The 144179-nt window shown below is 42.2% G+C and overlaps 2 protein-coding genes across 2 annotated transcripts; one reads left to right on the top strand and one right to left on the bottom strand.

The window, feature by feature from the left end:
• Positions 1-14258: 14258 nt before the first annotated feature.
• On the bottom strand, positions 14259-92681 carry FBXO15 (F-box protein 15). Its single transcript, XM_075272166.1, has 12 exons — positions 92640-92681; positions 89129-89282; positions 56836-56940; positions 53571-53675; positions 49582-49824; positions 47592-47798; positions 46677-46806; positions 43801-43883; positions 41634-41779; positions 21220-21344; positions 18821-19090; positions 14259-14558 (listed from the first exon to the last, which is right to left on the bottom strand). The coding sequence occupies exons 2-12, from the start codon at positions 89254-89256 to the stop codon at positions 14541-14543; spliced, it is 1560 nt and encodes a 519-aa protein (XP_075128267.1). The 5' UTR covers positions 89257-89282; positions 92640-92681; the 3' UTR covers positions 14259-14540.
• Positions 92682-93406: 725 nt separating this feature from the next.
• Positions 93407-113257, top strand: TIMM21 (translocase of inner mitochondrial membrane 21). The gene is made up of 6 exons (XM_075272167.1): positions 93407-93747; positions 99065-99127; positions 99210-99307; positions 100793-100866; positions 112536-112641; positions 112731-113257. The coding sequence occupies exons 1-6, from the start codon at positions 93480-93482 to the stop codon at positions 112824-112826; spliced, it is 705 nt and encodes a 234-aa protein (XP_075128268.1). The 5' UTR covers positions 93407-93479; the 3' UTR covers positions 112827-113257.
• Positions 113258-144179: the final 30922 nt, after the last annotated feature.

Consider the following 144179-nt stretch of genomic DNA (forward strand, 5'->3'; position numbering starts at 1 on the left):
ATGCACAGACTATTATCAGGCCTTGATTAGTCAGCTGACCTCCCTGGTGTGAATCCTTACCAAACACCCTTTAGATGCCTGGCTGGGACATACCTGTCTTCCCAGACCACACCCTTCACTCTCTCACAGTTGTTTATGACAATAAAAACTTTGTTTCCATTGCAATAAGAAGTGAGAGCTGTGGCTTTACTACAAACCTGTAACTGGATGAAAATCCTGCCATGTTGCACCATGCCTATAGAGGAGAGTGCGGTACCTCAGTCTTTTGCAAATGTCATATGGTACCGATCTCAAAAAGATAAAAAGTTAGTTGCTCCTTAAGAGGACGTTCACACTTGCGTTCACAAGTGGACGTTACTCATGTTAGGGGGCATTCACACTTGCCTTCATGTCCGAACGGTGTCATTGTGCCGGGTTTCTGTCCTCAGCCCCAGCAAAACTGGACAGGTGATGGCTTCCCGGTGGTCAGCTTTAAAACCCATTCATTTGAAAGGGTTTTTAAAGGTAACCACCAGTGTCCAGATACAGCCTCTTTGCGGGGAAAACTGTTTTTTTTTTTTTTTTTTTTGGCCGGACACAAAGTCCTGTATGTCCAGCTTGATATAAAATTCATTATTTGGGATATTACACAATTGTTCCTCTCTCTCAACTTACATATTATACCATTATTTTCACCTTCCTCAGCCTGAAAATTATAACAACACCCCTTCCCTTTCAGTCAGTATATTATATCTACCCCCTCACACAGTTATTTTTTTTCTTTTTTTAAAAAAACCCCCCACCAATTCTCAATCTTGCAGCTGTTGAAGTGCCTCATTTCTGGCCTGTTCCTCCTATAACCACCACCAGCCTCATAGGCTGCAGGGCAGATCAATGCTGTATTGGGCTGGTTGAATGGTAAGAATATTTCACTTCCTACTATACATGATGCAGACTGTGGCCTTGATATTCATCATGGTGGGATGTCTAGAATCTTTTATAAGAAGATGAGCGAGCAATTTGAGTGGCAATAATCCTCTGGTAGCCTCAGGCCCCAGGCAGACATTCTATAATCTGCCATTGTGTGACAATGTTCTTTGACATGTCAAACTAAAGATGTCTGATGCCATACATGGAACTAAATATCCCCACAACTAAGATTCTACATAAAACTCGACGATTCTGAACACAATTATACATTTCTGTTTGTTGTCAAAAAATATAATGATTTCGCATGGAATTCCCATTGAGGCAAACCTTGTACCTGAAAATTCTAAAATGTTTACATTGGAGAGTCAAGTATTGGGCAGGGCAGACCATTCCGCAGAGAAAATGTCGGTAATATTCCTCAAATTAGCACATTCAAATAGCCAAAATAAATGTATTTTTCACATTGAAGGGCAGATACTACGACCTAAAGATCCATGGTCATATTTTTCTCTGATTGCTTCAAAGACAGGTCTGCTGTGGAAAAAAAAAGATCTATTTGTTCAGTATTTCTTTCTCCAGAGCTGCAATGGTGCTTTATCATGACTTGACTGGGATAGCATGTCAAGGTGAAGCAAATGGCTAGAGTTCTAAAATCTAATTTATTTAAGCTTTGTAATCTCTAAGGATAGCAAAGGTTGTAAATCAACAGAAAAGGCAGGAGAAAGGAAAAAACATCTTCCTTGAATTTATTTTGAAAATGGTTAACAAGGATCAAGCTGCATGTTACTTCCAAAAATTCTCCAAATAAGAATGTTATTGGAATATATGTATTCGTGTTGCTGTCTTCTTACTTTTGGCTTCATCATAAGAGAACCATGTATGTGCCTTTACTTATCTGGTACTGTTATTTTGATATGTCTGTGTGTGTGTGTGTATATATATATATATATATATATATATATATATATATATATATATATATATATATACTATACATAGGTGTATATGGAATGAAAAGGCTTAACCCAGCCATTTTAGTGGCTCTTTTCAATGTCTCTGTTCTATTATTTCTTATTACGTTAGCTATTCAAATGAATGTCCATCCATGTATACTATACATGTACGGAACTCTCTTTTTGGAAGTTTTCTGTCTTGGTAATGGGAGATAGTCACATGCAGGCCATTTGAGACTTATACAATAGACAGAAACTGTCTTGTTGAATCAACCCTTTTAAGACAACTTTTAACAGTGAGCGATCCGGTCGACGGCGCATGGGCTGCATGCGGTGGGCCAGACAAGTGTCGTTGGCGGGCCGCATCTGGCCCGCAGGCCTTAGTTTGAGGACCCCTGACCTATACTGTGAAATCACTATCACTAATCACTATAAGCATTATCCCTGTATGTAAAGGAGACAAAAGTAATTGTAGTTTTCAGGTTCTGAACTTGCTGCTAAAGGGGGTCCGCATTTTTAGAAGCTGCTGCAACAGCTGATGTGTGGGGTCCAGGTGTTGGACCCCAACAGATTACATACTGATAACCCATCCTGTGAATAGGTTATCAATATGAAAACTCAATTTTGGTGTGGAAGACCCTGTTAAGGGTAAAGTCTAGGTATGTTCAATAAATTGTGAATGGCAAAGGCCTCCATGCTACATCACCATTGTACTTGCCTCTTATGTTCTATGTACATCAACTCCTAGAATTTGTTTTCTTGAACTATATTTTGTACTGACCACTCATATCCACTTTTTACCACTCATATCCACTTTTTTAAATAACCAGCTGGTTTCCATTATTTATAGATCACCGTCACATTTGCGACCTAAGAGTAACAATACAGGAGTAACCATAATACACTGCTATGCTCTCAAGTAACAGGAGGACTACAAAATTATGAAGCGATAAGAATATATTGGGCAAATTTACTAACCCATCTACGACAGTTTACTAGTGTAGAAGGTTGTAAATGTGGCACATCTTTGGCCCATTCTTACACCATAGATGCACTACATTGTTTCTTCTGTGATCCACTCATCACAGAAAAATTGTGGGGGAACAGGGTCATGTACTTACACCAGAAAGTTGATTGGTGCAGATTTCCATTCTGGCACATAGTAGTGCATCTCAGGCCAAAGCCTCTTCATTCAGGCATTAGACAGAGACTTTATTAAGACTGACATACAGAATGTCAGTCTTAATAAATTCCCCCTATTGTGTAAACCAAAGCTAAAGTTAGATTAATACATGCAAAACAGCTCCGTCCACAGGTGCCACCTATAAATGATGTGTAAATGATGTCTAACCTTTTCACAAAGGAAGATTATATTTTCTGTAAAAGGATAAGAATGGCATAAAATAAGTAATATTCATCTCATCACTCACCTGATGCTCCCGTTCTGTTGCTTCTAGGTCTTCCACTAATCTTTACTTTCATCTATCTGATGGCACACCTGTGACAACCCTGATCTTTTCCTTAGGCCACTGAAGCCACAAATTGGCCTCAGCGGTTATGTGCATCAATAACTTCTAACGGTACAAACCCCAGGGTGCCTGGGACACTGGAGCACTGGGGAAAGATCAGTATGTTTTTTTTCTATTCATTATTTTTCACCTTTCACCAGCCACCAGGGAAAAAAAATTCCTAAACAACCCCTTTCAGTATTATACAGTCCAATACAGTAGTACTGGAGTGTACAATGGCTGGTCTGAAGACCCAGATCCATCAAGTCCAACCTGTGCTGCTCCAGAAGAAGACAGAAACCCCATGAGGCTGATGTCAATTGCCAACTCTAAATCCAGCAGTCAGTATAAAACCCTGGATTAATTAGTCTTGACCAAAAATCTAAATTCTGTAACCTGTAATATTTTTCCTCTCAAGAAAGGTATCTAGGACAATTTTGAATGTGCACAATATCTGTTAGGATGGGCCGGGGCCTCCTCTGTGTTGTGTGGAGGCTCCCAGCCCTCTCCATTTCCAGTGCCAGAATGGCACAGCTGGTCCCGGCGTGGGTTAGACCGGAGGCCCCTGCTTCAGTTGCGGAGGTTCCAGTTTTTGCCCCAGCCCCGGGAACAGCACTTCTGGGGTCAGAGGCTATTTAGGAATCATTCTGGCTCTTGTTCACCACTGGTTATTCGTTTCACTGTGGCATCAGCTCCCCTAGCGACGTGTTCCCTGCCTGTCTCCTGTTACCTGGATTCTCTGCATGTGTATGACCCAGCTTGCTTTTCAGACCTCTCCTCCGTGATCCTGATGTGGCATCTTCCTGACCTCCTGTGTAAGACCTTTTGGCTTTCTCCTGACCTCCCTTTTCTGGATCCTGATTTGGCTACTCTGCAAACCTCCTGTGCATGACCAGGCTCTCCTGACTACGCTTCTGCCTCTATGTTCTGCTACCACGTGACCTCCAGTTAAAAACTCCGCTTGTTTGACCACGTTTTGGTTTCCTCTGGAATCTGCTTGACTACCCTTGATTGCCTTCCTGTACGCTTGCTTCTCCAAGCCAACCTGCTGTCCTGTACTTCATCCACTGAGGTTAGTGTCTAGGTTTTTTCTGGGTCCATCTACTAGGGGTTCACTGCGTGTGCATCGCTCTCTGGTCAGTTGCGGATCTTGGCCCCGGACTTTTGCCAAGTCCAACTCCACCATCAGGAGCTCTGGCGAAGAACTCCAGGACCTGGTTCCGCTCCAGTTAGAAGAGCGTAGCACACTCAGGACTGTTTTTGCCTCAGTGCTTGGGGATTCTAGTTGTCCAGGGCTTACAGACTTTATTGTTGCATCAGATTCCTAATAATATCCTGTGTCAGTGAGTTCCATAGCCTGACTGCTCTAACAGTAAAGAACCTCCATCTATGATGCTGGTGAACTGCTCTTTTTTCTAAGCATAGGTCCTTTTATATCTTTCTCAATACAAACTAATAATATTCCTTGAAAGCTTACAGAATTTAAGAACTTCTTATTCTAACTAAAGTCCATAAATCGTTTGTGGTGTCTTTAAAAAGGAAGAGCCCTGGCTCTTAATATGTGGCTTTAACATTCATTTTATTTTAAATCAATAGCTGTAAAACCTATTTCCAGCTTAGCTGCTTTAAACCTTTTACTTCCCTATAAGCTTTTTAATGCCGGTCATAATTAATATGCCTACCCTATTAATAGTATTACAGCAACTTCTGGTAACGCAGTGGAAGATTCACAAGTCAAAACTTTCGACTTGATGTTTATAACACAAATTGCATTAATAAGATTAATAACAAAAAGTAACTGCTAACCCTTATTGATACACATCAGATATATGGAGAAATTATATGGAGACAAATGTAAGTAATCTGAGGTTATGTCGAGGAGCACGTCATATAATTAGTCAGAGCCCCCAGGACTGAGGTTTCATTTCAGCTATATGCAATTTCATTGCAAAGCACACCGCTTTTCTGAGTCACCTTTCATGCCTCGACTACTAATAAAATCCTGATATTCTTTCTTAATGTATGTATATTTCCCTGCACTGCAGTGGATTTGCAATGTGCTTGTATCACAGGGTAATATACACAGATTGACCATAATATTAAAGTCACTGATAGATGAAGTGAATGACTTTGATCATCATCTCACAATGGCACCTGTCCAGGGGTGGAAAATACTGGGCAGCAAGTCAACAGTACATTTTTGAACTAGATGTCTTGGAAGCTAAATGACTCTGACAAGGGCAAATTGTGATGGGTAGACAACCGGGTCAGAGCATCCCCAAAATGGCAGGTCTTGTGGGATGAAGTGGGTAGTGTAGTGTTGTAGTGAGGATGCAGGTCTTCTGGAATAAGTCCACCATGTGATAATTACTGTTAAAGATCAGAATACTTTATTCCATGCTTCCATCATGGCTCCCTATCTCTAGCCACTCCCCCTCCTAAGCTCAGCTCCTCCTCCATTACTATCTCACTGTTGCTAGGCAGACAAAACTAAATAAGTAAGCAGAACAGAACATATTTATAACAACATCACAGGTAGAATCTACCAAAAGTGGTCTAAGGGAGGACAGCTATCAAATTAGTGTTTGGATAATGGGCACCTAAGGCTGAATGATGTACATGGGGAATGAGAGCTAGCTCATCATGGCCGATCCTACATGGGTACAAAAGGTAGGACTAGTTATGCTATAAAGGTTACCGATCACACAGTACACCACAGTGAGCTGCATTACAGTGGGATGTGTTGGAAAAGGAAAATTTAATCCAGGAAGACTAAGACCCCCACCTTGCTGAACTTAACGGGAACCTGTCAAGGCTCGTTCACATCTGCGCCCCGGGTCTCCGTTACGTAGGTTTCCAATTCCTGGCCGAAACTGGGCAGGAGATGGAAATCTGCATTCATTTTTCAAACCCATTCATTTGAGGTGTCTGGCCATGAGCGCCGGTGAGCATTTTGTGCTCTCTTTGCGGCAAAACTTTTTTATTTAACCGGATCCAAAGTCAGACATGCAGGACTTTGTGTCTGGTTACAAAAAAAAAACAAAAAACGGTTTAGCTGCTGAGAGCACAAAACGCTCACCGGCGCTCACGGCCAGACATGGTCTGACAAGTTTCTGTCTGCAGAAGACGGAAACCTGGAAACAGAAATCAGACGCTGGTGTGAACCCAGCGTCACATGGAAGATGCATTTGCAAACAGCATGTGATGGAGCATAAAAAGCTGAGGCAGATTATTATGTAATGTGTGAAAATTTTCTCATTTAACTTTTCGTGTATACTTTTGCTCTTTGTAGAAGAAACAGCCATCCTGTAAGGGGAAGACGGTCCTACGCTGTCATTGACAGCTCTTCATGTAGATAGCTGCAAGTGTAGGAAGAGCAATGAGGAATATATCTCTCAGAAAATTAGTCTGTGTCGGTGAACATAAAGAAGAAGACATGTTTCACAGTACAGAAATGGTAAATCACATGTTTAGGAGGAACACGCAGCACCCTCACTCAATACTTGTGGTTCACTGCTTTCAAAAATGCCTTTATTCTCTCAAGTATGACAACACTGCAGCTACTGACGGAGCTGTCAAGACCTGTAGTGTTGCTATGCCAGTTACCATCCACATTCTTATTGTTAGTACTTCACAAGTGTTTCCTCCTCCCATTACATTTGCCTGTCCCCTGCCCTGTTTTCTTCCAATCATGTTTTTACCACACACTGTTTAATTCAATTTTAATGATTGGCAACAATTCTAACACTGTGTGTAGGTCATTTTTTTGTTGTTTTTTTTACAAGTATTTCAGAAAAATGAGCTTTAAATAATAGTTTTAATAATATTGGAGTAGGTTTGAGTTTGTAGATGAACACAACAAAAACAAAAATTGCAGGGTAAGGAAAGGGCTCGGAGACATCGCAGATAGTTATGTCAGGTGTCCTTCTCTGAAGCCTCAACAGTCATGTGAGGTGGAGACTTCCACCGGAAGAAAACACTAGAGTTGAAGGACCAGACCATGCTGGGACACACTGGAACACTAGGGACAGGTGATTTTTTTTTCTCACCTAATTTCTTGCCTAACCAGCCTAAATTTTTTTTTTATCCTGTACAACCCCTTTAACAAGCCAATCTCTGCATTTTTTTTATTATACTAGCTGCTCCTGGTTTTGCAGTTCAGAGTATTTTACCTTACATTAAATATACTTACATTGAAATTGCAATGCCAAGAAGAAAAACGCTTGAAGTTATGGAAATCACAGGATTGATAGACATGTGTTCCAATCTTGGTGTTGCAATTTCAATGAGTGCCTGTATCTATGTATGCATATATGTATATATATTTATATACACATGTACATACACACACTATATGTTTTTTTGTTATGTTTTTCACCACCATTGTTATTATGAGTACAGTCTACACTACAGAAACCAACCCAGATAACGGGACATGTAACATAAAAACAAATCAGTCACGCCTGTCACTCTAACACAGTAATTCTAGCTGTCTCCCAGACAGGAAGGGATATTCAATCATATTCGGAGTCTGGAAAAACAAATTGGAAGTTAGATCACTGACCCATAAAGCAAGTATGATTATTTTCATCATTCAGATCCATAGGATGTAAGGTCCTCCTGGCAAAAATGTACAAAGCGTTCCTTTTCAGCAATTTTCAAGTGATATTTGGTAGAAAACTTGCCAAGAAGCCATTAGAGTTTATAGTTTTTTTGCCATTGTAGATTTCTATTACACTAAATCAAATATTTTTTCTAAATCAATCAATACTATAAATTCAATATATACGGATCTTACAAAAAACCTGCTAAGAGTGAACATCCTCATGATGCACACAGTGGAATAGTGTTCATAAGTTTTGACAGAAGGCTCAATCTACCTTAAAATCAGTTTTGTTACCTTTTATGGGAAGCTTTTCTTTTCACTAAAAATCCCATTTTGAATAACATGTTAAAACCTAGCTAAAGAGCTGAGTAACTTGGTAAAGACTTTCCTTTACTTCTTTAGTACTAATTTTGAGCAATACACATGATACTAAGCAAATACACAGGGTGAGCTAACACAATAAGACTAAATTTAGTGCTAGGGAAAAGCCCCTGAATAAGGAGTGCAGATGTAGAAACCGCTACCAGGCCCTGGATTTTGTGGGGACCCAATGGCTTTTAACTACATAAAGACACCAGCATTATAAAGAGCACATGACTAGTAGGGGTCCTGTTTACATCGGGGTACACAGGGATAACTAATGTGTTTCACAGTATATAAGTATTTTTATACATGCTTTAGGAAAAGGGGGTTGATTTGAATTTTACATTTTTTAATATTTTTTTTACTTAAAAAAAAAAAAAAAATTCAGCATTTATTAGAACCCTAAGGGTCTTAGAACCTGGGGGGGTTTGATCACTTGTGCAATGCATTATAATGCTAATTCATTGCAATGCATTAAAAATTACCGGCACTTCTATTGTGGTTTGCAGAGAGACTAGTTCGGTGGATCTTGGGAAGGGGATACACTACATCATATTTGTCAAAGTGTCTGATGCTACGTGATAAAACTGGCGTATTTTTAGACTGTCTAGTCTAACTTTGCACCTCCTATTTGAAGGCTTAAAAGGTCTTGGGGCATTTATGGCCCACAAAGTCGTAATTTAGACCACATCCTTGCCCTGATGTGCGCAAGAAAGGGCATGTCCTTAGTTGGAACAGTGTCTAAAGCACTTTGTAAATATGGCACACTACATGTTAGATAAATTTTTGGTGAAAATTAAGCCAGAATTTCGGCGTATTTATCTTCATAAATCTCCCTCACAGGGGCAGATTTATTAAGACTGGCGTATCGTACACTAGGCTTAATAAAAAGCCAGACTGGAGCATGAACAGACAGACTATATGTCAAACTGCTCAGCTCCTTCTGCTCCAATACCCTGTAGATTGCATTTTCACAGTGACAGGTTCACTTTAAATTTCCAAAATTAGGCAGCTTTTGAGTACATTAACTACCCATCCACACATGGCTGAAAGACTGTGACTATTATGTCAGATTTGGGTGCTGAAAAAGGCAAAGTGGATGAGAAAAGTAAGGAAAATAGGTGCATATAAACTCACATATGTGTGGATTTTAAATCTTATCAGAAACCCAGCCATTATTTCCTTACTGTAAACGGGTTATCTTCTCTTGCAGGAACAGTACATGCACAAGAAGATAATTCGACCACTATTATGAAGCCATGACTGACATTCTAACAAGTGCCAGAACACAGAATTTTCCTGTATTTATGGTCACATCCATTTGTAACCTATCAAGACAAGACTGTCCGCTAGAAGATTGTTAAAAAAAATCATTGAACCTGCAAAATGTTAAATCATTTATATTTGTAAAAATGTTTAACCTACAAATGTAAATATGATCACTCAGTAATAAATGAAAGTGGACGGTAAAAACCGATCAACAGTAAAAAGGAGACAATCATAGAACAAAAAAAATTGAGATTTGTAAATATATGACTAACCAAGAGGCAGAGGTCCCCCCCCCCCCTTTGTATATTTGGAACACCAACCATGGTCATCACTCAAGCAAATAGACTGTAACTAGAGATGAGCGAACAGTGTTCTATCGAACACATGTTCGATCGGATATCAGGGTGTTCGCCATGTTCGAATCGAATCGAACACCACGTGGTAAAGTGCGCCAAAATTCGATTCCCCTCCCACCTTCCCTGGCGCCTTTTTTGCACCAATAACAGCGCAGGGGAGGTGGGACAGGAACTACGACACTGGGGGCATTGAAAAAAATTGGAAAAAGTCATTGGCTGCCGAAATCAGGTGACCTCCATTTTAGACGAATAGTGGATTTCAAATCCGGGTCATATGAGAATGTGAACTTTGTGACTATGAGACAGGGATAGCTGTACAGGCAGGGATAGCTAGGGATAACCTTTATTTAGGGGGGAATGTTATTAAAAATAACTTTTTGGGGCTCTATCGGGTGTGTAATTGTGATTTTTGTGAGATAAACTTTTTCCCATAGGGATGCATTGGCCAGCGCTGATTGGCCGAATTCCGTACTCTGGCCAATCAGTGCTGGCCAATGCATTCTATTAGCTTGATGAAGCAGAGTGTGCACAAGGGTTCAAGCGCACCCTCGGCTCTGATGTAGCAGAGCCGAGGCTGCACAAGGGTTCAAGCGCACCCTCGGCTCTGATGTAGGAGAGCCGAGGGTGCACTTGAACCCTTGTGCACCCTCAGCTCTGCTACATCAGAGCCGAGGGTGCGCTTGAACCCTTGTGCACACTCTGCTTCATCAAGCTAATAGAATGCATTGGCCAGCGCTGATTGGCCAATGTATTCTATTAGCCTGATGAAGTAGAGCTGAATGTGTGTGCTAAGCACACACATTCAGCTCTACTTCATCGGGCTAATAGAATGCATTGGCCAGCGCTGATTGGCCAGAGTACGGAACTCGACCAATCAGCGCTGGCTCTGCTGGAGGAGGCGGAGTCTAAGATCGCTCCACACCAGTCTCCATTCAGGTCCGACCTTAGACTCCGCCTCCTCCGGCAGAGCCAGCGCTGATTGGCCGAAGGCTGGCCAATGCATTCCTATGCGAATGCAGAGACTTAGCAGTGCTGAGTCAGTTTTGCTCAACTACACATCTGATGCACACTCGGCACTGCTACATCAGATGTAGCAATCTGATGTAGCAGAGCCGAGGGTGCACTAGAACCCCTGTGCAAACTCAGTTCACGCTAATAGAATGCATTGGCCAGCGCTGATTGGCCAATGCATTCTATTAGCCCGATGAAGTAGAGCTGAATGTGTGTGCTAAGCACACACATTCAGCACTGCTTCATCACGCCAATACAATGCATTAGCCAGTGCTGATTGGCCAGAGTACGGAATTCGGCCAATCAGCGCTGGCTCTGCTGGAGGAGGCGGAGTCTAAGGTCGGACCTGAATGGAGACTGGTGTGGAGCGATCTTAGACTCCGCCTCCTCCAGCAGAGCCAGCGCTGATTGGTCGAGTTCCGTACTCTGGCCAATCAGCGCTGGCCAATGCATTCTATTAGCCCGATGAAGTAGAGCTGAATGTGTGTGCTTAGCACACACATTCAGCTCTACTTCATCAGGCTAATAGAATACATTGGCCAATCAGCGCTGGCCAATGCATTCTATTAGCTTGATGAAGCAGAGTGTGCACAAGGGTTCAAGCGCACCCTCGGCTCTGATGTAGCAGAGCCGAGGCTGCACAAGGGTTCAAGTGCACCCTCGGCTCTCCTACATCAGAGCCGAGGGTGCGCTTGAACCCTTGTGCAGCCTCGGCTCTGCTACATCAGAGCCGAGGGTGCGCTTGAACCCTTGTGCACACTCTGCTTCATCAAGCTAATAGAATGCATTGGCCAGCACTGATTGGCCAGAGTACGGAATTCGGCCAATCAGCGCTGGCCAATGCATTCTATTAGCCCGATGAAGTAGAGCTGAATGTGTGTGCTTAGCACACACATTCAGCTCTACTTCATCAGGCTAATAGAATACATTGGCCAATCAGCGCTGGCCAATGCATTCTATTAGCTTGATGAAGCAGAGTGTGCACAAGGGTTCAAGCGCACCCTCGGCTCTGATGTAGCAGAGCCGAGGCTGCACAAGGGTTCAAGTGCACCCTCGGCTCTCCTACATCAGAGCTAAGCACACACATTCAGCACTGCTTCATCACGCCAATACAATGCATTAGCCAGTGCTGATTGGCCAGAGTACGGAATTCGGCCAATCAGCGCTGGCTCTGCTGGAGGAGGCGGAGTCTAAGATCGCTCCACACCAGTCTCCATTCAGGTCCGACCTTAGACTCCGCCTCCTCCAGCAGAGCCAGCGCTGATTGGTCGAGTTCCGTACTCTGGCCAATCAGCACTGGCTAATGCATTGTATTGGCTTGATGAAGCAGTGCTGAATGTGTGTGCTTAGCACACACATTCAGCTCTACTTCATCGGGCTAATAGAATGCATTGGCCAATCAGCGCTGGCCAATGCATTCTATTAGCGTGAACTGAGTTTGCACAGGGGTTCTAGTGCACCCTCGGCTCTGCTACATCAGATTGCTACATCTGATGTAGCAGTGCCGAGTGTGCATCAGATGTGTAGTTGAGCAAAACTGACTCAGCACTGCTAAGTCTGCATTCGCATAGGAATGCATTGGCCAGCCTTCGGCCAATCAGCGCTGGCTCTGCCGGAGGAGGCGGAGTCTAAGGTCGGACCTGAATGGAGACTGGTGTGGAGCTATCTTAGACTCCGCCTCCTCCAGCAGAGCCAGCGCTGATTGGTCGAGTTCCGTACTCTGGCCAATCAGCACTGGCCAATGCATTTCTATGGGGAAAAGTTAGCTTGCGAAAATCGCAAACTGACAGGGATTTCCATGAAATAAAGTGACTTTTATGCCCCCAGACATGCTTCCCCTGCTGTCCCAGTGTCATTCCAGGGTGTTGGTATCATTTCCTGGGGTGTCATAGTGGACTTGGTGACCCTCCAGACACGAATTTGGGTTTCCCCCTTAACGAGTTTATGTTCCCCATAGACTATAATGGGGTTCGAAACCCATTCGAACACTCGAACAGTGAGCGGCTGTTCGAATCGAATTTCGAACCTCGAACATTTTAGTGTTCGCTCATCTCTAACTGTAACTAAATTTAGTTTACTCATAACTGGAACAAAAGGATTGTCTTCCTGAAGGATGAAGAGGAACAGAAAAGTTTGCATTTACAAGATCTAAAATGGGTTTAACTTTTTTGGCTGAATCTTTATAGGCCTTTTCGAGTAGGATAAACATTGGAAAGGTTCTGTCATGTATATGATAGGAAAGATCATTTTTGTCAGAAGTGCTTGGTAATGATTTGAACCTGGATTTAAGTATGATGTGAGGTCTAATGAAACTTTCTCAGCAAGTCAGGTATTAAGCAGCAGGTCTGTGCAGATAGATAAGCTAAAATTTGGGACAGGTTTGATGCCAAAATACGTACTAAAATTTTAACAAGGTGTCAAGTCCTAACTCCGGGGATTTTACAATAGTACGTTATAATCTCTGTCAGTCTTTAGAAGAAGATAAAACACAGGATTATTTTAAGACAGTTTTCTTGTTGCAATAGACAAAGCAGGACTTGAGATATAGAGATTTCTTTGCTGCTATTAATTTTTATACGTTTCTTCACTGTTTTTAGGTGTATATCTCACTCTAGTTTAGTGTAGCTATATGCAGAGGACAGTTCTCTTGACTCACCCCTGATAGCATACAGTATTTCCATAAGTATATATTAGAACCTATCCTGTCAATAACTAGAACTCACTTTGATGAGTGATGCGGAGACAAGAAGCAAAATAATGAAACTTAGGCATTAGAAGAAGCATTCTTCAGGATTAAAGACACTTGAGCCACTTACTGATGTTATTTCCTCCAAGCATTATAGACATTTTTCATCAGAGATAGCTCTTATAGCATTCCTGGGATTTGTAGATTTAGGTGGTCAGCATGATAATACTTGTGGGTTCATTGGCCTTCCACAGGCAGTCTAGTAATAGACACAATTTATTGATCACATGCTTCTAACGTTATACTCTCAGACCCTGTATAATTGTAAAAAGTAGCTGTCATGGGGTTTTCTTGTGTAGGTAAAACCGATATATCATCAAATAATGTGATAACTTCAAATTTACATTATGTGAAATATTAGTGCAGTAATTAAAGAACCTAGGACTGCCTGAGTGGATAAGACATGGATGTGCTTTATGCAAAAAAAAACATGTACTGTGGGTCAGAAATCACAGGTAAAGAACTAAACTATTATATTAGTAATTATTTTCTTATTTTAATCCCTGAACAGCAAAGTAACATTATAAAGAACACATATATAATCAAGGCTTAAAGCAAAAAAGGGCAGAAAAACAAAAAACATTGAAATAAATTACGGTAAATAAAAAGTAACAATGTTCAGACTGCCCATCATATATTACAATAACTAGGAGACTGAATAATAATTTAACAGTTCCAAAACCATAAACCATATCTACAACTACAGCTGAAAGGTAGCTCTGAGATATAAGCAGTTCACTTTAGACGGATTGCAGCAGACTCAGCAGAAGTAAGTGCTCGTCTTCGTCTTCATCTTCAAGAGGAATTGAAACAAACTCTCTAATCGACAGGAGAATCCTAAAACATAGAAAAGACATTAAGAAACAGAAGCACAAAGAATATTAAGTTTTATAGTGCTTTAGGACAAATCTTTGTAGATACTCAGCAATACCGACTTCTGGTTAGTAAAAATCGGAGCATTTCAGCTTCGCTGCCAGGAACACTCTGTATGGGAAGGAGTTTGCATAAAGCAGTTCTGGACAGGTCAAATTTAGCAGGAATTATAAATGAAGAATTGTGGCAAACTCATCAGATTCAGGACTATTGGAAACAATGGCTCGGTACATACAGTACAAAACTGTGTTGCAAGCAGCTTAGTACTTTATAATAAGATTCCCATCTAATTGTCTCTTGCTTTTGTATTTTGGATCATTGCCTTGCTGCATATAGCCTTAAAGGGGAATTTAATCTAGTCAACCTTCCCTTCTGACAAGTTAGATACATGTGATAATAACACACTGCTGAAGCCTCATTGCAGAATGATAGAGCTAAATGGACCTTTGCTTTTGATAGGCGCATACTTTAAAACGCCTGATAGAGCATTTGCCACCAGAGCTCCACATAGCGTCTGACAGCAAAAAAAAAAAAAAAAAAAAAAAAAAAAAGTGCTATGGGAAAAACCACAGCAGCAACGCATTGTTTCCTCTGTGGACTTTCTGCTTTATTTATATCTATAGGGAAACGACTGGTGTTTCCGCAGGTATAATTGACATGCTGCAATTTCCAAAACCACAGCGTTTTTTAAATTGCAGCATATCCGCAGCGTATATTTTCCCGCACTATGGGCAACACTACACTGTGGGAAAACCATGGCCTTAAGAAGTAAGGTATAGGGCATGTAAAAATCCTACAGACTCCTAACCCCAACACAAAACATCTATAATCATGGGGAAAGTCAGAAAGTCCTCATGCACAATTTCAGCATGGTCAACCAGTCTCACTAAAATATGTGAGTGTGTCCTCTAAATTAGATCAAGTCAGTTACAAAACTTTCAATATTTATGATGTCTTTGGGATCCACAAAGTGGATAACAATTCATTGTTATTTTATTTTCAGCTTTCACCAAATTCGCAAACGAAAACCATATTCGATCAGTATGACTACCTAAAGAGGACCTTTCACCTCCTGGGGCACACGCGGTGTAATACACCACTAGAAAGCCGACAGTGTGCTAAATTCAGCGCACTATCGGCATTGCCGTTCTGTGCCCCCGGTGAAGAGCTAGCGGTGCCAGTACCGTAGCTCTTCACTGTCAGAAGGGCGTTTCTGACAGTCAATCAGGAACACCCTTCCTCACAGCAGCATCTAATGCGATGTACTATGAGAGGGGGCGTTGCTTACCGCCCAGTGTGAGGAACGCACCCAAGTACTCGTATATGGACGAGTACTATCAGGAGGGGAGGGAGGCGTTCCTCCCCGCTCACACAGTACAGCGCAATAGGCGCTACTGTGAGGAAGGGTGTTTCTGACTGACTGTCAGAAACGCCCTTCTGACAGTGAAGAGCTACGGTACTGGCACCGATAGCTCTTCACTGGGGAACAGAACGGGAAAGCCGACAGTGCGCTGAATTGAGCACACCGTCGGTTTTCTAGCGGTATATAAAACCGCATCTGCCCCAAGAGGTGATAGGTCCTCTTTAAATGCCTAAAGAGCAAGCAAACAAAAAAATATCTCTGGAAATACTATACTATGGCATACCTACATTATATATATATATATATATATATATATATATATATATATATATATATATATATATATATATATATATATATATAGTAGGTATCATTCGGTTTACAAAATAAAAACCCCACTAAAACAGAAATCTGTTAATTTGGCTGGCATTAATCTCATGTGTATAAGCAGCTTTAGAATGTTGTATAGCTTTCTAATAACAGAAGACTCTGAACAGATCACCTCCACAGTCCATCACTAGTCTGAGCAGGGAGGTGACAGGTATGGCTGAGACCAGTAATAGGCTGCAGTGGGCGATCCGATGCCTAACATTCTATTCCCCCACCCCCCGCCACACACACATACACAGGTTTTAGTCAGTCTCTACTTTAACTGGATTGTATCCCTGAACTGGTCAGAACAATATTTCCAGATCTCCAATGAACATTCCAATTGGGGCCAGAAAACCCCTTTATGGGTAAAGTTACATGTAGCAAATCTGTCAAAGAATCTGCCCGCAGATTTGCAGCTAGCAGCAGGCTACAGATTTTCACCCCTTTCACTGTACGAGGGGATAAAACCACATGAAAACTGCAGTATCACTGCGGCATAATCAACATGTAACACAAGCAGACTTTTGCTATTGCTTTGCCAAGATCTGCAAATAAAATAATCCATAATAAATGTTGCAAATTTTAATTTCCTGGGGCTGTTCAGTTCTAGCATGCAACTATACAGATTGTGCATATATGTGTTAATATAGTTTCCTTAGTTTTATTTCTACACCTCTCGGTTCTATAAAAGTAAAATTCTGAGAGGGGATATATTATAGTGCATGCAATCACTTTTCTGACTGAATTTGGAAGGCCAACCACCTGAACCCATTAGCTGTTGCTAGGTGGTTATCATTTCCTTAGAGAAAATATATTTTGAAGTTTGTAGATATCTACACAATCTGTTTGCTGATATTTTCTGTCATTGAATGAAACCATAACTATTCATTTAAAAGATGAGTTGGTAAAGAAAATGTTGCATTAATCCTTCAAGGGGTTTTCCATAGCTAAATTGTATGGAATCTCAAAAATGTCAGATCATTAAAAAAAGAAAAGTTAGGTGATCGTCAACTAGGAAGGTTCTGGTCCCAGTGTTAATGGAGAGGAGACAACACAAGTCTCTTCACAATTTGAGAAAAACTCATGTATATGTTGAATCATTGGTTTCTGGAATGGCATATACAGTGGAGCCGATATATGATATTACACATTGCAAATTTAGGCTAGATAGTCTACAATGAGACTAAATGTACCAGATTTGTCAAAGTGCATCTGTGGCTGAATACTTATGCACGTCACACTTTTCAGATTTCTATTTGATTAAAATTTTGAAAACCATGTATCATTTTCCTTCCACTTCACAATTATCTGCTACTTTGTCTTGGTCTGTCACTTAAAATCTCAAGAAAACACATTTAAGTTTGTTGTTGTAAGGTGACAAAATATGAGAGAGTTCAAGAGGTATGATTATTTTTGCAAGCCACTGTATCTTCAATAGGATACACCCCAATACACAGCATGGAAACCTCATGCCAGGGCTGGGAAATTTAACACAAAATAACCAAAACTGAAAGTTAGCACGAATAATCGGCGTGAACTTGTTTACATTGCCCTCATTTATTCCGTGTCCATGCCTCCCTATCTCGCACTGCCATTGGCCAAAGGACATGTCACTAACTGTACAATATACAATCAGGATTGAAGATATGTGACTAGTAGAGATGAGCGAACACTGTTCGGAACAGCCGTAGCGAACACTGTTCGGAACAGCCGTTCTGAACAGCACGCTCACATAGAAATGAATGGTGCTTCCATTCATTTCTATGGGAGTGTGCTGTTCGGATCGGCTGATCCGAACAGTGTTCGCTCATCTCTAGTGACTAGCCAAAAGCAAAATTCTGTGGCATGGTGTGACATATCTATCCAACTACACACACAAAGAATGGTGTATATAAGAAAAAAAAAAGTTATGTCTTAAAATAATCGTTCATTAATTATAACAGAGATCGAATGTTAATAGCCATTTTGATTTACTAAGGCAGATCACAGTCAGAGACCACCGATCTCTGCTGCTAAAGTCGTAATTTACTTAGCAACAGGCAGTGGAGAGGAAGCTAGAAGGATCACCTCTGGTAGGCAGCATTTTGGAGTGATTTGTCAGGCAGATAATGTTACTTTGGGTAAAAGCTCATTTACAATGCCGAGTTATTACATTGGCCATGATCAGAGCACAGGACTGTTGACCATTTAAGCTTTTCAAACCAATTGCAATGTCTTAATAATAGATGTATGCAATGATTCTAAAATTACACTAGCGTCATGGCCACAGTCTATCACTAAGAGCTTGGAATCAGCTTGTAAATGCAGTATGAATACATAAATGTAGTGATTTCAGGCATGCAAGTGTCTTGTTTTTTGTCACAATGTTATTTATGAAAAAACTTTTAAAGCATTCTGCGCATATGTATATTGCAATATTCGTCATTATATTGTAGAATCTATGGCAGTAACATGATAATATGTTTTATGTACAGATATGTTTGTTACTTACCGTGTAATTTGTTCCAAAATGACTGTTAACTTTCTCTGTATTTAAGTACAAGACCAGATTTATAACATGATATTCCTCTGCTTCTTTTATCCACATGAGTTCAGCATGGACCTTTCCTATGTCATCTTTGTAGTTCAGGTCAAAGCTCTGCCCCATGAAGTCGTAGAGCGTTTCTGAAGATTTGCTTTCGCATAACTGAACTGGAGCACTGAAACACCAAAATGGAGTTTCTGCTTCATCTATAACGGTCACATCCATCATAAAGCAGTTCTGTCGAATTAAAGAATTGTTTGTTAGCAAAATAATCACTTAAATACAGCAAACACACATATACAGATGTAGCAAAGGTTAACATGACTCCTAACTCTTTAACAACACCATGGTGCAGTGTTAATTTGACTCTTTCAATGGGTTTTCAGTGGCTTTTGTGGTCTTCTGAGATAGGATATCAAGGAACCCATAAAATTATCAAGCTGCAGAAAGACAAGATACCAATTGCTACATCTGTATCTATACACACATATAGTAGGGTTACAAACGGCAAACCCAGGCTTCCACCACCTCTTCTACTTCACGTACATTTGCAGAGCATATAGAGCTAAGAAATATCAAAACGCATATTTAGTATTCCTATAATTGTAGAAACTATTTTGCTAACATCAAATGTATGTTTGTTACTGGTAAAAAAAAAAAAATGAAAAAAGTTGGCAAAACTAGTGTTAAGTAAACTAAGCTTTTTACAGATAAAAAGTTCTATGTTTTTTTGTTAGGCTCAGACAACTCCAATATTAATCATGCTAAGGAGCAGATGGCAAAATTTGCAAGTTTCCAAAAATTTCCAGTCCTGAAACATGAGGAAGAGAAATGTGGTTTTACCCTCTGTGGGGTCCACAGTGCCAGCAATCTTCTTAAAGAGTATGTCACCAGGAATATGCAAATTAAACTAAACATATTGTCAGATACCTTAGTTTCAGCTGAATTTTTTTTATTTATTTTATTTGATCCTCTGTAGTCTGATAATTAAAAAAAAAAAATTGATTATGGAAATATGCAGCCAAGAGCACAGAGGGCATCACCGGTGCTCCAGACCGCTCACACCTTCTGGCTGTAGTACATGGGAGAATGACAGGGAAAAGGCAGACATGCTGAAGTTACACTGCGAGTTTCTTTATGTGTCACACTACACCTGTAAGTGAAAGGGACCTCCGCTTTTGCACCTAGAAGGACAGGGCTTCAGCAGTGAGATTTCGTGTGAGTATTCTACTCAACTCCTCTGCTGTCCCTGGTTCTGCTTTCATATTGCCACCAATGATCGATATGTCGCCCCAAAAGTGCCCAAACATTAAATATTTTGGGGTGGCATGCAAAGGCATTGAGGCATATATGTATATAGTAATATTTCTAACTATGCATGGCTGTCTGAGTTTTAGGGGACCTGTATGCAGCAATTGGGAAAGGATAATGGATGGAGCAGATTTGGGGGCGCATGGATGGAGCAATTGGGAGGCACAGAATAAGCATTTTTGGGAGGCCACTGCAGAAAGTATGGGGCATGGTCGACTCCATTTGGTCACGTATGGATGGCTGATTTTTTGTAACGCATGGATGCAGTAATTGGGGGGGGGGGGGACATAGACAGAGTACTTTTGGTGTGCCACTAATGCAGAAAGTGGGGGCCAAGTTTGGAGCAATTTCGGAAAGAATGTATGGCTGACTTTTGGCGGCTCGTGGATGCAGCAATTGAGGGCACGGATGGAGCATTTTTGGGGGTGCCGCTGGAGCTGAAAGTTGGGGGCATTGTTAGAGCAATTTGGGCAAGCATGGACGACTTATGACAATATGTTTAGTTTCATTTGCTCATTCCTGGTGACAGATGCTCTTTAATAGCACTAAATGGTACACCATTATATCAGAATACTTGGATGCAAAGCACTCAGGTATCTCTGGTAACAATTTGGTATCCATGTGATGCTGCTCCAGTCTCTGTAACTAACTGATCAGAAATTTTCAGGAGACAATTAAGGGAATTCGCGCTCCTGATATGAAAATCAGGTACAAGTCATGTTACTAAATCTTTCCAGCTCTAATGCTGCATATGATAAAATCAAACTAAGGCTAGGGCCCCATGGGGCGATACACAGCGCTAAAGCACTGCGGGGAAAAAAGGTGGCAGGTCCGCGCTGCAGTTTCAAATGCAAAGTGGGCATGGAATTCGCATGAATCCCATCCACTTTGCAGTTTCTGTATAATGCCGCTATTTTTCCTGCGGCGTTTCCGCTGCAAGCAAATCGCGGCATTTCCAGCCTGTGGGGCCCCAGCCTAAAAGTAAAAGCAACTAAAGGAGGGTGGAAATGCAACTATATTTTCATCTTTATTATTATAGTTGAAATTTAGTTTACCTGTATGCTTCCACTTATTGTCAGAGTCTCCCAAAAAAAGTCAACTCTACCCGCAAGAGGGACATGTGCTCTGTTGTTTAACAGTCCGATGGCTGCCATTCGTAAATAACCATTGTGTATATACTCTGTAAAACAGAAATCTTATAAATTCTATAATAAATTCTTACAAACTGAGCAAAGAGGGGAACTTAACTGCATACATCATGTGATGCAACAAGGGAAGACATACTTGATGCTTCACAGTATTAGAAAACAAGCACACATCTTGTAGGCCATTCATCTATTTATTAATAAAATAAGCATCACGGAAGAGCAATTTTGTTGATGAACCAGAGGTGAAAACTAATGGGGGTGGCTGGTTGTAAAGGGATACTAGATCTTATGTGATTTTTATGATACAATCTGCTGGAAGTGACTGAATAAAAAGTCAGAGAATAGTCTATGTTGCTCATGTGATGATATCAGAGCTTGGATTTTCGAGAACCGTGTGCCTGTGAAATAATTATAGGACTAGGGCAGATTCTCAGTCTCTGAAAATAAGCAACAGTCCTATTAAATAACAACATGGAGATATCCTACAAGCCTGAGGAAATACTGAGATAGGAAAACAAAGTATATCAGAAAATTGCATAACATGATTGTACATTGAATATATTTACTGAAGCTGGAATACCTGTTCTAAAATTATAATCAAATACTACTACTAATAAGAATGATAATACAATCGTATCACCTTTTTATCCCTGTTTTCATACACTATGCATGTACAAACATAACAATAGCCTGGGCAGTTCTGTATATGCTTCATTATGTTCATGATCATATCCACTGGACTATTTCTGTACATACTAGAACATCACCCATCTGCCTCAGAAAAATATTTATGGATAAACTGACATATACTGCGGACTCTAAATACACAGCTGCTAATTTTTTTTCTGCAGATATAACCAGAGTTTTCCCCCTTTGCTATGCATAGAGTGAAATCTGTAGCAAATCTACAGCAAAGTCTACATGTATTACATGGTGAGTTCGATGAGGATTTGCAGCAGAATACACAACAGATTTAACCCTTAAGTACTATCATGGTGTGTATGATACACCTTCCAATCTTTGTTCACCCATAATTCCACATTCCAGTATCTGATCAGAAGCTCCACCCACAAACCTTTCAACCAATAGAAACAGAAAGTGTGCTGTTGATTTGTTGAAATTCGTTTAGTGTTTTGTTAGATATGATGACATGAAGACCTGCCGGTGCCTCAGAGACACACAATAGTAAGTATGTAACTTTTTTTTTTTTTTAATGATTATGGACATGCTGCATCACTAATTAACTCATTTAATTAATTAATTAATGAATGTGTTTCCACTTATAGATTAGAAACGGTTGAACTCGGCACCATAATGAATATACAACCTGGTCCTTCTCGGCCTAAACGAGCCAGAAATTACCTTTTTATAAAAATGTTTGCTTTTTATAATGCAAAGCCAAAGCAAATTATATTGTAAGGTTTCTATATGAATGTAGGAAGACTAAGAGCAAAATAGAGAATTTTTTAAAATTTGAAAAAGGGGGACAATAGAGGAATCTGGCTTGGTCACAACTTTTGATTATTTTTCGCATAAAAGTTCAATACGAAAAAATCTGAAGTCAATACATAATGGTTGTGGATTTTGCTATGGATTATCCACTATTCTGCAGCAAAATCCACGCGTTGAAATACATTTACTCAATCTCACCTGGAGCTCCTATAGTAATGGCCTAACCTTGTCTCTACACCTGGCCTGACATGATGTCACACATAACCACTGCTGGGGAGGAGAGTACAACGTAATGTTTCTTATATTTCACACAATAGGTTGGTTTCCACAATTTGTCGCTGTCGATTACCCAGCATGGATTTGCAGCCGAAATATCTCCCGGCAACTCCTGAATGCATGGACCTACTGTTAAAAATCATCCTATGTCTATAGATAGAGGAGTGCATAGAATTGTGGAAAGACACTGAAAGTTTGTTCAAATGGCTGAATCAATTGTATTCTTTAATACAACATGAGAATAGCAGGACTTCATCTGGAAGTAAAATCTATCGGGGCCTCCTCTACCTCTAACTAATGCTTAGAAGAATAAATAAAGCAATATGTTAGAAGTTCATCACTACTGTCCAGCCACATGCAGAGGACCCATAATATATTGGAACAACAATGTAGCAAGATGTTGTATAGCTTTTCCTATTTTAGATCTCTAGTGGCAGCTATACCTGTAAAGAAATATCCACAATGTGGAAATATTTAATTATGTCCTTTTGATTTACTTCATGGCCCCCAGCCAAAATGACTATAGCGGCAGCAATACCCTGACCATCTGCTATTAACACTTAATTAATATCAGGTTCAAGACAATATTCCCTGTACTATGCAATTGAAACAAGCTCGTGTTTTATTCCATACACCACTTAACTTTGTTTGACCTAATCAAGGCAATCTAGGAAATATATGCAAACATACGCAACTTTATCAAATATTATTAACAGCAAAAACAAAGAAAAGATTATTACTATGTAAAACATCATCTCACAGCTTTTACTGGATGCAGACTACAATAAATATCTTTTTTTCTGTATGTTCAACAATAATGGTTGTGTTTAGCTGCTTACATGTAACAGTGGGTTAGGAATCACAGGATAGACAGCATTCATGTTATTAAAAGGAAGTTTGCCTATGGCAGTGGTGAGCAGTGGTGAGCATGCCAATATATTGCCAAAGTTGATGACACACATACAGTATATTGTGAAATAACACAAGAAATAACATTAATAATATTATTAATATCATTAAAAAAAGTTGTTTCGCTTTAAAGAGGACCTTTCACCATTTGGGGTACATGCGGTGTAATACACTGCTAGAAAGCCGACAGTACGCTGAATTCAGTGCACTATCGGCTTTCCCGTTCTGTGCCCCCGGTGAAGAGCTATCGATGCCGGTACTGCAGCTCTTCACCGTCAGAAGGCCATTTCTGACAGTCAGTCAGGTACACTCCTCCTCACAGTAGCGTCTATTGCGTTGTACTATGAGAGGAGTGAGGAACGCCCCCTCCCCTCCTGATAGTACTTGTCCATAGTCGAGTACTGAGGGACTGTTCCTCAGCGCTCAGCGTCATGGCTGGGCCAGTAAGCAATGCCTCTTCTCAAGGTACAGCGCTATAGACGCTGCTGTGAAGAAGGACGTTCCTGACTGACTGTCAGAAACGTCCTTCTGACATTGAAGAGCTACGGTATCGGCACCAATAGCTCTTCACCGGGGGCACAGAATGAGAAAGCCGCACTGTCGCCTTTCTAGCGGTGTATTAAACCGCATGTGCCCCAGATGGTGAAGGGTCTTCTTTAGAGGGAACCTGTCAGGTGTTTTTTGTACCTTAATCCAGTCTGTGTGTAGCATTCGGTAATGACCTTTCCTATTTTGCCCCTCACTAAGCTTTCTGTTGCTCACAAGGCATAGTATAAGCCATTAAAACCTTATGTAAATTTAACAAGTCATCGGGAAAGGGAGGAGCAACCCCAGCCGGAACGAGAATCACTATTTGTTAGCTAAAAGAGGAAACAACCGCTGATACTCATACACCTAATCTAATACAGGGCAAGTAAAGGGCTGTCTTCATATATACTGATTATGCACATCATTGACTCTGAGCATTTTATGCTAGGTTCACACCAGCGCTCTGGTTTCCATTCCTAATCTACTTAAAAAGAGGTTACCCACGAACCCCATAGACTATAATGGAGTCCGCTGGGTTTCCGCCTATAAAATGCAGAGAGCAAAGTCCTGCTTTCAGGACATTTCTCTCTGCATTTTTCAAGAAAAATGTGGGAAGGAATCCCCCAATGAAGAGCAAATGCAGGTGTGAATCCAGTCCTATTTGCTATTATTATTTGCTTATATTTAGGCTGACGCAATTAAACAAAAAACAAAACTCGGTTTAGTTTTTCAGGCAAAAAAAAAACCAAGTAGAACCTGAAAAAAGAAGTTTATCCCATTCACACATTGAAGAAAAATACGCACATTAGAAATACTGCAATTTCCAAAACCATTGCGCTTTTGGAAACTGCAGCATGTCAATTATACTTATGGAAACTCTGCCGGTTTCCCTATAGGTATAATTGAAGCAGAAGGTGCTGAGGGGAGGCGCAATGTGTTTTTGCATTTTTTCCCGTGTTTTTTCATTGTTGCTCGCTACGTGAGGCCTTAGCTTTAAAGTTGAAAAATTTGTAATATTTATTTATTTTGGAAAATGCATTTATTTAACTAAGAAATGTTTAAGGCATCTTGAATGATGGGAATTTTAATTGCGACTAGAACAGCGTAACAATATTATACGCATTCAATTTTCTTACGGCAACAGTAATAATTTTTTAGAATTATCCAACATTTATTGCAAATAATTAAAGCAAAGAGACATTAAATTCTACTGTGATACAATAAGTGACTAAGCCACAAGTCACTTTTCATTATCTAATAAACAATATAAAAGCAGTTGGAGGTCTAGCATTTCCTCACCGCAGAGTTGTCGGCTTCAGTTAAACAGGATGCCACTCACGTTGTATAGTTAATCACATCTCTGCAAATGATGCATTAAAACAAGCTAATACTAAGTAATCCAAAAAACCCATAGACTTAAGTATTACAAAAAACATTAACATAAGAAAGCCGGAACTCTTTTCATCTTTTATAAGTTAAACAAACTGTAATTATACAAAAAGCTTGCATGAGTATTCAATCTGCTAAGAATGACATATGCACAGACTATTCTGGACAGAATTTGGAATGGGGTTTGCTGAGAAATGGTTAATCTTAAGTTTATGCCACACACAGTATTTTCAGTTTGGGCCAAAAAGCTCCATTTCTGTGTCATCTAACGGTAAAGCATTATATCATAATTTTGTAGATTTGTGGCACACACCAAATGTAGTTTTTCTTCAGTGATGGCTTCTTTTTAGCTACTCGCTCATATGCAACACTAGTTTGGACTAAGGCCCCAAGTTACAGAATTCAGCTAAAAAACACTGCGTAAAAAAAACACAGCGAAAATTAATCATGTTTTTTTTTTCCACAGCATTGAGTGTTTGCCACATTTTTCTCTGCAGTTTTCTTCCCTTATTAAATCTATAGAGAAAACACGTACGCATTTCTAGTCAAAAGCTGCGTTTCTGCCATGTAGGGCCTTATCCTTAAAGTTCCAGGGTGGCATGCTGCAGTGCCCATTTCCTTACAACCAACACATCAAAGGTAATTCTGTTAATAACAAGTCATTACCATTCCACAGAGTAGAGAGCAGTGGCACTCGCTGGTTGCCAGAGGGGGCGACTTATGTTCCATTTTCCTTGAATCTGTGTGACATGCCCTGAGTGTTACTTAAAGAGGTTGTCCCATCTCAAGGATCCTATTTATACTGCTAGCTTATGTGGATTTAAGACTTTTCCCAAATACACTGCTTAAGCAAAACTGCTTTGTTTGGTCTCTAACTGAGATTCTTCACTTCATTGTTTACACTGCGTTTCCATAACCACGGACCTGGGGATGGTCTTATCTCCCCGCCCAGGACAAGCGACGTAGCTCCCTACTCTCAGGGAAGGGAGGGGGATTTGAGTGCTCAGAGCACCTTGTATTTCTGAGCCATTTATCTCCCTGTTCTTCCAGTTATCAGTCAGCTAATTGATTTTTGCTGATAAGGGCAGAGACAGGGAGTCCATTAAACACAGACCTAAAAGTGAGTACCGTATATACTCGAGTATAAGACGAGTTTTTCAGCACAGTTTTTGTGCTGAAAAAGTGCGCCCCGGCTTATAATCGCGTCAATACGGTAATTGAAAATGTCACATGACTGGTCCGCAGTGAAAGACATCTGTGGGAGGGCGCTGGAGCAGCGCTGCTACCAATAGGTGAGTGGTGAGGCAGCGCTGCCTCCAGGAACGACCCAAGATGTTTCCAGAGCATCTTCTCTGCCCTGGAAACATCTTAAGGTGGCCCTGGAGACAATGCTGCCTCACCGACCACCTATAGGCAGCAGCGCTGTTCCAGCGGCCTCCCACAGATGTCTTTCACTGCAGACCAGTTCAATTACCACTCGAGTCAATACGGTAATTGACTTGACCGTATTGACTCGGCTGCAGTGAGCCTCCGCTCCAGTCCCGGCCCCCTCTCCCGGCTACATCACACACCGAGTGACGTGGCCACGTTAGCTCAGGCCCACACCCGGCGTGTGTCGATGACGTCTTACTGCATCTCAGCACAGGCAGCGTCATCATGCCCCCTACGCTGCCGCAGCCGCGGGAGAAGATGAGCAGTGGCGGCAGCGCGAGGTCGTTAAGTATGAGAACTTAATGTTTGTTTTATAATAGGCCGCTACCTGCTGAAGTATACCCAGCAGGTATTGGCCTATTTACCAACCTCCCCAGGCCTGCTCACTGCCGACCACTGCATCACCTTATACTATAGGCCGCGGAAGCCAGCAGTGAGTAGGCCCAAGCCCCAGCCGCGATCCCACTGCCGCTATTATTATACTCGGGGGGTCTTTTCAGGGGAGGTGAGAGAAAATAATAAACAGTTTTACTCACCTCTCCGGGATACAATGTTAATCCTAGCCGGCTTCGGGCCTATATGGTAATATCCCAGACGTCACATGGTCTGGGATATTACCATATAGGCCCAAAGCCTATGGTAGTAGTAATAGCCTGCTACTGCTACAAAAAGACTTTGGGCCTGTATAATAATGCTCCAGCACAAGCTTTGAGCCTGTATGGCAACAGGCTGCTACTGCTACCATAAGGCTTTGGGCCTGTACGATAATGCCCCAGTCTGGGGCATTATCATACAGGCCCAAAGAATTATGGTAGCAGTAGCAGCCTGTTGCCATACAGGCCCAAAGCCTCTGCTAGCAGTAACAGGCTATTACTACTACCACAGGCTTTGAGCCTATATGGTAATATCCCAGACCAAGAGACATCTGGGATATTACCATATAGGCCTGAAGCTGGCTAGGATTAACCTGAGGACAAACAGAATGTCATGCTTTTCCCCCCTCAGCTTATACTCGTGTCAATACGTTTTCCCCGTTTTTTTGTGGTAAAATTAGGGGGGGTCGGCTTATATTCGGGTCGACTTATACTCGAGTATATATTGCAAGCTGACTCGTGGTCCTGTAGCATGTAAGTTTGGGATTCTATCACCTTACAAATCCAGCTCTGCTACATCAGCTTCATATTGTGCATCTTCCAGTGATACTGTGCTAATTTATTTACAACCATCCCTCATTACTGACTGCAAACATGTACTGCTATGAAGATAGATAGCAGACCTGACTTGGTCTGTGAGACAGCAAGTGAAACCCCACGCACCAATTTACCGAGAAAACCAGGAAGTGAACAAAGCACACAGCCTGCATGGTGGTGGACAAACGAGATGGGAATACCCCTTTAAATTGTAAAACTATGTTGGCATTTTCTCAGAAAAGAGTGTAAGGATTATCAGGTGCATGGAAAACATTTCCAAAAGAAAATCTGTACCTCACAGTAAGACAATTCAATATCACTGATGAAGTCACCAGTACGCAGGAGCCGTCTTGTGTTTTTGTTTCTACAACGGCCAAGACAAGGAGATATAGCATAACATATGCATGCAACAATGTGTTTGATGACAAATACAGAATTGCTAACCAAAGGCGAAGAAAACAAGTTGCACCACTGCTGCCTAAGTTTACATTACATATTCCAAATATTCTTCATAGCTAAGAGCTTGAAATGTGAACATCTCAAGGATGAGAGAGTTGGAGGATTTGTAGGACAGCTGTCAAGGTTAACCAAAAAGCAGACACCAGCAATCTATGAAAGAGAAATACAATCTTTTGCTTGATATTCAGTCCAAGCTTTGTTGGCAGTAAGCCTCAGCAATAAAGTCACATATTGAATATTATGAAATGACTGCAAGGGTAAATCTGCACAGCATAAGAAAGTATTTTTCTTGAAAGTCTAAACAGAAAAAAAAACACATTAATGTACAATTTGATCTCACTTGTGAAACCAATTGTTAGGAAATTTAATTTGAAGATTCGGATTTGTAGTGTGTGGCAACCTTTAAATACGATTTAGTTTTTACTAAAAATGTCTGTGAAGATTAATTTCACAACCTATCTTTATAAGCCTGGAGCTTTGTTGTTGTTTTTTTTACTGATACGGATCTACAAAGTCTGTTCCATATTACCTTATAGCTCCACTAGGGGGAGCTTTACTGTATACAGATTTATACACACATTTTTATGAAAATAGTTTCCAAGTTACTCTGAATGGCGGCAATGAGCAGGCAGAATGCAGCTGTTTACCTGTATAGCCATACAGTGGATATGGAGCGCAGAATATGATGAAACAGCTCCCTATAAATATCTAAAGATATTACTGATAACTGTGGCTTAATGATTCAATAAAGTTAGGGGGTGGACATGCGCCTTAAGGAGCAGCAGGAAAAATTATACATCTTTATATTTTGAGAACCTCACTTCTCTAGACAAAGTGGCAATAAAAATAGGACCCAACAATCACTGCCATAATAAACACTGGAATTCAAAGTAACAATTTTGATAAACCGTAAGCTAAATAAATACATCTCACTTCACTAATCTTCTAAAACAAACCGAATAATGATATATAAACAGAAAATGATTTATTGTCGTAGTTGTCTACAAAAAAAAATTACCATTCCAAGTTTCCAATTCCAGTTTTTACCAACCTAATAAGAATGTGCAATGCTAAGATATGTTTAACATAAAACATTTTTTTTATACAAAATATTTTATTGTAACGTGCAATAAGTACAAATTAGACTAATGATATAAAGAACTGGTGATATATAGATAACATATATAGTGGGGGAAAAAGTATTTAGTCATCCACCAATTGTGCAAGTTCTCCCACTTAAAAAGATGAGGTCGGCCTGTAATTGACATCATAGGTAGACCTCAACTATGAGAGACAAAATGAGAAAACAAATCCAGAAAATCACATTGTCTGATTTGGAAAGAATTTATTTGCAAATTATGGAGGAAAATAAGTATTTGGTAAATAACAAAAGTTCATCTCAATACATTGTTATATATCCATTGTTGGTAATGACAGAGGTCAAACGTTTTCTGTAAGTCTTCACAAGGTTGGCACACACTGTTGTTGGTATGTTGGCCCATTCCTCCATGCAGATCTCCTCTAGAGCAGTGATGTTTTGGGGTTGTCGCTGGGGAAAACAGACTTTCAACTCCCTCCAAAGGTTTTCTATAGGCTTGAGATCTGGAGACCGGCTAGGCCCCTCCAGGATCCTTGAAATGCTTCTTACAAAGCCACTCCTTCATTGCCCTGGCAGTGTGCTTGGGATCATTGTCATGCTCAAAGACCCAGCTATGTTTCATCTTCAATGCCCTTGCTGATGGAAGAAGGTTTGCTCTCAAAATCTCACGATACATGGCCCCATTCATTCTTTTATGTACACGGATCAGTCATCCTGGTCCTTTTGCAGAGAAACAGCCCCAAAGCATACTTCACAGTACGTACGGTGTTCTTTGGATGTAACTCAGAATTCTTTCTCCTCCAAACACGACGAGTTGTATTTCTACCAAAAAGTTCTACTTTGGTTTCACTTGACCATATAACATTCTCCCAATACTCTTCTGGATCATCCAAATGCTCTCTGGCAAACTTCAGACGGGCCCGGACATGTACTGGCTTAAGCAGTGGGACACGTCTGGCACTGCAGGATCTGAGTCCTTGGCGGCATAATGTGTTACTAATGGTAGCCTTTGTTACGTTGGTCCCAGCTCTCTGCAGGTCATTCACTAGGTTCCCCCCTGTGTTTCTGGCTCAGCATTCTTGTGATAAATTTGACACCAGGGGGGTGAGATCTTGCATGGAGCCCCAGATCGAGGGAGATTATCAGTGGTCTTGTATGTCTTCCATTTTCTAATTATTGCTCCCACAGTTAATTTCTTCAAACCAAACTGCTTGGCTATTGCAGATTCAGTCTTCCCAGCCTGGTGCAGGGCTACAATTTTGTTTCTGGTGTCCTTCGACAGCTGTCTGGTCTTCACCATAGTGGAGTTTGGAGTCTGACTGTTTGAGGTTGTGGACAGGTGTCTATTATACGCATAACAAGTTCATACAGCGGCCATTACTATAGGTAATGAGTGGAGGACTAAAGAAGAAGTTACAGGTCTGTGAGAGCCAAATACTTATTTTCCACCACAACTCGCAAATAAATTATTTCAAAACCAGACAATGTGATTTTCTGGATTTGTTTTCTCATTTTGTCTCTCATTGTTGAGGTCTACCCATGATGTCAATTACAGGCCGGCCTCATCTTTTTAAGTGGGAGAACCTGCACAATTGGTGGCTGACTCAATTATTTTTTCCCCATTGTATGAAGAATCCATTCCTAATGCTATTCTGAACTGCATGCATGAGTTCTTTATGTTGAGAATCTTGTCTATTACATCAGTAATGGAAGTTATTGCAGTCCAGCCACTTGTTATAAAACACAGGGCTCTAATGTTGGAACCCTTATTAGCTGATAGACCGTATTCATTGAAACTCAAATAATAAAAAAAATCACAATGGAGCAACCAAGCAACTACTGTATTCTGGGGAAAAACAATTTTTAAAAAATTTTTTTTTGATCATTTAGAGTAATGCCTTTTTAAAAACCATATGTCATCTCACAATAGCCTCAATAGGAACACTCAAACTAATAAACTCATTCATACACACATAATTTAGAAAAAGTAGATACTTTTTATCCAGTGACCTTGAAAACTAATAGGGTTACCAACCTCTAACCTATTAAAAACCATATAAATTAGCTTTCTGAGATCTGATAACAGTCCAGTTATCTTGTGTAATACAGTGTCACACAGTTAATGACTGCAATTATAAACTGGCTGCAATTGGTGAAAACCTGACCATATTAGCCGGGATTCAGGTCCTAAAATCTCATGGGATTATCTAACTATGTTTCTCCTTAAGAAGGGATCAATAAAGTAAGATTAATTCTATGTTCTTGCTTGGACTGTTTGGGCAATAAATGTATTACATTGCACTTTGTAGAATTAAATGTAAGACTGTGTGTGTATATATATTATAGAAATATATTTTTTTTTTTCCTTCCATGAATTGAAGTTGAAGAACTTACATTACATATCTCCATTTTTCTTAGTAAAGACCACCTGAACAGAAATCCTTTTTTTCCTTTGCATTATAATCTGTTCAGGGCTACATTACAAAAAAAGCATCATTTGCTTTGAAAGATCCGCTGATACATTTTTAGTTAAAGAGAGTCTATAAGTATAGAAATTATTAAAGACAGTACCTTTATAGAACCTTTACCTGTGTTTCTACACTTTCCAAAGAAGTTTTTTTTATTCTGCCATGCAGCTTCATTTTCATGAAAAACAGGATTTTATTCTTATGTAAATTTGCTGAAAAGGGTTTAGGGGCATTTCTCTCCTGACCGGGCTGGTTATCTAGAGCAGAGAATGAAGCCCCAGTCAATGAACAAGACAGGTCTCTAATCAAGAATATGGAATATGTTGGAAAAAAAACTCCAGTAGCTCCATACAGTTGTGTCCTTCCCAGTTTGAAAAAACAAGTATGTTTTTCTGATACTCTATGCATCCGATAGTTATGAGGTTAAAGGGGTTTTCCAGGTTATATGAATTATTGACCCATTCTTAGGATAGGCTTTTGTGGAAGTTTGGTGGTGAACCAACACCTGAGATCTCTGTGGATCAGCTATTAGACGTGGCAGCGGCGCTTCCTGAGCGCTGCCTCTGCTTCACAGGCCATTTGAGATCTGGTTTATGTATCATATGGCCAGTTTGCAGCCCAGTCCCTTTCAAATGAATATAGCTGAGCTGCGATACAAAAAAACAGTCACTATAAAATGTATGGCACTGTATGTAGCTTTCTGTAACCCCAAATCCTGATTGGTGGGGATACTGGGTGTTTCGCTCACGCCAGTCTGCCATTGATGACCTATAATAAACATGGGTCAACAATTGATAAGCTTTAAAAACACATTTAATTACAGTTCATTAAGGATTTTGCCAGCACGTTGCGATACTGTATTGCATTTGTTTCCTAAGAAATCGGGAGTCATTGACAACACAGAAGTTAAAACTGTTAAGGCCGGGTTCACACAGGGTTTTTTGGGCCAGATTTTGAGGCGGAATCCGCGCCAGAATCCGGCTCAAAAAAATCGCCTTCCATTGAAATCAATGGAAGCCGGTCATTTCCTTTTTCCGTGAGAGGTTTGTTCCCGCTTGCAGAAAAAAGAAGCGAGCTGCCCTTTCTTCAGGAGGATTCAACCGCAGACGTCTGTCTCGCGACACCTTCCTCCTGACAAGGCCCATTCATTTGGGCCCAATCGGGAGTGGAATGCCGCAACTGGATGCCGATGCACTGCACCAGCATCCAGTCACAGCTAGCTGTTTTTTGGACTGGAATCTGAGACGGCCTCCGTGTCAAATTCCGGTCCATTAACTCAGGTGTGAACTTACGCTAAAACTGAAAGCACAATGAGGTATTTGTCTATAGATTTCTACTGTGACCACATTATGGACCCATTTCACATAGTTATTACCTCATAAACTAATTTAATAACATATATTAGTGTCATTGCTAGCACTTGTGGTGCTTACAATCACTAAAACTCTCTCAGCCTTCCGGTAACATTAGCACTACAAACTAATCACATTGTGCGCTGCACCAACGTGACAGGTTCTCTATAACTTCAACAACTATGGACAACTGTCAGCAAAGGCAGATACATTTAGTGGAGAGGAGACAAAGTAATAGCTGTCTCTCACTGTCCCCAACATAAAAAACACACCCATATATACTCGAGTATAAGCCAACCCGAATATAAGTTGAGGCTCCTAATTATACAACAAAACTATGAAAACTTATTGACTCGAATACAAGCCTAGGGGGGAAATGCAGCAGCTACTGGAAAATTTAAAAAATTAAAATGGCCGGAGTTTTTGGGGAGCAGTAGATGCTGGCGGCTGGGGAAGGGGGTGTTTTGGTTGTCTGTCTGCCCCTTCCCTGAGCTTGAGGACTGGGTTTTTTTCCCCCCACTTGGAATTCAGCCTGGCTGAATATAGGGTATCTGCAATGCTCCTATTAACCCTTCCTGACGGAACAGGAGCACTGCAGATACCCTATATTCAGCCTGGCTGTAGTCAGGCTGAATTCCAAGTGGGGGGAAAAAATCCCAGTCTTCAAGCTCAGGGAAGGGGCAGACAGACAGCCAAAAGACCGCCACCCCCCTTCCCCAGCACCTACTGCACCTGAAACCCCGACTATCCCCATCAACATAGGGGATAAATACTTGAAAAATCACATTTCAACGGGTGGGGATATTGTTATATACACTCCAAAAACTCTATTATTTGCACAGTGTAGATTTTCTTCAGGTTGGATTGTGCAGTGGTTGTTCCAGGGAGAGACCTGTCCAGCCATAAGGTCCATGGGGAGTGGAGAGGGATGCCCCCCTCTGTTCAGCTCCTGCAGCAGCTCCAGGCGGGTGAACTCGGTCCGGTGATGGTTCAGGTGCAGCTGCTCGTCGCTCTTCGCCTTCAGCTGCTGCCAGTCCGGACCCACGGGGAGCGCCATCTGCGCAGTTAGTGATGATGCAGGCGGGTTGGCGTTTCGGTGGAGAGTCCACAGGAAGATGGTGCTCCCCGCGGGTCCAGACCGGCGGCAGCTGAAGGCGGAGAGCGACGAGCAGCTGCACCTGAACCATCACTGGACTGAGCTCACCGGCCTAGAGCTGCCGCAGGAGCCGGACAGTGAGAGCATCCCGCTGCACTCCCCGTGGACCTTCTGACTCAACAGGTCTCTCCCTGGAACAACCGCAGCAGAATGTGAGTCCAACCTGAAGAAAATCTACAACGTGCAAACAATACAGAGTTTCTGGAGTGAATATAACAATCCCCCCTCCCTTTGCACTGCGCTTGACTCGAGTATAAGCCGTGGGGGGCTTTTTCAGCACAAAAACTGTGCTGAAAAACTAGGCTTATACTTGAATATACACGGAGTATACAAATAATGATCAGTAATAGAACAGGCAGCATTATAAAAATCCCTTCCTAGAGTTCTTTAAATATGTCTTCCAGGTGGGCAGAACATTTCTTGACATGCAGCAATGATCTCAGGTGATCAGAAAGAACAAAAGCACTCAAATATGGCATCACATTCTATAATAGAAATTTCTCAGGTGTAAATGTAATATGTTCCTGCTAGTAGATAGCTGAGATATTCATACTTATTGAGAACCTGATAACTCCACTCTGATATACAAAGGGGAAATAGTGGTTAGAAGTAAAAGGTATAAATTATTTCACTATTATAGTCGATGTAGATAAGCAATAAAAAAAAAAAAAAAAAAAAAAAAAAAAACAGTACTAAACACAAAGAATGTACAAACACATATGTTGATATTGAGTCTGCAGGATCTTTTTGTTAAGCTTTAATACATTAGACTGTTTCTACCTCATTTTTTTATGAACAGTCTAATGGGCCATAAGAAAGGTAGTAGATATAGAAGAGTTCTTATACCCGAGCTGCAATGAAATATATACAGGTCACCTAGGAGCTGCTCCATTTTTCATTTTGAATACCGGCAGCTCTATAGTTCAGCACTGTATAAGAGAAATTGGACAGAACAACGGTCCTCTGGTGGAGAGCCTTTAAAAAATCCACTGCTTTAGAAAGTGAAAGAAAAGAAATTATATCCAGATTCTGTGTTAGCTTATTTTTAGATAAGGCTTCCACTCACTTAAAGGGTACCTTAGTTTATACACCTTACATATGTGGTGACCTATCAAATTTTCTGCTGCTAATAGCACCATTTACAGCTGCTGTACATTCTACTTTTCTTTCTGGGGCTGGGGGCATATACAATACAGAATAGCCTGCCTCATTCACTAGTTATTACTTTTGGTTTCTTTAAATGTACTTCTGCCAGCAGTAACCGTAAAATAGCAAATAGCTGATAAACACCCAAGTGCTCATAATATAAGAGATCCATGGGCACTGGAGTCAAATCAAGGTTATGACGAAGATAAACAGATCCCTGACACAGAAAAAGAAAAATCTGAGCACAGTGACAAAAGCTGCTCGCTGTCTATAACTAACATCCCAGCAGCAATAGCACAAGCAACTAGTCAGAAGTATATACAAGTACATAGTAGACTTTTCTCACATTGCATGCTGTGACATGCTGCAAAATTTGCTCTGTGCAGTGTAAAGAAAAAGCTAAGTGTAGACATGTACAAACTGCTAAGAGAGGCCAGGCCCTTCCTTCTACAAGTAACGAATATGAAGAAAACCAGCCCCTCCTCCCTCCACTCAATGTCAACCCATCTTGACTTTGAAGTTAATTAAAAATGAACTTATCTAGTACCAGGGAGTGAACAGCAAAAAAGCTAGAAGAGTCACGTAGTGGATGTTTTTCATGCAGAATACAGCAATATTTTGAAATAAAGTGCTGTGAAAGATACTAAACCTTTTCTAACATACAGATTGGTCCTTGCAATTGTGGTGGCAGGGCGTCACCACCAACAAAAAAAAAATAATAATACTACCACAGAGTGCCAAACAAATGCCACTGTGCTGATGACATAATATCCCTGCTAGTGGCAATACAATACACTGCCAATCACACATGCCTATAAAAGGACACCCAGCACAGGGTGGTTCTGCCACTGGCAGGAGCACAGGTATACAATTATGGAGGGTGAGTCAGGTGTGCAGCTACCACTCTGTATACATGTATGTTTACAGATAGCATATCAGTCCAGTACAGGAATCAAACCAGTGCAGCTCACAATCCAGATCGGAGTTTACTGATACTGATGCTGCCGCTCATCAGCTGCTCCTGCTGTCGCCTTATGTAGAAACCATAGCATGTAAGATCTGGGCATTGTCTCTTATGCTGCCTGTCCCTACATTTATTTATGCTGGCACATGACTGAGCAGGGCGCCATGGCTCTGATCTTAATCCTGCTATGCGGCCGGCACTATAAATCTGCTGTAGCACTGATATTCATTATCTTACCCCCACATTTATCACCCAAGTATTTTGTCTATGTTGGGTATACAGGACGCATAAATTTATCAGCATATGTCTCTCCCCTTTCAGGATATTATATAAAGGAATATTGTAAAAGTGTCTGGTCAATCATAATACAACCAATTTCATTTTTTGTGGGCTAAAATATATACAGCCTTCTAATTCAGACATTCTAAACGAAGGACACAGCTATATACCGTATTTTCCGGACTATAAGGCGCACATAAAATACTTCGATTTCCTCAGAAATCGAAAGTGCGCCTTATAGTCCGGTGCGCCTTATATAAGGCTTGAAGCGGCGGCACGCGAGGAGTTAAGCGGCGGCCGCCGGCAAAGTCTGCATGCCGCTTCCATACATTGCAATGGGAGCGCGCTATTCAAATAGTATTCGTTCATCTCTAACTATTTGAATAGCGCGCTCTCATTGTAATGTATGGAAGCGGCATGCAGACTTTGCCGGCGGCCGCTGCTTAAAGAGATTCTACTAGAGATGAGCGAGTACTGTTCGGATCAGCCGATCCGAACAGTACTCGCTCAACTCTAGATTCTACCATTAAAAGAACCTCTTCCCCCTAACCACGTCGGAATAGCCTTAAAAGACTATTCGTCTCTTACCTTTCCCATAGCCAGCGCCGCCTTCTCCCTGAGCTGTGTTCGCGCCTTCCGTGTCGTCTTCTTTGGGCCTCATGGATGACGCATGCCCAGTCGGCTCTGGCTGCGAGAGCCTGTTAGAGCCGACTGCGCATGCGTCATCCATGAGGCCCAAAGAAGACAGAGACGGAGCTGCGGAAGAAGGCGGCGCTGGCTATGGTAAAAAGGTAAGGAGATTATTCCGACGTGATCAAGAAGGAAGTTCTTTAACTCCTCGTGTGCCGAGCGCTTCCATTCATTTCAATGGAAGCGTACCATTGAAATGAATAGAAGCGGCTGGCACGCGGGGGGTTAAGCGGCCGCCGGCAAAGTCTGCCGGCCGCCGCTTTCAATCATATAAGGCGCACCGGACAGCGCTGCGCCTTGTAGTCCGGTGCGCCTTATATATGGACCTAGGCAGGACTATAAGGCGCTCATGGGTAATGCGCCTTATAGTCCGGTGCGCCTTATAGTCCGCAAAATACGGTAATAAATAAATCATATATGGATGTGGTAGCATATTTTTATGAGGATGTAAAACCATATTTAGTTCCTTCTACAGATGATCTCTGTGTAGATAAGCAGAACAATATCTTTATACTGCAGTTACTATTACAGAGCATTATATTATATCATCTTTGGAATGACAGTAGCTGTCTAACAGAGTATACAGGGAACTGACTCCTATTAGGAACCCTCATTGTGATATAATAATATCCCACACAGATATACTGTATCAGTTCCTGCCCTATAACAGGTTTTTAAATGTATTTAATATTCTTTTTTTATACAGTCAAGTGACCTATTACCTGCTGATTTCCCTTTCTCCCCCTTTCCTCATTTAATATGTGTAGTTTTCCTTAAGTGTGTGTATACTTGGACATCAACATGTGAGGTTATTCAGATGTGATATACATCTTCATGTTCAGTGTAGAATAAATATATACAAAAAACATTTTTTAAAGAATATATATATATATATATATATATATATATATATATATATATATATATATATATTCCCATACACATATACTTGATTTATATTCACACCGGCAGCCATCATGCAGCATTTGTAGCAGTGATTAAGGAGCAGCTCCTCTTTGCAGATCAAATACTTAGCAACACAATGGGGAAGCCTGTCTAAGGTGATTGCGGCAGAGCACGGTGATGCTGAAGTAAGACCTTTTATAATGTAATTATGCAGCTGCAAAGCAATCTGTGCTAGACTTTACTACAGCCCATAGTACAGCTACAGCTGCAGCTGCTTAAGTAACCTTACTCAATACTAGCTGCAATGTTACATCAATAAAAAATAAAAAAACAAATTTGTCTCTTTATTACAATCAATGTGAATTACATTATTACATGACATTGTCATTGATGATATAAGGCAAACCCACCAACCTAAGTAATGGGGAACAGCAACTCTCCCTTTACAGTACTGTATAATACCTAATTGTGGAAGTAATCCTTTCCTACAGTATGCTACTTACCCTACAATAGTATAGGGAGAGATGTGATCATGCATCTACAGTAACAGACCTACTGGAGACACAGAAAAAGACCTCTTCTGTCTCCTTACCTGCCACAGATTTGATAAGGGTGACAGCCGCCATGGATAAACTGTTTGTTAGGACTTCACAGAATAGACTTCTATGGCATATACGGTGGAGAAGCTTTTTAAGTTACTTGACGGAAAATCACTTTAAGTTACACCAGAATAGGATTTTTTTTATTGTTTGGCCCTAGTTGTAAAGCTTTAGTTGTATTTTTCATGTTCCTTCATTTTTCAGTTTCCAGGTTTTCACATGTAAGAGTCAGAATGTTGAGTCACTGGGAAAGAAAGATGTGTGTGCTATTGACTCGGGAAGTATGAAGGACACATAACATAACATGAATACCTCTGTATCATGCTGTGAGAAAGCAATACATATTTTGTTAGTTCTCCTAAGTACTATAATTGTGATTATGATTTATTGTGCAATTTCCATAATTCCTAATTTAGTTTCCAACTTCCAATATGCCTAAAGGAAATTATTATCCTAGTTCATTTTATTCATGCAGTCATAATAAAATGTTATTCTAAAAAAAAACAATGCCATGTGTGAGCACAGAGCCTTACAGTGGTATATTCAGATGTAAGACTCCCTACTGAAGAGTCCCACTGCCTCCAAGTAGTCCGGTACAGACTCCATTGGCTTATACAGAGTTATAAGTCATAAAGTTGCGTACATAAGCTACTGCTGATTTGTAGTTTGTGCTCCGCAGTAGTTATATGTATTATGTCACCTGGACTTCAATACATTTCCTTTTTGCTGAACTATCTTGTTGGAGTGCCCCTGATATATTATAGCATGAGCACTACAGCCAAACAATGGTCTCAATGGTGGCGATTTCATGTATGGCATGTGACCACTGAAACCAGTGATTAAACCACCAAAAAATAACCGAACCTGAACATCAACCAGGATAACCAATGTGATTTCACTTTATTATTTTGGTTCAGTTATTACAATAATTGCTGTTTCATTTGGACTGAGCACATCTCAAGAGACCCCAGAGTATAATAAGCGGAGGCCCAGAGGATGTGATCAAACAGTGTTACTCACCTCTCTTCAGCTCCGGTTCGGCTCCCTGTTCTCTTTGACTCTCCTTCCTCTTATCATGAACCACTGAGGTCTATGATTGGGCCTCAGCGGTCACGCTGCGTTGTGTTTGCATCTATAAGTCACAACTCCATGTGACTATGAAGCCCAATCACAGGCTGAAGATAGCCGGGGGTCGCAGCAGGTACAATAGCAGAATATAACAGCATGAAAACCTCTATAAACATTATATGTAAAACCCAATAATGTTAGTTCTACATGAGGTACCACGATTTTCCAAACAATCAGCTGCCGAAATTATTCCTAGAGCTACTTCCTAAAGCAATTGCCACAAAAACTGCAATAAAAATAACATGCACCGTTACTGTGATAGTGGTAGTAATGTGTCATTTTGCTAGCATATGTGAATGCATTAGAAAGATTTATTGCTATAAAAAAACAGTTTATATATGAACACAATTTATTGGTGGCATAACAGCTCTCTCTATTTTATACGAAAGATTTAACAAGGGAAACATTTTGTATCAAAAGGCTCTGAACAGCTTTCTCCTATGGACCTTAGAAATCTAACACTGGCGCCATCTATTGGTTAGCCATGTTATAGCATTCTGTCAAAATTTGTTTTGCAGTCATAGGTATTTAAACTACACTGCAACCCCAGAAATGGGGATTAGTTTTTAGAGCAGTGAATCCTGAGCAGGTTCTGATCCACTGGTGAGAAATGGAATAAAAAAACAAACAGAAGTCTTGTGTCATATGTCTGCATGTCAAATGTGGAGTCTGTAGCATGTTATTTCAGCTACAAACAGTTGAACCTATGGCAATCTATCTATCTATCTATCTAGTTGCTGATAAGTAATATGTTTTTTTGTTTTACTCCTACCCTGGCCTCCACACGGGTTGCTCCAATTCCAGGGCAAGTCCTATAAGAGCTGGGCATTCACAGGCTATTGCAGAGTCAGCATAGTTCATACTTCAACTGGGATGCTTCAAGAATACTATAAGGTTTACCTTTCCGGCAAAACAAGCCACGGAATATCCGACACAGATATGTTCTTTGTCCACTGTACATGTCAATATGAAGCTGGTATCCATGAAGTCCATATTCTGGGTCGATATCATCCAGGATAGGAATATGTGGAGGAAATATGTAAGCGCTGTAAAAAGATCAATGGTAGAGCAAGGTAGTTAAAGAAAAAGAGATTATATGCCACTAATTAAGATTGGGTATTGGGATTTTACATAGAAAACACTGGAACAATCTTTTATACCCCTTCAGCAAAAGCAACCGTAAGCCATTAATTGGGAAAAGGATAATAAACATACAAAGCTCAACAGGACGGATACCATGCCATGCAAACTAGTCAGCTATTCAATATCATTTACAAAGAAAACAGATCCCAACCATCTAACAAAGATCTAAAAAATCATTTATTGTATAGTCCCATCAGTGTTCATTCAGTCCTTTGGTCAGAAGTTACATCCACCGCTGGCAAAGCTGGATGACAACTAATATCAGGTCAAAGATTTTGGTGCTATGCAGCAGTCTCAGATCCTGAAAGGCAAATCTATCAGTAATAATTACCCCTGCTCTCCTATCTTTGCCTAACAAAGAAGATGTAAGGTCACTAAGGAAAGATGAGTGGCTAAGTGGCACTCATCCTGTAATAGGTGCTCATATTTGGGGAGGAGGGGTGGAAAATATATACTATGTGGTCTGTTTTTTAACTGCATACAACAGAAGGCTATTCCTTGCAGCAACAAAAATGCAAAAAATACAGGAATCCATCTTAGCATTTTTTTTAAACTTTCTGATGAATAGGGTCTATGGATCGGTTTACCATTTTCCCTTATCCCTGAAAACATTGTTGTATTTTTAAAAAACACTTACATAGCAAGCATCCATTCAGTTACCAATAGCAATGTAATATATGCTTAAAGGGGAATTCGCAACATTCGAACAATCAAACTTTAAAAAAAAAAATTAAAAAAAAACTTGAACAACAATGCAGATAAACTATCTGTATTGTTCCTGTGTTCACCCACCTCCTAGGTGCCTAGTCTTTGCATTGGCCAGAGTGGGTGGTCCTTACTATGGAGAATGTGACAGTCTACTTAGTAGGTGAAAAGTACATTTCCCAGGTACAACACTGCTCTGTGTGCTTCCTAACTTTCCATACTTCCTAATAGTATTCAATAAAGGGATTCTATCATAAGTAAAATGGCCGACGGACATGCACAGTCGGCCTTTTTGGACGAAGAGAAGCGCAAGAGAAGAAGGTGGAGGCGGTGAAGAAGACAGAAGCCATCGCTGGAGAGTTTTCAAGCAGAACTGGGAAAACTCATTTGCATATGGAAAAAAGAAGATATTTCTCAGGAACAGCGGTGTGGACCAGAATAATAAAGGTAAGAGAAGAATAGTCTATTCCTAGTGTACTTAGTTTAAAAAGGTATTCTAATGATAGAATCCCTTTAATGCACTGGACATGCTCCATCTGTTAGAACAGCACATGCATGGTTATGTAGCCCTGATCTAATAAGCAGCTATAGGGATGTCAAATACAAACTGAGCATGCTCGTCCTGACTGAAAATGGCCCACAGGACGTATCCATTGGCAACTGTGCTCAAACAATGCTAGGAAAAGAGGGATTTCATTAGGCTTTTTCTAGTGACATACATTTTGCTTTGAATGGGTGACAGTGATATTTTTATATGGAATACAATTGTTGTTTTGGGAATGATCCTTTAAATATTTTCCATCAAATTTGGAGCCACTTTTGACATGGCCATGTGTTCGGAACCCCTATTAATTTATTAGCAACAACATGGCAGCAATCTACCACCTCCAAATTTACTTCTAAATCACTTATATGCTGCGGCCAATAGTAACACAGTAAACATAGCGTCAAAGTGCAATCTCGCTGCTGAGAAAATCAACTTGTAATCCATATACAGGTGCAGAAAACAGCTTATTTGCATACGGATTAAAAACTGATTTTCTTGGCAGCAGGATGGCACATTCACATAAAAAAACAATGTCAAAAGCTGCCCCTACAACAGCACATAAGTGATTTAGAAGAGATTTTGGTGGAGGTAGACTCCCCTTAATGTCAAAAAATTAACATGACAAAAATACTTTCAGAGCTACATGGCATAAAATATGAAAATGTATATTACTTGTCTGCAGATCCCAGGAAACTCTTCTCCAGCAGTTGATGATAATGCAGTTTACCCATCACAAATGCTATTGCAGGACTTTTCTAAAATAAATAAGACCTATGGTGAGAAATAATGAATCCTGGACAGCACAAAGAACATTGCCAGCCATAACTTGTAAGAAGTCAAATGAAATTCAACATAGGTAACACAAAGCATTTTTCACGCTGTATAATACAACGCCACGCATTCTTTGGATAGCCAATGATTTTAACCCCTTCCTGCTTTTGCCTTTCTCGTTATTGCATTTTCACTTTTTTATTCCCTGCCATCCAAAAGCCATTACTAATAAAAGCCATTACTCTACATTCACAAAAGACATATGAGGGCTTATTTTTTGTGGGACAAATTGTGCTTCCTAATGAAAGTACTAGAAAGCCAGAAAAAAAAAAAAAAAAAAAAAAGAAAAGAAAAAAAAACTAATCAAAATGGGGTAGAATTACACAAACACTGCACCCTTCTCTTATTGGTTTTGTTTTTACTGGAATCACACAATTGACTTGTTACAAACTAGGGACTAGTTTCAGGTGACGGGATCCTCTCGCGAGGCTACATGTCGTGGCTGTTTTCTGTCATCAGCTGAGTTCCAGGAAGTAGAGCGCCGCTTCCCCTGATTTTTAACACAGCAGTGCTCCTATTTATACCTTATGTTTGTGGACCTCCACCTGCAGCTCCCTGAAGAAGCAAGAACGAAACGTGCGTTGTGGCTTTAGTGTGTGTGTGAATATTGCTGCTATAGTGTGTGTATTACTACGATGCAGCTTCAGTGTGTTAGAGCACTTTGGATACTGGGGCTGCGCTATCAGCTCTCATTCCCATCTACATTAGAGATGAGCAAGTAGTGAAATATTCGAAAATTCAATATTCGATTTGAGTAGACCTCAATATTCGACTATTCGTTCGAATAGCGAATCCCATTATAGTCTACGGGAAAAAAATGCTCGTTTCAGGGAAACCAAAATTTGACCAATTGGAGTCACCATGTCCACAATGACACCTCAAGAAATGATGCCAACACCTCTAGAATGCAACTGGGACAGCAGGGGAAGCATGCCTGGGGGCATCTAACACGCCCAAGTCCCAGTATTATTATTATTGCTGGTGCTGCTACTGATTTAGCCAGCCAATGACTGTATACAGTTTTTTCCAATGCCTACATTGTCCTACTTCCTGTCCCACCTCCCCTGCATAGTTATTGGTATAAAAAAAAGCGCCAGGGAAGGTGGGAGGGGAATCAAATTTTTACTGCGTTTACCGCGTGGTATTCAACCGAGTACGAGTATTTCGAATACCATAGTATTCAATCGAATAACTACTCAATCGAATACTACTCGCTCATCTCTAATCTACATCAGTCATTGGTAATACAACTCAGCATTTGCCACGGTTGCTGTGATTATATTTTTGACCTACTGATGTCCATAGGTCATTATGCACACCTAATACTATTAACTGATATTGTTACTAGCATTGTGCCATTACTTGTAGCTCTGTTTACTTATGTAGTATTCGTTTTTGCTTCTGCTAATGGGTTACTACACATACCCAACATCAGGAATGTATACTTTTATTACGGTAATATATTCATTAATGTATTTTCTTTTCATGGATTAGTTATTACTACACATATGAATTAGTTTATGTATTAATTACAAGAGTATAATGTTCAATAGCAGCCTCATCACACAGTATTATGTCCCATAGTGGCCCCTGCACACAGTATTATGCCCCATAGTGGCCCCTGCACACAGTATTATGCCCCATAGTGGCCTCTTCACACAGTATTATGCCCCATAGTGGCCCCTGCACACAGTATTATGTCCCATAGTGGCCCCTGCACACACTATTATGCCCCATAGTGGCCCCTGCACACAGTATTATCCCCCCATAGTGGCCCCACAGTATACTGTTCTGTAGCAGATGCTTTACAGTATAATGTCACATAGAGGCCTCCATACAGTATAATGTCCCTGAGTGAACCCTTCACACAGTATTATGTCCCATCATGGCCCCAACGGTGTTCGTTGCAAGTACATGAATTGTACCAGCCACTTGTTTTTTTATGTGCATATTATGTATTCATTATGAAATTGGATTTGTTACTGTGCCCCGGTGTTGTTATGACTTCTATACCCTAATATTTCTCAATCATCAAATTTTTATTATTTTTAATTGTGTTTGGATAACCAATAAATTAAAATTAGCAATGTGTTATGGTTTTGTTGATCTGTTAATTCAAAGATAAGTGGATTACTCTCTACTGAGGTTCTCTTATATATGTTTGCATCTCCTACTAACATATTTGATGGTGGAAAGAAAAATATAGGTTGATCAATTTATAGTTTTAATTTTTTTTTTTTTTTTTTTTTACATTGTGAACCCCATATAGGGGTCACAATGTACATTTTTCCCTATCAGTATGTATTTGGAGTATGGGAGGAAATCTCAAACTCAGGGAGAACATACAAACTCCTTGCAGATGTTTTGTCATGGGCAAAAATTATTTTTTGCTCAGAAAGCCCCTTTAATTTCAAACTTTTTTCAGATTTTTTTTCTAGCTAGCCAGTACATTATATGGAGTATTAAAAGGTACCATTACGAAGTATACTTTGTCCAGCAAAATTTGAGCCCCCATACATCTCTATGAATGAATTTATACAAAAGTTATGGTGTTTGGAAGGCGAAATGAAAAGAAAATAATGAAAATCGAAAAATGTGTGATGGGAAGGGTTTAAAAATTCTGCAGACCTTTTGTGTTTGACATTTGTGAATAATGATATACATAGACCTTTCTGGTATTCCTTGTAAGTTTGTATGCCATCAGAATTAAGTCTTACCTTCCACAATCCAACAACTAGACCAGGATGAAGATGGAAAAGTTTAATGTGCATGTCCTGCCCAATATATCTGCCAAAATCCTTTTTGTTCCTCAAATCATATTCTGCAATGAGGGAAAGTCTTCGCAGCCTTGATTAAATTATACACAAAATAAAATCATGTTCCAAAAATAGCAATAGTATCAGAATATCAATCACAGCCACTACATCAGAGTCTCAGATAACAGCTTTTTTGCTTTAAAATGCAACTTTACATGGGTGGTCCAGCTGGGAAAAATTTTTGAAAATCGATTTACAACAGGTTAATAACATACACGAAGCTTCTACTGGTCTACTTCTACTGGAAATGCCTGAGCCAGAGGGGATAATAAAATAGAGATCAGCAGAGACTCTATAAGCGCGAGAATGGAAACACCAAGGATTGACAAAGGGAGTACTGCTTCTTGTATGTTTTAACCCACCCTGTATTGTTTTTTTTATTTAAAAAAGAATTCCTGTATAAGTATACTCACAATTGACAGATATGGTTTAAAAAATCTGCCATGTATGTCCTATATGTACTCACATAAAAAAGTTAATTTGCTTTTTTGGCACTTATTTATACCTATACATTTTTACTATACACCTAAAACAAAAGGAACAATTTTAATAGCCCCGTATCCCATAATTAAGAATAATACAAAACGATATGCATGATTTACAATGTACATTTTATGTGGTAAAAATGTGGTGCAAAAATGGAGGGTTTTTTGTTTGTTTTTTTATTGTACTAGTAATAAGCAAAACCAAATGAATTGCATAGTCATCACATCTCTGAGGAGAGGGACTGCTGGACGTCTGACCATAGGAAGGTGACACCAACACAAATTTCCTTTAAACTTCTGCAAAACTACAGTATTCTCATTTCATACGCACCCATTTTTAACAGGCTTTAAACAGTAATCTGTTACTGGTGTCATTCCATGCAGCCGAAGCTTGGTCAGGGAACGAAATTCAGGCCAAAGATAACAATTCCAAGCCACATTAAGCGAGCTATCCCTGAAATGCATAGAAGTCTGTTCAATCATGGTTTCTATACCATGGACATCCACAAATGTAATGGTCCAAGACAGTCTAGACATCCTGTAAAAACAGCAAAGAGGAGAGTACAGTGAATGAATACACCCTACAACCGGAGACCAAGACTTAACAAATACAGACTATACCTGGATACAGCAAACACTAATCTTGTATCTGGTGTTGTCCAGCTGGCTTTTTAAAGCAGGTTTGCCACTATACAGTATATATATTCACAGGAGAGTGGAGAAGTGTCTGATCAGTCAGGGTATGACTGCTGGGATGCTCTCAGATCACATGAATGGTGGCACCATGTGCCCTGTGTGAATGAACCGGCAGGATATGCATGCACTTTTCTCTCCCATTCACTTGTATAGGGCTGCCAGAAATAGGAGGGGTAACAGTGCTCATGTATCTGACACTCTAACAGAAGTGAATGTAGTGCCAACATGTATGCGTGACCTGCAGCTCTATTCATAAGGGACACTCAAGACCCCCATTCTTGTAACTGGAGGTGGTCCCAGGAGGTACCTTCCCACCAATCAGACACATTCTTTATCCACAGGATACAGAAAAAGTAGGTATAGTACAACAATCCTGTGGCTGAATATCATACATTGCAGCTGCCACAGGGCCCAGGACATTAGGAGGCCGGCGGGCCCCTAATGTGTTTTTTTTATTTATTTGTTAATAGGCCGTTAAATTCTGGAGTAATCCGAGCAGGCAACGGGCCCTATTTACTTACCAATCCTCACTCCTGCTCACGTCCACCTGCGCTTCCCCTTCTGCGCTGTCGACTGTGATCAGGAGCGGGCACCGGTAAGTGAGGCCGCAGGTCCGATAACCCCACAAACATTGCTATTGTTATAATCAGAGGTCTTTTCAGACCCCAGAGTATAACAAATGAGGGCCCAGCAGAAGTTAGACAACATAAAAAATAAAGTTACTTACCTCTCCTGTGCTCGGGAAGGCTTCAGGCCTGTTTGGTGACGTCACGTGGCCCAGGCTAGCGTCATTATGCGTTGCAACGCCAGCCTGGCTCAGGTGACGTCTGGTCCAACATTGAAGAGATCTGGTGGGAGTTGCGAGGAAGAGGTGAGTTCCATTGCTTTTTAGGTTTGTATCCTCCCTGGGTCTCCAATCATTATACTCTGGGATCTGGAAATACCCCAGAGTATAATAATTTTTAATGGCCAGTCCACGATGGGGCATAATACTGTGTTCAGGAGCCACTATGGGGCATAATACTGTGTGCAAGGACCACTATGGAGCATAATACTGTGTTCAGGGGCCACTATAGGGCATAATAGTGTGTGCAGGACGGGGCTGGGGGAAGACAGGAGGCTGGGGGAACCCTAAGTGACATGTTCACCTCGGGGCCCCGCCATTCCTAGTTACGCCACTGAGCATTTATATGGTTTTTTGAAAGACCCAGCCTGATAAATGGAATTATAACAGCCATAGGTACATTTTTCACCCAGCCTGACTGCAGGTCTACTGATGCAAACTCCCAGCATCATAAATTTACCCCCTGGAATAAAGCAAGTCTCTACTGCTGTACATTCATGCTGACCAAATTAATGGTAGAAGGAATACCGCTATATTATTACTAGAGATGAGCGAGTACTGTTCGGATCAGCCGATCCGAACAGCACGCTCCATAGAAATGAATGGATGCACCTGGTACTCCCGCTTTGACGGCGGCCGGCCGCTTAACCCCCTGCGTGCCAGCTACGTCCATTCATTTCTATGCGAGCGTGCTGTTCTGATCGGCTGATCCGAACAGTACTCGCTCATCTCTAATTATTACTAACACAGGTCATTACAAAATGTGGATAAAGCTACTTACCTTACTGCCTTTTCCATACTTATTGCTGTGTCACTGGAACTGTAACGCTTTACAGTTTTCATAATCTGAATAATTTTCTTTTCCATGGTCATTGTCAATTCCCTAACATAGGTTCTCTTCCAATGGCCAGGTTGTAGATCTGAAACGGTAGTGTTACTTATTTTTTCCCCCAGCGAGTTCACAGTGTTACTCCAGCGCTGATTTACTTTTCGGTGTGCGATATAAACTTTATACCATATTACGCTGAGAAGAAGTAAAAAGATAACGTCACAATATAGCAAAGCTGCTAGAAATTTAATTTTTTTATTTATTTTTCCCAGAAAAGAATAAAAGAAAAAAAATAGAACGTTAACCAACACTTAGGGTATGTTCACATAGAGGAAAATGAAGAGAAATTTCTCTTCATTTTCTGCTGCCATATTCAGCCAAGGTCTAGGGCACAGGGATGCTGATAAATTGTCCGCTGCCGATTAGGCCCAGATGAATAGGTCTAAATCAGCAGGGAGTCTCAAGCTGCAGAATCTGTGGCAAGATCAAGCGTAATGCTTATTTTTTCAGGGGCAAAATCTGCCTCTGGTCCTATGTGTGAACATACCCTTATGTGTTGGTTGTTGAGAGGAACTTCCTGCGACCTCTCAACACACAAGAATTGCTGCTTGGTTAATCACTGGCTGAGGCAGGTCACCGTTTAAGCTATAGATTGGCTAAGCGGCCAATTCTTATTCTTATGTGTTCGGTGGGACCAGGAAGTAGAGAGCTGAGGTGAACTGGTAAGGCTCGGCTCACATCTGCATTCAGATATTCTGTCTCCCTGTCCGCATGAAAAATGAGCACTTTTTTGCGGGCCTGGCTGGGCTGGGGTTTCCGGCCTTGTCCTGCCTCTCTGTTGTAATTGCTCTTGTTTATATTTAAATAAAGAGTTTATTAAAAAAAAAAAAAAAGAAAAAAAAGCACTTTTCGCATTTTTCGAGCGAAAGCCAAGCGGAAACTACACAAATCTGATTATAGTCTGTTGCGTCCACGGGTTTCCTAAGATAACCGTTTTTTTATTCTGATTAGGTTTCCATTCTGGGGGTCCCCAAGCAGACCAGCAGACCACCAAACGGAAACCAAATGCAGATGTGAATCTAGCCTGTGCCGGAATAGGTGACGTGGAGAATCAGTGAAGTATCGCCTCTTAAATTTTGTCATAACTTGCTGAGCTTTATTTTGTTAAAAAAAAAAAAAAAAAAAAATAGAATATATTTGGCAGACAACCACCTTAAAGGAAAAGAAACGGAGATCATATTATACTGCAGTGTTACCACTTGTGCAAAGATAAAGAAACAGAATACATATAAAAAGCACAAAAGTTGATATGACTCATGACTGAAGGTGGAGGTCCACATACTTTTCCCAATTATATGTCTACGTAATAGGAAAATTGAGGCTTGGAACAAATTTTAAGCATATGTAGTTGAAGAATCTATCAGATGCCAGGGAGAACGTCAAGTTTATCTTGTGATAAAATAGAAATAATATAAATTAGAAAACAGATGGACCATGTAGTCCTTTTCTGACATCAATCTTCTAGGTTTCTAGTACCATAGCACAATAGGTAGTAACACTTTCTTACAATTAAAGTTGTCAACCATCCAGTCCATAAAAATAGGGACAGTTTTTTTTTTTAACCAGTGTCAATGGGAAAAATATAAGTGCCGAGATATTTTTTTTTACACTGGAAGAATTTGTACAGATTAAGGTGGGTGTTCATACTTATGCCCCTGTCTGTCCGCAGTGTTTTCATCCTAATCCCCAGAGATACTGGATAGGGGACAGCTTGCCAGCGGTCAGTTTTAAAACCCATTCATTTGAATGGATTCTTAAAGCAGTCTCTCCACCTGTAAACCATTTTTTTTTTTTTTTTTTTTGGGGGGGGGGGTTTGACGGACACAAAATCCTGCATGTCCAACTCTGTGTCCATCCAAAAACTGGTTTCCAGGCAGAAAAGCTGCATACAAACATCAGCAGAATGCTTTAAAAACCCATTCAAATGAATGGGTTTTAAAACTGACCACCGGCAAGCCGTCCCCTATCCAGTAGTCAGTACCATTTCACAGTTCACTGCAGTGTGTTCACATCACATTCCTTCTAAAAAGTTATGGATTAAAGGGAAAAAGGTCAGGTCGATTTAGAACAATAAACTGACCTTAGGTCTTTATTGACCAAGGGTTTAGAGTCCAAAATAGCCTTGCTGCAAAACTGTCCGTGACGACATTAAAAATAAAAATAATAATAAAAATGAAGCCGGGAAGGTACATCCCGAGCTCACTGTGCGCAAGCATGAAGTCCAGCAAGTGTGCAGTGAAGCTAAGACGTACTACACCAGTTTCAGTGAAGAACTATGTAGACGTTGGGAATACAGCCCTTGGGTAAGTATTAAGGCATTACAACAAGGCTTTTTGGGACAACACTTACTCCCAATCCCTAAGGTTTAGTGTCTCCAGTCATCCTGACAAGTTTAAAGGGATCCTATCATTCAGACGACATTTTGTCTAAGTACCACGTCGGAATAGCCTTAAGATAAGATAAGATAATCCTTTAAAGGGGCTCTATCAGCAAAATTATGCTAATAGAGCCCCACATATGCGTGAATAGCCTTTAAAAAGGCTATTCAGGCACCATAAATGTTACATTAAATCCCGATCCCATTTTTAAATAAAAGTATTAAAACATATATGCAAAACTTATCTATCGTGCACCATAGGCGGGCATAAACGATGCGACGTCAGCTTCGGGCACGCCTGCCTCTTCTGTCTTCTTGGAGTAACGTCCTCTGGTTCCGTGTCTTCCGGCTTCTTCTCTTTAAAACCCGTGCCTGCGTAGTAGCGCTTCCCTCCGAAGCGCTACTGCGCAGGCTCACTCGCCATTTTCCTTAATGGCAGTTTGCGAGTGAACCTGCGCAGTAGCGCTTCGGAGGGAAGCGCTACTACGCAGGCGCGGGATTTAAAGAGAAGAAGCCGGAAGACACGGAACCAGAGGGCGTTACTCCGAGAAGACAGAAGAGGCAGGCGTGCCCGAAGCTGACGTCGCATCGTTTATCCCCGCCTATTGTGCACGATAGGTAGTTTTGCATATATGTTTTAATACTTTTATTTAAAAATGGGATCGGGATTTAATGTAACATTTACGGTGCCTGAATAGCCTTTTTAAAGGCTATTCATGCATATGTGGGGCTCTATTAGAATAATTTTGCTGATAGAGCCCCTTTAAGAAAGGCTATTCATCTCCTACCTTTCGTTGTCTTCTCCGCGCCGCCGTTTGCCTACTATCCCTGTTTCTCTTGTTATGCAAATTAGCTCTCACGCAGCACTGAGGGTGGGCCCCAGCGCTCAGACAGAACTAGGTGCCTCTTCATTCTCTTCTTCCGGCGGTGTCTATTTACTTATAGGCCTCGGGCATAGCAGACTGCTCTGCCCAAGGCCGGAGGCCTTAGAAGTTACAAGCCACCGCCGGAAGAAGAGGCTGAAGATGACACTGCTGAAGAAGAGGAGGCGTGCTGGAGAGAGTTCTCTCGCAGCATTTGGGATGCCCAAGTGCTGTCAGAGCGCTGGGGCCCGCCCCCAGTGCAGCAAGAGAGCTAATATACATACCGACAAGAACCGGGATTGTAGGCGAACGGCGGCACGGAGAAGACAACGAAAGGTAGGAGGAGAATAGCCTTTCTTAAGGCTATTCCAAAATGGTACTTTAAAAAAATGTCGTCTGAATGATAGGTTCCCTTTAAATGAAAACAGGGCATTACCAATCCTAGGGGTCCCAATAACATCTGAAAGTGGGAGTTCTAATTGGATAATATGAGCCTGTACATAGACATGTCCTCAGGCATGTCTGGAACATTGAAAAGGTCCTCTGTAATTCTGCTTTTAATTTTGTGAAAATTCACATTGTATCTCAATTTAATTCTGGAAAAAAAGTCCACATTTTTAATAAAATATGCATACACTTACTTGTCCTTGGATAGTTCATAGAATCTTTTACTGACACTACCAACCAACATCAGAGATATTGGGTCTAAATATGAAAAGATTTTCATAAGGATCTCACATGGTATACTGCAAAACAAAAGGAAAATGATTTATTCTGTACATTTAATATATATAAATGCTTATTGTATGCACGTATGTATGTACGTACATACACCCATACAAATATACATATATATGCTGGGTATTTATCATTCCAAAAATACAATGTTAAAATAATATTCAGTTCTTCCGGACATCTCTAGCTAGTGCAATGTCAACCTGAAATCTCAACACAGCATCGTAAAAGAAAAATACAAAGCTTTGTTATTCACTTATTGTACAGTTCACATTAAAAAGAATATGAGGGATAAAGGAAAGCCAAAGTTTGCCATACACCTCTTCCTCTTCCTTAAAGGGGTTGTGCCATGAAAAGCATCCTACCTATACTGCTAGTTTATGTGGATTTAAGACTTTTCCTAAATACATTGCATTATCAAAACTGCTTTGTTTGGCCGCTGTCTTAATTTATTCACTTCATTGTTTACACTCTGTTTCTATGGCCACGGGGCTTATCTGCTCAGGTCCCAAGTAAGATAGCTGCCTGCTTTCAGGGGGGAGGAAGGGGCTGAGTGCTGGGGGCAGCTCTGAGCTGTTTATGTCTAACAAGTAACGGAGCTTCTCAGATAGGGGAGGGGGAGGTGAGAGCTCCAGGATTTCTGAACTCAGCTCTTCCACTTATCAGACAGTTTAAGTGAATTTGGCTGATAAAGGCTGAGATAGGGAGTCCGGTATCTCTGTATGTAATGCAAGCGGACTCAACTCCAGCTCTGCTACATCAGCTTCATACTGTGGTAATGCATTTACAACCAATCCTTCATTACTAACTGCAAACATAGCAGATAGCAGAGCAAGTGAAACTCCGCCCACCAGTGTGCCGAGAAAACCAGGAAGTGAAGAGAGCACACAGCCTGCAGGTTGGTGAACAAGAGTTATGGGAATACCCCTTTAAGGCCGGGTTCACACTGGGTTTTTTGGTCCGGAACCGGAGGCCGCCTCAGGTTCTGAACCAAAAAAACGGGTAGCCGCGACTCAATGCCGATGCACTGCACCAACATCCAGTTGCGCATTCTGCTCTGGATTAGGCCTAGTTGGGAGGAGGGAGTGTCTTCAGGCTGATTCACGAAGCGAATCAGCCTGAAGAATGAGCATGTCTGTTCTTTTTTCTGGGAGCCGGAAAAAAGACCTGACCGGGAGCCGAATACAGCCTCAAAATCCTGACCAAAATACCCTGTGTGCACTCAGCCTAAGAGTAGCCAATGAGACATTCTGTAGGGTCCCAGATCAACTGAAGATTCAGACCAGTGTGATTAGTCTGAAAATAGAGGACATATAGTTAACTGACTCTTCTGAGGCTGAGCCCCTCCTCTTGAAGGATGCAATCATTTCAGCACTGTGTAATCCATTTTCCTGGTCCATTGTAGGACAAGAACAGATTAAACAATACAATGGATCTAACTAGGGGCAACAGGGTGGCTCAGTGGTTAGCACTGTAGCCTTGCAGTGCTGGAGTCCTGGTTTCGAATCCTGCCAGGAACATAACATCTGCAAGGAGTTTGTATGTTCTCCCCATATTTGCGTTGATTTCCTCCCATACTCCAAAGACATACTGATAGGGAAAATATACATTGTTATGTACAATCTACATAAAAGAAAAAAAAAGGATCTAACTAATCTCTCTATCTTATAAAAATTAATTGCTTTCTGTTTGTCTGTTCTCTATGTGCGACCAAACGACTGGACCGATTCTCACCAAATTTGGCACACAGATACTTCAGGTATCCGGGAAGGTTTAAGACAAGAACCCAACTCACTCGGACGTACCGTTCCGGAGATACAGCTTTCCCAAAACTCTGATCCCCCATTAGCCAAAACAAACCTGCAAGTCTTTCACTCATATTCCAACTGCCATACACACGGTCACTCCACATGTACAATCCAACACTGATATCCAAGCTGAGATAAACGCATCAGAGGATTAGATACACAGGTCTGCATACATTACCACAATGCAAAGGATTAGATATGCGCGTCTGCACACAGTTCCACATGCCAGAGGATTAGATACATGCGTCTGCACAAAGTACCACACGCTGGAGGATTAGATACACAGGTCAGCACACAGTATCACATGGCAGAGGATTAGATACATGCGTCTGCACACAGTTATACACACCAGAGGATTAGATGCGCGCGTTTGCACAAAGTAACACACGCCAAAAGATTAGATACGTGCATCTGCACACAAAACTGGACAATTCTTATGGGGCCACTACACAAACAAAAAATGAAGTATACCCGTGCGAAGCCGGGTCCTCCTGCTAGTAATGGATAAAAATGGAACCCAAGGGACCCCATTGACTATAACAGGATTGGGTGTGTATCCGTTATTTTCCCCATGACATGGCTGGACAAAAAAGGTAATTGCAGCGGATATATGAACATGAAGCCTAAGCCTACATATACTCAGCTTTCAGCTTTAGTTAGCAGGACGAGATAAAAAGGTGAGCAGATCTAAAAAGGGACATTGAATAACATAAAAATGTCAGAGGACAATCACATAATACATGGACACAACAGATCTATCAGAGCAAGAGTGACTACTGTAGCAATTTTTTACATTGTCTATTAGAGGACAGATCCGAGCAGAGAAGTAAATCTATTACTATATATTTTCTAATTGTCAGCCCTTGAATCCCAGTGAGTATTACATGGGAAGATGAATGTGATACTCAAGTTTAATATAATAGTCCCTTCTGAATTCTCAGTGTGTTTTAAAAGCGTTCTTATATATTAAATAGAATGGTAATAAATTTACCCGACAAAGACAAACAAAAATGCAAAATGTCAACAACAAAGTGAATTCTGTTTCTTTAAATGGTGAAATAATGACTAATAGATTTGCATGCAAGAAAGGCGCTACATGATAAATTTACACACCAAGAGTCACATTTTGTTAAACCACAGCATCGCTTAGGTTTGAAAAGCATATCAGAGAGGAGCAGATTCCAAGTGGTGCGTTCACTCATGACTTCTACAAAATGGTTTGCGGAATTTAATTTATCTCCAATTTGATGCAGCTTTTACTCCTGGGCTACCTTGCAAATGAGGGCCAGAACCATGCCTGATGCCCGCGCTTCCAACAAACAGTATTGTCAAACATTTCCCTCTGAAAAGTCATGTATTGTACCTTTCTATGTATGTGGCTTGGCAGGTTTTCATGAGTTGTTTGTTCTTCATGGGTTTTCTTACAAATGGACCTTTTTTTTCAAGAGCGAATTTTGGAATCGGAACACTGCAATATACAACACATAACAGAAGTTACATTTTGAGACAAACGATATAATAAGGCTGCTTCCAAACTGTGGAACTAAGTGTCTGTATAAGTATACAGAATACTGGATGTATAAATTCAAGAAATAACAGCATATAAAGCATATGGAGAAATCCTTCGCCCCTTGAACTCTCATTATTAAAATGCTGCATGGCATAGACATCTTTTTAGTGAATGCTTGTGTATAGAATATTAGTTTAAAAAAAAAAGAAAAAAAAACACAACTAAAGGTCCATTCAGACCATTTTAACACATGCAAAAAATGGATTTAATAAAAAAGATGCAAAAACTAACGCAAACAGATGCAAAGAGAAGGCCATCCGTTTCCATAGGCTTCAATGTTAAGAAAAAACGGATCCACTGCCGTCCATTTTTTTGGACTACGTTTTTGTGTTCTTCAAAACAATGGACAACAACAGATCTGGGTTTTTTATGTCTATGGAAATAAATGACCATCTGTTTGCATTAGTTTTTTTAATCAGTTTTTTGCTTCCGTTAAACTAATTTACATTAAAAAAAAAAAAAAAAAGTTATCAGGGGCAACATGGTGGCTCAGTGGTTAGCACTGCAGCTTTGCAGCGCTTGAGTCCTGTGTTCAAATCCTGCCAGGAACAACATCTGCAGGGAGTTTGTATGTTCTCCCTGTGTTTGCACGGATTTCCTCCCATTCTACAAAGACATACTGCTAAGAAAAAAAAAGTACATTGTGATCCCTATATCGGGCTCACAATTTACATTAAAAAAAAAAAAAAGTTATCTGAATGGACCCAAAAACAGGGTGTATGCACCAAATAGCAAATAGGTGGAGTCCAAAAGGACCACCCACTCTGAAGCCCAGAATGAGTAAGGAATTAATTAAATAAGTGACAAGCTTCATGGAAATGTTTCCAACACAGATTTTTATATACCGTATTTTTCAGACTATAAGACGCACTGGACTATAAGGGTCAGTTCACACGTAAACTGCCCGCGCGGGTTTTGACACCGAGAGAGACGCGGCGAGACGCGTCTCTCTCTTGTCAAAACCCGCCTGCTGCGACCATCGCGGTCGTGGCTTTCCCCTATGCTGTCGGCTCAAATGAATGAGCCGACATAGGAGGGAGCTGCCGGGGGCGGAAGCAGAAAGGGCATGTCCTTTCTTTTCTCCGCTAGCGGCAGCCCGCCGCTAGCGGAAAAAAAAAGCCCGGTGGTCTACATAGACCACCATTATAAAGGGGCGGATTTTGAAGCGAAATCCGCCCCTTTGCCTACGTGTGAACTAGCCCTAAGACGCACCCAGGTTTTAGAGGAGGAAAATAGGGGGAAAAAAATTTTAAGCAAAAAATGGTAAAATATTTAATATATGGGAGTGGTGGTTTTGCAACAGCTGCAAGGCCACATTGACAGGTGACCCTGCAGCTGTATGGGGACGCACAGAGCATTTTTTTTGCAGGGCCAGATGTACTTTTTAATTATACCATTTTGGGGAATGTCTATTGCTTAGATCACCTTTTATTTAAATCAGAGGCAAAACGGTGAAAAAAAACGCGGCAGGTTTAGCACTTCTGATTTTGACGTTCTCCGTACAGGAAAACTATTAGTAGACCAGGCATTTTCGGACACAGGGATACCTAATGTGTATGTGTTTGACATATGATTTTCTACTTTTATATGTATTCTAGGGAAAGGAGGTGATTTAGAACTTTAACTTATTTCATTTTTTTATTATATATTTTTAAAGCTTTTTTTTTTTTTTACTATTTTATTTCATTTGATTGCAAGTCCCATAGACGGCAATACAACTGTATTTCCGTCTATGGGACATTCTGTACATTACTATTACGGCTGGTCATAGACTAGCCGCAATAGTAATATAGCAACGACAGGCCTGGGAGCCTTCAGTAGGCTCCCGGCTGTCACCAGAACAGGTTGGCTCCTGCGATATCACCACGCAGGAGCCAGCCTGCAACTTTACAGGTATGGGGCTGGTGGGGACCGGCCCCGGAGGGAAGGGTAGTTTACACTTTGAGGGGGAGGGACCGCCAATACAAACCCAGCATCCGCTGTAATAGAAAGGTGGATACCGGGGAGGGTTAGACGCCGGCACAGGTGCCAGGGCCTGCAACATCGCTACGCTCCTGCCCTACAGGAAGCACAGCAGCGGCAGGAGCGATGCTGCAATTCCGCTCCTCCGCCCGCCCCCCCCCCCCCCCCCCCTCTATGTGTTGTGATAGCAGAGAGTTGAGTCATCAGCAAAGCAGCCTCTCTACTCTCACACACATAGAGAATAGCAAACTGGGATCACAGACACTTCTGGAGTGCACGGAGAAGGCTAATTAGCATGTAAATAAAACCGAACTTATTCAAAAACTACTGAGGCAATTTACATACAAAAAGTATGTGTGAAATAGCCTTTCTAAAGGCTATGCAGGTATGTGGTTAGCTAAAAATGACTTTTCCCAATGATATAGCCCCTTTAAGTCTGGAGAGGAGATGGTAAAGATTTAGATGGAGAGGTATGCCTGTCTAGGTTATCGTTTAAGGTACAATTCAAGTTCCCACATAAGATTATTATGGCCTCCTTATTAGCCTGAATTACAGCAAATAAATCCGACAGAAAATGAGCTTGTCCCTGGTTCTTTACAGGGAATTGTTTTTATTCTTCGAGCATTTGTATTTTAGGCAAAATGAGCTTGGCTTATACAGCAGTATGCATAAGTACTAAAATACAAGGTGTAGATTGCCGTTTATTAGCTAATCCATGCCCAGGGACTCCTTGTCCAGCCCTTCTCTCTACTCTTCTAACAAACTTTTAGGCCGATTTATGACCAGATTGGAGTTCAACTTTGATCTGGTGATAAATCAGCTTAAAGGATCTTTCAAAAGAGGACAAGAGTCAAGCTAGAGAAGGAGAATTCTTGGCAGTCAGCCTGACAAATTAGGTAAGAAACAGCATTCTACAGCTTTTATTGAAGCATTTATACATACAGCTATACAAGCCAAATTAATCAGAAAGTTTTAATTAATTCCAATTACAAAAATGATTTTTAACCCAAAATACACATAATTGAAGAATTAAAAAAAAAACTGCTGCAACATTTTCTAAGGAACTATATAACACAGAGCTGTAGAAGGTACAAAAAAAATAGAAAAATACAACCTTATTTACATTTTATGTCAAAAGTACGGTTAAGTCCAGAAACTACTCTGCCGTTCACAGGGATATTTCAGCCATTAAACTTTAAGGGCCAAACCTCATCCACAGGCTTAAATTGTTCTAGTGATTGATGGTCACCGATATACGACAGAAGTATAGTAAGTAACCTGTCTCACAAGAACTAAGATGGGAAGTGAGGGGATTGTTTTCTCTGAAGTGGCAGCAATTTACAGGCATCAGATAGGTTTCCTATATTGATCAATAGAAAGAGACAAACCATTTGGAAGCACTGATCTCAAATAAAGACGGGTTATGCCATGTATGCACATAAAAAGACAAGGCGCGTCATAGATAGATAGATTATACTTAGATTGGCCGTTGCTGGGGTCAAAGGACACGTGTCTGTTTCATCAAGATCAAGCCAAACAGCAGCAGATAGATGTAAGCTGACACATTTTTTATTAATTTAGCTTGTGAGCAATAAAATAAAATCATAGCTTTTCTGGCACTTACTAAACATTAAACAACTCTAGCTAGCAGCTGGAGAGCTTCTCCCTGTCAGCTTACAACCAAAATAAAGTTCAGTTACCTCACATGTGACTCTCACAAAGTCAGGCTTTCTGTGTCCCAAGAGAAATAGGGAAAGATGCCCTCCTAACTCATGTTCTATGAATTGACTAATTAATAAGCACATGCTACTTCACATAGGAGAGGAATCTGGGAAGAATATACCTCCCCTCCACAACCAATCCTGCACAAGTGTTACAAACTTACAATATATAGACACACACATACACATAATTTGTTCCCTTTCTAACCTAGGAAAGAATATAATACTGATGAAAACCTCATATTGAGTAAGAATATATGTGAAGCATGCAAGAAATGTCGAAGTACCATTTGTTTCTCATAAATCTACAAATAACATTGTGCTATCATGTCTGAACCTAACAATGCAAGATAATACCATATGTTAGTGAATATGGCAGAGAAGGCAATTAGATTAACCTTTCTACCTCAGTCTCCAAGGAAGTATAAAGATAGAGTAGAAGGGCAAAACAGAACATATTCAACTGAAATAGTCATTCATTTGTCTGCTCTATAGTAGACAACAATAGTGTAAAAAAAAAAAAAAGTTGCAAATCAGGGTTCAAATCAGGTGGCCTAAAGGAAAGAAGAAAGTTCAAGACAGGAAATTGTCTGCCAAAATAAATGTGTGGTCTTTGGCCTATCATTCATTAATTCTTCCCTTAGCCAAGTGGCTAATTTCAATTAATTAATACAATTTAGAATAAAAGTAATTTTTTTTTTTAGAACGGACATATATTTTCTAAAGGTGTTAGGGTAAGATATGATTTATCTTCTATTCATAGGATAGAGGCTAAATTGCATATCAGGTGGGGTCTGACTGCCGAAGTACAGCACTCCGCTATCTCCTATTTACCCACTGAATGGGAGCCTTCACAGCCTGCAGGATCAGAGGGGACTCTGCAGTCCGATCTCTATTAATTAGCAATGTATTAGCATTGTATCCTACCTTCTATGAATAGAGGATAAATATTATTCATGGCATAACCCCTTGAGGCCAAGGTCACATGTGGTATAAACGCTGCAGTCCCTGCAAGGTGGATGAGATTCTAGCAAATCCCATCTACACCTTGTGGAGAAATACACACAGTGTTGTGGTGTTGGAAACTGCTGCATTTCAATTATACGTATGGAAACGATTCAATTTCCAAAACTGCTGTGGTTTTGAAAACTGCAACATGTCAGTTATACCTATGCAAAAGTGTTGCCTCCACAGTTCTTCCTGCAGTGCTTTTTTTGCCACGGCCTGCTATGTGGAGCCTTAAAGGGGTTTGCAACTTTCAGACCAATGTTGAGAGACCAATGTTATTGTTTATATAATAAAAAGATACAGAAAGTATATTGGAAAAAATGTGTATCAATTCCTCACTGTCTTCTAGATCTCAGCTTGCTGTCAGTCTCTATCATCGAGGCTCTATCATTGAGAAAAGTCATTTTTAGCCAAGAACATACTTGCATAGGCTTTAGAAAGGCTATTCCACACATACCTTTTGTATGTAAATCCCTTCAGTAGTTTTGAATAAGCCTGTTTTTTATTTATATGTTAATAGCCTTCTCCATGCATTTCAGAAGTGTCTATGTGCACTGTCTGCTATTTTCTATGTGTGTGAGAGAAGGGAGAGGAGTCATCAGCACAGCAGCCTCTCTGCTCTCACACACAGAGAGTAGCAGATGGTGCACACAGACACTTCCAAGGTGCACGGTGGAGGCTAATTAGCATTTGAATAAAAACAGTCGCATTCAAAAACTACTGAGGCAATTAGCATACAAAAGGTATGTGTGGAATAGCCTTTCTAAAGACTACGCAAGTATGTGCTTAGTTAAAAATGACTTTTCCCAATGATAGTGCCCCTTTAATTCTAGTGGAAAATATTCTGAGCATTGTCATGTGATCTACACACAGGTGCACAGCTCATTACCAGGCAGACATCTGAGTACTGAGATGTGACTATAATGAGTTGGACACCGGTACTCATAATATGACTATGGTCAGAATTTTATCTACTACAAGTAAGCAGAGTGAGTGACAGCAAGCAGAGATCTAGAAAACAGTGAGAAATTGATAAAGAATGTATATTGGAAAATTGTCTATCTTTTTGCTATATAAACAATAACGTTGGTCTCTCCATACTAGTCTGTAAGTGGCCAACCCCTTTAAAGAGGGCCTTTCATGGTTTGGGGCACAGGCAGTTCTATATACTGCTGGAAAGCTGACAGTGCACTAAATTCAGTGCACTGTCGGCTTTCCCGATCTGTGCCCCAAGTGAAGAACTAGCGGTGCCAGTACCGTAGCTCTTCACAGTCAGAAGGGCGTTACTGACAGTCTGTCAGGACCATCCTTCTGTACAAGCAGCGCCAATAGCGCTGTGCTCCGAGACCAGGGAGGAACGCCCCCTCCCCTCCTGATAATACTCGTCTATGTACGAGTACTGTGAGCAGAGGGATGGGGCGTTCCTCCCCGCTCACACAGTACAGTGCTATTGGCGCTGCTTGTACAGAAGGATGTTCCTGACGGAGTGTCAGAAACGCCTTTCTGACTGTGAAAAGCTACAATACCGAGACTGCTAGCTCTTCACCCAGGGCACAGATTGGGAAAGCCGACAGTGCACTGAATTCTGCGCACTGTCGGCTTTCCAGCAGTATATAGAACTGCCTGTGGCCTTCTTTAAGTTTGCTATTAACTGAGTGATATATTTGAGGTTTCTGTAATCCTTTCAATGTGACGAACCACTTAATTTGAAAACATTGTAAAAATGAGGTGACCATTCTACCGCTGTAACATTACCATGTTGAAGGATCTTGTTCAACCACCCACTCTTTATCTTTGGCCATGACAGCACAAAGATTGAATGAATGACTTTTGATAAGAACATTTTACACAATGTGGTGTTTTATTGCTCATAGTAAAAGGTTTACAAGTTAAAAAATGACTATTTCTTGTTTTTTATTTTCCGAATACTTTACACTATTTTATTTTGCTTTTTTTTTTCACATTAGGTCTCAAGTGTGAGATGCAGCTGGTAATATAGGACATGGAGATACTTCTGAATTGTAATTGACTATGCTATGCAAAGAATAGGAAGAGAGTGCCTCAGTCATGCTGCCCACAAGGGGGAGCTCCCTTGACCTTATGCTATGCAAAGTGAATGCTAAAGTAAATTTCTAAGATTCCAACAGTCTTATAGCCTAACTTGAGATAGTTGGGGCCTTAATAGCCCCAGTCACCATGACAACTCATCATCAGCCCGCATATACATTGTGAATATGCTGATGAAGGGGGAACAAACACTGAGAAAGCTTTAGATACCCCATTTATTATTAACAGCAGCATCTAAGGGGCTACATGGCCATGAATGTCGTTTTCACTGTTTGAAGCACCGACTCCCTACACCCCTAGCTAAGCTCATGTTGCGTTAATACGAATTTGCCCATGACATACTATTACCTCTTGGGGAGATAAGTAGTTAATATCTCTTCCTATAAACACCTTGTCAAGTGTGTGATGATCTCCAGGGAGTAACAGTAGTAAGAGTGTGAGATTGAGCTTTAATTTTTAATTTCGCTTTTATATTTTTTTCTCTTTGTTATTTAGGTTTTCTCACATCTGTGCATTTATTATCAAGTATGCCTTGAATATGTTGTTGGAAAAATCCCAAAAGTAGAAAATGGACATGGTGCCAACTCTATACTAAAATGTTTTTCTATATTATGTACGAAATGTGATGCATAATAATACTGCATATTTGTATAGAGGGTGGGGAACAGGTGGAGGGTTTTGGAACAATAAGGAAACTAAAATGGTAGAGGGGCAAGTTGTGGAGGTCTGGGCCGGATGGAGAAGAAATGATACAGTGAATGATGTCATTTTATTTTCATTGGCGGACTTAATTACCATACATTTGATTGGCAAATAAAATCCATAGACGGAAAGCCTTGTCAGGTTTTTTTAGTCTTCTGGTGTTATTACCAACTGGTTTGGATATATTACAGTACATATTCTTAATATGCTTTAAGAATGGTAATTAAAAACTCAGATATCTACTTGCACCTTCCAGATTAGCTGGGATCAATGGTTGAAAGAACGAACATTTGGTTAAATGGACTGAAACTGTGAGAAAAGGAGCCAATACACAGGGATCCTACACCTGCAGTGGCCAAATGCTGCACAATGTTGCAGATAAAACTAAGTATTAACCTGTAAAAAAGCAAATTAAAACTCAACAACTCACCAAATTGTGAAATGATCCCATATAAACAGATGCACGGAAATTGAAGCTCATGACCGCAGCTTGAGATTATCCAAACAAGAGAAAGTTTTTTCCAGCACCCCTCCAAAACCACGGATTAGTTATAATAAAACATAGCTTTTATTGCTAGAAGTTAAAGGGGCTCTATCACTGGGAAAAGTCATTTTAACTAAATCACATCTTTGCATAGCCCTCACAAAGTCTATTCCACACCACCTTTAGTATGTAGATTGCCTCAGTGGTTTCACAATCAGTCCGTTTTTATTCACATGCTAATTAGACTGGAGCACAATACATTGTGCACTCCTCTCCTATTGTTTCTTATGAGCACAGCACAGGATGCTGCTGATGACTCAGTTTCCTGTTTGCCTCACACACATAGGAGATAATAGGAGAGAGGAGGCTGCTGGGAACTTCCTGTGCTGGCTGGAAGCTCATTAGCATATGAATAAAAACAGACTTATTCAGAAACCACTGAGGCAATCTACATACTAAAGGTAGGTGTGGAATAGACTTTCTAAAGCCTATGCAAGCATGTGATTACCGTATTTTTCGGACCATAAGACGCACTAAGGTTTTAGAGGAGGAAAATAGGGGAAAAAAAAATTTTAAGGAAAAAAAATTGGTGAAATATTTAATAACCTAATAATATAATATTTCACCAATGTAAATAGAACCGGGGGCTTTCGGACACAGGGATACCAAATGTGTATGTGTTTCACAGTAATGTTTTTGTTTTATATGTATTCTAGGGATATGGGGGTGATTTGAACATATATCTCTATCTATCTATCCGTCTATCTGTCTGTGTCTGTCTGTCTTTCTGTCTATCTATCTATCTATATCTAATCTATCTCATCCATGGATGGAAAGAGACACCCTGCAGTGAAGCTATGCAAGAAGAGAAGAAGGGGCGGGCCAGACAGGTGAAGGAGGTGTGGTTTTCTAAGCAAACTTGAAAACACGCCTCTTTCACCCGTCTGGCTCGTCCCTCCTTCACTGCCTCTCACATCTTGCTCCGGCAATGAAGCCACACAGACAGGGAAGTAGGGGCGGGCCAGACGGGTGAAGGAGGCGTGGTTTCAAGCTTGCCGAGAAAACCACGCCTCCTCCTCCCGTTTGGCCCGCCCCTCCTTCCCTGTCTGTGTGGCTTCATTGCCAGAGCCAGATCTGAGAGGCAGTGGAGGGGCGGGCCAGACGGGAGAAGGAGGCGTGGTTTTCTCGGCAAGCTTGAAACCACGCTTCCTTCACCTGTCTGGCCCGCCCTTACTTCCCTGCCTCTCATATCTCGCTCCTGCAAACACGCGACACAGACAGGGAAGGAGGGGCAGAGCAGGCAGGCACCGTGCTGCTCTCCTTTTGATTCACACAGACGGGACACAGACGCTGCACACGCTGCATTCGGACTATAAGACGCACACACATTTTCCTCCCATATTGGGAGGAAAAAAAGTGCGTCTTATAGTCCGAAGAATACGGTAGTTAATAATGACTTTTCCCATAGATAGAGCCCCTTTAAAATACATGTGTGTACAGTGGCATAGTTCACAGCATAGTCCCCAGGACACAAGGCACAAGATTTCCAGAAAGAATTTCACATTTTGATTTCATTCATTTTCCAGCATTACATTTTAAAGAGCTGAAGCCCAGATAAGACGGCAGTATTTCTGGATTGTGTTGATGCTTCTTCTTTGCATGAGATAGCTTTAGCTTGCATTTGTGAATTGCACAGACATATACAGTGCCTACAAGTAGTATTCAACCCCCTGCAGATTTAGCAGGTTTGATAAGATGCAAATAAGTTAGAGCCTTCAAACTTCAAACAAGAGCAGGATTTATTAACAGATGCATAAATCTTACAAACCAAAAAGTTATGTTGCTCAGTTAAATTTTAATAAATTTTAAACATAAAAGTGTGGGTCAATTATTATTCAACCCCTAGGTTTAATATTTTGTGGAATAACCCTTGTTTGCAATTACAGCTAATAATCGTCTTTTATAAGACCTGATCAGGCCGGCACAGGTCTCTGGAGTTATCTTGGCCCACTCCTCCATGCAGATCTTCTCCAAGTTATCTAGGTTCTTTGGGTGTCTCATGTGGACTTTAATCTTGAGCTCCTTCCACAAGTTTTCAATTGGGTTAAGGTCAGGAGACTGACTAGGCCACTGCAACACCTTGATTTTTTCCCTCTTGAACCAGGCCTTGGTTTTCTTGGCTGTGTGCTTTGGGTCGTTGTCTTGTTGGAAGAAGAAATGACGACCCATCTTAAGATCCTTGATGGAGGAGCGGAGGTTCTTGGCCAAAATCTCCAGGTAGGCCGTGCTATCCATCTTCCCATGGATGCGGACCAGATGGCCAGGCCCCTTGGCTGAGAAGCAGCCCCACAGCATGATGCTGCCACCACCATGCTTGACTGTAGGGATGGTATTCTTGGGGTCGTATGCAGTGCCATCCAGTCTCCAAACGTCACGTGTGTGGTTGACACCAAAGATATCGATCTCATCAGACCAGAGAACCTTGAACCAGTCTGTCTCAGAGTCCTCCAAGTGATCATGAGCAAACTGTAGACGAGCCTTGACATGACGCTTTGAAAGTAAAGGTACCTTACGGGCTCGTCTGGAACGGAGACCATTGCGGGGGAGTACGTTACTTATGGTATTGACTGAAACCAATGTCCCCACTGCCATGAGATCTTCCCAGAGCTCCTTCCTTGTTGTCCTTGGGTTAGCCTTGACTCTTCGGACAAGCCTGGCCTCGGCACGGGAGGAAACTTTCAAAGGCTGTCCAGGCCGTGGAAGGCTAACAGTAGTTCCATAAGCCTTCCACTTCCGGATGGTGCTCCCAACAGTGGAGACAGGTAGGCCCAACTCCTTGGAAAGGGTTTTGTACCCCTTGCCAGCCTTGTGACCCTCCACGATCTTGTCTCTGATGGCCTTGGAATGCTCCTTTGTCTTTCCCATGTTGACCATGTATGAGTGCTGTTCACAAGTTTGGGGAGGGTCTTAAATAGTCAGAAAAGGCTGGAAAAAGAGATAATTAATCCAAACATGTGAAGCTCATTGTTCTTTGTGCCTGAACTACTTCTTAATACTTTAGGGGAACCAAACAGAATTCTGGTGGTTTGAGGGGTTGAATAATAAATGACCCTCTGAATAAACTTTTCACAATTTTTAAAAAAATTAAACAAAGAAATAACGTTCTTTTTTGCTGCAGTGCATTTCACACTTCCAGGCTGATCTACAGTCCAAATGTCACAATGCCAAGTTAATTCAGAATGTGTAAACCTGCTAAATCTGCAGGGGGTTGAATACTACTTGTAGGCACTATACAGTCCTATGAAAAAGTTTTGGCACCCCTATTAATCTTAATCATTTTTAGTTCTAAATATTTTGGTGTTTATAACAGCCATTTCAGTTTGATATATCTAATAACTGATGGACACAGTAATATTTCAGGATTGAAATGAGGTTTATTGTACTAACAGAAAATGTGCAATATGCATTAAACCAAAATTTGACCGGTGCAAAAGTATGGGCACCTCAACAGAAAAGTGACATTAATATTTAGTAGATCCTCCTTTTGCAAAGATAACAGCCTCTAGTCGCTTCCTGTAGCTTTTAATCAGTTCCTGGATCCTGGATAAAGGTATTTTGGACAAACAATTCAAGTTCAGTTAAGTTAGATGGTCGCCGAGCATGGACAGCCCGCTTCAAATCATCCCACAGATGTTCAATGATATTCAGATCTGGGGACTGGGATGGCCATTCCAAAACATTGTAATTGTTCCTCTGCATGAATGCCTGAGGATTTGGAGCGGTGTTTTGGATCATTGTCTTGCTGAAATATCCATCCCCGGCGTAACTTCAACTTCGTCACTGATTCTTGAACATTATTCTCAAGAATCTGCTGATACTGAGTGGAATCCATGCGACTCTCAACTTTAACAAGATTCCCGATGCCGGCATTGGCCACACAGCCCCAAAGCATGATGGAACCTCCACCAAATTTTACAGTGGGTAGCATGTGTTTTTCTTGGAATGCTGTTTCTTTTTGGACGCCATGCATAACGCCTTTTTTTATAACCAAACAACTCAATTTTTGTTTCCAAAATGAAGCTGCCTTGTCCAAATGTGCTTTTTCATACCTCAGGCAACTCTATTTGTGGCGTACGTGCAGAAACGGCTTCTTTCTCATCACTCTCCCATACAGCTTCTATTTGTGCAAAGTGCGCTGTATAGTTGACCGATGCACAGTGACACCATCTGCAGCAAGATGATGCTGCAGCTCTTTGGAGGTGGTCTGTGGATTGTCCTTGACTGTTCTCACCATTCTTCTTCTCTGCCTTTCTGATATTTTTCTTGGCCTGCCACTTCTGGGCTTAACAAGAACTGTCCCTGTGGTCTTCCATTTCCTTACTATGTTCCTCACAGTGGAAACTGACAGGTTAAATCTCTGAGACAACTTTTTGTATCCTTCCCCTGAACAACTATGTTGAACAATCTTTGTTTTCAGATCATTTGAGAGTTGTTTTGAGTAGCCCATGATGCCACTCTTCAGAGGAGATTCAAATAGGAGATCAACTTGCAATTGGCCACCTTAAATACCTTTTCTTATGATTGGATACATCTGGCTATGAAGTTCAAAGCTCACTGAGGTTACAAAACCAATTTTGTGCTTCAGTAAGTCAGTAAAAAGTAGTTAGGGGAATTCAAATCAATAAAATGATAAGGGTGCCCATACTTTTGCATTGGTCAAATTTTGGTTTAATGCATATTGCACATTTTCTGTTAGTACAATAAACCTCATTTCAATCCTGAAATATTACTGTGTCCATCAGTTATTAGATATATCAAACTGAAATGGCTGTTGCAAACACCAAAATATTTAGAACAAAAAATGATTAAGATTAATAGGGGTGCCCAAACTTTTTCATAGGACTGTATGTCCACAATGATATCTGGAAGTATTCCGGAGCTCATGCAGTGATTTGCATGAACAATTCTTGCCTGTTTTTAATGCATTAATATTGATCATGGGCCTTGTCCCTTGTACACATTGACTTCTCTAGATTCTCTAAACCTTTTGATGATATTATTTACTTTACATAGTGGGCTGTAAAAAGTCCTTTGGACTGGGTCTGAACAACAGCTGAAAACCTTCCATGAACATTTCAACCAGTTCCATCCCACCATCAACCGGAGGCTCAATTACTCCTTTACTGAAATAAACTTTCTGGACCGCTGTACCGGAAGCCAATTGACTGCCCCACCTACCTAAGATGGGATAGTTTTCATCCCAAACACATAAAGAACTCCATTGTCTACAGCCAGGCTATCAAATACCATTGCTTATGTTCAGACCCTGTAGATATGGATAAACACCTGGTTGGCCTCAAAAATACATTCTTGAGGCAGAGCCCATGCAAGAACAGTTGAAAACCAAATAGCCAGGGCCACCAGAATACCAAGACTGGATTTATGAAAATACAATACCAAACAGGAATACAACTGGGTGCCCCTGGTCATCACATATAACCCACACCTGGAGATGCTGAGAGGAATCACACGCAAATTACATCCACTATTACAAAAAGATGACCGTCTAAAATTTATATTTCCAGACCCCCTCTCCTGTGCTATAGACAGCCACCTAATCTCAGGAATATGATCATTAGGAGCCCACAGTCACCTCCAACTACAACAGAAACATTCCCGTGCAGACAGAAAAGGTGTAAAACATGCCCGAACATACTGACTACTGACAAACTTAAGATCCCCAACTCTAATCAGGACTGCAAGATCCCAGGTACCTTCACCTGCAGCACACCTAATGTGGTGTATTTAATAATATTTATCAAATGCCCTATGTAGGGGAGACAGGGCAGACACTCAGAATGTGGATGAATTCACACCACCACACAATTACAGAGCAGAGAATGGACCTCCCTGTGCCAAAACACTACTGCAATCAAAATCATAATATCATCAATGACATGAAGATTTTGGTTTTAAAGGGGGATTTTTAAATCTAAAAGAGACAGAAGAGTATGGGAGTATAAACTCATAAACACCTTTGAAACATTCCAGAAGGGGTTAAATCTGTGGCATGGATTTATGTCCTTCTATAAGTAATAAGCATCACATCACAAATCAAAGGAATCATAACAACTCAGAGGGCCATCCTTTGAACTGATTATTAGTTTTTTTACTTATTTGTGTGTATATTGCTTTCCATCACTTGTAACACCGAACACTTGATTCCTGTGCCTCTTTTAGTGTATAAATATGCATCAATAAATGCAAAACTTGTTCAGCTCACCATATAAACATCTTTGAGTAAATAATCCTGGAAGCACGGCATACGGGTGGACCCAACCCGTCTAGGTACAAGTAGACAACGATAAAATGTAGCCAGCTGAATCCAGATGGATGAAGAGTCCGCAGTAAATAAAATATAACTTTTATTTAAATAAAAGAAGTTACATAGTAGCAGATGTCATATCTTTGTACAAAAAGCTACGCGTTTCGGGACGCTAGTCCCTTCCTCTCGGCTCAAACATGTAACCACACACTGATCTTTTAAACCATTACATCGAGATGACTCCACCTCCCGCTTGTTCTGTTAACCCTTTCATTATAAACACACACAATGAACATTTGCATAATCATTATACATACTATAAATTAATCTACATAACTCAATGTGCTGCAATAAATAAGGGCGAGAAGTAACCATTTACATAAAATACACATAAATATATGAATGCACATCCCTGCGGACTAACGCACATATAAAAACGAACCTCCAATCAAGTGTGAACCCACACACTACTAATAGTCATATACCAACCCATTATAATTACATCGATCGCAAATACCTGACAAGAAACCCAATCTAGTGGAAACAAAAAAAAAAAAGAAAAAAGAAGAAAAAAGAAAAAAAATGAATGATAACAAATAAGGGATGAAAGATGGAAACTCACTTACTCACCCACAGAAATATGTGTGCCTGTAAGTCTACACGTACTCTTTCTCACTTCCTTGTTGATTTTCCAATGTACGACCAACTTCCTGATACAACAAGTAACCATGGTACCCCGTCTAGCAAACTCCGATCACCTGACCACCCCGGTCACGTGACACCTATCACATGACCGGAGAATAAAACTCCACCCCATGCACTACACAGACATATCAGGTAAACGATGTGTTTTAGCTGAAAAAGGAGAAGAAGTATACCGACATGAGAACCACCTCTATACCGGATCAAAAATATAAGTATTAGATGATATGACCAAATATAATATAACACGTAAATGCCATATACCTATACATCCTGATAGAATACTGTGGATGCAGATGGAAAAGATGCCCAAATCCCTATAGCCTGATCAACCTATAACAATGTAAAAAATTTTAATAAATATAGGCTAGATCCGACCTCAAATTAAGACCAGACGGCCACCTAGTTTTTAATTTTCTAATACAAAAGGCTTCTCGAGGGAGAACCTTTTTTCTCCAATCTCCCCCCCGTGGAGGTTTTTTCACTCGCTCGATTGCAAAAAACCTCAAACTGGATACGTTGCCGTGATGTTTAAAGAAAAAAATGTTGAGATACAGCCGAAGTATTATCATGTTCTTTGCTACTGCCCGCAATATGCTCAGCAATCCTCACTTTAACCGCCCTAATCGTGCATCCCACATATTTTAATTTACATTCAATACATTCAATCACGTAAACCACGTGATCTGTGTTGCAATTTAAAAAGGACAGAATTGAAAACTCATAAATGTTATCTGAACTAAAAAATGTAGTTGTTTTATTAACATATCGGCAAGCGGCACACTGTGGTAAGCCGCACTTAAAAAAACCCTTGTAATTTAACCATGTAGACTTATATTCATCTTTACTGGAGTATAGACTAGGGGACAGTTGATTGACCAAAGAGGAACCTCTCTTTGCTACTATTTGAATTCCATCTTTTAATAATGTACGTGTTATTGGATCTTGCAAAAGTATGGGCATATTTTTAGATATAATAGCTTTTATCTGATTGAATTGTCTAGAATAAGGGGTTGAAAAAACTAATTTACGATCCGATTTTTCAGGGTTCCTACCAACTTTATTTGTCAGCAGGGATGCCCGAGTTTTACTGTCCACTATTTTCGTTGCTCTCTCAAGGCTCCAATTAGGGTAGCCACGACAGTCTACCTAAAGTTGTCACTTTTTGATTTTGATAATCTGCATCATTAGAGCAAGCTCGACGCGTGCGTAACAACTCTCCAAGTGGAACTGATTTTAAAGTGTGCTTTGGGTGCAAACCTTACTTAAACCTTTGGTTTGGCGTACACCGAGTTTTCTACGTGATTCTAAGGCAGTTCTACAGGTTTTTGATAACTTCAAGTGGAAACCCAATTACGTATGGATTACGGCAGATGTGGAACAGCTTTATTCGAGCATACCACACGACGTTGCTGTCGTAGCTTTGGAATATCATTTATCTAAATATAGTAAATTTTCTTTACAGTTATGTGAATATATTTCAGAAGTCACATTATTCTTACTTCAACACAATTTTTTTTAGTTTTGATGGGAAATATTATTTGCAGGTTAAGGGGGCTCCTATGGGGGCCCCTTTTTCTCCATCTATAGCAAATTTATTTTTGGCATGGTGGGAGGAGGATTTTGTTTTTTCTTTAAGGAATCCCTGCTTCAGCAACGTCGTGTGGTATGGTCGATATATCGATGATTTATTGGTTGTATGGGAGGGTGATACCAACTTAATCCCCAGCTTTATGACTTATTTGAATCAAAATAATCTGAATTTAAGATTTACTTATACATATAGCTCCACTAAAATCTCTTTTTTGGATATTGAGCTATATTCTGATATAGAACAAGGTACAGTTGTAACCAGTATTTATCGGAAACCCACATCGGGTAATAATGTGCTACTTGCTAGCAGTTTGCACCCAAAGCACACTTTAAAATCAGTTCCACTTGGAGAGTTGTTACGCACGCGTCGAGCTTGCTCTAATGATGCAGATTATCAAAATCAAAAAGTGACAACTTTAGGTAGACTACGGGATCGTGGCTACCCTAATTGGAGCCTTGAGAGAGCAACGAAAATGGTGGACAGTAAAACTCGGGCATCCCTGCTGACAAATAAAGTTGGTAGGAACCCTGAAAAATCGGATCGTAAATTAGTTTTTTCAACCCCTTATTCTAGACAATTCAATCAGATAAAAGCTATTATATCTAAAAATATGCCCATACTTTTACAAGATCCAATAACACGTACATTATTAAAAGATGGAATTCAAATAGTAGCAAAGAGAGGTTCCTCTTTGGTCAATCAACTGTCCCCTAGTCTATACTCCAGTAAAGATGAATATAAGTCTACATGGTTAAATTACAAGGTTTTTTTTTAAGTGCGGCTTACCACGGTGTGCCGCTTGCCGATATGTTAATAAAACAACTACATTTTTTAGTTCAGATAACATTTATGAGTTTTCAATTCTGTCCTTTTTAAATTGCAACACAGATCACGTGGTTTACGTGATTGAATGTATTGAATGTAAATTAAAATATGTGTGATGCACGATTAGGGCGGTTAAAGTGAGGATTGCTGAGCATATTGCGGGCAGTAGCAAAGAACATGATAATACTTCGGCTGTATCTCAACATTTTTTCTTTAAACATCACGGCAACGTATCCAGTTTGAGGTTTTTTTGCAATCGAGCGAGTGAAAAAACCTCCACGGGGGGGGGGAGATTGGAGGAAAAAGGTTCTCCTTCGAGAAGCCTTTTGTATTAGAAAATTAAAAACTAGGTGGCCGTCTGGTCTTAATTTGAGGTCGGATCTAGCCTATATTTATTAAAATTTTTTACATTGTTATAGGTTGATCAGGCTATAGGGATTTGGGCATCTTTTCCATCTGCATCCACAGTATTCTATCAGGATGTATAGGTATATGGCATTTACGTGTTATATTATATTTGGTCATATCATCTAATACTTATATTTTTGATCCGGTATAGAGGTGGTTCTCATGTCGGTATACTTCTTCTCCTTTTTCAGCTAAAACACATCGTTTACCTGATATGTCTGTGTAGTGCATGGGGTGGAGTTTTATTCTCCGGTCATGTGATAGGTGTCACGTGACCGGGGTGGTCAGGTGATCGGAGTTTGCTAGACGGGGTACCATGGTTACTTGTTGTATCAGGAAGTTGGTCGTACATTGGAAAATCAACAAGGAAGTGAGAAAGAGTACGTGTAGACTTACAGGCGCACATATTTCTGTGGGTGAGTAAGTGAGTTTCCATCTTTCATCCCTTATTTGTTATCATTCATTTTTTTCTTTTTTCTTCTTTTTTCTTTTCGTTTCCACTGGATTAGGTTTCTTGTCAGGCATTTGCGATCGATGTAATTATAATGGGTTGGTATATGACTATTAGTAGTGTGTGGGTTCACACTTGATTGGAGGTTCGTTTTTATATGTGCGTTAGTCCGCGGGATGTGCATTCATATATTTATGTGTATTTTATGTAAATGGTTACTTCTCGCCCTTATTTATTGCAGCACATTGAGTTATGTAGATTAATTTATAGTATGTATAATGATTATGCAAATGTTCATTGTGTGTGTTTATAATGAAAGGGTTAACAGAACAAGCGGGAGGTGGAGTCATCTCGATGTAATGGTTTAAAAGATCAGTGTGTGGTTACATGTTTGAGCCGAGAGGAAGGGACTAGCGTCCCGAAACGCGTAGCTTTTTGTACAAAGATATGACATCTGCTACTATGTAACTTCTTTTATTTTTTATTTAAATAAAAGTTATATTTTATTTACTGCGGACTCTTCATCCATCTGGATTCAGCTGGCTACATTTTATCGTTGTCTACTTATAAATATGCATACCTTCAGAAATTGTGTTATACCATGCCTGATGAAGAGACCTAGTAGTCTCGAAAGCTTGTAATCTGTCATCATTTTTGTTAGCCATTAAAAAGGTATCAACTACTGAAGACTCTCAATCTTTATATTTCATATCCACTGGCTAATACGGTACAAAGATATGTTGTAGTCTAAGTTTTTTGGGGAAAAAAAAGAAAAACACATCTGTCCTAATATCCAATTATGTTTATACGATCTCCAAACATCTGAGTATAAAGCAATGGACAGAGCCATGCTCGATGCTCTGCAAGTGCACACGTACATTCAATCTTCATCTTACGCCACTGTACAAAGGGACAATGTCACAAACACTTATTTTTGCCTAGATCAGCATGCTTACAATGTAAACAGCTCTTCATGTGTAATAAAACTCAACTTTTACTGTGTGGATGAGTTTAAAATTCCGAAGCTGAGACCAGTTTTTGTGTAAAGACATTGAGGAAGGTCTTGAAGCACGGCAAACGCAGCCTCATGCATCTTTCTAGGAGGAGAGCTCATTAGTGAGATCAGCTGAATAAAGTGCTAAAGTGCAATAATGTTGATTCATGGCTCCCCAGGTGAAGGCTCTTTCCTCTGCCTGGGAAGCATGGAGTAACATTATAGACATCAGCTCTTTATTGGACTGCTCTGTCTAATTACCCTTCTTTCTGGCAAGATGCATGATGCCATTTTCATTGCATTGAAGAACTTAATTAGGTTTGATTTGCAAATAAAATCCACAAACGGAAAGCCTTGTCAGGTTTTTTTCTGGTTCTTAGTCTTCTGGTGTTGTTACCCCCTTTGTTTGGATATATTACAGTACATATCCTTAATATGCTTTGAAGTTGGTAATTAAAAAGACTTATCTACTTGCACCTTTCAGATTAGCTTGGATCAATGGCTAGATGAATGAACATTTGGTTAAATGGACTGAAAGTGGGAGAAAAGGGGCCAGTACACAGTGATCCTACACCTGCAGTGCCCAAATGCTGCAAATTGGAAAAAACTAAGTATTAACCTGTAACACTGTGTGGCATATCTTTAGAATCTTTATACCGCCTTCTATTTGGCTTACACAGAGACAGAATTTTTACGACACAATCTTGGTGCATTTTTGGCACCGTGTGGCACATTTATGTTCCTTTTCTCAGAATCCACACCCACATGTCTAGCAAATCAAAAAAGCTGAATAAATATAACATCATGTACTGATAACCATAGAGTAGGGCCCCTTAAGACATTTTTGCAGCAGATTAGCGCCAGTGGACTTGCCAGGAGGTGATCCACTATGGATGAGAGTTAAAGGGTTTTTTCAAGATAATGATTTTAATGACCCTAGAAAAGGACTTAAGCATCAGATCGGAGGATATCTGACATGCAGCACCCCCACTAACCTGCTGTTTAAAGAGGCTGCAGTATTTGGATAGGCACTGCAGCATGTACACCATTTATTAAGCATAATGCCTTAAAATCTACACCTACTGTATAATTACAATATATACAAAGCACACTTGGTATTGCTATTCTACCCTATTCAGTACAGTGAACATGATGTTGCTGGCCTGCAGAGCAGAAGCCACACTAAGCGAAGTGCTACTGCTGCTTCAAACGACTGAGCTGTGGGGGTCTCGGGTGTCAGTCTAGGCATGTCTAAGCAGTATAAGACAGAAGGCCACAGTTTATACCAAAGTATAGGTACATAGCGGCATATATGGCCCACTGAATGCCACTATTTTTTGGGTAGCCCACTGTACAGAAAAACACAGTCTGCTGCTCTGATCAGTACTTTACAATTAGAAACAGAATGATGCGTACCATACATAGAAAGAGTAGAGGGACACTTATTTGGCCCCAGTGGAGGAATGGGGGGGGGGAACTATGGCTACATTCAGCATATGTAATTGGAACATCCCTGGTGTACAAAATTGCATATGTTCACTATCCTACAACAATTTAGCCTGTAGTGCTTAGAAGATTAAAAAGGATGTCCTACAATAACAACTTATCTATACACAGGATAGGTCATATGTAACTGACCAATTGCTGTGGGATCCACCGCTGAGAGCCCCATCAAACCCAAGAAGAGTGGTCTAGCGTTCTCCATTTAAATGGGGCAACAGTCATGCATGTGTGCTGCAACTTTTCAAAATCTATGGGATTGGGAGACTGAGCCTTGTACTATTTCCATCAGTCCAATGTACATGCATTTATGACCATTGCTCTATTCAAAGGTGGGACAATTGACTCCTGTTCTTGTGATCGTTGGGGGTCCCTCCCATCAGACACTTATTGCCTGTCCTGTGGATAACTTCTTTCACTTCACTACAAACAAGTGAATCAAAAATGGTGAAAAGAGTTTGTCAAGAGGGTTTTTAAAAGATCACTATAAACAAGAATAAGTACAGATCTTGAAATAGTGGTATCTGAAGTACAAAGTATATTAGCAAGTTACAGAATCTTTTAGATTTTACTGTTTTGCCTTATTTACATAAAAATAACTGCAACTGAAAAAATGTATGAAAAGTTTTGCAAAGCTTATGGTATGTTGCAGTCGTAATTCAGCAGGGAGAACACAAAACAGCATCTACTTATCTATTTATTACTGGACTCATACATAATAGAGCATGTACTGTACACACTTACTGTATCTATACGCATACACTTCCATACACTCATTCATCAGGACTTACAGGCTATGCACTTTGTCACCTTTGTGGAAATGCAATATGAACAATTGAGTCTGGAGATCAACGCGTTTCCCAGCTACATCACTTGATGTACAATGTTTATTGAATCACTGAGCTAGGGGATTTTACAGTGACAATATGAAGAATTTTTCATAGAGGCACTTGTAAAGAGTTTTCCATATATGCTTATCTTAAACTTTAAAGATGGTATCCTAGAAAATGTAGAATTCAGACATTATTAGCTTCCTGATGAGAAACAGCAACCTTTAAAGATTAGGGTCTTTTGTATTTATTGAGGAAAGTGTTAGCTGTGACCCAACAGATAACAAAGAACAGTGGCGTAACTAGGAATAGCGGGGCCCTGTGGTGAACTTTTTACATGCCCTCCCTTCCCCAAGAAGGGTACATGGGTGTGCAAGCTGTGTGTGATAAAGGTGGGAATGGGGGAGCAGACTTTCTCACACACAGCCTGCACACCCATGTACCCCTCTCGCTCACAGTATGCACCCCCCCCCTCATTCCCCCTCTTGCTCACAGGCAGCCTGTAACCCATTCCCCCCATTTTACACTGACCTGTACAATCCGGATAGCTCCGCCCACACAATACTCTGATTCTATTTTAGCAGTTTAAAGGACCTTGATGACATCATGACGCAGGTCCTGTAACCTACTAGGATAGATGCTGGCACAAGTTATCAGGGCTTGGGGACATCGGGCAGGAAATAGAAGTTTCTCCTGCCCGCTGTCACCATGCAAGTGCCAGGAGGCAGGGGTCCGGACAGCAGGCAGCCCCTGCTTTGGTACAGTAGTGAAGCCAGCAATTGCTGGCTTCACCACTGTTAAAAGATGGACTGTGGAGGAGGCAGCTCATCTCCGCATGCATCTTCAGGTAGCACCCGGTTCTGCAGTAAATAGGGCCAGTTACCTGCTGATGTTACTCCAGCAGGTAATGGCCTATTAAAAAAAATCTGCAGTGGTAGCGTCTGTCACCGGGCCCCATATTTCCCCGGGCCCTGTGGCAGCCGCTACTGTTGCTACCCTGGTATTTATGCCCCTGATACAGGAGGTTTTGCTAAGTGGCTGAAGGTCATAGAACAATTAACTTAATAGCTGCCAAAAAAAACTAAAAAGGAATTATCTCTGATGGATAATGAACGAGCTTTCTATGCTGCACATTAAAAATCTAATTTTATGCATATTAGATAAATGTTGCTCAAACGCACCAATTTCGCCCAGTTGGTCAACCTTCTAAAGCGTATAGGGAATTTGCAACTCTTCACCCAAGGCAGATGAGGAGGAAGAAGAGCAGGCAGTTTTTAACATGCCAATTTTTTTTTTTTTGTCACAAAAATCAGCATTATTGTTACTTACCTAAAGTGAAAACTTGCATGCTTGGCTATACTGAGGGGTCTGCTGTTCAAGGTAGCACATTTTAGGTCACAAGGCTGCTCACAGTAGCAAGAGCAACATGCTGCCTGGCGTTGGTAAAAGATGACTCTTGAGATACTTTGGATAAAAGACTGTACCACTGGTTCTATGAACAAAACAATGTAACGCTGAGCTGCTAGTGTACCTGAAATGCCGACTAGTGGGTTCCAGCTATAAATGATTCCACAGCATAATCCCAGGAGCAAGACCGGTGTGATGTACCCTTGTGAAGGAGCCTTCATGGGGTTGCTCATGTGATGACCAGATCGATCTCTGGCTATCACTACATCTGAGACAAACACAGGACTAATCACTGAAGAGGACAGACTTCCATTCTAGCCTCTATTGCCACTTTGTGCAACATGAAACCTTTGAGAATAGAGTGAGGCCAATGGAACACCTGTAGCTGGACGTCTGGCTCACAGCTAAAAATTGTGCAAAAACGTTCTGATAGTTTGTGTCAATGCCATTTTCCACCCTAGGCTTGGGATGTGACGTTCAATTTTACTTTGCTGTACAGAATAGATAACTATGAGCCATTCTTCCAATCAGACGATCTGTCCCGTTCAGTGTTTCGGGACAACCATCCAACAACACTTGAACCAATTTTTGAGTTTTCATGTGGCTAAAAAAAACTGGTTTTCAATCTTGCTTTTATACTCCCCACCCCATAACACAGAATGAAGCTAGCTGCTCAAAATGCTACTAAACTATTTGCATATCTTTACAGTTGTCTGGGTTATTTTTAATATTTGCTTTATCCTTGACATACATGCGTGATTATCACGGGCCAACAGATTGCACTGTATGGATCAGCTGTTTGAGGCTGCATTAAATCCCCATACTATATTGTGTATGGATCTAGAAGCTGATAAGTTCTGTACACAGCATAGAGGCTGAGGAGCATTACTGCAGCTTAGATCCCGCTGACTTTAATGGGAAATGAGCTGCAGTAACGTCAGCTGGCCACTACAAAATACAAGATACAAATGTGCTTTATTAGCATTACCAAAGAAAAACATTTGGTGTTGCCAAAGTAAAGAGGGGATTGGGGGGTGGTGGAGGGGGTTGGATATGGGATTCGTGGGTTGGGGGTTTGAGTGTCCTTAGGTCTCGTCATTCTTGTTTGGGGCGTGAGGGTATCGGTGTGTATGGGGTAGACGGGTGACGGAGGGGCTTCATGGTCTTTTGGGTGGTGAGTTTAATAGTCCATGGGGTTGGGGGGGTTTGATAGTCCATGCGTTTCATCTTCCTCTTAGTTGGTGGCAGCTGGACACGTATTGGGCAGCGATCTCCACAGTGGTCTCCTCCTCTCCCAGTAGGATGTTTCCTCTTTTCGTCTGCGGATGTGAAATCTGGGATGTGGGCAGAGAGTCTTTGGTAGTAGACGGCCCTCATGGCTGAGTATTTGGTGCAGCGTAGCAGGAAGTGGGTCTCGTCTTCAAGGGCCCCTTGGTCGCAGTGCTGGCACAGTCTGTTCTCCCGTGGCTTGTACGTCTGTTGGCCTGTTTCGATCTCTAGGTTGTGGGCGCTCAGTCTGTACAGGCTCAGGGCTTGTCTGTATTTGGGGTGGAGTATTCTCTCTAGATAGGTGGCCATGGTGTAGTCCCTTTGTAGGAATTGGTACACGGTGAGTTTCTTGGAGTTATTTATTTCGTTTCCCCATTCTTTGATGTACTGCTCTCTGTTTGCCTCTGTGGTCGCCTTTATTTCAGCCTTGGTCATCATCTGTTGGTGTTGGTTTGGTGGTTGGCTGTTTGGTTGGGGGGTGTCTGGTTTGCTAAGGTCTCTGTGGCTCAGCCAGGCTTGGTGGTGGTAGGAGTGGGGGGTTGCTGCCCTGAATGTGCGCCTGGAAAGCTAGAGCACTCTTCTGTATGGCGAGCCTGCCTAGCTCTGCCCTGCTGGCCATGTTGTGGGTGTTGCGGTGGACATGGAGCAGGTATTTGCAGAACTCCAGGTGGAAGGTCTCTGTTGGGCTAGAGTCCCATTTTGGCTGATCTGGGTAGGTGGCTGGGTCCCAAATCTCATTGCCATAGAGAAGGATCGGGGAGATGACTGCGGCAAATATCTTCAGCCAGACCCTCACCGGTGGTTTGAGGTGGTACAGTTGTCTTCTGATGGCGTAGAAGGTTCTGCAGGCTTTTACTTTCAGGATTTCTATTGCTGTTTTGAGGTTTCCTGATTGGCTGAGCTCCAGCCCCAGGTAGGTGTAGCTGTTGGTTTTCTCTAGAGTGGAGCCGTTCAGTGTGAATTCTGGGGTGGGGGCTTTGTTGTGGCCCTTCTTCTGAAATACCATGACTTTGGTTTTTTTGTTGTTGATAGGTAGGGCCCATGTGGTGCTGAATTTTTCCAGCACTGAAAGGTTTTCTTGGAGGTCTTTCTCGGTGGGGGACAGGAGTAGGAAGTCATCGGCATATAGCAGGAACTTCACCTTACGGTCATTCAGGGTGAGGCCTGGGGTTGGTGATGCCTCCAGGACTGTAGCCAGTTCATTGATGTAGATGTTGAAGAGCGTTGGGCTCAGGCTACAGCCCTGTCTGACCCCTCGGGCCTGTTGGAAGTATGCTGTGCTTATCCCGTTCACCTTTACACTGCAATGGTTTCCAGTGTAGGAGCTCTTGATGACGTCATACGTTCTTCCTCCTATTCCACTCTCTAGAAGTTTCAGGAGCAGCCCCGGGTGCCATACAGAGTCGAATGCCTTCTTGAAGTCCACGAAGCAGGCAAATATTTTGCCTCTTTTGGTGTTGTGGATGTGGGTCTTGATGAGGTTGTGCAGGGTGTAGATATGGTCTGTGGTGTGGTGGTTTGGCATGAACCCTGCTTGGCTCTTGCTGAGGACCTCGTGTTGTGTGAGGAAGGTGAGGATTCTGTGCTTGATGATGCTGTTGAACAGTTTCCCCAGCGTGCTGCTGACGCAGATCCCTCTGTATTTTTTGGGGTCATATTGCTCTCCATTATTGTAGATGGGGGTTATGAGGCCTTTGTTCCAGTCTTGTGGGAAGTGTCCTGCATTGAGGATGAGGGTGAAAAGCTTTGCCAGTGCTGCGTGTATTGCTGGAGGACTGTATTTGATCATCTCTGGTAGGATGCCTTCAGGACCGCTGGCCTTTTTGCCTTTCAGCAGGGCAATTCTTTCTTGTATATCTTTTATGGTGATTGGTGAGTCCAGAGGGTTCTGGAAGCCCTTAATAACTTTCTCAATGTCCCTCAGTTTGGTGATTATCTGTTGTTGTTCTGAGGTTAGGTCTTCTTCAGGGGTGTTTTTGTAGAGACCTCTGAAGTAGCAGTGCACAAAGTCATCTGTTTGCAGATCTGTGCAATGTATAGTTAGGAGAACCAATGCAGCAATAAACAACTGATCCCTGCAGACACCAGACATCAGTCTATATCAACATTTTTCATCTTTCAATAGGCGCTGCTCCTTTGATTTTGGCACAGCTGGAATTTTACATTTAGAAAGGTCCTCCTTAAATTTATTTGTCCCACAGGGTTGTATCAGTTCATCACTGACGTCCCCCACTACTCTGCACAAGTGATCATGAGGGCACAACCACAGTGTCCACAGGCTCACAGCATCGTAAATGTTTATAGACGGAGGCTACAGATGTTCTAATGATGCCTAAAGAAATAGAAATGCAGGTATAACATCTTTAAAATAAAAACCTGAAAGGTTTTTGTTTCTTTCATTAACATTCTAATTATTTACAATGTATACATTGATAAAGAGAATTTTAAAAAAGTTACCCATGGAAAAAGCAGTTGAAGAATTGGCCCATTGACCACTGAAAAAACAGGAGCATTACTGAAATTGGATGCTGACACTTCCAGTCTTGGCATGTGTGTACTAAACCCTGAAGCGGTCATAAACACAGGCACTTATACAACAAACAATTACATTAATTGAATTTCTAAGGGCAAAAGGTTACTTTAACCATGCAGCAACTTAAATGAGATTCTACACACTGCAAGGGGAACGTGAAATTATCTTCTTTTTGGATGTTTTGTTAAAGGCAGTCTATCACGGTGAAGCATATTAAACTAGCAACACAGTTAGATAGTTCAGGTTCACCTGAATATAACATCTTTTTCTCCATGAAAATTTTTGCCGCCATTACCAAGAAATTTATTTATTTCACAATATGCAAATAAGCTGTCTGGAGCACCAAGGGCGACTGTGTTGCTCCAAATTGATGCCCCACACTCTAATATGCCAGTTTTGTCTGCATTGACGCACAATGTTTGCTAAATATCTATCATGAAATGTTACTCCACTTTCTAAGCCACCCACTGACTGCAGTGAGGTTACAACAATTCTTGCAAATTTTTAAAAAGTCGCAGTTGATAAATCTGCAGTCCAGACAGCTAAAGACACTAACCATGTCAGCTTTCTCACCCACTTTTGAAAAGGAGAATGTATGGTGCAGAAATTAAAAAATTGCAGAATTTTTGTGCAAATGAACTAAATGAGTTACAAATCCCTGCAGAATTATGGAGTACAAACAGAGCTGATTGATTAATTTCTTGAATTACTTCACAGTGTTTCAGACAATTAAATTTTTTAATAGAATTGTCTAATTTTATTTTCCCAATCTTCCGTAATTTTACGTTGAATGCCAGGCTTTAAATATGGCACCCGCGTCAGGAGCTGCTACCCGAGCAGGTGCTATAGCGGGTGGGGGAAGTCTCTGCTGTTTAACACAACAGAGACCAAGCAACAGTGCTTGTGATCAGAGCCATCTCTGATCACAGGCACCTAACCCCTCAAATGCTGTAGTCAGACGTGACAGCAGCTCTAATGGTTTCCGTTCCATTCACTCCCCCCCCCCCCCGACATCCCCTCCGCATCTCCAATTGTCCCCTGTGCTTCTTGACTACAGGAGTTGTTTGTTTGCTGTGGCTTTCTGAAGGCTCCTGTGTTCGCCATAGTATATACCGTATTTTTCGGACTATAAGACGCACTTTTTTTCCTCCCAATATGGGAGGAAAAATGTGTGTGCGTCTTATAGTCCGAATGCAGCGTGTGCAGCGTCTGTGTCCTGTCTATGAGAATCAAAAGGAGAGCAGCACAGTGCCTGCCTGGTCTGCCCCTCCTTCCCTGTCTGTGTCACGTCATTGCAGGAGCGAGATATGAGGGGCAGGGAAGTAGGGGCGGGCCAGACAGGTGAAGGAAGCGTGGTTTCAAGCTTGCCGAGAAAACCACGGCTCCTTCTCCCGTCTGGCCCGCCCCTCCTTCACTGCCTCTCAGATCTGGCTCCTGCAATGAAGCCACACAGACAGGGAAGGAGGGGCGGGCCAAACGGGAGGAGGAGGCGTGGTTTTCTCGGCAAGCTTGAAACCACGCCTCCTTCACCCGTCTGGCCCGCCCCTACTTCCCTGCCTGTGTGGCTTCATTGCAGGAGCAAGATCTGAGAGGCAGTGAAGGAGGGACGAGCCAGATGGGTGAAAGAGGCGTGTTTTCAAGTTTGCTTAGAAAACCACACCTCCTTCACCCGTCTGGCCCACTCCTTTTTCTCTTCTTGCATAGCTTCACTGCAGGGTGTCTCTTTCCATCCATGGATGAGATTATATATATATATATATATATATATATATATATATATATATATGTGTTCAAATCACCCCCATATCCCTAGAATACATAAAACAAAAACATTACTGTTGAAACACATACACATTTGGTATCCCTGTGTCCGAAAGCCCCTGGTTCTATTTACATTGGTGAAATATTATATTATTAGGTTATGAAATATTTTACCAATTTTTTTTTGCTTAAAATTTTTTTTTCCCTATTTTCCTCCTCTAAAACCTTAGTGCGTCTTATGGTCCGATGCGTCTTATGGTCCGGTGCGTCCGAAAAATACGGTAATCATTTTACCATAGGTCACAATACAGTAGTATTGTAGTCTATGGTAGACGGGATCTACAGATCGCTGTTTCAATCTCAGTAGGAGAAGTTGGGGAAAAAAAAGGAAGAAGTGAGAAGTCAAATTACCCTCCGCTTCTCTATAAAGCATATAAAAGTAAATAAAAATAAATAAAAAAAAAACACATCCCTGTGTCATTAAATTCCCGGGCTAGAAAAATATAGACTGATTGAACTCTCCACCAGGGTTCCGATATCCAATTCCCCTAGAAATCAAGAGAACAAACGACCAAAAATCCTCCTAAAGTCTCCTTGTCAATGTAGTGCCAGTGGACTTGGGCGACTGCCGCTCCATTCACATCTACGGGACTGTAATTTCCGGCAGCTCTCATAGATTCCAAGAAGCGCACTGGCTATCCATTCATAGGCTTTAAGGGAGACTTTTGGTCCCCCATCCTACTGATGACTGGGGACCCGGCAGTTAGGCTCCCGGTGATAGGACACTTATCCCCTGTCCTATGGATAGAGCATAAGAGTCCTTAATGGCACAGCCCCTTTAATTCCCACTGCGTACCCTCCATCACAGCAATCATCCACAGCCTGTTTAGCTAACTGTTTATTAGGAGTTTCTCCTCCAGCCACAGTCTACAGTCTTTCACTGTGGTCAATAGTTGTGTGATAACAAAAGGAATTCTGTATTAAAAAGATCCCATTCCTCCAGTTCCACCTCACTGAACAAGCAAGTTGAAATTAAATTGAAAATCGCCTATAAAAAAAAAAAATTTAAAATTCATTTTTTGAAAAATTGTCAAGCTCCAAGTGCAGGGTTTGATAAATTTCTCTCTCTGATTTTTAGAAGGAAATCTCCCGTAAAAATGAAGACCACCACTGCTCACATAGGACCACAATTATTAATTAGTTGTGCCAGAATGTCAAGTCTATGCTGCGTTCGCTAAAGGTTGAGCAAGTGGGTAGTGGTTTTCCACAAGTGGGGCAGCCAGTATCTTTTAGGCATATATATTAAGCCAGACAAAGAAACTCATTTTTGCACAAATCTATGCATGCTTACTGTATAGCAGATGTAGTTTTCATTTTCTATCTTTTGAACAGCAAAAATACTTCAAACTTATCCTGGCTTTTCTGAGACATCAATGTGGTTTCCCCAGTTTCTCCATCTCCCTCCCTCTCAGCAATTTTGCCTGCTGTCTCTTCTTATCCCTTCCAGGATTCTACAATAAGTTGGTGGGTGGGCTTTGACTATTTGAAGTACAGGACACTATGAAGTACCTCAGTAGATATAGACATTACGATTACTAAAAATCTATAGTAATGAAAATCAAATAATATGCAGAGTAAATGTATATTCCATTACATAGGTTTATAGAAAACACTTACAGGCTCCCAGACAATGGACTTGCAGTAAACTCAATGTTATCTTTGTGTTTACAACGAGAGATAACAACCACTGTGGAGTCTTTATCAGCAATTAACTGATCTAATAACCGAAACAGTGCCTCATATTTCCTGGTTATGCGAGTCCGACTGTATACGAAAACTTTATGCTAATGATTACAATAACAATAGAGCTATCTGAGGCCCTTAATCACCGGTCTATAATGACCTGTGGGCTGTTTAGTGTCGCAAATAGAATGGAAAGGTTTCCTTTAAAAGTTACTGTATATACTCGAGTATAAGGGCTCGTTCACATCTGCGCCGGCACTCCGTAGTTCGGGTTTCCGTTTCCTGCCTAAAACAGAGGCAGGAGACGGAAACCTGCAGGAGTCTTTCATGCCCATTCATTTGAATGGGTGAGAAAGCTGTCCGGCCGTGAGCGGCGGTGAACGTTTTAGGCTCTCCGCCGCGAAACCGGGTTTTATAATCCGGACACAGAGTCGGACATGCAGTACTCTGTGTCCGGATAAAAAAAAAATCCGGTTTCACGGCGGAGAGCCTAAAACGCTCATTACCGCTCACGGCCGGACCCGGTCTATGGTTTGCGTCTTCTGGCATGCAGAAGACGGAAACCATAGAACGGAGACCCCGAACGCAGGTGTGAACCTAGCGTAAGCCAAATTTTTCAGCACAGTTTTTGTGCTGAAAAAGCCCCCCTCGGCTTATATTCAAGTCAGCAAAAAAAAATATATATATATATATATTTTTATTTTTTTTTAAGGAGGGAGGGGGGGTGTCTATGACCAGCCACAATATCAATGTATAGAATCTCCCATAAAATAGTGCAAAAAAAAATAAAAATGAAGATTTAAAAAAAAAATAAAAGTTCTAAATCACTCCTTTCCCTAGAATATAATAGGAGCACTGCAGATACCCTATATTCAGCCAGATTGAATTCCAAGTGGGGGAAGAAAAAAAAACAGTCCTCAAGCTCAAGGAAGGGGCAGACAGACAACCAAAACACCCCCTCCCCCTTCCCCAGCACCCAGCATCTACTGCACCCAAAAATTTCTCCTCCACTGATTTTTTTGGGTGGACACTGTGCCACATTCAACCGTGAAATCTAAAGTATTAACAGTTGCGATTGGACTATGCACCAATCACAGCTGTTAGCGAAGGGTGCCTGGGGTATTACACAGCCACCATTTGCCAAGTATGGACAAGGATCAGCTCCTGAGCACTCGCCATACACCCCCTCATGCCGTACATGTAAGTGAATTTGCATGGAGGGGTTAATTCAAAGGACATTAAAAATATTGGGGGACATTCACTAAATAAAATTTCCCAGCGGAGTTCTGAATTAATTACACCAAAAAACATGCAACAAGCATTTATCAAGTTCCGTTATGTGGCAAAATAGTGCAGGAGAGATGAAAACCAGGAACCATTGATTTCCTATGTGGTGGTGGACATTTGGTTAGAGTTTTTCACCCAACTATCTGGTTGTCATTCATACACATACCTCTAAAATAAATTAAACACACTGAAGAGTACCTAACCTTTATGTTTTGTCCCGCTGGATTAATCGTTTTACACATATTTAACACTTCATGGAGTCCAGAGGGATTTGCAATACAGACTTTTTATTGGCTTTTATCTTTATATTTGTTTATGAAAAGTTAAGTTTTATACACATTTTTAGAGACCTATCCCTGTTCAGCAGTTGCTTCATAATTTTGATAGTGTCTATTATGTCAATTACTTCACATACTGTATATATATTTCATCTATTTCAAGGATAGTTTATAATATATGATGAATCCTATAGAACCAGAAAGAAAAAAAGAAAAATTAACATGTTATACTTACGATCTATGCTGTATTTTCAAAGTAGCAGTCTCAGAAGGCAGTGAGGGAGACGAGGTCTGTGATGTTGCTCCAGGTTTCTTCGCCTTTCGGATATGCTGTTGAAGAATCCATCCTCGTCCTGATGCCATTGTATAGTGAAGGTCTGAACATTTACCTACAAAAAGAAATATATAACACTTTTGATGGTCAGTCACATCCTTTGGGGGACACAAAAGTTGACCTTGCCACATATCACATATGGAAAGGACCAGCACAGAGGGCTGACATAATAACACATTTATATCTGCATACTTGGTTCTCTTCATATATTTTTAATGCAGAAAGAACAGACCATGGGATCCCCAAAGTAACTAACACACCTCTACAGGAATCTAACCCGCCTTAACATCCACATACTCTCTGACTCTCTTCTACCGCTATCTGTAACATCCTCACTCCAGGACAAAGATGCTGCCACTGTCCTTCTACAACACCCCACCATTACTTTAGCCCTGGATCCAGTGACCCCCCACCTTACAAACACCAGAATTTGACCAAGCAATAGACAACTGTGGCATACAGTCCCGACAAAACAGGGATATGACTCAAGGATTGAAGAATATCTGTGGGAGAAAAGCCACTCCTAGGATGACTTTATCAGTTACAAGCAGAAAGTCTTTAACTTCAAGAATAGACTCACCTCTGGAAAACTCATCTACTTCACTATATTCACATCTTTCCTATTCAACAACCCCAAACAGTTATTTATCTATGTAAAGACTGAGCCAATTTCCATTTTTGCATGTGCCATTTTTTTTTTTATCCCCAACAGTATATGACTGCCTTTATTGCCCGCCCCCCCTTTCCCAACAGTATATGACCCCAGGGTCCTTCCAGATAGAGGTATAGAGATATTTGATTTGATTAGAGGAGAAGCACTTTTAGACAATAGAAAGAGAGGTATTCTGCTGAACTACCAGGAGTGAGGAATTTCTCAACTGCCCTCATCCATCATAGCATGAGAGGAATGGACCTCAAAGGACTGACTCAAACGGAGCCGCCTCCATCTGGGGTCCATCTGCATTGACCTGAGCAATTTATGGAAAATAATCAATGTCGGCTCAATTAATTGATATGAGGGTATCATATTGATTATGTCAATTATGTTCTTTCATGCCATCCTGTCTCACACTGTCATTTGCTGACAGCTAGGTGGCTAGATCATTTTTAAATAAGCATATCTTTACATAGCTTTTAGAAAGGCTATTCTAGGCATATCTGTCATTCAATGATCCTTGCAGCCGTTTTTTAATAAGCCTGATTTTCTTGATATGGTAATTGGGGCTCGTTCACATCTGCGCCTGGTCTCCGTTCTGCAGGTTTCCGTTTCCTGCCCGAAACTGGGCAGGAGATGAAAACCTGCAGTCATTTTTCGCTCACCGGCGCTCACGGCGGACTCGGTCTGACAGGTTACCATCTTCTTCATATGGAAACCTCAGAACGGAGATTGAACGCTGGTGTGAACCCAACCTAACTCTTCAGGGAGCACCTCTGCGTCATCAGCCGCCTCCGTTTCTTACTACCCCCTTCTTTACAGACGATTCCTCCTTCTACAGTTCTTCAATGCTTCCAGAGCAGCTAGTCACATACAGCAGAATTAAAATCTCGCACATGCGCTGTACGTGGCTAGCTGCTCTGGAAGCAGTGAAGAGGTGTAGAAGGAGGGATCGTCTGTAAAGAAGGGGGCAGTGAGAAACAGAGGCGGCTGATGACGCAGAGGTGCTCAGGGAACAGGGAAAAAGCTTCCGGTGCTCCTTGAAGAGTAATTAGCATATCAAGAAAACTGGGTTAATTAAAAAAAAGGCTGTACAGATCAATAAATGAAAGGTATGCCTAAAATAGCCTTTCTAAAGGCTATGTAAGGGCTCGTTCAAACGGGAACGGGGGCTGGTGGGGCGGATTTTGGTACCGAGAGTGACGCCGGGAGCCGCATCACTCTCGGGTCAAAACCCGCCTGCCACGAACGTCGTAGTCGTGGCTTCCCCCTCCGGAGTCGGCTCAAATGAATGGGCTGACATTGGAGGTTGCTTCCGCCTGAAGAAAGAGCAGCTCGCTTCTTTTTTCCGCTATCGGCAACATGCCGATAGCGGAAAAAAGAACGCAAGTGGTCTCCATAGACCACCATTGTCTGGAGGTGAATTTTGAGGCGAAATCCGCTTTCAAAATCCACCTCCTTGCCCCCGTGTGAACTAGCCCTTAAAATATGATTATTTAAAAAAACGATATAGACAATAATAGACTCCCTTTAAAAGTTAAAGGGGTTGTCCAGTTTTGCCTGGACAACCCCATTAATGTCCATCGCTCTCATCTTATAACAGATTAGTTATATGTACAAAACCCAAAGGTTAATACCGGTAAAGACTGAAGGAGGATGACAGTACTAGGTAATGCAAGGTTCACATTTGCATTTTGCTCCATTCACACGGAGTAACGCCAGGCGTTTTTTGTGCTTATTTTTACGGCCGTAAAAAGACGTTTCCATTGAGTTCTATAGTAAAATCCGTCCGTAAAAAAACGGACGTAAAAAAACGGACGTATTTTTCTATAGAACTCAATGGAAACGTCTTTTTACAGCCGTAAAAATAAGCACAAAAAACGCCTGGCGTTACTCCGTGTGAATGGAGCCAATTTTATTTTATTTCCATTGTTCAGCTCCAGTATTAAAATACACAATCCAGACCTATCAAATCAAATAATGGATAAGAATGGCGCTTGACACAGCGACTAGCTAAAATGAGGTCTGTCATGGAGCCTGGTGTTTTAGGCTATGTTCACAACGGGGAAAATGGATTCCGCATGTAAACAAACCGTGTGGCTGGCCGCGTCGGAATGCTGATACAGTCCACCGGCATCTCGTCACGGCATTCCACTCCAGATTAGCCCCAAATGAATGGGCCTAATCGCGAGGAAATCTCGCGCCGCAGAATCCGTGGCAAGATAGAACATCTCGCTTCTTTTTTCCGCTACTAGCTAGTGGAAAAAAGAATGGAGTGGCCTCCATTGAAGTCAATGGGAGGCGTTTTGGCAGGCAGATTTTGAGGCGGATTACGTGTCAAAATTTGCTGCCAAAAAACTCTGTGTGAACGAGCCCTTTTACTACACAAAACAGCACAACATTGATACACGATTTTGTTCTGTAGACAGAATTTTCAACGGTAGCTGTACCACATGTGAACATAGTCCAAGCATATACAGGTGACTCATGACTATATAACACTGTAATATACAACTAGTGCAGCTGCACACAGCAACCAATCACTTGTCATCGTATATTCTGAGAAAGAAAAACAGGAAATGTTAGACGCCTGCTGATTGGCCGCACTTGTTTATCAGCCAGGACAATGAAGTAGTCACTTATTCCGGCAGCTGCTGTACACTAGGACTGTTATACAAGTGCACAGACCGGGCCCCTCTAACATGACAATCTCCCACACCCAGCAGCATCAACCGGGAGCCGCCATGTTCCCCTCACCTTATGTGTACTCTGTCCTGTGCCGGTTACCACTGGAGACCTTGGGAGGAGGCGCCTCTATGTGTGCGGAATCTCCACTGCCCCCTAGTGCCCGTACACGCAGCTGCACTGCACTACTCAGCGTCTCACCACTGCCTGTTGCATCTATCTATAGATAGATCTCTATTCTACTGTATATAACTAGATATATAGACATCTCGATAGATAGATAGATAGATAGATAGATAGATAGATAGATAGATAGATAGATGATACTGTATATAGTCCTGTTTATATTTACAGGCAGTATATAGGCCGTTTCCACCATCTCTTATACAGAACAGTATATGTTATTATGGCTCCTGTAGCTAGGAGCACTGCTGGCAGCCTCTGGTCTCTTCTCTGATATGATATGCTGTGTAGGCAGGACGGGCCAGCACTCTGCAGTACTCAGGATATAAGACCAAGGCGTGATGATCCAAGGCGCGGGTGGCTACTCCTACACCGCAGTACATACTGTGCGTTACCAGGAGATGCATAAGTGTCGGTGCCAGGATCTGCCTGTAGTGAATCCCACAAATGTGCGGGGACTACAGCAGACATAGCAGTGCACACAGTATAATACACGCTCATACTGGCTGTTACATGCATGCATGACGGGTCAGGCGCCGCGCTGCCACCCGGGTCATCCTCCGGAGCATGCCGGGAAATGTAGTCCTGTTCTCAGCACACAGTCACAAGACGAGCCGTGTAGAACTACAGTCCCCACAAGGCAGTGCAGAGGTTAACAGTGGGGCCTGCAGCAGCCGCTCACAGGACACATGAAGTTCATTCAGTGAGGGCTGATAACTGCTGCCAGCCATGAGTATGTGTCAGTACCTGTGGCGGGCTGCGGTGAGGCGGCAGCCGCTCCTGTACTGCTCGGTGCCCGGGGCTAAGGGGCACAGCTATATTACTGCCCTCAGTAGCTTCTTACTGCCCCACAGTGGGAGAGCTCCCTCCGCTGGCCGCTGCTGGGTGCAGCCCATCTTCACAGGCAGGTGCTTGTCCCAGGTCCGGGAACAGAACAAGCGCCCTGCTCTACAGACCAAGGCTGAAGGGGCCCCTCCATTAACCGCAGCCCAGAAAGGTACCTGCATTTTACTCTTTTGGGGGGTTATTAGTGGGCCCAATGCAAAGGTTTTATAAATGCACCCCCCCCATCACCAACACTTAGAAATACCTGACTTACACAAATTAGTGGCCCTCACATAGTATAATGCCACCCTAGTGGCCCCATACAATATAATGTACACCTCCAGCTATCCCCACAGTTTACTGTCCCCGTCCGTCAGTCCCCACAGCATAATGTCTCTATTCATCTTCCCCCACAGTTTAATGTTGCCCCCAGTTTAAAGAGGACCTTTCACCACTTTTGGGCACATGCAGTGTTATATACTGCTGGAAAGCTGACAGTGCGCTGAATTCAGCGCACTGTCGGCTTTCCCGATCTGTGCCCGGTGTAAAGAGCTTACGGTGCCGGTACCGTAGTGCTCTATGGTCAGAAGGGCGTTTCTGACAGTTAGCCAGAGACGTCCTTCTGCCTCGCGGCGCCAATCACGCTGTGCTGTGGAGCGGGGAGGAACTCCCCCCTCCCGCTCCTGATAATGCTCGTCTATGGACAAGCGCTGTGAGCAGAGGGAGGGGGCGTTCCTCCCCGCTCTCACAGTTCAGCGCTGCTGTGGAGAAGGACGTACATGACAGACTGTCAGGAATGCCCTTCTGACTATAAAGCCCTATGGTACCAGCACCGCTAGCTCTTTACCCGGGGCAGAGATTGGGAAAGCCGACAGGGCAGTGAATTCAGCGCACTGTCAGCTTTCCAGCAGTATATACTGTAGAACTGCCTGTGCCCAAACCCATGAAAGGTCCTCTTTAATGTCCCCCTCCAGCTGCCCCCACAATATTCTGTCCCTCTCCTACCCAACCCCCGCCCCCCCCAAAAAAAACACCAATACTCACCTTTCCTAGCTCCCCTGCTGTTCTAGTCCAGAGTCTTCAGAGAGCAGACAGCCCCCTACTTCTTCATTGTCATCAACTATATAGTGACTATATAGTGGTAACTACAGACTCTGCAGACAATTTAGGTGAATACAGCACAGGAAACATTTCAGGACTTACAGGTGATGTCTCTGGCTGTAATCATTCGCATTCTGTCTCTATCTGGACTGGACCACCAGTTGTGACTCGTCTCTGTAAAGTTTGCAACACTAACATCTTTGGCTCCTTTTTCAATAAATAAAAAGCACTTCGGTTCCGACACCCAGGACCCCCATTCACAAGATATTTGAATGGGACCACAACATGTGTACATACACCATGGGCCCTTCTCTGTTTACATTGTATCATTCGTTTCAGAGTGTTCATGCAATGTAACTATAACCTCATCCGGTACATCACACGGCCATTATAAAACAGTACAGCGTGCAATATAAACAGAGAATGGGTCACCGTGCTAGCACATGCGCCATGGCCCCATCAAACAGCTGATCAGTGGAGTCCTAAGTGTCATAACCCCTGATCTCTTATTGATGATCTATCCTGATTACTGATCATCAATAAAAATGATCTGGAAGACCCCTGACATAAATACTGATACCTTATGTACATGCGGTTTTATATACCATTAGAAAGCTGACAGAGCACTTTCCCAGTGTGTGCCCTGGGGCTGGAGATATCGGTGCCGTTAGATTTGGCACTGATATCTCTGCACTGTCAGAAGGGCGTTCCTCATAGTTCAGCGTCATCGCTGGGCAGTAAAGAACGCCCCTCTGACAGTACAGGGCTAAGGATGAGTACTGATGGGGCGCGGCATTACTCACAGCCCAGTGAAGCCGCTAAGCTGTGAGGAACCCCCTTCAGATAGTGAGGAGATATCTGTGCTGAAACTAACGCCCCCAATATCTCCAGCCCTGGGGCACTTACTGGAAAAGCCAACAGGGCACTGAATTTGGCGCCCTTTCAGCTTTCTAACGGTATATAAAACTGCATATGCATGATGAGATGAAAAGTCCTCTTTAATGTCCCCTTATATTAATCATCCCATTTATATTCATAAAGCCCTCTAATGACCCTTTATATTCACAATGTCCACAACAACCCCTTTTATAAATAATGTTCTCTATATTCCTTAAGCCCCCTTATATAAATAATCTCCACAAATAATAAAGCCCTCTATTAGGGGGCATTATTCATGGAGAGAGATCACTTACAGTATATAAGGGGGCTGAAAGAATATAAGGGGCTGCATTTAATCCTACTAATATTATAAATGTGAAAGTTTGTGTGTTTGGATGTTTGTGAGTTTGGATGTTTGTTCCTCAATCACGCTAAAACGCCTGGACGGATTTGCATGCAATTTTCCACAAACATAGTTTTCCCTCAGGATTGAGTCACAGGCTACTTTTGGTGCCACTAAACAACATGGCTTCCTAGCAGGAGACTCACAAAAGCAGGACTCCTAGCCCCAGCTATAGACTCACACACACTGCCTGGCATTTCCTGCCTCAACCTGCCTGCACACTCCTTAGGGCTAGTTCACACGTGGGCAAAGGGGAGGTTTTTGACAGCGGAATTCGCTTCAAAAACCTCTCCTTTAACATGGTGGTCTATGTAGACCACTAGCTTTTTTTTTCCTCCTAGCGTTTTCCGCCTGAAGAAGCGACATGACCTTTCTTCAGGCGGAAAACGCCTGAAGAATTGCATAGAAGTGAATGGGAGGCGAAAACCGCGCGGTAAAAAACCGCGCGGTTTTTTGCACACAAAACCGCGCGGTTTTTTGCAAAAAACCGCGCGGTTTTCGCCTGCAGTTTCTATAGCACATATAGGAAAAAAAAACCCTAGCGAAAACCGCTAGCGAAAACCGCGTCAAAAACCTCGTCAAAAACCGCGTGGAATGCAAAAAACAGCGTCAAAAAAACTCCTCGAGGTTTTTTACCTCGCACAAATAAGCTAGGCGGTTTTCACGTGTGAACTGACCCTTACTGTCTCCTCAGGAGTAGCCCTCACTCTACTCACTCACATTTACATATAGCTTTGCACTATACATACACAATACAACACATCACATTGTAATTACATGTATCTCCTATCACTGCTATATACAGTGCCTGATACATATATACCCCTGTACACAGGCTGTATATACTATATAATTACATGTATCTCCTATCACTGCTATATACAGTACCTGATACATATATACTCCTGTACACAGGCTGTATATACTATATATTACATGTATCTCCTATCACTGCTATATACAGTACCTGATACATATATACTCCTGTACACAGACTGTATATACTATATATTACATGTATCTCCTATCACTGCTATATACAGTGCCTGATACATATATACCCCTGTACACAGGCTGTATATACTATATAATTACATGTATCTCCTATCACTGCTATATACAGTGCCTGATACATATATACTCCTGTACACAGGCTGTATATACTATATAATTACATGTATTACCTATCACTGCTATATACAGTACCTGATACATATATACTCCTGTACACAGGCTGTATATACTATATATTACATGTATCTCCTATCACTGCTATATACAGTACCTGATACATATATACTCCTGTACACAGGCTGTATATACTATATATTACATGTATCTCCTATCACTGCTATATACAGCACCTGATACATATATACTCCTGTACACAGGCTGTATAACACATCACATTGTCTGTATCACAACATACACAATATAACACATCAAATCACATTTGCTAGCCCACCAAACTTTTTAAAGCACTTTTACAGTTTCACACGTCTGTGTCCGCCCAATTCTCAACTCACCGCAGACGAAGTCGCGGGTAAAAGCTAGTATATAATATAGATATATATAATGCAGAACATTATATTCTTTCAGCTCCCTCATATAAATGATCTTCCCCCTATAGAAATAATACTCCTATTGACCCCTTATATTATCTATGCCCCTTACATAAATAATCCCCCCCTTATAGGAATAATGTCCCCTAACATGCCCTTTATGCAAAAAAACCCAAAAATTATTCTCACCTGTCTGCGATCTCTTGCTGCTCTGCTCCTGCCCTTTCGCTTCTCTGTGAGGCGCGTGAGCATAGATAGGACATCTCGCCACAGAAAGCGGAATGATATGACATCATTGCGCCGTCCTTTATGCCCTTCTCGCAATAGTTTATGGTGGCCCCCACGTAATCAGTCCTTCACCCCACCAGCTACATCACTATCTTCAACTCATCGCCGTTAAGGACACTGATGAGCTGAAGTTGGGACAGCAAGACAGCAAATGCAGAACTGTCCCAAGGGGGCCCCAGCTTGCATAGGGAAAATACAGATAACTAGGCCTTGGCACACTTCTGAACACACAGCTTGAAGTTGCTATAGATCACTGCTGTCCTTCTGTCCAGAAAATTTCTGTAAGGCCCAGGCTATACATGTCATGGTTGTTGTTAGTTGCCGCTGGGTTATTCCACTGCAATAAACAGTAGCAGTGTAGTGGATGGAAATTAAATCACATACGCACAGCCTCTTATAATACCGCACCAGGGTTTGGCGCTAAAAGTAGCAACAAAACACCTGAAGATTAGAGATGAGCGAGTAGTATTCAATTGAAAACCTCCCATGCATAGTTATTGGTGTAATCGGTCGAATACCACGCGGTAAACACAGTAAAAATTTGATGCCCCTCCCACCTTCCCTGGAGCTTTTTTACACCAATGCACCACTATGCAGGGGACGTATTCGATCGAATACTACTCACTTATCTCTACTGAAGATGGAAAAACAACCAAGGGTATGACCAAAGAGGACATGTTGATTTCCAGGAGGAAGGGAAAAAAAGCAATGAATCCACAGCAAAATGTATATAAGTTGTTTGATGGCTGCAAAATTGATGTAGATTTCAACCTAATCTTTGTGAAATCCACAATGAAAATTCACAGTATAAATTGACATGCTGCAGAATAAGGCCAGGGATACGTGGGGCAAGTTTCAAAGCAGGTTAGTGTTATGTAATCCTCTCTGGTCCCATCCAAGAGCTGCGTAATGAATCTTTAAATCCAAAGACTGTCAATTCATGCTGTTAACTTTACTGCGGATTTCAGCTTTTGCAGTGTAAAAGTGGGAAATGAAGATATGACACAAACCACTCCAGTATGTAGTTTTTGCTGTCCCCAATTTTTGAAATGACAAAATGGTAAAATCTTTAGTTTATGTAGTGTATGTAGGTGTAATGCCAACTCTTCAAGGAGTCTGGGAGATATCTTTCCAAAAAGTTGGAAAGTATGCTGACACTCGACTTAAAATAAACTATGGCATGTTGGAAAATGACCATTTAACTACTTTTCACCATCTATTGATTCTGAAGCTTGCTCCCCTGTCATTTCTTACAGTGAAACAAGCAGGAACAGACTTTACCTATCTTATCGTGGCGCTCATAGGTGCTGGGATCACAGGTGAGCAGATGACATTTGTCTTTGCTTCTGAAGAAATCATTGTGTATAGGTTTGTATTAACGTTGCTTATGTTATTGTGCAGGGGGCCTTTTATATGTGGTGTTCAAGGAACTGTTTTCTTCTTCAAGTCCTAGTAAATTATATGGGAATGCATTTGAGAAGTGCCGAAACCACCCTGAGGTAAGCACAAAGCTTAGTTACAGGGGTTGTCTCATAAAGACAAGTCCTTTCCATATGTCCTTTTAGGTCTAAAGGTCTGGTTCCTCCTCTATAAACCAAAATGGAAAGCCATTAAAGGGATTTTAAAAGGAAGTTAAGAATAAATAAATAATCCTATTCTTCTGTACCCGGTGCCTCCCACCATGGTCTTGTCCATTGTTCTCTTCTGGTGGAAGTCCCCAATACACACGACCTCTAAGGCCAATCAGCGACCTCAGCAATGGACATAGGATGTCACGGCCAGTGAGGAATTCCACTGCAAGAAGACAGCTGAGCAGCAGGACCGAGCTATTGGGCCCCATTCGCACGGGATGGCATATTTTAGTCCTGATTTTGTTGCGGGAAGCCGCGTCAAAATAGGACCAAATTGCGCCTGCCGCGGCTTCCCACTCCGGAGTAGGCCCAAATGAATGGGCCTAGTCCGGAGGATGCTGCCGCGAGGCGGACATTGCGGCTGAATCAGCCGCGGAATCCGCCTGAAGAAAGGGCAGCTTGCTTCTCTTTTCCGTGAGCGGGAACATACCGCTCACGGAAAAAAGGAAGCTAGCAGTCTGCATAGACCTCTATTGTGAGGGGCCGGATTCTGAGGTGGATTCAGCGCCAAAATCACCGGGATGAGGAGAGTATGTAAAAAAATAAAAAAATAATAATATATATATTTAATTAAAACATGTAAACATGGACAACCTCTTAATTAAGCAGGCATGATTTTCCAATCCTGAGGATCCTGCTGGGCAGAAGGGCGTTCCTGGCTAACTGTCAGAAACGCCCTTCTGACACTAAAGCGCTACGGTAACGGGACCGATAGCGCTTTACACCGGGCACAGATCGGGAAAGCCGATAGTGCGCTGAATTCAGCGCACTGTCAGCTTTCCAGCAGTATATAAAACTGCATGTGCCCAATCTGATGAAAGGTCCTCTTTAAAAGCTATACAAGGTAGTCTTTGAAATAGATTCAAAATATGCTGATGCTGTCACCCATGTCTTGTATCTGTAGCAATGTCTTATAGTTTAGTATAATTTACCTGCCATGACCCTACACTTTGAGTATGATGTAACTATAGGTCCTGAAAGGTCTTTGTAAAGCTGCACTGACTTCTGCTGATACCATAGGGGAAGGTAATGGGTGCATGGTGACCTGTCTGTGAGAGAGAGAAGGTGCAGTGATGTATTTTCATGGAAGACGTAGGGAAGAAGATCAGGAGGGTGGGACCTTGATGAATCGGAAGCCACATGGTAGCTACACAAGTCCAAGCTAGAAAAGTCAGACTATGTTTAGAAGATCTACTGAAGAAGTTCAATGCAGAATAAGGAGAGATTCTTTCTATTGAGAGGTCATAGTCTTTCAGACAATATGAGTAAAAAAAAATCACCAGAATGTCCATGTAAATGAATATTAATTACAGTTATTTGCGTTTAATATGATTTTATTGTTTATATATAAAGGTCATTGGGGCTCTTGGTGAGCCTATCAAGGCATTTGGAGAGGCCACAAGGCGTGGAAGAAGACAGCATGTTGCGTAAGTTTTAGGGACAGAAATAATATGTAAGATATTTCACATTATCATTCATATAATAAGTATGAACTTGAAATTTGCTAATCGTAAATGGGTGACCATGACATGCATTGCTAGATTAAAAAAAATAAACCTCTAAAAAGGTATGCTTAAAATCACAGTGAAGAGGATTTCCAGTGTCCTCAGTCTAAACCAGCATTATTAACATAAGGTGCACACAGTGTCTGAAATGCCAGTTTTTTGGTACAAATATTTGTTAGTAAATCCGCCCCATAAAGTCCAGTGTATTGATGAATAGACAGCCCATCCTTCTTCATCCCCCCTCCCCAGATAGGAGAATGACAGGTTGCTGTTATGCTTGTATACACAGATGAAAGTTGGTCATTTCAGAGAGGGGTGAAGGAGCATTCCCCTCATGAGCATACCATTTAGGGCGGGTTCACACCTGCATCCGTGTCCACTTTAGGCAGTCCAGCTGGGTTTCCGTCTTCTGCCCCGAGAAACTGGACAGAGGACGGAAATCTGGCAGTCAGTTTTCAAACCCATTCAAGTGAACTGTGGCTTGAGGCCTAGGAGTTATGGTAGTGTTGAGGGAGAACCCCCGCCAAAGTACGGGTCACTTACAGTGGTCAGTCACCTGCTCCAAATTAATCATGCATGTGCGCGCTGAATAGAATTAATTCTGACAAGTATATCAGAGTTAATCCCAGTCCATGCAACAAGCGTGATGCCTATTCACACAGAACTGAGGTTTATTGAGAAAAGCACAAATCTTATACAGGAATGCAAGAAAGATAAGATAACGGCAGGCTGTAGGCATATACGTCTTGTATCCGAATACACTGGCGGCCAGTCATTGGCCCTCAATTTTAAACATCTTCTTAAGTTTCGATTCCCAGGAAAATGATGTTATCTTTCTTGTAAATCACATGACAATTGTGTGCGTCAGCATCTGGGTGCGGTACTGGATACAGGTGCCATCTTAATGTGTATAAGGTATAATAAGCTTGCATAGAGAAAAATATAATTTCTTAAGCAGTATAAGAGATATATAAACACAGGAATATATGGGTTTACCTTCACAATCCCCCCTAAATTATATTTTTCTCTCCCTAATACTGTTGTTGACTAAGTTGACCTTTGCAGCTGTCTCATGGTGGGGAGGGGTAACCTGGAGACTTCACTTGACTACTGGAGCCAATGTTCCTAACAAACACCAACTCCTTCCATCAAGACTTATCACACCATGGGAGTCTGCCAATCCCTAAACCTGTCCCTAAATCAATCCTTGACGTGAAATGAAATTGTTCTTCTGAGAACTTGGGGGTTTTACCACAGGCATATCTATCTCAGTCATCTGGAGTAATGAGTCTCCTTCTCCAGTGGAGATAACCATCTCTATGCTAGCAACCTTCAACATCAATCTCTTGTAAATGGGAACACAACAACACAGAGCAATCAGTCCCAGGACCAATAGTCCCACCATCACCATACCCAGGGTAATAAAGAATTGCTTCCAACCTCCAGCCCATTCTGTCATCCAGCTAGCCCATGAGGTGTCAACTCCAGTATTTCTCTTTAATTCTCCAGCTAGTCCCTTTATCTTGTTTAGGGCCACCGTAATTTTACCATCCACCCCAGTGTTTTCCGGAATGTAAGTACAACATTCTTCACCGATCATGGAGCAAACTCCTCCTCTTTCTGCTGTGATCATGTCAATGGCTAATCTGTTCTGAAGGGTCATTCTAGTGTTTGGACCTAATTCCTCAATTATCCCCTGGAAGGCATCTCGGCTGTAGTTGACAAATCTCTGCTGATTGTAACACAGGTAGTTAATCCAGTCAGTGTTTTTGTTAACTTGCACTTGAGGGATTATAGAGGCAAATCCTGCAGCAATCTGATCTTGGGCTTTAAACTGATCAGGGACCCCCCTTGGCACTCCAATGGCATCAATGTACACACTAGGGTCAGACTGGAAATCTTTCAACAGGGCTGATCTTTTCTCCCTTGTTGATGTCTGCGACTTAGAACCCTGATCTCCTTCTTCTGGGTCCCAAGGGGTTATCCTGAAGGGCATAACTACTTTCACCAATGTGCACTGACCTCTCCAAGTTTGTGGTAGTTTGTTTCTGAGTCTACCATCCCCACACAACCAAAATATATCAAACAGGGCTCGGGTAAGGTTTTGGAGAGAAGAGGAGGGGATGGATGAATTTTTCTTACAAAAATCTGGACCAAAGATCCCCAGCCCAGTCCCTGCCACCTCATTGGCTGTAAAACAGGTGTAATTACCATCATGGACATATATCTCTCCTGGGGGTCTCACCCTTAGGTGACTAGTGACTAGGGGAAGGTATTCTGGGCATCTATTATCAGATTTGTTCCTCATTAAGTTCAGTAGGCAATCAGTACAGTTCCCTTCAGGTAGCTCAAAAGGAATGGTGGTCAAGTGCACATTGGCTGCAGCACATGCCAGGCAACTGACGGTGATGTTTGCTGCTCTGACTGTATACCTGACCCATTCCACCCACAGATTCTTCCTAGGGCTGGTTTGGGTTTCAATGGAAAATGCATCTTGCCAGGTCAGGCCTGGGATGGGAATCACCTCCTGGACAAGCTGGTCCTGCTTTTGGGTATCCATTTTTGGGGCTTCAGTAGGCCTGGATGATATATCTTTGAGCTCTATCACTCCCAGCCTCCCAGCTAAGATTCCCCCATACATACCCAGGACATATTTCCCAACATCCCCTGAGGATGGGTTCTCTATGTTTAGATATAAAGGGAGACAAACCTTTGGCTTATTGTCTTTGCAATGGGCTGGGTTCCACACCCCCTTGGTCAGTGTCATTCGACTTATCAGGGACTTCCCATTCTTGTCTTTCTTATCTAGACCCTCTTGGGGACGGTAGGCCCAATCTGCCCCCGTGTTCCAACCCACATCAGACCAGTAATAACAGTTCTCATTGCCAGGTCGGGTAACACACAAGTAAGCTTGACCTCCCCCCCCCCTTGCCTGTACATTGGGTCATAGTAGAAGTTTAGACATTCAACCACATTACAAAAATCAAACTGGTAGGTGACTACCGGGGCCGTGGTATTTACCCAAAAAGTGGTACTGGGAAGACTGAGTACTACTGGAGTCAAGATACTCAGTACTATTAAAAGGATATGCATTATTCTGCTTCAAGTGAGGATCTCTTGCAGTGAGAAGCGTGGATCCAGAGGTCCTTCCCTTCGAGCTTCACAGCAGTGGGAGTGATCAGCAGGACTCGATAGGGACCCTCAAATCTTGGTTCCAAACAGTCTTTTCTGACGTGCTTCTTCAGGTATACACTATCCCCTGGCTTGAAGGGATGCACTGTGTCACCTGTAGACTCTGGAAAAGAAGCAGAGACTAGAGAGCGGGAGTTAGACAATTCTTGAGCAAGAGAAATCACAAACTGCACAAGCTTATCCTGTCCTTTCTGCAACTCTTGAGTCTCTATCTCAGCTATCTTAGGTGGGGAACCAAACAGAATCTCATAGGGAGTGAGCCCATGCTTAGACTGTGGGGTATGTCTGACATGATACAGAGCTATGGGCAGCAACTCTGGCCAGGGAAGAGGGCTGTCCTGGCTCATTTTGAGAAGTTTTGTCTTGAGAGTACCATTCATCCTTTCAACCTTCCCTGAACTCTGTGGATGGTAAGGTGTATGGAGACCTTGGTGGGCACCCAGCATGAACCATAGTTCTGAAAACACTGAGGCTGCAAAAGCTGGACCTTGATCACTTTCGATGGCCTCTGGGACCCCAAATCTGCAGGCAATCTCAATCAGCATCCTTTTTGCAGTGGTCTTGGCAGTCATGTTCTTCACTGGGTACGCCTCCGGCCATCCTGAAAACATATCCACTACGACCAGCACGTATTCATATCCTCCAACCGGAGGCATGTGAATATGGTCAACTTGGATCCTTTGCCATGGGTAGTCTGGCTTGGCAAGGTGTTGGGTAGGAACAGGCTGAGTGCTGCTTGGATTGCAGGTTTGACAGACTTGACAGGCTTGGTTGTAGGCAGTCAGGGTAGTGCTGATTCCAGGCGCGTGGTAGTATTTTCTCACGAAGGCTAGAGCCTGGTTCTTCCCTCTGTGTGTCATTCCATGTGCCCAAGCAGCTACAGCTGGATACATGCGCCTAGGGAGACAGTAGACGCTGTTCAGTTTCCATAACTGAGTATCCTTTTCCATTTCTGCTCCATCTTTCTTCCATTGTCTCCTTTCATCTGGTGGTGTTTGCGCTTGTTCCTGTTGTAGCTTCTGGAGGGATATTTTGACTGCAGCTGGTGTCTCTAGTTCTTTTCCAGGTGGCTCTTCATCCCCCTCTTTTCTTTTCTGTGCTCTAGTGGTCACCATTGCTACTTCTGCCCCTCCAGGTTTCCACTGGAGCTCCTGGTTCTGCCACTTGACTGCCACAGGTTTCAGTGCAGCTTGTTTTGCAGCTTGATCTGCAAGATGATTTCCTCTGGCTTCTCTGCTGTTGATCTTCCCATGAGCCTTCACTTTGAGTACTGCTACCTTCAGTGGTTTGGTCATGGCTTCCATGACCCCTCGGACTAATGCAGCATGCTTCACAGGAGTTCCTGAAGCAGTGATAAAGCCTCTATTCTTCCAGATGATTCCAAAGTCATGAGCAATCCCATAGGCATATCGAGAATCAGTCCTTATGTTCACTGTCTTCCCTTCTGCCATTTCCAGGGCAGTTTGCAAGGCAATCAACTCAGCTTCTTGAGCTGATCTGCTGGCTGGCAAGGCTTCTGCTACCAGAACTTGGTCTTCAGTTGTCACTGCAAATCCTGTGTGGAATTTTCCACCACCATCTGCATATCTTGATCCATCCGTCCATAGTTCCAGGTCTGCATTTGGAATTTCCGAGGTGGCCATATTTTCTGGCTCTGCTGTTTCTTCTTCAAGGGCTGCTAAACAGTTGTGTTCACCATTCTCATCAGGTTCCAAAGTGTAAGGTCTGGCTACATCAGGATCCATTCCTCTTGTCTCCCCCCTTGGAACCTGTGGCAGGAGGGTGGCAGGGTTAAGGGTAGTACAGCGCTTGAAGGAAACATGGCTGGGGACCACAAGGGAGAGCTGCAGTCGAAGATGACGTTGTTGGGTGAGGTGTCGAGGTAGGGTGAGTGTGAGGATAGCAGCCAGGTCATGAGGAGCTTGAATCACCAGGTCATGGCCCAGGACAATGTCAGCCACTTTATCCAACAGTCTTTGTGCAGCATGGACAACCCGGAGGCAGGAAGGTGAGGTCCTGGCAACAGGGTCAAGGCGGCAAGAGTAATAACCAAGAGGGCGCTGCCTTCCACCATGCTCTTGGGTAAGGACTCCAGAAGCATGTCCCTTGGATTCAGACACATATAAGTTGAAGATCTTGGTGTAGTCTGGCAGGCCCAACGCAGGTGCTTGGACTATGGCATTCTTCAAAAAGAGGAAACAATCCATGTAAGTCTGGTGCGTAAGGGGGTCACAGATTTCATCTGGGTCAGGAGGAGGGAACGGGCTGCACTTGAGAGTCTCATAGAGAGGCTGCATGTACTCTGAAGCATCTGGAATCCATTGTCGACAATAGGTGACTAGTCCCAGGAAAATTTGCATCTTAGCAGTTGTGGTGGGATACGGTATGGACCAGATGTGTTGTTTCCTCTCATCCGTGAGATGCTTGACCCCTTGTGAAACACAATGTCCCAGAAATACAACCTTTGGAAGGCACCACTGGACTTTAGCCTTTGAGACTTTGCAGTTGATGTTGGAGAGATGTTGCAGTAGGGAGATTGACAAATTTTCCATTTCAGGGTAGTTTAAGGGACCACACAAAAGAAGGTCATCCACATATTGGAGCAGGGTGGCCTGAGGGTGCATTGCAGTCCAAGGTGAAAGACAAAGTTTCAAAGCTTGGGTGAACTGATTAGGACTGTTTTGCGCTCCTTGTGGAGTTCTGGTCCATGTGAGTTGGGACCCTTGAAAGGTGAAGGCAAAAAGTAGCTGTGAGTTTTCATGTAGTGGGACACTGAAGTATGCGTTTGCTAAGTCAATTACCGTAAACAAACACGCATCTTGAGGGACCCCACTGAGCAAGGTGTTTGGGTTGGGTACCACAGGAGTCTCAAGTATGGTGACAGCATTCACAGCTCTGAGATCTTGTACTAGGCGGTATCTGTCAGGTTGGCCTTTGGCCGTTTTCTTCTTGACTGGGAACAAGGGCGTATTGCAGGGTGATGTGCAGACTTTGAGGACCCCAATGGACAGATATGCTGCAATCTGCTCTCCAAGGCTAACTTCTTGGGCCTGTTTGAGTGGATACTGTGGAACACGAGGGAAGGGGACACCTTCCTTTAAATGTACCATCACAGGAGGCACAGGGAGCAGACCCACATCGTCAGGACCGGTAGACCACAGGGTAGTGGGAAGACTCTCAAGAACATACTGAGGAATTCCAGAATCTGGGTTATGTTCCTCCTGGAGAATCATCAACGGCAGAGCCTTTAGGACGCAGACTCCTGTGGTGGGGTCATCATCATCCGGACGCTTGATTCTGAGTTGCATACCATCAGTATCATAGGTAATCTGTGCTCGAAGTTTCTTCAGTAAGTCTGAGCCTAGTAAGTTCAGTGGGCATGTGTCTGAGACAAGAAATCTGGCGGTGACATCTGGGAAAGGACCCAAGGGGACTGGGACCGTTAGCCTGTTTTTCTGGCGTTTGCCTTCAAGTCCTATACAGGACATCCAATCATCAGAGAGTTCAACTGTAGGAGGCAACTTGGACTTGTGAATAACAGAAGTGGACGCCCCTGAATCCACCAAGAAGTCCATAGGCACATCAGCCACGTTCAAAGTAACTTTGCCACACGTGGGAGATGAGCCCACAACAGCCATGGCGGGCCCAGGTTGTCCTCCCCGTCACTGGCGAGGCCAGCCAACTTGGTTGACAGGTCCAGTGGGCACATCATTTCCACGGTATCCGATGGTCCTGGGTCTTTGGGGGCACTGTCTCCTCAGGTGGCCGAACTGTCCACACTCCCAACAAGAGCGGAGTGGTCTTGGTCCATTAGGGATTCCCCTAAATTGTTGCATCTGTGTAGGCTGAAGTAATTGAGGTAGTTGAGGTAGTTGAGGTAGTTGATATTGGCCATAAATCTGATAAGGATTGACTGGAGGGGGATACGGGCCAATCTGAGGGGCCTGCTGGGCCAGGGCCTGTTGTGGGGGTACCTGACCAGTGGGAGCTGATGTGGGGACTGCAGGAAGAACAGGGCATAAAATGGAATCATCTGCATCAGCATCATTTTCTTCCTGCACCATGAGGGCCGCAGCTTTCCTTTTGGCTTTCTCAGGCCCTTCTTTGGTCATGGATCGGGCAAACACCTTGGCCACTGTCACAGCATCTTGAATGGTACCACTTACACAATCAGGTCGGATGGCAAGAACCCTGTCCTTCAGTGGTTCCCGGAGGCCTTCCACAAAGGCTTTGGTAAGGAGTAATCTGTGTGCCTTGGCCTGGTGTGAGAATCCCAAATCATCGAACATCTGATTAAGTCTGGAGGAAAATTGGTCAACTGTCTCTTGGGGGCCCTGTACCACATCTTGCAGTGACCCTTGTTGTTCAGTGAGAGCTTCCTGTGCCCACAACTTCAGTTGCTGACAGTAAGACTGCCCTGAGGCAAAGGTATCTGTTGCTGGTGATTGGCTGGCATCAAAGGCTGAGGCCATCAGTGGAAGGAAGCTGTCAGAGGCCTTGATGTCAGTTAGGGCCTGCAGATCTTGCCAGGTGGCTGCATATGTCTTCTGAATTTGACACATACGTCTATAAAAGGGCATAGGTTGTTTTTCAGGGTCAGGCATGGTGGCCACTAAGGTAGATACTTGTTGAGGAGTAAATTTAACATATCTTAGTTCTCCTTTCTCCGGGGGCGGCAGTGGATTTGGTGACTGGAGATAAGATTCCATGTCGGGATTAGTCTGTGACTCCTTCAGAGGTTGATTGGGTGGCGTACTCACCATGAGTGGTGGAAACGCCAGAGAGGGGGTATCAGACCTCTCAGGCTTGACTGTGGGATTCTCCTTCAAACACGCTTCTAGTAGTGGCAACTTGTCTGGGTCATCAGTGACCACCCGAATATCATTAAGTTGTGTATTCTGGGTAGCGATAAAGGTCTTGATAGTATCCATGAGGATTGGTATTGCCCTCTGGGCCGGGAATTTGAACAAACCAGTGGATATCAGTGGAAAGATGACAGATTGGATACCCCGTTGGTTGCAGGATGTGGAGGACAGGTAATCAAGTACATTCCAAACAACTGTCTGTAATAACTTCTCGCATTCCTGAGCCCGACTTGAGTCATAACAGGGGCCCACTGCATGCACAATCAGAACATTTGGAAGGTTTCCAGGGCCAGTAACAGCTATCTCACCAGTAGGGACTGAACCCTGTTCGACTATCAGATCACAGTCTCTTTGAAGACTTGGGCCAGCTGCCAGGGACAGTATTCTAGCTAGGCCTCCCGTATGCTTCAGCTGTTCATTGGCAGGATTCACAATGACATCAGCAGTGGTGGTGGTAATATCTCCTAATCCCACGGTCAAGACAATCTGGCGGCCTGTGTTCCCTACATAGCCCTTGCAGGTTTTGTTACTCCATTGCTCAGCGGGCCTGAGCAGGGTTACCGGAGGCCTAGCTGGCCTGACCTTTCCCGGTTGCACTGGAATGGCTGGTGTAACAACCGGAGGAGGAGGTAGAGGAGAAGGAGGTGGAGAAGGAGGAGGAGGAGGAGTCTTTGAGGACCTGCGCTTAGGGTTGGTTTGCGGAAGGGGGATCAGTGGCTCTTGAAGAGGTTTGGGTGGAAGAGGCAGAGTATCATCGTCCGGGTCGGCCCACTCAGATCTGTCACTGGTGGATTGGGCTTCAGGGTCAACCACCTGTCTTCTAGCCCGGAGCACAGCTAATGCTTCCGGAGTGCTAAAACAGTCCATCATATTAGGTACTACTGGAAAAATGCCAGTAGTAGGCTTGAGGCCTTGCGTGTCACCATGCGGTTCACCAGAGGCCGGGGCGGAAGCAGGGCCCTGGTAGTAAGCACCGGAAGGAGTAAGCACTGGATATAGAGGGGCGGTGGGCTGAGTGTGTGGCACGTCACCAGGAGTAGGAGGAGGAGGTAGTGGAGAGGAAGGAGGAGGTGGTGGAGAAGGAGGAAGAAGGGGGGCCTTTGAATCCTTTCCCTCGAGCTGTGGTCTGTGCGTTCCACAGTTAGAACAGACGTCACGCCAGTCAGGGTTCTGCATACCACAGTTAAAACATGTCCACGCCCTCAGCTCGCTCTCAGCGCCATCTTGGTAGGGCGGTGGCGCAGGATTCTTGGAAACAACCATCTCAGACTCCATGACATTCTTTACATAGCCATAAATCTGTTCACCCCCCATCTCTCCTGTAACTTCTTCAAATCCTTCAATTTGCAGTGCTCGTGCCACTCGGAGGTGGGCTTGAGCCGTCTCCAAGAGACCCTTATCTTCCAACATTCCTCGTGACTCCTCCAACATTTTTCTCCACAGACTGGGCTGCAATCGGCCCGTAGGAGGCACCTCAGCCAGTTTATACATTCTCAAAGCTTCCTTCACATATTTCTTGCCTTCCCTGATTCGAACTAAATCAACAGCAGTCTGTGCCCCATCAGGCAACACATGTTTCTTCTTGAACAGCCGCAACATTGTCAGCGTCCCGATATTGCTTATCCGCCTGTGCACTGACAGATATGTGACCCCACAACCTCACCACCAACAAAGTCACCTTTACCGGTTTCAGACTCTTGTTGTCAGGTCCCTGACCACAGGTTGCAGTCACTGGGCAATATCAAAAAACCTAAAACAATCCAACAGCACCCGTCCTCCTCCCTGACGGCCTCATGCAGTGGATCAACAGTCAAATCACACCCACCACCGCACCCGTCCTCCTCCCTGACGGCCTCATGCAGTGGATCAACAGTCAAATCCCACCACTGCACCCGTCCTCCTCCCTGACGGCCTCATGCAGTGGATCAACAGTCAAATCACACCACTGCACCCGTCCTCCTCCCTGACGGCCTCATGCAGTGGATCAACAGTCAAATCACACCACTGCACCCGTCCTCCTCCCTGACGGCCTCATGCAGTGGATCAACAGTCAAATCACACCACTGCACCCGTCCTCCTCCCTGACGGCCTCATGCAGTGGATCAACAGTCAAATCACACCACTGCACCCGTCCTCCTCCCTGACGGCCTCATGCAGTGGATCAACAGTCAAATCACACAACAGCAAGGCTTAGTGCCAGGGACCACTAGTTGCGACTGTCCAAAAAGATCACATATACTACTCTATATCAAGGAGGGCAAGAAATTCACTTCCCGGAATCTGCAGCATCACAGGTGACTGAACACTCGGTGATAGGTATATATATATATCGGTGAGGAAAAACAAGTTCAGACTACGGCTCTAGGACCCACCTATCTGTATCACTCAGACTGGACAATCGATCCAACTGGATCACCTGTTAGCCAGACAACAACACACCGACGGCCACCAGCAAATGACACATATATGAATATGCATACACTTACCGTGACTCTAATGAGGGTGATCAGGCCTCAGGTCGGTGAGACATTGTCCAGCGTCCAGGGTCCGGCGCGGGTCAGTCGTCCACAGTGGTCCTATGGCCGGTCCCGGGTTTCGGCACCACTTGTTGAGGGAGAACCCCCGCCAAAGTACGGGTCACTTACAGTGGTCAGTCACCTGCTCCAAATTAATCATGCATGTGCGCGCTGAATAGAATTAATTCTGACAAGTATATCAGGGTTAATCCCAGTCCATGCAACAAGCGTGATGCCTATTCACACAGAACTGAGGTTTATTGAGAAAAGCACAAATCTTATACAGGAATGCAAGAAAGATAAGATAACGGCAGGCTGTAAGCATATACGTCTTGTATCCGAATACACTGGCGGCCAGTCATTGGCCCTCAATTTTAAACATCTTCTTAAGTTTCGATTCCCAGGAAAATGATGTTGTCTTTCTTGTAAATCACATGACAATTGTGTGCGTCAGCATCTGGGTGCGGTACTGGATACAGGTGCCATCTTAATGTGTATAAGGTATAATAAGCTTGCATAGAGAAAAATATAATTTCTTAAGCAGTATAAGAGATATATAAACACAGGAATATATGGGTTTACCTTCACAGTAGTACCAGAAAATAATCTCTGTTACATTGAAGTAGTACAGGGTAACATCACAGGAAGAGGAACTTAACTGGGTTTTGGGACCATCTCTATGCCAATGTCAAGTCTGCTGTAGTCTGGGGCTGGTATGATTGTGGCTGTCCAGAGAGAAAAAAGGAATGCAGATAAAACTGAATTCTGAGGAACTACAACAGTATGGGTAGAAAGTAGAGCTGATACACTGAACAAATGGGTATAAGGATAGGAAGAAACCCAAGAGGGGAGCAGTGTCCATCAGGCCAATAGACTGAGCTTATGTATGTATTTTCTGTGGTATGTATAGAGCACATCAAAACACCAGTGTTTAATAAAATAAAATGTTACTATGCTAAGACCATGGCTAAGAGAGGTGTTATGTTCCATATATACTGTTCTTTTACTTTTTATTCAGCTCATCTGAGTATTTACAAGATGGCTTGAAGTGTATGCGGTTGAAGTTTTACATTTCGGGTTCTGAACCAAGATTGCAAGGTGTTGTGCATACAAGTTTGAAAGAGGTATTTATCGGTATTATTTATGTCTAGTCACAAATAACCTTTTTCTTTCCCTTTATCAATATAGACCTTTTCTCCATTTTGTTTTGCAGAACCCAGAAAGCAAGAAGTATGAATTTCAGTATATAATAGTTGAAATCGACACTATTCCACGCCGAACTATTGTTGTGGAGGATAATCGTATATGAATTAGGAAAGTACTGTTGTAATGAGCAGTCTTTAATGGTGTGAAAAGCTTTTCTGGAGTATTGGAATCCATAAGGCTTGCTTTGGCAGGAAATGCTGTGCCCAGGATGAGCGTCAAATGAATCGTGACTCGCTTGTTTGCAAGAAGGGAACTGAAATGAATCATACAGTTATTTTATTCACAAGACATATGAAGACTTCTTGACCCTTTATCTGTGATATGTGTCTTTGTGCCTAAAACAGAAAAATAGGCAATTGAACTTCTGCTAAATACGCACTGTTCATATTGTGATTATTTTTTTGTATCCTGAATGTCCTTTTTTTTATATATTTTTAATAAGACCAGGGCATTACAAAAAAGCCTGATCGTACACTGTAATTCATTATACTTCAATAAACACTGATATTGTGCGCAAACAGTTCATTGCATAAGCAGAGATATAAAGAATAAAATAAAAAAAGTTTTGTTATTTCTGCTTATTTCTCTAATTTCCGGTTTGTAAACAAATTTAAGAGAACACTTGCTGGATGACAAGATTAAAGAATGTTCAGTTGCACAAACTGTAAAGTGTAAAAGGCGCATAGGAGATTTCACTTGGTATTGCTCTTTGAGGGCAATTTATTTCTTCTGGCCAGATTCTATAATATAATTTTATATCTTATGTAATAAAAAGAAGCACTTGCCATCTAGAAGTCAAGGATGTATGTAGTATGGTTCACGGCGCCCAAAGGAATGGTCTGAGACCAAAATAAAGGGTCTTCTTAGGAACAAAACACCAACTGTGTATGTGGGCAGTGTCTGGTATTGTACATGAATGAGTATAATAAATAATAATTTTAGTTACTTTATATAGCACTAACATATTCCGTAGCACTTTACAAATCAGGGGACACATGAACAGACAGAACAGACAATATGAGACATTACAGTGTGACAAAGAAATAAATATTTCAAACAGTAGGACGCAGGGATCTGCTCACAAGAGCTTACATTCTGTGAGGAGGTGAGGGACACAAGAGGTCAGAGGGCTTGTTTGCTACGATGGTCCAGCTATCTTTCAATGGAAAAAAAAGTTATGTATCTGAAGCTGTATGAGCCGTCACCAGCCGGTCTCTGTGAATAAACAAATACTAAGTGCAAATAGTGCAATGTAACTTCTAGATGGAGAGGACAGGATCTAAGGAACACAGGAGGAAGGACAAAAAGAGTTATTGTTCTATACTTCCGCACTCTATACTATGATCAGGTCACGTGATAATCCTGACCAAACAACTGTGATTTTAAGGTATTCTGTAATGAATGGGCAACCAATATATCTACTGACACGAGGTAGATGCGTCTGCATACCTGTGGATGAAAGATGAGTCTGGTGGCTGTATTCAGGACAGATTGTAGAGGAGAGAGTTTAGTAAGAGGAAGCCCAATTAGAAGAGAAATGCAATAGTGAAGATGAGAGAGAATCAGAACGATAATGAGGGTGTTTGATGTTTCCACGGTGAGAAAAAGGAAAAGTGGTTCAAAGAAAGACAAATGGTAAGTCGGTAACACGGCATGGGTGGCCAAAGCTCATTGATGTGTCCTGGAGGCAAACACTAGCACATCTGGTTCAATCATGTAAAAGATTTTGTTTCACAAATTGTTGTAAAAGTAAACTCCACTCCATGGAGTCTACAACTTAAGGCTGAGGCCCCACGTTGCGGATATGCAGCTTTTTTGCGTTGCAGATTTTGTTGCAGTTTCTTGAGCCAAAGCCAAGAATGGCTACAAAAGGAATGGGATCTCTATAAAAAGTTTGTATACTTCTCCCTTCTGCTCCATCCACTCCTGACTTTGGCTCCAAAAACCTCAACAAAAAAAGCTGCGTTTCCGCAATATGGGGCCTCAGAGATCTTATCAAGTCCATGCTTTGATTGTTCAGGGCTGTTGGCAGCACAAGGGGATATGCAAAATACAGTCTTGGCCATAAGTGTTGGCCCCAATAAAATTTTTCCAGAAAATTAAGTATTTCTCCAAGATAATTATTCAAATGTCACGTTTTGTTGTACACGTGTTTATTTCCTTTGTGTGTATTAAAACAATATAAAAAAAAACTGAGGAAAAAAAGGCAAATTGAACATAATTTGACAACTCCAAAAATGGTCTGGACAAAATTGTTGGCATCTTTTAAAAACTGTGGGTAAATAACTATGTTTTAAGTATGTGATGCTTGTTCAAATTCAACCATGGCAAGTAGCAGGTGTGGGTAATCTAAAAATCACACCTGAAACAAGATAAAAAGGAGAGAAGTTGACTCAATCTTTGCATTGTGTGCCACACAAAGAATGGAGAACAGAAAGAGTAGAAGAGAACTGCCTGAGGACTCGAGAACCAAAATTCAGGAAAAATATCAACAATCTCAAGGTTGATCACAAGTCCATCTCCAGGGATCTTGATGTTCCTTTGTCCACGGTGTACAACATAATCAAGAAGTTTACGACCTATGACACTAATTAATCTCCCTGGACATGGATGGAAGAGAAAAATTGATGAAAGGTTGCAACACAGGATAGTTTGGATGGTGGATAAGCAGCCCCAGTCAATTTCCAAAGAAATTCAAGCAGTCATGCAGGCTTTGGGTGCATCAGTGTCAGCAACTATCTGTCATTATTTATTTGAATTAAATGCTACAGCAGGAGACCCAAAAAGACCAACTATTGTCACAGAGACATAAAAAAGACTTCAGTTTGCCAAAATGTATATGAGTAAGTCAAAATCCTTCTGGGAAAAAGTCTTGAGGACAAAAGAGACCAAGCTAGAGCTTTTTGATTGAAAACAGCATGAGGCCTACAAAGAACACAGTACCAACAGTCTGATATGGTGGGTATTCAAAGATGTTTTGCGGTTGTTTTGCTGTCTCTGGCACTGGGTGCCTTGCCTGTATGCAAGGCATCTTGAAATCTGAAGATCACCAAAAGCTGGGTTTGCATCCTAGGTCATGAGTCTTCCAGCTGGACAATGACCCCAAACCAGAAATGGAAACAAAGTGCTGGAGATTTCTGAAGTGGGTAGCAATGAATCCGGAACTAAATCCCCTTGAACAACTGTGGAGAGATCTTAAAATTGCTGTTGGTAGAAGGTACCCTACAAGTATGAGCCAGATTGAAACCCCAGTAAAATGTCTTGCCCTCGGAAGGAAGTCAGGGTACAAGAAGTGAGGTATTGCCCTGTGTGTGGGCTAGGATGTTTTGTTATATTTGTTCCTTTTACAAGCTGAATAAAGCAATTTCTTTTGGATTTCCATTACCTACTATGCTGTTTATTTGGCACCCAAGGAAACCAACACCTCTGTTAAATCCAGGAAACTGCATCTTTTGATGCTAAACTATTCTCAATTGTCACAATACAAAGGAAATAAACATGTACCACAAAAAATTTCAGGGGTGCCAACAATTATGGCAATGACTGTATTAGAGAGGTAGTTTTTAACACAATTCAAGTTACAGCAACTTTTATACTAGGAAACAACTGGCATTGTACATCCATGGGCATTTCTATATTTGTTTTTTTTAACTGATATAACAGAAGTTTGATCACAGGTAGATTACACTAGCACAATCTGTCTGTGATGCTACCTGCTATTCATTTGAATTGCCGGACAATTCTCTGTGTTCATTTGCAAGTGCTGACTGGCAATTCATATGAATAACCAGCAGTTTCTGTCTCCCTTCATCACTTCCCTACAAACTGAAGTGTTTCATAAAATTGATACAGAGTGGAGATAGCTGACTGGTTATATGCTGTCACTACCTTGGAAAGCTGAGTTGTTCACATGCACTACACAGGTTTCTAAGGTAGTAAGACAGCATACATCTTGTCAGCTTCCTGCTTGATGGATAAGACTGCATGCCAACTTTAACCACAACTCCCCAAATTGAACAGTGTCTGATCTTTTTGGCGACTAGAAGGTATGTTCTCTGCACCCTTGGGGTTACAATGCAATTCCATTCACTAACGAGTGAGTCGCAAGGTGACCTGTATTTCTTTGGTTGTGCAAAGGATGTTGGGGCGAAAGTCATCATATTAAATGTTCAAATTGCCTTTTTATCGCTTCTTCACCTAACTCTAAAAATATTTAAAAAATGTGAATGAAATGTACATTCCTCAAAATGATATCTGTAAAAAATACAACTTTCTTTGCAAAAAAAAGAGTTCTTACACAGCTCTGTAAATTAAAAGAATAACATTGTGATGCAAAGAAAAAACATTTTTCAGAAGTTTTTATTTTTGTAGGGCAGATCTAATGGTGATGTGAAGGTTGTAAATATATGATCACAAAAACATTGTTATCCTTAAAACTAAATGCAGTAAAATTATTTATGTTTCAAACTGAATATTATATTATGTGACAAGATGACGCCAGCAATATCTGGATATAGCTATAATATTCCCTTTTTGTCCCAGGTTGAAACTAAAATCATATGTCCATGCTGGTATCTTGTAATCAGTTGTTGTCTGGGGACACAGTAGTCCCACTAGCCGTCCCCTTTTGGCTGCAGACAATAGACATGTATTTCAAAGAGCCAATACAATAGACCAAGTCAATGAATAGACAATTCAAGAGGACATCTCTAAGCAATGGTGGAAAAAACAGTTGGGCTGTTGTGGAACATGAACAGATAAAATTCAATTAATCCCCAGCCCTCACACATCTGGTGGATGGAGTTCAGAGGTCAGCTAATGCTGTATACTAAACTATATGTATATACTGTAATTCATGGGATTGTGAAGATTGAGGCTGCAAAGACATTCCTGTGTGTTATGGGCTTTTGATAATGTACCAGACATCATGACAAGATGGCCTCTATGGTGTCCTCAGGTGTAGTCTTGGACCATGTGGAGAACCACATGGTAAGAAACCACTCCCACAGGAAATGACATCACAGAAACCACATGGGAAGAAGCTACATCACTTCCTGGAGGTAGTGCCCTGGAGCTCATGTCACAGGAGGTGGATACCTCAACCAACCAATCAAACTTGCTGTTTGTTTACTTCCTGCATGTGGATATAAAAACCTACACATTCTGTAATAAAGCTCTCTTTTTGTCTGCACTGCTCAGGCTAAGAAAGAAAATCTTATACCAAGTTTTCTCGTGTGGTGTAGAATTTCATCGCTAGCACTTAGTCTTTGAATTTGGCCAGCTATAGTCACTCACAGTTAGCTTCTGAACAGGTGACCACAGAGGCCCCTATTTCTGACAGTGATGGCCTAGACCAGTGATTTTCAACCTTTTTTGAGCCGCGGCACACTTTTTACACTTAAAAAATCCCGGGGCACACCACCAACCAAAATGGCACTAAAACAGTACATATTATACCGTGTTTCCCCGAAAATAAGACAGTGTCTTATATTAAATTGTCACTCTAAATATAGGACCTGTCTTATTTTCGGGGGGTGCCTTATTACAACCGGCAGTCATGCTGGCACTTCCTTAGTGGAGCGTCAGCATGACTGCCGGTTGTAGGTAGTGTAGTGTAGGGGAGAAGTTATCATACTTACCTTACCCTTCTTCCTAGCAGCGCTGGTGCTGCTGTTCGTCCTGGAAGTGGTGAGCGGGGCTTAGCTAGGCTTCGGGGGGTGGGGCTTAGCGAGGATTCGGGGGGCGGGGCTTAGCGGAGCTTTGCAAGCTCCACTTCACTGACACAGCAGCCGTGCTCTGTGCTCCATGTGCACAGGAAAGCCGGCTGCTGCCTCTTCTGTATGGCAGCTGCTGTCTCTGCCTCTGGGATGAGCTGGGAGGGCTCATCCTACAACAGCAGAGGCAGCAGCCGGCTTTTTCTGTGCACACGGAGCACAGAGCATGGCTGCTGTGTCAGTGAAGTGGAGCTTGCAAAGCTCCGCTAAGCCCCGCCCCCAGTCTAAGACTGGGGCCCCCACGTTGTGGAAACGCAGCTTTTTTGTTGCATATTTTGCTGTGTTTTTCTGAACCTAAGCCAGGAGTGGATTGAGCAGAAGGGAGAAGTATAAGAAGCTCCCTATATATTTCCCATTTCTTCTGTAGCCATTTTTAGCTTTGGTTGAAATAAACTGCAGCAAAATCTGCAACAAAAACGCTGCGTTTATGCAACGTGGGGCCTCAGCCTTACACCTCCTGCATACAAGTGGCACGCATGTGGTTTTCACTGATATAAACATTAAAAATTAATTGACAGGGCCACAAATACAGACAGATATAGGGTATATATAGGACAGATATAGGGTATGTATAGGACAGATATAGGGTACGTATAGGACAGATATAGGGGATGTATAGGACCTGCTCTATAATTTTCAGCTCTTCAATTTGGCCCAGATACACAGCCACAAAAAGAATGGCTGTATATATGGGTCCTTAGAAATGTATAGGTCTGTACTTTTATCCACAGTTGTGTATAAAAAGTCTGGTCATGTATATTACAGGTTACAACTCAATGTGCCTCATATTAATAGCAGTGAACCCCATCATGTCCCTCACATTAACCCCCTGTGTGCTTTACATAAGGGATACTGATATGTGAGACATATGGAGGTAATAAGTAAAAATCTTCATTATATAGTACCCCCATATGTCACACATGTTATTAACTCTTATGTGAGCCACACAGGGGTTAATATTAGGGACATGATGGTGTTAATTGCTATTAATGTGAGGCACATGGAGTTACTAAAACTAAAGTAATAACCCCAAATGCCTGACATTCATAAGAATAGTTACTAACCTGGTGTTTTCTTTTACTTTCACTTTGTTCAGCTTCCTCTCCTCCTCTCCTATTCAGGGCTGCAGACGGCAGGAGCTCCTCACGTGTAGCAGCAGGTCCAAGGAGCCCTTATCCTGTGCAGTGAGAGGCTCATCTCTGATTGGTGGGCAGGGAGAGAAGGGGGCGTGTCCTACACCTCAGCTCGAGCAGAGCAGTGAAGGGACGCTCCGTCTACATTTACAAGTACACAAACGTCGGGGACTGGCTGCTGTGCCAGCAAAATAGGTCTCCCGTGCCAATCTTGGCACGCGTTTGGGGAACTTTCCCCGCGGCACACCCGACCATGTGTCGCGGCACACTAGTGTGCCGCGGCGCACTGGTTGAAAATCACTGGCCTAGACTAAGGATAGGCCATCAATATTATAAACTGGCTAACTACTCAACCAACTGTGAGCTGCTGTTGAGTAATTTTTTTTATCCTTTACATAAAACATAAAATGAGTCTAGAAGGAATAAAGGTTTTATGTTCAATAAGGTACAATAGGTACATAGCTCTTTCCTGTCTAAAAAAAAAAAAAAGCCATTAAAAACTAACATTTGATGAAAATATTGCAAAAAAAGATTTAAAGCAATGGATTATATTTCATTATGTTTATTTCTTCTGAATTATTCTTTCGGTGGACTTTCAAGAATCTAATTATTAATTCAGGTCAATATCAGCTTGGCATGAGTTCATCATCTAATCAAGAATTATTTTGGATACCTGTATAATTTCATATTTGTCAATTGACCTTGTGCATCAGCTATAGGTAATTGCTAGGTTTGTCTATTTTCCACAAAACTCATGTTACATTTGCCTGTTTCTTTCAATATATTTTCATAATTTTTCAAAATTCTACATTTACTCATCTTAACAAATCCCACCGATGGTTCATTGGCCCTTTTATATTTTATATATGCTGAGTAAAATAGGGAGTAAGAAGCTAATTATGTTTCCCAAACTATAATAACAAGCTCCCATTCTGCTTGCACTGTGGCATACAAATAAAGTGCTTTAAATGTATCCTCCCTGTTGTGACACCATTAACGCTAAACAAATGCCCAATGTGAAGTCGTTTCTTACAAAAACAGGTTGAACAACATGTTTGATGCTTAGAAGAATGTAAATATAATTCTCTTTATCATCAAGAAGCTGTTTTTAATTTAAATTTAATATAAAGTATCATCGGCTAGAAATAGAAAATCTGATTTCCTTTGAATTCTAAATTACACAGAGCAGAGTTGGTTCTCATTTAATAATTGTATCTGAATGAGAACCCAAAAATGAATGTTCTCTGCTGAAGTGTTCCTACACTGAAGATCTCAAAAATCTTAACAATACTGAAAGAAACTAAAGACCTAACTACTAACAAAAGATGTTCCTTTATTAACCTCTTAGTGCCATCTGCCATTTATTTGCAGCTGATGTTTGCAGAGTGTGTATGCGACTAAGCTGCTACATATTGTTTGTATATTACAGCTGATGCTCTGCAGATACAGCTGGGAACAGATATAACTTAGATTCCGGCCATGTATGGTAGAGCTCACACTACCGTTGGTTTCCCCCTACACCCAACAGCAGCACAACTGGGGTATTTCTGCCCCTATGAGCTGTTAGGACAGGTGGAATTTTTAATTACCTAACAGCTTTGACCCCTATAAGAGGCCGGAAGACCTGCTCCTCCCTTGTGTTTTTTTCTGTCCTGTGGGACAGGACAGGTGGTCAGGGGGGAGCAGGCGTTCTGACCACTTATAGGGGTCCACTGCTCTCTCCCCCCTTCTTACCTGACAGCGGAAGACCTTCATTTTTTTCTGTCTATTGTTCTCTTCATTGCGAGGTTACTTCTTCTCCCCGGCCGGGGGAGCCCGCCGGCCCATGCGCGCCTTGGTCTCTGCCGCGCTGGGTCCGGGGCTTCCCCGTGCGCTCAGTAACTCCAGACCTAGGAACCTATCTCAGGTTCTTCGGAGAAAAACCCCTAGATGCGAGCAGATGCCGGGGAGATTCGGGTGCCTGAGTTTAGGATCCCTCCCCCCCCCCCGGTTAGCCTCATATTTGCCTCATGTTTTTCTCTCATGCAGCTGCCCCCTGGGGCGTTTCCCTCGGGCAAACCCTGCCCCTGGCCTATATAAAGTCCTCCTAGACCATCATTCAGTGCTTGTCGCTCCGGTTACAAGTGCATCAACTGGAGAAGCTCCTTGGTCATTTATTTGCCCTAGAAAGCTGTGCTTCATTGATTAAGGTTTGGTGGACATGGCCGGGGAGGGGGTGGTTGGGAGTTGTCTCCCTGGGGGCAGAAAGTTGTTATTGTGTCTCTCTTTCTTCCTCCTCAGAATGTTTTCCTCTTCCTCCTCCACTGTTCCTCCTCGAAGGAAAGCTGTGTCTAAGAGGAAGCACCTGGCATGCGCTACCTGCAAAGTTCCGCTTCCTGACGACTCCCAATATCGGTTCTGTCAGGGGTGTAGAGCCCCCTCCTCTGAAGCAACTCCCATGCGGGAAATGGTTTCCTGGGTGAAAGGGTATGTCCAGGACTCCATGAAGAGGATGGAATCCGTCTCCCTGGCCAAGAGACCGCGCCTGGACTGTGAGTTGTCCCTGCCGCCCCTGGAGAAACTGTGCCTCAGGGACGTGGAGTCGTCATCAAGTACTGAGGAGGAGAAGGAGATTTTTCCCCTGGACAAGATGTCCAGAGTATTCAGAACCCTGAGGATCAGAGACCGGGAAGGCGGAGAAGGCTCAAGCCGCAGGTCCCGTACTTTTAGGCCTTCTTCGGAGATGCTCCGCCTGATGGAGGGCGAATGGAGGCACCCGGAAAGACCCTTTGCGCCATCCAGGCGGTTTAAGTCGCTTTTTCCCATCTCTGAGAGTCAGCTGAAGGCGTGGGGTCCTCCACCAAAAGTGGACGTGGCCGTGGCCAAGTTATCGAGGCGCACCGTCCTCCCATCATAAGACGGGTCTAGTCTCAGGGATCCCATGGATCGCCGAGTGGAAGGATCTCTGAGGCGGGTGTATTCGGCCGCCTTTGCCCAGGCCTCTTTGGGCATTGTCGCGAATGAGGTAGCAACTGGCTTACGGGCAGAGCTTTCATCTCTTGCCAAGGATATCGATTCCGGCGTGGATCGAGATGATCTCCTCGCGGCAATGTCGGACATCACTTTACTGGTGGACCATCTGACAGAGGCTACCCATTTCCAGACCCATCTGGCGGCCAGATCTATGGCGCTGGCTACTGTTGCTCGCCGACCCCTGTGGCTGAAGCCCTGGAGGGCTGATCTCACCTCCAAGAACAGCCTGTGTGGTCTCCCCTTTGAGCCCGGATGGCTGTTCGGGAAGGAGCTTGACCACATTATGGAAGGATTGGCTGACTCCAAGGGCAAGAATCTGCCACAGCCTCTTGAAGGTCGGAGTTCCTCCTTTCGGAGAAGAGGCACCTCCAGGAGAGGAACCAGAGGCCAGCGGCGATCCGGCAGAGTAAGAGGTCGGGGCTCATCTCGTGGGTGTAAGAATGCTCCTTTCTAATCCTCCCACATTACCCCCCCATCCCCCCCTCCCCTGTGGTGGGCGGTCGTCTTTCCCACTATGTGGATGCCTGGCGCCAGAATATTCGGGACCCCTGGGTCATTCAGACGATCCAGGAGGGCAATAAAATCAATTTTGTTTCCCAGCCGCCAGAGAAGATGGTAAGAACCCACCCTCTTCAGGGCCCCAAACAACTTCATCTGGAGAAATTGATTCAAGAGTATGTGGACAAAGCCGCGCTGGAGGTGGTTCCTCATGCAGATCAAGGCACAGGCGTCTATTCTCCAGTCTTCTTGGTCCCCAAGTCATCAGGCGAGTGGCGCATGATCATCGATCTCAGGTATCTGAATCGCTTCATCCGCAAGCTGCGGTTTCGCATGGAGACCATCAGGTCAGTGCTACCTTTCCTACGCCCTGGAGATCACTTCGTCACTCTGAACCTGAAGTACGCCTACCTCCACATACCCATCTTTCCGGCACACCGAAAGTTCCTAAGGATTGCCGTATACATAGAAGGGAAAGAGGCGCACTTCCAGTTTGCAGCCCTCCCGTTCGGCATATCCTCCGCCCCCCACACCTTCACAAAGGTCATAGTTCCGGTCGCTGCCGCCCTGCGCCTTCAAGGCATATTCATAGTCCCGTGTTAGGAGTATTTAGGTTCTTTAATTTCTATTTTTCTTACCTGGGGAGTTTTTGGCTGCGCAGTGTCTGGGGTGGCATCCTGGCGCTGCGAGGTTGTCCTGTCGTGGGTATTGGTGCACACCTTCTGACTTGCACGTGCGCACTGATGGTAGGCAGCTTTATCTCCTGGTTGATTAGTCTGTCCTCCCATTTGCACCTGGGAGGAGTGGTCTCTACTCTGTATTTAAACCCATGCCTCCCATGGTTCTGTGCTGAGTGTCGCTTTCACAGAGCTAGGCCTTAGCAGGAGGAGTAGGTGGTGTTCTGGGATAGAGGAAGTTCCGTGGTTGATTTTTGGGAGGTTTGGGTGAACGAGTTGGTTTGTGTGTTTTCCCTTCTGTGTTCACCAATCCTCCCTCTGTGTATAATTGACTGTGTGAGTGAATTGCCTTATCCTTTGATTTCTACTCAGTTTCCCTGTGTTTGTTTCCTAGTGTATGGTTCCTTCCCATATTGGTTTGGGGGAATCCTTTCCCACATTTTTCCTGTGTGCTGCTTGTGTTGTTAGTCAGCGCACACCCTTGTCAGTCCCTGTCAGTAGCAGCTTCACTTGTTCATTAGGGGTGACCCCCTTTAGTCTCCAGTCCCTAGAGGTCTTATAGGGCATTCCTTCTCCCACTTCCCTCTAGGCCTACGGAATCAGTGAGAGAGGAGCTGTCGGGGTCAGGCTTAGCCTGAGTACAGCCGACCCACACCCGTGAGGCAGGGACCGGGATAGCTAGTGGGAGTAGTGCAGGGCGAGATTCCCTACTGCTATTCCTTAGCCCTGTTGCAGCTACCTGGACTGACATAACAGTCCCGTACCTGGACGACTGGCGTCTGAAGGCTCATTCAAAGGAGGTTCTTACCACGCAGGTGCAGACCGTCGTAGCTTTACTAGACAAGCTGGGGTGGCTGGTAAACTGGCAGAAGTCAGTAGTGGTGCCATCAACACAAGTTCAGTTCCTGGGACTTATTCTAGACTCTCTCAACATGACGGTCTCTCTACCCTCTCCTTGCAAAAGGAAAATTGCTCGGGCAGACATCATTTATCTTCTACATGGAAGGTCACCATCAGGACGGCTATGAAGGTCCTTGGATTGATGTCCGCTACCCTAGATGCAGTTCCTTGGGCCCTATGGCATATGCGCCCTCTACAAAACGAGATCTTGAGAGTCCGGAATCACAGTCCTTCAGGATTACAGAAGCCAATCCAGTTAACCATCAGCACCCGGCAAACCTTGCCCTGGTGGACCCATCTACGAGATGGGAAGTCCTCGGTCCAGCCCGCCTGGACCCTATTGACTACAGATGCCTCCCTCACAGGCTGGGGAGCTCATCTGGGGGAGACCCCAGTACAAGGTACGTGGAATCAGCGGGAGAGGACGCACTCATCCAACTGGTGCGAGCTTACCTCAGTTCATCGAGCCCTTCTGTCATTTGCACCACTTCTACGGGGGAAGGCGGTCAAAGTAAGGTCGGACAATCTGACGACAGTCCATTATATCAACAAGCAGGGAGGTACCAGGTCCCCCTCACTCCTGCAAGTCACCAACCTGATCTTCTCCTGGGCAGAACGGAACCTCTCCCAGCTGGCCACGGTACATATCCAGGGCCGCCTGAACATCCTAGCGGATCAACTCAGCAGAGGCCGCCCGACCGCAGGCAAATGGTCCTTGAATCAGGACATCTTCCACTACCTGACCAGGAGGTGGGGTCTCCCCGAGGTGGATCTGATGGCCACCCAACACAATGCCAAAGTAGAAAGGTTTTGCTCCCTGTACCGGGAAGACAACCCTTTGGCTGTGGATGCCCTGTCAATACCATGGAGGTTCGAACTGGCATACGTGTTCCCTCCCATCCCGATGATCCCGAAGGTATTGGCGAAACTCAGGCAGGACCAGACTTCGGCTATAGTGATCATGCCGTTCTGGCCAAAAAGGGCATGGTTCACCGACCTTATCCTTATGAGTCGGGGGAACTACTGGAGGCTTCCACCAGTCAGGAACCTGGTGTCACTGAACAATTGACCGTGCCTGGGCCTAGACAAATTCAACCTCACTGCCTGAAGGTTAACCACGCCATACGCGCAGACAGAGGATTGTCCCAGGGAGTGCTAAGTACCTTAGCCCATTCAAGAGCAGAGGCAACCAATCAGAGCTACCACAGGATCGCCCGGATATTCCGAAATTGGTGTACAGGTAGCCACCGCGATCCAGACAGAGATGCAGTCCTAGAGTTCTTACAGAACGGCCTGGAGAGAGGACTAGCACCTGCCACCCTCAAAGTCCAAGTGTCAGCTCTATCTGCTCTCCTGGAGACACGGTTATCACAAGATCCTCTTGTCAAACAGTTCCTTAGGGGGGCTGTCAGGCTCCACCCCCAGGTACGGCCCCCTGTCCCAAGGTGGGACCTGGCCGCGGTTCTACAAGGGCTCTGTGCGTCCCCCTTCGAACCATTATCTGAAGTGGACTGGAAGTACCTGTCATTTAAAGTGACTTTCCTGCTGGCAATAACCTCCGCCAAGAGGGTTGGCGAATTGCAGGCCCTAGCAGCCTCCGAACCTTTCATAACCTTCTTCCCTGACAGGGTACAGCTAAGGTTCGTTCTGGGATTTTTGCCAAAGGTACCCACACTTCAGAATACCAATCAATTGATCACCCTGCCAGTTTTCTTTCCCTCTCCTGCTACGGAGCAGGAGGAGAAGCTACACACACTAGACCTGGTAAGAGCACTACGTATTTACCTAGACCGTACAGCACCGTTCCGAAGATCAGAGATTCTTCTGGTTAATGTGTTTGGCCACAATAGAGGTGCTAAAGCATCAAAGGTAACCCTGTCTAGATGGATCAGAGAAGCCATCAGCTGTTCCCTACGGGCCCAAGATCTTCCTGTTCCAGATTTCCTACGAGCCCATGCCACCCGAGCAATGGCGACATCATGGGCAGAGACACAGTTCCTCTCTTTAGAACAAATATGTGCTGCAGCCTCTTGGAGCTCACAGCTGACTTTTGCCAAACACTACGGATTGGCGTACGGCCGATGCTACAGCATTTGGGCACTCCGTCTTGGCATCAGCCTGCCAGGAGGACCCGCCCTAGGGGAAACAATACTTGCTAAATCCCCAGTTGTGCTGCTGTTGGGTGTAGGGGGAAAGAAAGATTATGAATGATAATCTGTTTTCCCTTAGCCCAAACAGCAGCACAAGGCTCCCTCCCTAGGAGGTACTGTTGTACAAATATGTTGTGTATATGTGTGTGTATCACCTTTTATAAATTGCTCTTTGTATATCATACTTGTTACTAACAGAAGGGAGGAGCAGGTCTTCCGGCCTCTTATAGGGGTCAAAGCTGTTAGGTAATTAAAAATTCCACCTGTCCTAACAGCTCATAGGGGCAGAAATACCCCAGTTGTGCTGCTGTTTGGACTAAGGGAAAACAGATTATCATTCATAATCTTTCTGTCTGCTCAGAAGGTGTCCATTTAAAAAAAAAAAAAAAAAAAAAAAAAACGGACACCTATCATAATGGACACAAACGGACAGTAACTGATGGCTATCAGTTACTGTCTGTTATACGTCCGTTGCCCATAGACCTCAATGTTAAAAAAATGGACATTTTTTTCACATGAACAGAAAAGTCCTTTAAGTAGGATTTTTTTTGTTCGCTTGAAAAATTGGACCTGGTTGTAAATGGACACTAAAGGACAGAAGATAACATCCCAGTGAAATGAATGGAAATTGGAAACAGACCAGCTACTGTCTGTTTTTTAAATCTTGTACAGGCAATAGCCACGGACACTGAATGTCCCCTAACAATGGCTTTGAAGCAGTTAGGCTCCATGCACACTCCTTTTCACAACTAGCACAATGACCCAATATATTGTAATATACACTCCCTCTGTCACTGCATTACAACACCCCACTCATTTTTCACTGGTAACACAATAATTACCAATGGGTTGTCAGGGCAATCAGGGGTCTAATGAAGGTTTGCTATTTTGGTACTTATATTCCACCAGACTCAAAAATAGTTAAAAAATGTTTCAGAAATTAAAAAAAATTATAAACAATAATTCTCTCCCATCTTACCAGCAGCACAATGAGGGGGCATTTCTGCCCCTGTGTGTGGTAGGACAGATTAAACTTTTAATTCAAATAAATGAATTGACATAATCTCATCATTATAAAGGGGAAAGACCTCACTTCCAAGTGTGTTTTTTTCTGTCTTGTGGTAGGGATGCAAAAGTGAAACCTTCTGTAGTGAATACGGTTCTTTAATGAGGTCTAGCTACGGTCCTAAAGGGTCTTTATATTCCACCTTTTGAACCAGCAAAGGTAATGGATTTCAAAATTTGTTTTCATCAAAGTTGCCTTCTTGTTGGCTATTACATTGGCCAAGAGAATGAGTAAACTCCAAGCTTTCTCTACATTAGAACTCTATATCAATTTATTTTCACGTTTAAAGTGACCCTCCCATATCCTATTTTCTCTACAAGCCTGTACTCCATACATAGTTATTCAGTGAGAAGCAGAAACAATTCTCAAAACAACCAAGGGAAAGAATAAAGAGATGCAGGATTTCACAGAAAGTAGCAAAAATTTGTTAATTATCTTATCTTAGTAAAGTATATTAAAAATGTGTTAAGCTAAATTTTTTACTGCCAGAATATCAATAGTTTTCTAAAAATTTAGTTACACTATAAGGCCTCTAAACCCACCTTATGCCTTGTTCACATCTTGTTCCATTATATCTATAGGGAAACCACCAGCATTTCCATATGTATAATTGAGATTCTGTGATTTCCAAAACTACAATGGTTCAAATATGTTTCTGCTGTGCATATTTTTCAGCAATGTGTGGATGGGATTCACCAGAGCCCACAAACTTTTTTTTGCACCTGCTCAGCCTGCATGAGCTGACTTCCTGTATATAATTGCAATACATAGTGGGACATCATTAAAACAAACAAAAAAAAAGTGTTAAAAAAAATGTATAAATGGAAAAAGCCCTAAAGATGACTCTTTCCTATAGAAAACAAGTAATGCAAAAAAGACTAAAATTTAAAAGAACGATTCATAGTACTACAGCAAACATTATTTAACCTACATGGTGAACACTGTGAAGAGAACAATGGAAAAAACCTCAAAAAGTAATGATTTTTTGCCTTCTTGTCTCACAAAATATGTTAGAAAAAGTGATCTCAAAGTCACATTTGCCCCAAAACAATACATATAAAAATCACAGCTTGTCCCACAAAAAATAAGCAATGTGAAGCCAAACAATGTGAAGACAAAAATCCCCAAAATTTCCAAATCTTTACGACAACACTGGCTATGGCAGAATGTATAAGCTGTGTGAACATATATTAGGATAACCCCCCAATCATAGGAGCTTCTGGGAAACTTGGTTTTCTCAATGTACTCTGTAAAGCTAACATATTCACTTTATAAGGCACTGTCAGCTTTCTAGCGGTATATACAGTCCTATGAAAAAGTTTGGGCACCCCTATTAATCTTAATCATTTTTAGTTCTAAATATTTTGGTATTTGCAACAGCCATTTCAGTTTGATATATCTAATAACTGATGGACACAGTAATATTTCAGGATTGAAATGAGGTTTATTGTACTAACAGAAAATGCGCAATATGCATTAAACCAAAATTTGACCGGTGCAAAAGTATGGGCACCTCAACAGAAAAGTGACATTAATATTTAGTAGATCCTCCTTTTGCAAAGATAACAGCCTCTAGTCGCTTCCTGTAGCTTTTAATCAGTTCCTGGATCCTGGATAAAGGTATTTTGGACAAACAATTCAAGTTCAGTTAAGTTAGATGGTCGCCGAGCATGGACAGCCCGCTTCAAATCATCCCACAGATGTTCAATGATATTCAGGTCTGGGGACTGGGATGGCCATTCCAGAACATTGTAATTGTTCCTCTGCATGAATGCCTGAGGATTTGGAGCGGTGTTTTGGATCATTGTCTTGCTGAAATATCCATCCCCGGCGTAACTTCAACTTCGTCACTGATTCTTGAACATTATTCTCAAGAATCTGCTGATACTGAGTGGAATCCATGCGACCCTCAACTTTAACAAGATTCCCGATGCCGGCATTGGCCACACAGCCCCAAAGCATGATGGAACCTCCACCAAATTTTACAGTGGGTAGCATGTGTTTTTCTTGGAATGCTGTTTCTTTTTGGACGCCATGCATAACGCCTTTTTTTATAACCAAACAACTCAATTTTTGTTTCCAAAATGAAGCTGCCTTGTCCAAATGTGCTTTTTCATACCTCAGGCAACTCTATTTGTGGCGTACATGCAGAAACGGCTTCTTTCTCATCACTCTCCCATACAGCTTCTATTTGTGCAAAGTGCGCTGTATAGTTGACCGATGCACAGTGACACCATCTGCAGCAAGATGATGCTGCAGCTCTTTGGAGGTGGTCTGTGGATTGTCCTTGACTGTTCTCACCATTCTTCTTCTCTGCCTTTCTGATATTTTTCTTGGCCTGCCACTTCTGGGCTTAACAAGAACTGTCCCTGTGGTCTTCCATTTCCTTACTATGTTCCTCACAGTGGAAACTGACAGGTTAAATCTCTGAGACAACGTTTTGTATCCTTCCCCTGAACAACTATGTTGAACAATCTTTGTTTTCAGATCATTTGAGAGCGGGCTGTCCATGTTCGGCGACCATCAAACTTAACTGAACTTGAATTGTTTTGTAGAAAGAAATGGTCCAAAATACCTTCATCCAGGATCCAGGAACTGATTAAAAGCTACAGGAAGCGACTAGAGGCTGTTATCTTTGCAAAAGGAGGATGTACTAAATATTAATGTCACTTTTCTGTTGAGGTGCCCATATTTTTGCACCGGTCAAATTTTGGTTTAATGCATATTGCACATTTTCTGTTAGTACAATAAACCTCATTTCAATCCTGAAATATTACTGTGTCCATCAGTTATTAGATATATCAAACTGAAATGGCTGTTGCAAACACCAAAATATTTAGAACTAAAAATGATTAAGATTAATAGGGGTGCCCAAACTTTTTCATAGGACTGTAATACCACATATCGGTGAGAATGTGAAAGGTCTAGTAACTGGTATCATCAGCGGCTTTAGTTGTCCCCATGACTGTCTGTGACATGGAGAGAACATTGATCATGTTGTAGGATTAACAAAGTAACGTCTATATAGAGAGAAAACAAGAAACATCGATATATTTTTGTCTTTCTCTACTTACAAATCTGATGTGTTCTTTTATATCAAAATGCAGAAATGCGCCCATTCTTTTTTGTTTTAATCTTCTAAATGTTACCATTTATTACCACAAAGAGGATGTAAAAGGCTGATACGACAGTTCAAGAGGAAAGATTAACCTTTCTAAAATTGTTATAGAATAGATTATAGCACATTTTACTCTAGATCTTGGTTGAAATACAGAAGATATTTTTCAGGGTAAGAAGAAGTAAAGTAGATGGTATTTTGATGCCATATTAGCCTTGTTATTGTATTGAAGGGAATCTTCACACCTGTGTGAGCTCCTCATATAGGGGAGGGGGTGTCACGCTACTGGTGGTACGGGATCAGGAGTCCAGTCGTTGGGAAACACAGAGGAGGCTGGAGACAGCAGGTGGATGGCCCACAGGGGCTGAGGCAGTAGTCCAAGATCAGCTGAGTAAAGACCAGGTAGAAGTCTGTAGTCTTTCAAGGGCTGTAGTCAAGCTACGGTGAGCTTGCAGGTGAAGTTCCAAAGAACTGAAGAAGATCTCCAGCAAGGCGGTCTCCTGGGTGTTCAGGCTGTATCCGGAATAAACTGAACACAATACCAACACAAACAGGAAGTGTCAGAGTCACCTATATATAGCCAGTCCAATCAAGGTTAATACAGGGCGGGTTCCAATTATTAGCAGCAGCTGATGAGCCTCAGCAGTAGGCTCCACACAGACGTCCAACAGGCCATTATTCCACAAGCCTGATAGCTCAGGTAGCAAGGAGACACCGGGCAAAACAGCAGGTCACAGGTTCAAATCCTGACATCACTCCCCTCCTAACGGCAACCTCTGGGCGCCACAGGACCTGGTTTTGCCGGATACTGCTGATGGAAACGTCTAATCAAACGAGGAGCATTGATGTTAGATACCGGTTCCCATGAGTTTTCTTCCACACCATACCCTTGCCATTTGATAAGGTATTGTAGTCGATTTCTGTATATACGGGAGTCCAGAATTTTTTCCACGACAAATTCTTCTTGTCCATCCACTTCCACTGAATCTGGAGGTTGAGAGGACCGTTCAGGAAATGGATTGGCTGTAGCGACTTTCAATAGAGACACATGGAAAACAGGATGAATTCTCATTGTTTCTGGAAGTTGTAGACGTACCGCCAGAGGACTAATTATTTTAGAGATCTTATAGGGTCCAATAAATTTCTGTCCCAGTTTGGGTGAAGGGACCTTCAGCTTAATATTTCGGGTAGAAAGCCATACTCGATCCCCTACTTTGTATTCAGGTGCTGGTCTCCGATGTTTATCTGCTGTTTTCTTATATCGCTCCTGAGCAGCTCCCAATGTTTCTTTTAACATTTTCAGATTTTGTTGCAGTGACGCGATTCTTTCTGTAACTGCTGGGATTAGTGGAGCCACTGGATTTTTTGGGAGAATACTTGGATGATATCCCAGATTTGCAAAAAATGGTGTTTGCTTTGTTGAAGAATTTTGAGAGTTGTTGTATGAAAATTCAGCAAAAGGTAATAGGTCTACCCAGTCATCCTGTAAATGGCAGATGTAACAGCGCAGGTATTGTTCTAGCGTCTGGTTTGTACGTTCTGTCTGACCATTAGTCTGAGGATGATAGGCCGTTGACAAATGAAGCTTGATATCAAGTGATGTACAGAAACTTCTCCAGAATTTAGACGTGAACTGCACCCCACGATCTGAGACCACCTCATCTGGCACACCATGAAGGCGAAAGATATTTTGGACTATCAAATCAGCAGTCTCTTTGGCTGAAGGCAAACCGGTACAAGGGATGAAATGAGCTGCTTTGGTAAGTCGATCTACCACTACCAATATTGACGTTTTTCCTTTGGAGTTAGGCAGATCCACTATGAAGTCCATTGAGATCGAACTCCATGGTCGTGCTGGAATGGACAATGGTTGCAGCAACCCCATTGGTGAAGAACGTGAAGGTTTATACCTAGTATAGGTATCGCAAGAGAGAACGTATTTCTTTGCGTCTTCCAGACAGCCGGGCCACCAGAAGAAATGAGATAACAGCTCATATGTCTTCTGTACTCCCTTGTGTCCTGCCAATCTGGAATCATGTACGAACTGTAGAATCCTCAGACGCATTGCTTCTGGTATGTATAGACGCTGTCCATCAGTCCATACTTGATTTCTAAAGAATAGATGTACATCTCCTGACGGGTGTGATAAGAATGGATCAGTGTCATAGGCCGCTTTAAGGTTCTCCAACAGATCACCTTCATGGATAATACCTACAATTCTTGCCTCGGAGACAATGGGAGTAGGTGGAGCTGAGGGATTAATATCACAAGAAAACATGCGTGACAGAGCGTCTGCCTTTCCATTACGAGATCCTGGTCGGAATGATATTGTAAAATTGAAGTGGTTCAAAAATAGGCTCCATCGGGTCTGACGAGGAGAGAGGCACTTGGCTGATCTAATGAACTCCAAGTTACGGTGATCAGTTAGAACTAGTATCTGTTGTGAAGCTCCTTGTAGATGGTGTCTCCACTCTTTAAATGCTGAGACGATGGCAAGCAATTCTTTATTTCCCACATCATAGTTTCTCTCTGCAGAAGACATTCGCTGAGAGAAGAATGCACATGGATGTAACAGCTTCTTTTCACCTGACCTCTGGGAGAGGATGGCCCCAACTGCACAGTCTGATGCATCTACTTCGACCACAAACGCAAGTTCTGGATCGGGATGACGTAGTACTGGAGCTGTGGTGAATTTACCTTTCAAACGAGAGAAAGCTTCCTCTGCTTGTGGAGTCCAGGCAAAGTGGGTTTTCTTCTTTGTCAGCTCTGTGATGGGGCTACAATCTCTGAAAAGTTTTTTATAAAGCATCTGTAGAAGTTAGAAAAGCCTATGAATCTTTGTACTTCTTTTACAGTCTTGGGAGTCGGCCAGTCGATTACCGCTTGAATCTTTCTGGGATCCATACGCAATCCCTGAGAAGAGATGATGTATCCTAGGAATTGAATCTCTTCACGATGGAACTCACATTTTTCCAATTTAATGTAAAGTCGGTTTTCCCGCAATCGTTCCAATACACGTCTTACATGCTCCTGATGTTCTTCTAGAGATTCAGAGAAAATTAGTATATCATCTAGATAAACCACCATGAATTGATCTAGTAAGTCTCTGAAGATATCATTTGCTAGGTGTTGAAAGGTAGCTGGAGCATTGCAGAGCCCGAATGGCATTACCAAACTTTCAAAGTGTCCATATCGTGTACGAAAAGCGGTCTTCCATTCGTCACCTGGCCTTATCCGGATTAAATTGTAAGCACCCCTTAGGTCCAATTTGGTAAAGACCCTTGCTCGTTGAACTTTCTCCAACAGTTCAGGAATCAGAGGCAATGGGTAACGGTTTTTTACTGTAATTTTATTAAGTTCTCTGTAATCCACCACTGGCCGTAATGAACCATCCGATTTTTTAACAAAGAATATAGGAGCCCCTGCAGGAGAAGATGATGGCCGGATAAACCCTTTCTTCAAGTTCTCATCAATGAAGTCCTTAAGGGCATTTAATTCAGGTCCTGATAATGGGTATATAGTCCCAAAAGGTATGGGTGCTCCCGGAAGCAATTCTATTGGGCAGTCGTAAGAACGGTGTGGTGGTAGTTTGTCAGCTTCCTGTTTATCACAAACATCCTTCAAATCCGCATATACTGTTGGTAACTGATGCTGTTCCTGGTCTTGAATAGAGACTGGATTTGTTGGTTCAGGTTGGTCTTTTATCTCATTGTCTTTTGGGGGAAAACTCAGCATCTTAGTTCCCCAATTGATGGAAGGATTTTGTGCCTGTAACCAAGGTAGGCCTAAGATGACTGGAAAGTGTGGAGAAGAAATTAGTAAAAATGAGAGAGTTTCACGATGCTGAGGTTCAATGTGAATCTCCAAAGGTACAGTTTCCTTGTCTACAGGTCCCGAACTCAGGGGAGACCCGTCCACAGTTTCCATCACAATAGGTGAATGTCTCTTAGATGAGCGTATTCCATGTTTCTGAGCGAAACCAAAGTCCATGAAATTTCCGCTAGCCCCAGAATCCACCATAGCTGATGTAGATATCCACATAGAATTGACCAATAATTTAAGAGGGACAAAGTAATGTGAATCCTTGTTCTCCTTTTTAACCTGAGAGGTCACTGATGAGATATAATGGACACTTTCTCCAGCTGACTGTTCCCCCTCTGAAGCTGAAGATTCTTCATTGGATGCATCGGGATCCATTACAGCGGCCACCGTTCTCCGGGGGCGATTCGCAGAGCGGCTTGGGCAATTTATAAGGAAATGTCCCGACTTTCCACAGTATAAACACAGATTTTCTTTGAACCTATGTTCTCGTCGCTCTGCACTCTCACGTTTCTGAATTGCATCAATCTGCATCGATTCTGGTTGGGATTCTCGGGACTGCTGATCAGATGATTTTTTATAACCCAGCGGTGATGTGGTAGTGTATTGACTGGTCGTGCGGTTTGCATAGCCCCATTTCTCTTGTCGACGTTCGGTCAGACGAGTATCAATCTGAATGCAGTGATCAATAAATTCAGAGAAGACCGAAGGAGCTTTTGCTCGTGCTAGTTCGTCTTTAATATTGCTAGAAAGTCCACTCTTGAAAAGTGCTAGTCTTGCGGAGTCATTCCAGCTAGTGTCCACAATCCATCTCCGGAATTCCATGGCATAATCCGCAACAGAACGTCTGCCTTGACGCAACGTTAATATGGTGGTCTCTGCTGTAACCATTCGGTTGGGGTCATCAAACATCCCTTTCATGGTGTCCATGAAGTCTTTGTAGTTGTTTAGGCAGACGTCATCGGTTTCGATTAGCGGATTTGCCCAGGCAATAGCTTTGTGTGTTAACAGCATAATGACGCACAGCACTCTTGATCTCTCAGTTGGATACTGGTTAGAATGTGCATCAAAATACAAATTGCACTGGTTTACGAATCCTCTGAATTTATCCCGGTCACCATTGAATCTAAATGGCGGCAATCTCGGGGATGGAGCAGAGGTGGGAATCAGGCCTTGTGCATCTAGCTGTGCAATACGTGCTGTGACCGTATTCATAGATGTCTGCAATTCCTGCAGAGCTTGGCCTTGCATAGCGATTTTACCAGTGGTCAGTTGATCAAAAGTTTCCCATTGGTGCTTCATATCTTGGACCTCCGTATACATTGCGCCCAAGGCAGCTTGTACCTTTTTGAAGCGAGCCTCCCAAGCTTCTTTCCCAACGGACTCCATTGTAGGTGTTGGTATCCTGTCACGCTACTGGTGGTACGGGATCAGGAGTCCAGTCGTCGGGAAACACAGAGGAGGCTGGAGACAGCAGGTGGATGGCCCACAGGGGCTGAGGTAGTAGTCCAAGATCAGCTGAGTAAAGACCAGGTAGAAGTCTGTAGTCTTTCAAGGGCTGTAGTCAAGCTACGGTGAGCTTGCAGGTGAAGTTCCAAAGAACTGAAGAAGATCTCCAGCAAGGAGGTCTCCTGGGTGTTCAGTCTGTATCCGGAATAAACTGAACACAATACCAACACAAACAGGAAGTGTTAGAGTCACCTATATATAGCCAGTCCAATCAAGGTTAATACAGGGCGGGTTCCAATTATTAGCAGCAGCTGATGAGCCTCAGCAGTAGGCTCCACACAGACGTCCAACAGGCCATTATTCCACGAGCCTGATAGCTCAGGTAGCAAGGAGACACCGGGCAAAACAGCAGGTCACAGGTTTAAATCCTGACAGGGGGGAGGTGAGAGCTCTGGGATTACTGTGCTGTCTATCTTCAGCTTTTCCACTTATCAGCTGGTTTAATTGAATTTAACTGATAAGGGCTGAGATAAGGAGTCTGTTACCTCTGTTTGTAATGCAAGCACACTCAAAGCCAGCTCTGCTACATCACTTTCCACATCAGCGTCATACTGTGGATCATAGCAGATAGCAGAGCAAGTGAAACCCTGTCCGCCAATGTGTGAGAAATCCAGGAAGTGAAGAGAGTACTCAGGCTTCAGAACAAGAGTTATGGGAATACCCCTTTAATTGTTCACTGATGAAATAGCCCATGAATTTGTTAACCCATCAAAACCTGAATGCAGTATTTACTGTGAGTTCATACAACCCCATTGCAGTAGGTTCCCTTTCTTAAAGGGGGATTTCCATCTCAGTATTTAAGGCAGCCTCAGCTATTTATGCAATTCACAGAAGTGAATGGAGAGACATGTGCAAGCATTGCCTCTCTCCATTCGCTTGGTGCACAGATGAGACCAAATTCTCAAGAATCATTTTTAAAATGGTCAGACAATATTCAAACAGAATGGCATCCTGAGGAAAGGACATACAAAGAGATCATGGCCAAAATGAATTCTAACCAAAATCTTAAACTTCTTGCCAAGATTTGTTTGATCTTGAATGTGGATTGCGTGAAGAATTGCTTATTTGTTTACCTTTCCATCTAGTTACTTGTTGTAAATGTGGTCGAGGGGCCGAGATCGGTAAGTAATGCCGTGGGCCCCACAAGCACTATTATTATACTCGAGGGTCTTTTCAGTGTTCAATATTGTGTGCAGGGGCCACAATGGGGCATAATTCTGTATACTGAAGCCACTATAGGACATACTACTGTGCACTGGGGCCACTATGGGACACACTACTGTGCACTGGGGCCACTATAGGACATACTACTGTGTACTGGGGGCACTATAGGACATACTACTGTACACTGGGGCAACTATAGGACATACTACTGTGCACTGGGGCCACTATAGGACATACTACTGTGTACTGGGGCCACTATAGGACATACTACTGTGTATTGGGGCCACTATGGGGCATAATAGAGCGTGCAGAAAGGCGGCGGGGGGTCGGTCGGTCGAGGTCTTCGTAGTCGGTCAGGAAGGGGGGGGACCCATGTGAAAAGTCTGCCAAGGGGCCCCGCCATTCCTAGTTACACCACTGGTCTAATATAGTTTGGAATTTGTTAACGAATCCCTTGCCCCATAGAACGTCTCCAAGCATTTTCATTACCATTTCTGAACAGTGAAATGTTCTCCTTAAAGAAGAATGAAACTGACATGGGGCTATAAAAATAACACGGGTGCAGGCATCTGGATGTGTAAGATGCAAGTGCTAAAATCATACATAACCATGGTTAATAGCTGTAATGAATGAAATTAAAAACAGTTGATGAGACATTAAGAAATTTAAATGATTTATTCTTTAAATACCCTCTGACTGTACATGAATGGAAACTGGCAAGATGCATATTAGGAATCTGTAATCTGTTCAATTTCTATAAACAGATAACCTTTATAAATACACAGACAGAAATAGCTGCTCATGTTTAATGATGGCTTGTATTAATTACAGAGACACTGACTTGGGTAATGAAATTAGGAGTGCAGAATCAGGGAACAGCGTACGCATAAATTAAATGGGGTTGCATGACACAAGTAAGTGTTGAAGAAGAACCTTAGTTAACCACATTTTCTCTATGAGCTGTGATATATACACATACACTGACAAGCAAAAAGGTAACAATGTTTTGAACTTTTGACTATCAGGCTCCATATCTCACCATCGACTACAGCTTTGAAAATGAAATTACCATCATTTTCTAGAAAATCATTTTGGCTCATACATAAATTTGACTAGCAACTATGTAGCATATGATTAATTATGCAGATTCTTGTCATGTAACTGCATTGTTACTGTTTTGCTCCTAGTAGTGGAAAAAATGTTTTTCTTCTGGAATACTACAAACCTGTTCTCACATTCCCCAATAGCTTTTTTGTTATTAGGTTGAAGTGAAAGATCTATGGTTCAGATCAAGGATTAGCCATAAAGAAGATTCCCAAAAAAAGGGAAACAGCACCAAAAATGCTAGAATATGATCGAGAGCATGCCCAGAAGAATTCAGTTGCAGCACAAAAATCTGCATGCATAACAAATCATATGCTAAATAGTTGCAAGTCAAATTTATGTAGGAGATAAGTTCAAAACACTGTTACCCTTTTGCTCTTCAGATATATATATATATATATATATATATATATAAATTATATATATAATATATTATATATATATATATATATATATATATTATATATATATATATATATATATATATATATATTTGCCTCTGCCCGCGACTTCGTCTGTGTGTTGTTGGCATTGATGAACCGCCTATATTCAGCAAATTGCTGCCCTCGGTAGTTCACCTGCCCCGGCGTTTCAGTAGCTCTCAAGCTGTCCTGCTGCTGAACTTGTTTGTCACGCCGTGTCTGTGATTGTTTCGGCATCTCAGCAGCTCGCTGGGACGCCATATAATGAGCGTGTTGTTGGCGTCGATGATCAGCATGCTCTGGCGTTTCTGCAGCTCTCAAGCTGGCCTGCCGCTCAACTTGTTCCTCACACCGTGCCTGTGATTGTTCCGGCATCTCACCAGCCCTGGGATACCATATAATGAGTGTGTTGTTGGCGATGATGATCCCCCTGAGCTCTGCTTTAGAAGAACTCTGTGACTTCTGGCTACCTTCATAGCTCTCATTGTCTTAGAATTTTGCGACAAATTAGATTTTCTTTTTCCCAGCATGTTTAATATTAGCAAACTGCCAATTTGGATTAAAGGTGTTTTCCCATCCAGTGTGTCAGCACTGCCTGGAGCAGATCAGATAATATGGAAATGCATGTACAGAATGGACTCAGGGTAGCTGTGTGTTTACATAGAGAGATAACAGACCTGACTTTATCAGAATCAAGACGTAGCAACAAGAAGAGATGAGCTTGCAGCACTCCGAAGTCTTAAAAAATCTTCAAATTTTATTTAGACATTTCTTTAAAAACAGATAGTCCACAAAACATCCAGTGGAAGACGGAAAAAACACAAAACGTGATTTAAATGAATCGCTTACGCGTTTCGGGGGTTAGCGCCCCCTTAATCATAGCTATGATTAAGGGGGCGCTAACCCCCGAAACGCGTAAGCGATTCATTTAAATCACGTTTTGTGTTTTTTCCGTCTTACACTGGATGTTTTGTGGACTATCTGTTTTTAAAGAAATGTCTAAATAAAATTTGAAGATTTTTTAAGACTTCGGAGTGCTGCAAGCTCATCTCTTCTTGTTGCTACGTCTTGATTTGGATCAGGTCCCATAGGTCCAGGGACGGGGTTTGGCACCTCCCGTAAGTCGGCTACAAGGGGTAAGAAACAGTCCAATACTTTTTTATTTTTTATGCTGACTTTATCAGAACCTGAGATAAGCTGCTGCCAAGAGCAGTTTAATATAGTATGTGAACATAAATTCATAACAGTCGTGAATCCATGTTATTTACCAGGATAAATGCCTATGTGTTAATCCAGGTTATAAACTATCTATGTGCCAAATTTCATTCAAATCTGTTCAACCATTTTTGCGTGATTGAGCAACAAACATACAAACACATAAACATACAAACTTTCACATTCATAATATTAGTAGGATAGGATATATGTGTGTTTGTTAAAGGAGTGTTACAGTACATTATTTAACACATAGATAGGCCTAAATTTAAAAACCTCTTTAGCCAGGTATCCAGCAGAGAATCTCCTCTCAGGTCCCTGATCTTTGCTGATATTCTGCCTCTGCACAAGCACTAACATAACACACAAAGGTTAGGTTCACACTAGTGTTGGACTCTCTGTCATTCGGGTCTACCAGGGAACCCGAATGATGGAGAGCCTGTCCATAAAATATCGGCTACCCACGGATATCATAGACTGTAAAACCAGCAGAGAGAAAAAATCTCTGTGCAGGAGTTTTCTCTCTGCCAATTTTATTTGGCATCTGTGGCAGAGTCCGGAGATTAAGACACAAATGTGAACCGAGCCTAATTACGGTAATGTTAACTAGGAAGCTACATTTGCAGTACAAAGTCATACTTTCTATTGCCTGTGATCTTGTGCACTGCTGTTGTCATGTAACTAAATGAATTGGTAGCTCTATAGCAAGACTCTGTGCTGCCCAGTTCTAATTGACAACTGACAGTAAAAAGGGTCTTACCATTCTCCTTGCTAATAAGATGTATCCGTGCAATGCATACTGTCAGAGATGATTAGACACTGTAAGACTGTATAGGGACACAATCCTTTGACAAGGGGATTAGCAACGTACAGTTGTCAATTTATTCATATATCTCCGGAGGAATAGCAAAGAAATGGCACAATCTAAAGTTTTAAGAGAAGATACCTAAAATTGTTATCTTATGAGAATGCAAATTATTACAGGTTATTTGGGTCTTTGTCTAGTAGTTGTATTCACTTGCCCCTGACCATGTCATTAAATGCACATCTCAGCAGTTTATCAAACCACTTCATGCACACTATGCTTTGGTAGCCTGAAACCACTGTACGCTCTTGGATGGACCATCAGAAAGCAAGGAGAGCGTGTCAGACTAGTTAAGCACAGTGTGCATAGAGTAGTCTGAGAAGTACAGAAAGGAAGAGAGAACTGGGAATCACAAGAACCATGCCAGAAAAGATAAAATGGGAGGTGGAAAGTATTTAACGCTAAGGCCCTGCGGGACTTCCTGAAGCAAGAAAAACCCTGTGAAAAAACTGTGGCGGTGACACATCGCAGTTCTTCCTGCAGCGCTTTAGACAGGTTTCCTCTGTGGACTTTCTGTTTCAACAGTGTTTCCGTAAGTATAATTGACATGCTGCGATTTCCAAAACCACAGCGGTTTTGGAAATCATAGCATGTCCGCACCATGGTTTTTACCGCAATGTAGGCATGGGATTCACTAGAATCCCATCTACTTTTCCCTGACTGTAAAACGCCATGATTTTTCCCACGGCGTTTCCGCCGTGGCCAAATCGCAGTGTTTACGTCCCGTGGAGCCTGGCCTAAAACAGGTTTTTGAGGGGAGAATAATTGTCACCCACCTCAGTGGTTAGATGGGCAGACATCTCAGGTCAAAGGAATAAGGACCATTACGGAACCTGGCAGTGTAGAGACCAGAACAGCGAATGATCATAGAATGGCAACTAACTGTGTTTTTTTTCTTTTTCTTTTTTTTTTTTTTTAACTTTGAGCCATTTTAATAGTACAGCAGGGGTCGGGGTATTTGAATATCACATCATGTGACTTATTGAAGATGGAAAAAGCAGCATAAGTAAAACAAGTATTATTATTTCGAGGATGGCTTTTCAGATTGATATGATTAAAGAAAATTCCAAAGTGTCCCTTTAAGGCTTTATACATTGGCTGTATGGACAAGGGCATTCCAAAAATGAAATGTATCCTTAAAAATGAGAAGTGTACTGAATTTATACTGGTTATTCTTCAGTATTTTTGGACCCCAATATGCATATTAGTAAATTGTTTCCTTCATAGAACATTGCTGCAACTTTAAAACTCTTCTAAGAAATCCACGCGTAAAGCACGATCGATTGGGAATTAAAATCACATTTTAAAGAATGTTTAGCCAGTTATCTTTGAGGGAAATTACTACATTATCAATCAGAATAGAGGAAATAAGACCACGATTGCTGGAGATAAAGTGATATTGCATTAAGATATAGTCATTACTATCAGTATCTGATAATGATGTTTAATGATTGGGGAATATCAACCTCATCACCTTTACGGCTAATCAGGATTAAGTCTCTAAATACATCAAAATGGTAAACTCAGCGATAAAGGGATGAATGCGGACTTCACATACTTATAGATTGTGGAGATAATGCACAGAGTTAATCAAGCACATATGCATAGCACAAGTTAGGTTTTTTCCTGCCTGAATTGGATGAATTTAAAGCCATAAACAGATTCCACATAGCCTGAATCAGACAATTTTGGTAAAATCTTTTGCAACATCATGTCAATAATGGGCCATAGGAATTACATTGTAAGAAGATGATACTAACAAGTATCTATTTCATATGGCTTCTTTGAAGTGAGTGACAAATATTAAACAACAAATATTAAAAATGTAACAGATTTCTGGTAAAGTGAGTAACATGAACTATTTGGGGACCCTGAACGGAATATCAAACACATTAAAAAGTGGTTAGCTAAGAAACCACACGGACTCAATAGACTATAATGGGGACCATGTGTTTTCCGCGCGGAGTCTTTACAAATCATGAGGAGAGAAAAGTACTGCAAGCACCACTTTTCTCTCCACATGATTCGTACGGACACCACGCAGAAAACACACGGATCCTATTATAGTCTATGGGGTCCGGGTGGTTTCTTAGCTCACTGCTTTTTAATGTGTTTGGTTTTTCATTCGAGGAGGGGGGGGGTCCCCAATGAGTATTTGATCATTTCCAATTTTAAACACGTGGTCCAAATTGGTCAGTGGCACAGCAGCAATAAAATGAGGTACGGCGCTTAGTACTTAGGATTTTGTGACAACAAGTATCTGAAAGCTCTGTATTCTCATGTAAACAATTTTACCATTTTTTAAGTTGAACTGAATTAAAAATTGTAATCCTACAACCCAAAAGCTTTTCTTTGTACTGCAACCTAATAGAATCCAGATAGAAAGTTAATCTTCTTAACTCACCCAGACAAGGTACATACAAATCAGAAAATCTGAATTTCTATGCATCTTTTCAACACAGCTAGTGTTACATTAACATTAAAATGTTACCCTGTGAAAAGTGTAATCCATGAACAGTTAGACACATAGAAAAGAGACTGCATTATTAGGCAGGCTGAGCTTTAATCATTACCCTGCAGGGCCCATAAGTGAGTCAATGGTTCTTACTTTAGTGTCACCTTCTATGCAGAGGCTTATTATATAGAGAGCACTAATATGTATCCCATTGATGGTTAAATCTAGATAAGGCTATGGTCACAAGTTGCAGAAATGCAGTGTTTTTTGGTTCTGCAGAAACCCAGCAGAAAAAAAGCTGCTACATTTTACAGGACCAGCAAAGTGAAAGAGAATTTCATTAATCTTACCTACACATTGCAGAAAAAAACAGCTGCTGCATGTTAACACAGAGAAAGTAGCCTTTCATTTTAGCTTTTGTTTTTATATTCAGTTTTCTTTGCTGCATTAAGCTTAACAAAGATTCCATATACTAGTGCATCTCAATAAATTAGAATATCATCAGAAAGTTCTGAACTGGTATTCAGTGGTCAAAGGTTTTTTCGGATGAAAGTAAATTTTGCATTTCACTTGGA

This window comes from Leptodactylus fuscus, chromosome 4, assembly GCF_031893055.1.
Source record: "Leptodactylus fuscus isolate aLepFus1 chromosome 4, aLepFus1.hap2, whole genome shotgun sequence".
In the NCBI taxonomy this organism is placed as follows: domain Eukaryota; kingdom Metazoa; phylum Chordata; class Amphibia; order Anura; family Leptodactylidae; genus Leptodactylus; species Leptodactylus fuscus.

Excerpts from the sequence above, each read along its gene's own strand:
- TIMM21 (XM_075272167.1), top strand. The coding sequence starts at position 93,480 with ATGAGTATGTGTCAGTACCTGTGGCGGGCTGCGGTGAGGCGGCAGCCG. Across the intron at positions 99,128-99,209 it reads CATAGGTGCTGGGATCACAG|GGGGCCTTTTATATGTGGTG; the intron begins GTGAGCAGATGA and ends GTTATTGTGCAG. Across the intron at positions 112,642-112,730 it reads TGCATACAAGTTTGAAAGAG|AACCCAGAAAGCAAGAAGTA; the intron begins GTATTTATCGGT and ends TTTGTTTTGCAG.
- FBXO15 (XM_075272166.1), bottom strand. The coding sequence starts at position 89,256 with ATGGCATCAGGACGAGGATGGATTCTTCAACAGCATATCCGAAAGGCG. Across the intron at positions 53,676-56,835 it reads CAAGCCACATACATAGAAAG|TATACCATGTGAGATCCTTA; the intron begins GTACAATACATG and ends TTTGTTTTGCAG. Across the intron at positions 19,091-21,219 it reads CAATAAGTGGAAGCATACAG|AACTGCTTTATGATGGATGT; the intron begins GTAAACTAAATT and ends TTAATTCGACAG.